Raw genomic sequence first — 143,361 nt, 5'->3', positions numbered from 1 at the left:
GGATACTTTGTCTCCCTTCCAACGTGAAGTAATGGACAACAATGATGTGTAAGTGTCTTGGAGTTTTTTTTTGTTAAGTTCTTGATAGCTTGTCTCTGGTGTTGTCATCAATCTAGCCATAAATCCCACATACTGTAAGAGGGCGACAGGGTGGAGAGGACTCCCCTGGCCTTAAGACAGTGATTGGGGTGGCTTTTCTTGTGATGTGTTGTGGTGAAATTTACGCAAGCTATGTTGAACAAGTACTAATCTCACTTTGATTTGTCATGACAGATTTGTAAGAAGGTATTAATGCAACAAGCACCCCCTCCCCCTTTCTCTCTCTTTCTTAAATATATAGTTGTGTTTGCTTGATCATTGCCGATACGTTTCAAAGCAGCCCGAGCACTATCTCTCTCTCTCTCTCTCTCTCTCTCTCTCTCTATCTCTCTCTCTCGTGTTTTAGTGTGTGAGAGTATTCCATTGGTGTTAGGGTTAGTGTAAATTCCTTGCTTGTTTGTGGGTTGCTCTAACGATTCTCCTCTTTTGCGTCCTAGTTCGCTCTTAAACTAGGTGGTGCCCCTTGTGTAGTTGGGATTTGGCGGTGGGTTTGTTGTTTTGGTTTGTGTTGTGTTGTGCCCCAGCCCCATTGAGCAGCACGGGAGCCTTGAAGGGTGTCTAGAGGCCACTCTTCTTGTTGCCCGCCCCGGACCGCCTCAAATTGGTGCCCCCACTGAGGACGGCTTGTGTATTTCTGTGTAGAATCAACCTTTAGCATAGTCAAGTAGTTTGCATGAATCACGAAGCTTTGTATGATCCCTTCATTCCCATTGCAACGCAAAAGGTACACATAATTGTTAGTACTAAGTTGCAATTTCAACGTGTCATTCGTAAAATTTTAGGTCCTCTTAGGTTGGCCGAGATAAACGCTTCAGTAAATCCTTTTATTTTGCCTCTCATTAGGTACGACCTTAGTTTGGACGTCTATATTTTTGTTTTGTTTTAAGCATTAGAACATGCATAGGCCATGGATAATGGAATAGAGGTTTTTCCCTTTCATTTTACTCCACACATTAGAATAAACGTTGCAATTAGTAGAAAGATCCATTTTCAACAACGAATGGTGTTCATGTTTGGTGCCCAAAGAGCAAGAGAAATTCTTCCATCACCAAACCCTGTCATTCTACCTCTCATCAACTACCACACTTCTTTTGATGTACATGTGTTCATTTTATTTTAAAATGAAGTGCAGCCCGGCAAAGTAGTGTGTATGTTTGTTTTTTCTTTGTCCAAGTTGTTACAAGAAACAAAAAAACGATCATTTATTCTAACTGGGAATGTGTGTGCAGTGAAAGTTCAATCCTTAGATATCTAGCTCTATTACCAATTGAGTTGCAGGAGCAAGTAGTAAGGCGTCTCCCTCATAACAAGAGGGTGGTGAAGTTAAGACGGAAGGTCCTACGCGTGGATTCCATTTTCCTCTTGTTGTTGGGCACTAAGGAAGACCGCGCATTCATCCAACTAATGTGTGCCCTAAGATTGGTAAATAGAGTGAAATTTGGCGTTTGGCGAGTGCATTTCACCATTGAGGAAGACTCTTCAGGAAACTTGCGGCCAGAGTTCATGCTTCATAGACTCACATTTGGTGAATTTTTCCCTCATTTGCGTCTTATTAATAGTCTTCCTTTCGCTTTCAACAAAGGAGATAGGGAGCTATTCAAAGCTTGTCTTAATAAAGAGAGCATAGAGAAGATTGCAAATTTGTATAAATTCTCATCCTTCTCTACTTTCTATGACACTTTGTTCATAGAGACATTGTAAATCTCTTTATGCTTTTGAATGATTTAACCATAATCCTAAGGAGTTTTTGTCCAGGAATTTTGTAGCACAAGTGGAGTCTTTAAATCTTGCAAACTTGATTGGACTTGATGAGGATGTTCTTTATGAAATTGTGAGAAGGTTGCCTCACTCCGACTGTGTGGAACTCGAAGGAAAGGAGCTCCTAGTCAATTGCTACTTTCTCACGGCCTTCGACGAGCATGAAGATCTAGTTTTTATACAAACCGCTTGTGCATTGGGAATTGTAGAGCAAGTGCAATTTATCACTTGGGACGTGGTTGCTCTTTTGGATCCAGAAAATGAAGTTCTAGAGATTTCTGTTTATCGCCTTAGCTTTGAAGAATTTCAACCCTTCTTAGAGCTCATCAATAGTCTACCCTTTTGTTTTGATCAAACAAATCGAGACCTTATTGAAGCTTGGATAGCTGAAGAAGAAAACCTAGAGTGGTATTTTCTCACTTCTTCATTTGCAGGCGAGTGGTTCTAGATCTCTATTGTATCCCTTATTGTAACTCGTGTTGTAATCTTTCATAATAATGGAGAGCCAATGCCAAATGTCTGGATATCCTCTTTTCTTTGGAGAGCCTGGAGAGGATGCAGAATTATTTTTAGCAAATTTCAAGATGTCTTGCCGTATCAAGAGGATAGTAACCGATCAAGAACGTGTAGAAATGTTTGAGGTGGTCCTTAGGAAAGATGCTAGTACTTGGTTTGACTCTTTGCCTGAGGAAGTTAAGGGGAATTACACAGAAGTTTTGAATCGTTTTAAGAGATACTTCTTTGATCCCCAAAACACTCAGAAACTATGGCAAGACATTGTTTCTCATAAGCAAAAAGACTTAGATGACTACTACTTGTACAAGCAAGAGTTTCTACGTCTTTGGGCTCTATGGATACGAAATGTTACTAACCCTGGTGATGGTGCAGAATTTTTAAAGAAGGAGAGGTTCATAGCCGGACTCTTTCCTGACCTTAAGGTAAAAGTTGAGGCGGGTGCACCTGCTACTTTTGATGCAGTTGAAACTAGGGCTGCTGAGAAGTATAGGAAACTCAAGTGCTTAAGGGGAGAGGTTCCAATAGAAGGTCTTAGACCAAAAGGTAAGTCACAAGCATCAACATCGAGGGAGCTTCCTGAGGTAACGGCGGAAGTAATTGAGAAGTTAAACGAATCTTTAATCAGCCTGTCAATTCACCTTGCACAAGCTGTAGGTCCAAAGGGACAAGCAAAGAAGTCTGAAGAGCGCGATCCACGACCTAGGAGAGTCTTGCAATGTTGGAATTGCGGAGAGTCTGGACATGGGATGTATAATTGTCCTTGGCCCCGTGGGGAGCCAGGGAGGCCTAACTTGAATTACCCAGTGATGAATGCAGGTGAAGGAACTGGTCAACAACCAAGGCTTCTACAAAGGCCAAATGGACCAAGACCACCTCCACAAGGGGTAGAAGGAGTTCCACCTTTGCCAGATCCAAATGTGCATGTGGTAGAGGTGACAAATTCAAATGAGGTTGACATGGAAGCCAATGGAATTAAGCGTGGCCGAGGAAAAGGTAAAGAGAAAGAAGGAGTCACATCACAGAGTGACCATGGACAAGGCAAGAAGGCAAAGGGAACCAAGGAAACCAAGAGGACTCGACGTCATATCAACCTCCAAGACTTCCCTCTTGGGCATGGTATGGCTCCGTACAACTTGTTGGAAGACATGAGAGGTAAGGGTCCTGATATTTCATGGCCTCAATTTCTTGCATTATGTCCACAAGTTAGGAGGGATTTGACAAGGGCAGTTAGCACTAGGAGAAAGGTAAAAGAGAGTGTGCCTGTTGTAAAAATTGCACAAGCTGAAATGAATGAGGACATTACACCGGTGCTAGACTGTTACATCAAAGGGAGATTGGTTAGGAAAGGTCTAGTGGATGGGGGTGCACAAATTTGCATCATGACAGAGGGACTCATGCAAAAACTAGGCATGCACATCCATGAGACACCTGAAATTAGGGTCAAGATGGCAAACAATAGCAAGGCTAGGTGCGTAGGCATTTGTAAAAATGTTTTTGTGGAGGCCTTTGGCATTAAGAAGGCAGTGGATTTCTATGTCATGTCTACCAAGGGAAATGGTTACCCATTTATCCTAGGAAGACCATGGCTAATGAAAATGCGAGCTTTGCAGGATTGGGAGAGTGGAAAGCTAATTTGCAGGAATGACAATCACAAGAAGGTTGTCTTTGACATGAAGGAGCAACGCCAAGAGGAGCTCCATGAAGAATCATCTCAAAGTGAGACGGAAGAAGGTTGGACCGATAGCACTTCAGAAGAAGAAAGTAGCGGCAGCATTACTGAAGAGGAGTCTTCCATCGAAGTCATGGGGGTAAGGTTTAAGCCAAGCAACCAAGAGACCTCTTGTCAAGGCTTGGAGGAGGTAGGTCCTCAAGAGAACGAAGGTGATCAAGATGAAGGGATGCTGGAAGGTATGCTATCAACAACACTTACAAAGGATGAAAGAGAGGAGTTCAAATGTGTGCTAAGGAAGTTTCCTAGGCTTTTTGCTAAAGACTACACCGATGTGCGTGGAGTAGATGCTGTTCAACACAAAATTGAGTTGAAGCCAGAGGCCACACCTAAGGCTCAGAAGCTACGAAGGCTAGGAGTCATCAAGGAGCAGGCTTTACTCAAGGAGGTAAGAAAGCTTCTAGCAGCAGGGTTCATTTATCCAGTGGAGAATTCAGAGTGGGTCTCTCCTGTTGTTGTCACTCCTAAGAAGAACGGAAAGTGGAGGGTGTGTGTGGATTACCGTCCCCTCAATGAGGCAACAAAGAGAGATCACTTTCCCCTCCCATTCCAGGATGAGATACTAAATGAGGTAGCTGGTCATGAGAAGTACACTGTGTGCGATGGTTACTCAGGTTACTTTCAAATAGGGATTGCACTGGAGGATCAATTGAAAACAACCTTTATCACTCCTTGGGGTTGTTATGCTTTTAGAGTCATGCCATTTGGTCTGACAAATGCTCCTGCAACATTCCAACGTTTCATGAATATGGTGTTTCAAGCATTCTTTGGAAAGTCAATTAGGGTGTTCATTGATGATTTCTGTATTTATAGCTCAAAATCATTGCATCTACAAAGGGTAGAAGAAGGTTTAAAGAAGCTCTACGACATGGGAGGTCAACTCAACCCCGACAAGTGCCATATAGGTGAGGATGAAGTAATCTTGCTTGGTCATAAAGTTTCTTACAAAGGCATTGAAGTGGATCCTTCGAAGGCAAAGGCTCTTATTGAGCTACCATCACCCAAGAGTCTTAAGGAGGTCATCTCATTCGTTCAAAAGGTGAAGTATATGTCACGCTTCATTCACTTAGCCTCGGAGTTACTTCACCCTTTGCAAAAGTTGACACAACAAGTAGAATTTGCATGGTCTGATGAGCTTGAAGAGTACTTTTGTAACATTAAATTCATTTTGTCAGAGCTACCAACACTCATGCCTCCTTGTTGGGAGTACACATTCTTTGTTAGCTCTAGTGCTGGGAAAGAAACAATTGGTGATGTGTTGCTACAACAAGATCCCCACAGTACAAGGATGCGACCCATCTACTTTGCTAGTAGGGTCATGAATGCTTTGGAGAGAGACTACACAGAAGCAGAACTCATGATGCTTTCTCTCATGTTTGCGGTGAGAAAGTTTAGATCCTACCTGCTACCAAAACCTTTTGTAATTCTCACTGCAGAAAATTTGTTCCCTTGGGTGTCATCTCAAATGAATCTTAGTACTAGGATCTCAAAGTGGATTATGGAGTTGCAAGAGTTTCAATACTCTTTCAAGGTAGAAGATAGTGTGCGTGCACAATTGGCAGGGATTCTCACTTATAGGGTGCATGAAAAGGAGATTAAGGTGCCTGAAGTAAAGACCCTACCATTGCCACCACCAAAAAGTATTCCTAATGCTTTTACTTTGTTCTTTGATGGAGCTTTTCGTCGAGCCACAGGAAAAGCAGGGGGAGGGCTAGTGTTGCTCAACCCAAGTGGAGAGGTGGTCATGAAAGAGAATTTCAATCTACCAAGTTCAGCTAGCAACAATGAAGCAGAATATGACACTCTACTTCATGGTTTGAAGATGTGCATTGGCCAAGGGATACAACGCCTCATGGTAAAGGGAGATGCACTTCTCATTGTTAAACAGATTTTAGGCATTTGGGCATGCAAGAATGAGAGCTTACGGACAAAAGTTCATGCCATTCGTAGATTGTTTAATCAATTTGAAGAAGTGCAACTATATCATATTCCTAGGAAACAGAATGAAGATGCTGATTTACTTGCACAACAAGCCATTGCATGTGTAAAGAAAGAAGTGCAGGTCATCATGGTGGCGGCTGCTGTGAAGCAACCGAGGTACCAGGGATTGGAGTCATTGGCTCCCCTCATTGGCTACATTTTGGAGGGTGAGTTTCCACCAGACTTCACAAAAGCTCAGAAGAGGAGACTCATGAAGAAGGCAAGCGTATATCTCTTCCTAGAAGGCTCCCTCTATCAAAGAGGGAAGGATCAAGTGTGCAGACGAGTACCAACTATCAAGGAAATTCCAGCCATTCTAAAAGGTTTGCATGAAGAGGCATGTGGTGGTCATTTTGCCCAAGAATTAACTGTGAAGAAGATTTTGCTTTCGGGGTATGTTTGGCCAAGTTTGCATGTGGATGTTCAACATTGGTGTAAAAGCTGTCACACTTGTCAGATAAATGGAAATAGAAGGTTGGTGCATGGCCCGAGGCAAATAGTGCTTGCAAATGGACCCTTTGAAAAGTGGGGCATTGATGCTATGGGTCCTCTGCCTAGGACAAAAAATGGTAAACTCTACATTCTAGTGGCTGTAGACTATATGACTAGGTGGGTGGAAGCACAAAGTGTGGCAAAGGTAAATGAGAAGACAGTGAGCAAATTCGTCTACACTCACATTTGTTGTAGATTTGGCACACCTTTGGAGATTGTTTCTGATAATGGTCCAGGGTTTAGAAAAGGATTGCTCACAGAAGTTTGTGAAGAGCTTCACATTCTACATCGTCATAGCACACCATACTACCCACAGTCAAATGGTTTGGTGGAGAAGGCTAATGGTGTCATTGCAGGAATCATTAGAAAGATGGTGCAAAACAAGACAAAATTATGGGATGACTTCTTGGATGGTGCCTTGTGGGCATATCGAACCACATATAGGGAAGCCACGGAGTTCACACCATTTCACTTGGTCTATGGTCAAGAGGCTTTGCAGCCTATCGAGCTCAACATTCCAACAATGCGACTTCATGGCAAAGGAGCACAAGATGATCAAGAGGTATGGATGGATCGACTTCTTACGTTAGTGGAGCTTGAGTGGAAAAGAGAAGCAGCATATGAGTGCTACAAGAGGAAAGCCACACAAGCGAAAGAAACGCACGACAAGAAACTGAAGGACAAAGGCATCAAGGAAGGAGAGCTTGTGCTAAGGTATGACAATCGACTTGACAATCGTTTTGATGCCAAGTTTGAAACAAGATGGCAAGGGCCATACATAGTCAAGAAGGATTTCAATTCAAGTTACTATCAGCTTATGGACTTGAATGGTAAAGAGCACTCCAGGAAAGTAAACGGGCATCGCTTGAAGCCCTATTTGAGTCTCCTTCTACCAAAGGATCTACCAAAGATCTGTCCAAAGGCCGCTGTCTTATGTAAGTATTGTTACATGAACAATGAGTGTAACTCCAGCCAAAATTCTGAGGGGCCAAACAATGAAGATCTCGTCAAGGACTCTGAAGCACTCTCTTTGGAAAAGATGCTCTATGATGGTACATGAATATACCATCATCCAGGGGGAGGGCTAATGATAGCCGTTTTTTCGGCTCTTTGTAATTGCCACAGTGAGTTACCTCACCCTACCAAAATCACCCAAACACTGTGGCTACCCCTACCATTTCACTGTACATAGGCGTGCGTGAGTCACGGGACTTTTCCCATATCTTCTTAAAAACCCTCAGCTAGCTAGTCACTGGGCTAGGAGAGCCAAAAAATAATAATAATAATAATAATAATAAATAAAAAAAATAAAAGTATATTATGGCCTCTTTGTGTGTAAATATTTCATTGTATATATGGCCTAAATATAGGGATTTTTTATAATTATTTTGGTATTTTATTTAAATATTTCTACTTAGGTGTGTGTTTTATTAAACCTATGTACACCTTCTTTCATCCTCTTACACCATAATTATATTTTTTTTTATTTATTTTTTTTTGCCAATATGTACATACTCTAACCTCATATTTTTCCTTTATACAAATCACTCCCACATTTTCACCCTCACCCTCGTGAAAACAAAAAATTGATTTCTACTCATTGGTTACTTTTATTATATTATTTACTTGCATACATTTTCCTCTTTCACCAAAAATAATTCAAGGAGGGACCATATCATATGATTCCAATATCTTTCCATATCCATAACTCCTCCATATTTTTATTATTATTTTTACTCATTATTCTAACACCATGTGCTCATTGAGCTAAAGTCCATGAATAGTCCATACACTAGTCCCACCATGTATATATTTCTTATTTCACCAATAATCCTCCTCCATGCATGGGTCAAGGGCAACTTGAATGCTTTGTATTATAATATGACAAAGGAGGGGCTCACTCTTGGATGCATTGTACAAATTCAACAAAGGAGGGGACCACTAAAAGACTTTTGCAGGCATAAAAAACAGGCTTTTTGGTGAGAATTTTGGCACCTATCTCCACTCCGAATTTGGAGCGGTGGTCAAAATGTAGCCCACGCTCTGAATAATCACCCCAAATTTTTTCATGATTTTTGGAGCTACCAGCTGTGAACTATGATTTTTTTAGTGGACCCCAGTTTTCCCATGCTATGCAGCCACACTCTCTCTTCCACTTTATCATTTTCCTCTTTCACACACACTTCTCCACTCATCATCCCCATCTCTCTCACCACTCCTCTCTGCACACTACTCACCTTCTCCTTAACCTTGAAGAATAAGAGAAACCATGGTGAACTCATACCTCCCACACACAATTCCATTCCAAAATTGACCACCTAGTCTCATTTCTCCTCCTCCAAATTACCCATATCTATCAAAAAACCACAAAATTCAGCCTCTTCTCTTAAAAGACAGCATCATGGTGGTTGATTACTCAGCTTCAATTACCTTGTCTCTCAAGGAAGGTCAAGAGTGGAGAAAGAATGTACCGTCAAAGCTAGTGGACCGTCAACAAGCGTCAAAATTGGCCCTACTCAAGACACTTGGAGCATCAACCTTGTAAGAAATCCACCTTTTCTTACCTCTTAAGAGTTTTTCTTCCTTATTTGTATCCTACATGGATACTCCCATTGTAAATATCCAATTCCATTTGTAAATTAATACTAACTCTACTAACACTAACCCACTATGAAAAGTCCTATCACCTCCATTTCTCTCCTCTCTCTTTCCCCACCAACTTCTTGATAATTCCAAGCAAAAGAAATTAGATAAATTGCTGAAAATCTAACCCAACCATGGTTAGAGGAGTAACCCTAGCCTTCAAAATTGCTATAAAAGGAGGGTGTAGCTAGCAACAAAGGGGGGGAGCCATAAGCAAGAGCACTATGCTATAGCTTGAGAAGCCAAGCTCAACCTCTCTAGAAGGAGCTCTTGAGTGGAAGCTCATTGTCTTATGCATGTGCATGTGTTGTAATAGGGGATTAGCAAGGGAAATCTATGCCATTGTAAGAGAGAGAGTGATCATTCAATTGAGAGTAGGAAATCTATCATTTCTCCTACTAGTGTAAGCCCAACATTCGCTGAATCAAGGAGGGTGGATTTGGACTAAGCTTGGATACTTTGTCTCCCTTCCAACGTGAAGTAATGGACAACAATGATGTGTAAGTGTCTTGGAGTTTTTTTTTTGTTAAGTTCTTGATAGCTTGTCTCTGGTGTTGTCATCAATCTAGCCATAAATCCCACATACTGTAAGAGGGCGACAGGGTGGAGAGGACTCCCCTGGCCTTAAGACAGTGATTGGGGTGGCTTTTCTTGTGATGTGTTGTGGTGAAATTTACGCAAGCTATGTTGAACAAGTACTAATCTCACTTTGATTTTTCATGACAGATTTGTAAGAAGGTATTAATGCAACAAGCACCCCCTCCCCCTTTCTCTCTCTTTCTTAAATATATAGTTGTGTTTGCTTGATCATTGCCGATACGTTTCAAAGCAGCCCGAGCACTATCTCTCTCTCTCTCTCTCTCTCTCTCTCTCTCTCTCTCTCTCTCTCTCTCTCTCTCTCTCTCTCTCTCTCTCTCTCTCTCTCTCTCTATCTCTCTCTCTCGTGTTTTAGTGTGTGAGAGTATTCCATTGGTGTTAGGGTTAGTGTAAATTCCTTGCTTGTTTGTGGGTTGCTCTAACGATTCTCCTCTTTTGCGTCCTAGTTCGCTCTTAAACTAGGTGGTGCCCCTTGTGTAGTTGGGATTTGGCGGTGGGTTTGTTGTTTTGGTTTGTGTTGTGTTGTGCCCCAGCCCCATTGAGCAGCACGGGAGCCTTGAAGGGTGTCTAGAGGCCACTCTTCTTGTTGCCCGCCCCGGACCGCCTCAATAGGTTAAGTATAAATTGCACATAAGGGGTGAACTTGAAAATCCCATAGGGATACCAAGGCTCTGGTTGTAGCATTGGTTGCCAAAGTGGAGTGGAGCTTATGAATAGAGGTGGCTCTTTTAATCCATCTAGGTTTATTTACTAGAGAGATAAAGGTAAACCCTTTAAATGTGCATCTTAAAACGCAATCCTAATCATTTTTTCAGAACATTCTTCAATCCCTCCTCCCCATTAAGGGTATGTTCTTGTAACACCTAGTGATGTCTACACATCCAAGGGAAAAATCCGATCTAGGAAGTTGAGAGTGACATCATTGAAGTTTTTAACCAGCCAAAAGGGGTTACTATGTATTTTAAGAAAATTTGAGCAAAGTTTTTGTTTGATAGCACATACTGTCTCAAACTCTGAAAGGACAAGGTCAAGGAAGACTGTAATGTTTTTAGTAATTTGGGTAAATATCCCATTATAGGCATCAGAAATCTAGCGGAACTTATGTTTGTGATGTTTGTAAGTGGGAAACAAAACTGGAAGTTTAACAGACTCTGGTGAGTAACCCATATTAGTAAGGTGACTAGTAATTTTATCAGTGACCTCCCAAGGAGAGAGGTAAATCAAAGTAGATTCTTCACTAGAAAGGTGAGAAAGAGCTGTTTTCCATGCAAGGTTTTTGCAAATAAGAGTGGGGGAGTTGGCAATTTTATCTAGAAAGAGCCCTTAGTAGACATCCAATTTTGAGGTGAGAGAGAGACCTTTTGGAAGAAACAATGATAACTAAATTGCTTAAGTCCAGTAGGAGTGTCTTCTCCAGTTGGAGAGCAATGACCAGGTCAGTCAAGCAGCTAAGTAAAGCTGAAACCACTAAGTATGGGTTCTTAGGAAAAATAGGGGTGTGATTTGATCCTTTTGCCAAAAAAAAATTGAATGGTGTAGTCATTAATCAAACTTAGATCACAAGTACAGACATGTTTGCCTAACTCACCAAAGTGCTTACAAAAAGTATTGTATTTAGTACATGCACAATCAGGGATATTACCGTGTCTAAGAAACTCATTGTTGTGGACTAGATTTTTAATCAATTTTTTATAAATCCAGCGGATTACAACATTGTCTAGTAGTTCATGGTTACCAAAACGTAATTCAAAACACTCACAAAATATTGCCTTTGGGGAAAATCAATCTAGAAGCTTGTTTTGGAATAGACAATGTCTGTAGATACGTTTGGATGCTGAGGACTTCTTTGGGAGCTTCTTCCTTCCACATGGGAGGTAGAAGGCTACAAGTCAAGGAAGTGGCGGACAGAAGTCACTCAGCCTCTTCCTCTAATAAGGTTGCAAGACCTTCCTCTATTAAAGTTAGAAGAAGAATTAGGTGTAAAGAAGGAAGTGAAAGAGTTATTGGGGGTAGTTACATAGTTTAGTCTTTTTAAAGAGGGAGAATCATCATCCTCAATGCATGGTTTGAGTAATGCAGTGATGATTTTGACACCTTTATAGTTGGCATAAGTAGTAAGATATGTGCGAGGTTCATCAAATTTGATTTCTTTAAGAGTATCCAGCATGAGACCCAAGAAGATGGTGAACGCAGTTTGAGCTATAACAAGCTGCTTGGCTTGCCCACCCAACCAAGAGCAAATGAGGGAAAGATGAAAATCCACAAATTTCTCCGAAAAGAGTTGTTCTAATGGTTGAAAATATACCAGATAGCATGGTCAAACCACATGATACTAGACTCACACGGGGATTTAGGGTCCAAAAATTTGTAATCAAATTTTATGTATGGACGAAAAAAATTCCAAATAGATTCTATGTAGAAATTTGGGTTGCTTTTGGCGAACTCCATATTTCCCTTTATTCGAATGTATAAGCCAACAGTAGAAGAACATTTAGACTGGTCAACAAAGTTGAGGCTAAACGGGGTTTTGATAAGTTCTCCTTTATCCAAGAATAGCGCTCCTTTTAAACCCTTGAGCTTGCAATCCTCCATTGTGGAATCCGGTAGGTTGGCTAAATAAACCCATGTTTCACTAAGGATGGGTGCCAAGAAGGCCTTGTTAAGGCAGGACCCAAAAATGATGGTCCACACCAAAAGATTCTACTTCAATCTGTCTAACTGGTAAGAAAGGAAAAACTTTCAAAACTTAGGCACCATTTCCAAAAGGTTAGCGTCATTGAGGGAGCAAAGATTGTTTTGAAACTCTTTGGAGTAGCACTACTAATAAAAGAGGGATTGAGGCCACAAAGCTTTTTGAGAAATTTGGATAGTTTTGCACCTGATGAAGAAAATTGTGCTACTTCTTGGTTATATTGTATAGAAAGTATAGGCAATTGAGCAATATCTTGGGAGATCAAAGCAACCCCATCTTTGTCTAAAGTGGCCAAGATTTTGACCCAATCATTAAAAGGCAACATATGTAAAATAGAAGACTTTTTAATCAAAGTTGATGTTGATTCATAGATTAATTGCGAAGCATCCAAACTGTTAATACATCTTAAGACAGGGAAGTTGCCACTGAAAGGGGTTCAAAGGATAGCTTTAGGCTTTGAGAAAGGGTTAGGGCCTATAACAAACAACATGTGAAATTAGAAAGAGATTACTTAGGGTATGGGGCAACAAAGTTTTTTGGCCTTTATGGGAAAGGCCTAGTTCTACATGTAAGGGTTTTTTTTGAGGGGTGGTCCTTTAAGTACAATCTGATTTCCTCTAAAATTTTCCCATGCTTCTTTAGGTCATGGATAACTCTCATACAAGCTCTCAATTTGTAATGTGAGTGTTCCTCAAAGAATGTATATACATCAAGGTTAGTAGTTTTGTATATCCATGCAACCTTTAAACCGATAGAGTCCAGGGACTATGATAAAAGTGAGCAAGAATCCAGAATTATAGTCTAAGAGGGACCACCTAGCACCAGCCAACCTAAAAACATGAATTATTGATAGTGAGTCCAACTCAGCTCTATAATCCAAATTAGTCCCTAAAGCCATCGTCCTGGATTTCCCAAAAAACCGGGGAATCCTTGTGAGTAGGATGTGTGTGTAGCTCTTTTAATTAAATACATAAGCACAAAAGAACCATAAAGTTCAACAGATAGCTAGCTTTAGACAAGTGACCAGGGGTAGCACAAAAGCAACTCAGTCTTAGAATTATTTTTGTACATTGTAATAAGAATGAGGTCCCATTCTAGTAACACAGTAAAAAGTAACATTTGTACTATCAACTTCAAAAAGTGGGATTAGTTTGATATATAGCAACAGCCAAGCCAAAGAGATTTCAAGAAAGGATAGAGTCCTCACCTGCATTTATTCAAACAAGACAACAATTATGTTAACCTTGAATGCATATTACAGGTGTCAATGGACTATATCAGTTGTTATCCATGTTCAACTTACAACCTTTTAACCTAGACCACCATCCAAAGTAATCAGTTTAGTTGAAAAGGTGTGTTTTTGTTCTTTTTAAGTTAATTTAATGGCAAGTCATCCAAAGTTCATCATTCCTTTGGGACAAAAACTAATTAATGTAGTTTTAATGGATATGGTTTTCATATACCCCAATTTTATTAAGACATTATATAACATATTAACATACATATCATTCTGATCAGAAGGACACTACCTCAAGTGTTTTACTCCCAAGATTAGGCCCAAAATTTTAAGTCCTTCCCTACTACTGCAAGATCTTTCAAACAAATAGCCCAAATGATTGTGATTCCCTTATAACCTCCATTCTTGAAAAAATCTTCAATAAGTTTCATTTATACATGTAAAAAAGACAATATCCATCACATTTCGTACCACTAAATAGCCAGTAGGTGTTTAAAAACAAACCCACGGGCCTCAAAGCCCCTTCTTTTTTTTTTTTTTATATAAAATTTTTGACAGCACTTAGTAAAAGGTAAAAAACAAAACATCCCAACAATGCAGCTTAGTTAGGATAGTGTTATCACCATCTAGAGTTTCCATTGCCTTGCCTTTCATTATATGGGGTATCCCTCCTATTTTTATCCATAAACAAGAGCCATATCTTTTCCAGAAAAGACCAATACCAAGATAACAAAGCCATAAAGTAATCCAGCTAGATATTTGGTTATTAATACAAATTCATAAGCAACAATAATCTACAACGGCAAGCACGAGCAATAGGTGTTAACACAAGCCATTATTAGTGAAAGTATACCAGATACGGGACCAAATGAACAATGAGCCATACAAACATCATTAAATTATGCAGAGCCCTTTTACACGTTGGACTCAGATCCAAAACAGAGTATGATGCAATAGACTAGCTTGGAAAGCAAATAACCAGTGCTAAAAAAATACATCAGTTTTTCTTGTAGCAAAACCATCAGCATGACATCATGTTACACCTAAATTTTATGCAGTAAAACTAGAGTCATATCGTGACCAATGCCCAATGGGCAAGTAAACTCCTTTGCAAAACAACCTTTTTAGTGCAAAGTGTATAGAACAACAAGGGCGTGTTATGCAGAGTACAGACCTGTGAAGTTCCCTTCTGTTCCACTAACTCCATAATCATGCAGTGAGAGATCGACCACAAAAAAGCCGTCAAATTCTCTCTTTTCACATAAACTCACAAGCACATTCAAGGCCAAGTGAGGGGTATGAAGCATCCCTCACCTTGTTTATATATTGATAGTTCATCCTCTAATGCAATGAGTAGAGACAATAGGGAGAATCACGTTCAAGTCTACTTGTCACCAAGGCACACGGATGCTAGTGGCGACCACCATGGAATCAATGTAGAGGACAGGGTGATGGTAGAGAATAAACAGCATGAAGACAACTCGGTCCTCATAGTGCAAAGAGAAAATATTAAGCGTGATGAGTTAGCACCCAACTATGTGCTATAATGTCATGGGTTAGAGAGCCAACATATTAAAACATGGTACGATTTAAATTACCTTGACCCAAGAGGCTAAGCAATCCCTTCAAGGGTAGGGTCATATGCGGGATGGGGGCTCTATACTATTGTAGTATTTTATAACCGAAAAAAACTTCTCGACTAGGTAGGTGTTTTTTGCCACAAAGGTGCCAACCATGGGTGAAAGAACTAAGTAAAAAATTGTGTGTGTGTGTGTGTGTGTGTGTGTGTGTGTGTGTGTGTAGTTGTTTTTACTTAAATAATAATACATAATTGAACCTTAACATTCAAAAGACAGTTGGCTTCGAAGAAAGAGTAATGATAAGTACAAAAACAACTCTGTCTTAGAATTATCTTTGTACAATGCTTATAAGAAGGAAGCCTCATTCCAATATACAGATATAAGAAGTACTTCCCCAGCAATAGGTGTTAGTGTACTCATGTGTAAACAATTGCTTTAAGCCAAAAAAAACTTCCAAGATAAGATAGAGTCCTTACCTACATCCATCCAAAGAAGACAATAGATACATTAGCCTTGGATGTGTTTTATAGGTATCAATGGGCTATACCAGTTGTTATCCATTCCATCTTACAACTTTTTTAACTTAAAAGCATTGTCCAAAGTACTCATGTGTTCCAAATTTTATGTAAAAATGTTTTATTATCCCAAAGATTATATTTCTCAATATCCTTATCATCATAATAGCATACATATTATTCTGATCAGAAGGCCACTACCCCTTTTGATCCAAGTGTCTTATCCCCTATAACAGCTCATCAATCTTTTGAGTTTTACTTTATTCAAGCTCCACTTCCTGTTGCTTTTTAAGTACATGAAGCCATAAAGTAACAAAAAACTTTAGATATCTAAAAAACTCCATTAATAGTTTAAGAGTATCATACTAGTTTCTGTTATCAGGACAAACTTTGAATAGTATATGCTCATTTAGGGTTTATGGAATCCAACCTCCCTAAGCTTGTATGCCAAATGGGAAAAATACACCAATTACACTCCTCTTAGTTTCAAAAAAAATCTTATGCCTTACTAATTAGCATACCAAGTGGCACCACCCTAATATAAACGCGGTATTCAACCAGAGCGAAGGTCAAACCATGAAGCATAAAGAACAGTCGCCCTTTGGGGCTATTTTCATAAACTATACCCTAGCTTGTGAATGCCAAAAGGTGTAACGTAACACCCCATCAAAACAACGTATACAAGCATCGTAGAGCTTTATTGGTAGAGTTCTAACAAGCATCATCATGTGCCAAATTTTTCGTATACAGTACGTTTTCTCAGAAACAATGTTAACGCATGGGTTCTCAAACCAAGGAGTAATACATTTTTACCATCAGGATTTATTAGCCAAAAAAACCTTCCTAATATGGTACTCCATTTTGGGAAGCCAATTTAACATTGTGTGACCTGTATCATGTTAGAGGAAACATCACTATGTAGCCAGGTAGTAACATCAAAAAATCCAACAACAGTAAGCAATTGGGGCAGAACCCCCTATCACCCAATTCTTTTTAATGAACAATATGCATTTGCGGCAAGACATCTCACCACTTTATGAATCTCCAGAATAGTGTTTTAGCAAGCCATGCGGCATCAACAAATACAAAACACGCCAATACCTTAGGTGCTACCTATTTTTTAAAGAAACCAGTGAACTGTTTATGCAGAGCTACTCAAAACCAAAAAATGGTTGCAAAGATCAAATACCATATCCTAACCATAAGTGTTATACCATACAACCATTAATGCCACACATTGTCAAGCATAGCCACCCACACAGTGGGCCTCACCAGGCTAAGCGACAAGGTACACCAACTTGTAAACCCGGGTCCTTATATCACCCTTAGACGAATATGTAAAAAGGAGAGAAAACTAAAATACCAAGCCCAGTAAATAGTAACCGACCTGTGTAGGTTACGATGCAAGCTCCAAAATTGGTACAGTAGGGAGTGAACACACACAATCCTCACTTTTACACAAATAGAACACACACAAAGCTAAATGAGAGGCGGAATGCACCCTCACCTCTTTAAATAAAAGAAGGTAGATCACGATCACTCATGGCGTGTAGTGTGCAGAATCCATATCACACCAAGCATTGAGTAGGCCAGGTGTCGTTCCTCCTGGGGAAACAAAAACATAGTCGCCTCTGATGAGGTCCGGCTCTGTAGAGCAGAGGAGCCTGCGCGCCACTAGCATGGTAGTGTAAGTGAGGAACAGTTGTAGAGTGAAATTTAAGCCAAGTTAATAGCTACCATCTAAAAGACCCCCAGCCATCATAACCCATTAGGGGTTCCATCCCACGGTGGATACAAACCTAGTGTAGCTAGGCAAAATTTTAAGCCATAGTTTAGATGGAAATATATAGCAAAGATGACAGCAATAAGGGGTAGTATAGTCTATTTAGGAAACAAACAAAAAGATAAGTACTAATTTGTGTGTGTGTGTGTGTGTGTGTGTGTGCGCGTGCCCACCCTGTCCCAGGTGCATGGTCAATTTTAAGGCAGTAGGCCCATTGAGTATGGGCCTACTGCCTCATCAAGTCAGTGAGAGTAAAACAATCAAGTCTGAAACTTAAAAGAGATGTACCACATCAACAGTCCATGAAGAAAGTGAAGCAATTCTTATCAACACTATATCCGATAATGTCTTCAAAGAAGATTGTACTTCAATGGGAGTTTTAAGGCTTGTCAGCATTAGAAATTAGTGTAGATGTTGTTCATGGTCACTAGTGGACGTTCTCCATGATTTTTTCATGTTTCTTAGGGTCATGGATAATTCTCATACAAGCAATCCGTTTATAGGTAGAATGCTCCTGAAAACACAAGAATTAAATTAATTAAGCATGGGTGAGTAAATTTGGATTAACTTGCAACCTAAAACCAGCAAAGCCAAAAGGCTACAATAGCCGTGAGCAAGAACCTAGTCTTTATAGTCAAGGAAAGACCACCTAGCACATGTCAACCTAACAAGGAATTATAGAAAGGTCAATTAAAGCCTATAGACAAAAAATAATCTAAAGCTAGCGTCCTGGTCCACCCAGTTACATGGGAGGGCCTTGTGTTTAGGACATGTGTGTGTCAACCATCATGCAAGAAACCTCAAAAGAATCTAAGTGTGTATCTTTTGTTCCAAAACATTATTTTTTATATAAGGGGGTGGTTATGGAGCGAGCTTTACAGCGAGCTTTTTTTTTTCCAACCACCTCTACCTTCCATTGCCGCCCCTTACCACCCATGACAATCAACACCCTAGTCCACCACCGGTGGTTGGTGGTGTTAGCTCACTACCACCATCTGCCACTCCTCCTCCTACCACCACCGCCCATTGCTGCTGGTTCTCCTCCCACTCTTCCTTCTAGTGGGCTACTCAAGGACCCCCCTCTCTCTCTCTCTCTCTCTCTCTCTCTCTCTCTCTCTCTCTCTCTCTCTTGCCCTCTCTCCCTCCCTCCCTCTCTCTTTCTCTCTCGCTACTCAAGGACCTCCTCTCTCTCTCTCTCTCTCTCTCTCTCTCTCTCTCTCTCTCTCTCTCTCTCTCTCTCTCTCTCTATCAATCTGTCTCTCTCTTTATTTTCTTGATTTAGTCTCTCTTTCTCCACCCACTCTTCCTTCTAGTGGGCTACTCAAGGACCTCCTCTCTCTCTCTCTCTCTCTCTCTCTCTCTCTCTCTCTCTCTCTCTCTCTCTCTCTCTCTCACACACACACACACACACACACACATGTCTCTCTCTCCCCCCTCCCCCCAACACACTCTCTCTTTCTCTCCCTCTCTCTCTCTCTCTCTCTCTCTCTCTCTCTTCTCTCTCTCTCTCGCCCTCTCTCCCTCCCTCCCTCTCTCTATGAGACCAACTCACGCTTGCGAATAAGCTTTTTGAATTGTAACGGGTATCCATGGAATGCAGAAATTGGCATTGATGAGCTTACCAATGACTCCGATGTGATACTTCTTGTCAAAACATGGGAGCATGATGCGCAACAAATTCTTGGATTTGACAAATACGATGTGCATTCTTTGATGTGGGCCAAAAATACAAAGCAACAAAGAGGCCAAGGAGTCGTAGCATGTATGACCAAAAAGGGTTTAAAAGATGTTTCCATTGTCAAAGAAGATAAGTATAAACGCTACTTATGGCTGAAAATCAGCCCACCAAATGGTCAAGTCATGTTTGTGGCTGGTTGCTACATTCCTCACTATGACTCCAACTTTTATGCTCGCTTGAATATGGATAGAGATCAGCCCTTTTTTGAACTAGAGGAAGACATTTCTCATTACAAGGATCAAGGTGAAGTCATTGTTTTTGGAGACATGAATGCTCGCACAAATATGTTACAACATGACACACAACAAGTCGACATGCCGCATGTCTCAAGAAGAATGGATGACTCATACATGTATAATTGAAGTTCTAATGATGCAAAAGAACTGGATCACTATGGAAAGTCACTTCTACATATGTGCAATAGTACCGGAATGCTCATTGAAAATGGTGTATCTCTATGGCAAGGCACCAATGACTTTACATGTAGAAAGCACAATGGTGATAGCATGATTGACTATATGTTGTTCTCGGAAGCCACTCTAGAATGCATACAAAGCTTTACACTTGGTGAATGGAATCCAGAATCAAATCATAGGATGTTATGTATTGACCTCAAGTGTGGTAAACGGCCCGAGCATGTATTCTCCAATCATGATGTGAATCATTTGTACCTACGTCTAGACTTCAAACGAGCACTTATATATGCTGATATGGTGGACCAAATGTTAAGCATGATAGAGCATCAAGAGAGCCCAACATTAGAATGTAAGTGAAAATTTTTCAAAGAAGTAATTTTCTCTTGTGCGAAGGAATGCTTTTCGGTGAAACACATGTCTTGCACAAGGTCTAAGAAGGGTAGCACCAAGAAGAAATGGTTTGACATGGAATGTAGTCAAGCCCAAAAACACTTGCTAAGATTGGATGCAATCAAAGACAAGGAAGTTTACTTGGAATGTTCACACACGTACCAGGCACTTGTTCAACAGAAGAGGAGAAGGTGGGAAGTCAAAAAACAACTTCTTTTAGTGCAAGAGAAAGCACATGCATGTGGAAAGTTTTGGCAAAATCTAAAAGGCAAGCACGTTGAGAGCTTTGGTGAATTGACTCTTGAGGATATGTATATGCATTGCAAAAACCTCTATGAGAAACCCAATGTTGATAATATGGAGTGTTGTAGCTCCCTTCCGTTTATGTCTCCCTTCTTTACCATTGAAGATGTATGCCGCGCACTTGAGAAACTTGCTACTCGCAAGGCAGGTGACCTTCAAGGTGTCAAGGCTGAAATGATTTTATGGACAAGCAAGAAAACACAATATTTGATATGTGATATGTTTAACCTTTCACTTCAGTATGGCTGCCTCATGATTGGAGTGCAAATTGAATCAAACCTTTGCACAAAGGAGGAGATGTAAACAATGTGAACAACTATCGCACTATAATGGTTGGTTCTTTGATGGCAAAGTTATTTGGATGTATCATGGAGATGAAGATAAGTGAATGGGCTGAAAAGAATGGCAAACGTGCGCTTGGCCAAGCGGGTTTTCGAAAGCATCATAGCACTATTGATCACCTTGTCACTCTTCGAGTTCTTATGGAAGCGTCCCGATTGAAAGGAAAAAAGTTGTATTGTTGCTTTGTGGATTTCAAGAAAGCTTTTGACATGGTATCGCGAGGAAATCTTGTGAGGCGTATACAAAGCCTTCAAGTGCCGAGAGAATTTATGCATGTAGTCTTTCGCATCTACCAAAAAGTGATATGTCGATTACGTATGGGAGATGGAATTTCAGAATTTTTTGCAAGCACCATTGGTGTCAAACAAGGATGCCCAACCCTCTTTGGGCTACTCATTGATGAATTGGAATGCATGGTTCTTGAATTTATGCAACAAGAAGGCATAGAAGAGGTTAAGATCGGAAATGCGGTGATCATGCTTTTGCTTTATGCCAATGATGTAGTGCTCTTGGCACATACTTTAGAAGATGCACAAAAGCTTATGAGTGTCTTGGAACGCTTTTGCGTACATAACGGGCTGATCGTGAATGGATCCAAAACCAAGGTTATGCTTGTAAAGACCCTCAATGACAAAAATCCATGCCTTGTATACAAAAATGAGCGACTTGAAGTAGTAGATCACTTCAAGTACCATGGCCTTGAGGTTCCATCCAATCATAAATGGAAGGATTGTGCAATGCGTCGCTTGGAAGCTGGAAAGAGGGCTTATTATGCATTTGAGAACATGTGCAATGCTGGAGAGATCAAGTGTTGGGCTCTCAAAAAGTGCCTCTTTGACACATTGGTGGCACCGGTGCTTCTTTATGGAGTGGAGGTGTGGGGTGGACGCATCGGGAAGTCTACTTGGAAAGAGTTTGAGAATGTCCAAAAGCGTTTTCTCACCAACTTTCTCCAAGTCAAGACACAAACACCCTAGATGCTCTTACTTCTTGAGTCCGGATTGCTTCCCATTGAGGTCTTGGGCATGCAAAGGGTTGTGGAGTACATGCGTAAGACACAACGTAGCCCTTTGCATCGACTTCCTAGAATCGCATATGAAGCAAGTCAAAAGGTTCAAAAGACATGCAAGAGCAAAATACTAAGTTCGGGGTGGATGCTTGACATCAAGAAATGGTTTGGAAGATGGGATGCATGTCACTTGGTCAAGGATGCATCGACGGCTCCCAAGTTAATGAGGCCTTCTTACAACGCCAATGTATCACGGCTTGGGAGAAATCCGGAGGTTCTCGCTTTAGCCATTACACCACACACGTTGCCCCAAACTACAAATCTCTCTTCTTTTCTGAACGAGGTAACCGAACCCATCCCTACATCCTTGAGCCCATCCCGTTGAGTGCGATCCGCACCATTGCCTCCATTCGTCTTAGCTCCCATTCTCTACGCTGCAAGACACGACGTTGGGGCACTGGCGAGGAGTGTCATCGACTTATCACTTTATGCCCTCGTCAAGTGCAAGAGAGTGAGTACCACACACTACTTGAGTGCTCAGATTTTGACTACATTATGTCCTCTTTTCCCCATATATTCAGCCCATGAGCTCTCCCTACATACCTTCCTCTCCCAACCACGGTGTGGACTCTCTATTGTGACGCTCATTTCAGCTATTTTTGAGCATCGAGAGTCACTTATGACCTCCACTCACACCATGTGACATGTTCATTTGGTCCCATAAGTCATATTTGACCTCCGAGGACGATAATAGAACTATCTATCTATCTATCTATCTCTTTCTCTCTCGCTACTCAAGGACCTCTCTCTCTCTCTCTCTCTCTCTCTCTCTCTCTCTCTCTCTCTCTCTCTCTCTCTCTCTCTCTCTCTCTCTCTCTCTCATCACACATTCACTAATTGCATATCAAAAGACAACAATGATAGAATTCATTTTGTTGAAAACTCAAAACAAATATCATCGTTTGCACAACTCAAGGTAAATGTGATAGCACAACAAATGCTACATTATTACAACAGTCTTTTTGCACTCAGTAAAGTTTTGAGCTCGTTATCAGCCAGACTAGACTGATGGATGAACATGTTGTTGTTTATGTCCATTCCTCAAGTAGATATAATACAAGTGTTTGCAAGCCACATAGGTCATTCCTTCCCCTGACCTCCTTTGGAAGTCTCTGCAAGTACAACTAGGATTCCTAGCTACTGTGACTCGATATTTCTCACCACGTAACTTCGAGTTTGGTGTTACTGCAATGAAGACTTCATGCTTACCAATCTTTACCATTTCCACTTGTTCGATGACCATTTCTAGTCCTAAAGCACTATCGATCCTTTTCGATGCCTCTTCAGAAACACATGTCCTATACCTACCCGCAAGTCTTTACCCTTGCACTTCCATAGTTTCTATTGCAATATGAAACCCCACTCGTTGCAAAGACTTTACTTCCAGCGTTGTTAAGTTCGTGCCCTATGCCACTAGCAACTCAAGTGGAGGTCTTGGAGGCCGCATCACAATATATGGACATACATCCCACACATGTTTGACATCATCACTACAAAACCATACCCATGTCTCATTGTTACGCCCCTCCCAGTTGCATTTCCCCCAAAAACTTGGTGCCGTTGTTCCCTCTTTGCATAAATTCACCTTTTTCTTGCACTTTTCTCCTTTGATTTTTCCTTGGCAAGTGAACTTAGACCCTGGTTTGCACCTACGGATTGCCCACATGGTGTCATTTATGTCAACCTCGATGGCCCTAATTGTCACCCCGTCATTCTCCTCGTCCATAGAGTGATCTTGGATTACCTGTGAAGCATCTCCAAATGACAACTTTCGAGACTTTCTTTGTCGAGCAACATTTTGAGTGACATACTCTGGCCTGTGTGAACTATTTGCCTCCTCGCCTATAATATTGTTGAATGTCTTGCGTCGCCTTGTCATTGTAACCCGGTCTCCAAAAAACTATGGCACCTTTGGAAGATCGGTTCCTCCAATTGCATCGTTCACAACACGGCTACTCTGGGATGGAGTAGGTGTGTGAAATTTTCGTGAAGCTGCCTCGTCTCTCATCTTGCTTATGCTTGGTCCGCTTCCTATATACTTACCCTCTGTATATGCCATTCTTTTGGATTGTTGAAGAAGAGTGTTCCCAATATCCGAAACTATTGCATCATACAAAGAAATTATAGGCTTGTGACCTTCACCTGCTAGCCATGAAGCGTGACGTGACTCTGAGAGATTTGTTCGAGGGACGACCTCGATGCAATAGTCATCCAAAGCCTTCAAAAAAATAAATTAATATATTTCATTAATATCATGAAGGGTCTAATTAAATGGACATCCTACAACCTATTCTAGAATAAATTTGAAAACTTACACCAACTATTTCCTTCCTCCAATGAGGGTATCTCACATGCCACCAACTCAACTAGCACTCCATTGGGCCTAGATTCCCATCTACCACCTTTCCTGTTGCCCACCAAGCTCGAATGAACCGATATTGGGCCTCTGCATCTTCACTGCTATGTGCGCACTGCCACATTTGACACAGTCGCTTGTGCTTGTCTTGAAATGCATTGAGAACATATTTTGTGGTGTGGATTCCTAGACTTTGTTCCCAATGGAAAAGGCATGATCTCTCCCTACCTTTCATCACCATATCCGGACCTCCATTGAAAATTTTGCACACCGCATTCCAGTTTGCTTGGGCTTCATCTGCCATAAGGGGAATGTGGGACAGAGAGAGAGAGAGAGAGAGAGGAATACCTGTCTAAGATGACCGGTTGGGTTTTCCTGTAGATAACACTTGCGAGCACTCTGCAAACACACATTCGAAATCACCTCCACAATAGCTTTTCCTTATAGTTGCTGGAAATTTGATGTTTGTGGTTGTTGGTTTTGTCCACACATGACCATCCACTGATTGCTCCATTCCATCCATAGCTGACCTCTTGATATTAGGCTGAGGTGGAAATTCAAACACCATGTTTCCATTGTAGCTTGATGGAATTTCTTCCACCCACTCCCATTCCGATGATGCGATCAAGGTCTTCAGCTTCGGAGATCTCATAGTGGGATGTAACGCTAGCTCCACTATGCTAAAGGAATCACCTATCGGTGCCCGGTCCTTCTTACATCCCTCTTGTAGTGGGGAGTCTAGGTCGATCACCACATCTTTGGGTGTTTTGTTGGTGGGGTCAAAGTGAAAGTCTTCTTTCTCTTCGTCAGAAGAAAGCAACAATATGTCAGCAGATTGTAGTGTTGTAGTAGCTTTCACAGGGGAATCCAAGAATGCAACATACTCTATGGAAACTTTAGCATCCAAAACATAAAGAGAAGAGCTATTACCTTTACCTGCATTCTGCAAAGGAAATGTTGACGGATCACCTTCAAGAGATTTTGCTAGGGCAAACACATTATAACCAGCTGGTGCATTTATGTCAGCTACAGATAGAACCAACAAAGATCTTTCCAATGATAGGTGGTGTGGTTTGCCAACCCCCACACCACCCACATGAACGATGAAATGAGATCTTTCCTTTGAGAGAGAGAGAGAGAGAGAGAGAGATATGGAGGTGGGAGGAATGTCTTGGCAAAGTGAGGGATAGGAGGAGAGGATGAGAAGGGGAGATAGAGGAAAGAGTGAGAGATAGAAGTGAAGGTGTCCTGAGCACACGATGTAGGTAGAGTGGAGAAAGGTATGTGGATGTAGTGAAGGGAGAGACAGCTGGAGGGAAAGATGATAGAGAAATGGGGTAGAGTAGAATGAGGATGTTATAGATAGTCAAGAGAGAGAGAGGTTGGAGGAGAGAATTGAGGTAGAGTGGATAGAGGTTTGTATAGATAGTTAAGGGAGGGTGAGGTTGGAGTAGAAATGAGGGATGGTGAATGATGCTAAGTAGAGAGGTAGAGGAGTAGAGATGGTGAGTGAAGGTAAGTAGAGAGGTGTAGGAGGAGAGATAACTAAAAGATGGAAAAAAATGGTAAGCTGTATTGAGCCATCTCTTTATATAACTCCTTCATATAAGTGAAATGTTGAGATTAGGGAGGGTGGAGTTTGAAATGGTCACAAGAAAAAAAAAAAAAAAGAGGAGTCTGTTCACGTTAAAACTCTGTTCTTCTTCTTCTTTTCTCTCTCTCTCTCTCTCTCTCTCTCTCTCTCACACACACACACACACACACACATTTCTTCTTTGTTAATCTCTCTCTCCCTCACACACACACACATACACATACTGAATGTACGGTATCTTGTTGATGCAACCTTACCTCATCTTGCAATCTTGCTAGGTTGTAGCTTCCATTAAACATGTCAAAACTCTGGAAGGATTGCACGCGCATTGATGTTGCACATTGATGTTGCTCCAAGGCTGTGGTGGTACTATTGCAACACATGGATCTTTCAATGTCGAGCTGCAATGGGTAAGAACCTACGTTCCTAAAAGATGGTCAAAGATGGAAAAAATCGTAGGTTTTCATAAGAAGGCCGAATGTCTATCAATACAAGATGATAAAACTAGAATTTGAGTTGATTATGTAGGCTTTGAAGATGAATTGCTTCATTAATTTTAGACATGATTTCCTTTTTGTGAGGTAATTTAACTACAGGCTAAGCTCTCAAAAACCGATCTCAATTGTCAAAAGGGAATAAGAGTTGAAAATCTTGAACTTTTGGCCTTTTTAAAGTAAAAAATAATGATTTTTTTTTGCCTTTTTTAAGTCGAGCTATAAGTGGAGCAACAGAAAGGCCTTTTTTTGGCCTTTCAGTGTCGAGCTGCAATGGGTAAGAACCTACGTTCCCTAAAAGATGGTCAAAGATGGTAAAAATTGTAGGTTTTCATAAGAAGGCCGAATGTCTATCAATACAAGATGATAAAACTAGAATTTGAGTTGATTATGTAGGCTTTGAAGATGAATTGCTTGATTAATTTTAGACATGATCTCAAAAACCGATCTCAATTGTCAAAAGGGAATAAAGAGTAGAAAATCTTGAACTTTTTGCCTTTTTAAAGTAAAAAATAATGAATTTTTTGGCCTTTTTTAAGTCAAAAATAAAGGGAGCATAGCGATATCGCTATTGCTCCCTTTATTTTTTACTTAAAAAAGGCAAAAATAAAGGGATCAATATCGATATCGCTATTGCTCCCTGTGTTTTTATATAATTATGGAAGTGCAGTGACACAACATCCATCCCCTTTGAACCTACACATCCTCCAGCATGTGCCAACCACATTGATATTTGCAAGCATATAATTTATAATGTTACCATATACATGTGGTAGTGATGTGTGTGAACACACTAAGACCGTTGGGGCATTTTTTCCCTCTTTAGGAGGTTTTTACCCCCGTGCTTTGTATATACACCCATCACTCTAGGGCTATCTATCTTTCCATTGCACACTAAGTAACACACTCTCTATTGTGTGCCTTGAGCTTCCTTCGTCTTCTCCAAGCTGTGTGTGTTTCTCTGCAACCCTAATTCCAACAATTGGTATCAGAGCAGGTCACGTCCTCCCGAGCTTAGCTGCCAACTGCTCCAGTACACGCCTGCTCACTTTCTCCGATTTCACTGAGCTTTGGCGAGCGTTCGCAGGTCGACAAATATTTTGGGAGATCTCGAAGAGGTTGGTCTGCTCAGAATTTTGATTTGGGCTCATTTCGGCCTCCGTTTCCACTACAGGCAGTACTACACAGGCTATTTCGTCATTTTGTGCAGAATTTCTATCAGTGTCATTTTTTGCATAACAGGTGCCTTATAGTCTTCTACGGTTTGTGCTATATAGCACAGGTTGTTCCCGCTCCATTTCTCCTATTTTCGGGCAGTTTTCACATCAGGTGCAGCATTTACCATGGCTGACAACAACAACACAGATGTGTTCAAGATGTTTGCTGCTGAGGACAGGTTGGATGGGGACAACTACCCTATGTGGGCTTATATGATGCAACATGTTCTTGTGTCAAAGGGTGTCTGGAACATTGTGCAGGGCATTGATGTACGTCCTGGTTCTGAGGATGTAGGCGATGTTGAGGATGTTGCAGGTCTTGCTGCAAGGATTGCAGCTGTTAGAGTTGCTTTGCCTACCGCAGAACAAGCTCGTTGGGATGTTGAGGATGCGCAGGCTCATGCATTGATTGCGTTGTCTGTGAAGCACACCATTGTTCCTCACATCCGTTCAGCAAAATCAGCAAAATAGGCTTGGGATATTTTAGCAGGTCTTTATGCAAGCCGCAATGAGGCTAAAATTGCTTTGCTGCGTAAAGAGCTGGAGTCGAAGATTATGCATGAGGAAGATGATATGGACACTTTCCTTGCTAGTGTCAAGGATATCAATGAGCAGCTTATTTCTGCAGGTGAAGTCATTTCAGACAGTTCCCTTGTGCAAACTGTTCTTGATGCCTTACCAGATTCCTACCAGACTTTTGCTAGTACTTGGAGACTGATGACCCAAGGAAATCCAGAAGTTGTCAAGTTTGTTGTTGCAAGAGTCATTGTCCAGAAAAAACAAAACTAGATAGCGTGCAGTTGAACAGGATTTTATTGCTTCTCAAAGAAAGGGTGGTAACAGCAATGCAGCCACTTCTTATGGTTCTTTGCGTCAAAAATCTGTTTCAAAAAAGCATCTGCGCAATCAACTTCGTCTGGCAATTTTCTTAAGGGCAAAAAAAATTTGCCATTATTGTAAAAATGATCACCCAAATCGTGGCTAAGTTGAAGGCCAAAGAGGCTTCCAAAAGAGGGTGTCACCAAGACTTAGTTCCACTACAAAGCACCATTGTTGAGTCTTCTGTGAAAGGAGACTGTAATGCTGATGTTGGGAGTGGGCTTTTAGCGCAATGCACTTACACTTGTGTCATGATGCATGCTTGTCAGTTGTTGCTAGACTTGGACTTGTAGTCAAATTTGTGGATGACAGATGTACAGTCATGATCTCCGTTCTCCCCCTGAATTTTTGCTGGGCTTGGGGGCCGTGGCCTGGTGGGGGGGGGCTTTTGTATGATGGGGGGTCAAAATTTGGCAAATGCTGTTGCAGATTCAAGGGCTATTTCAGATGCAAAAATTTGGCATGCACGTTTTGGTCATCTAAATTTTGCCAGTTTGCTGCGTTTGCAGAAATCTGATATGGTTGCTTCTTTGCCACCTCTTGAAGCACCTGTCAAACATGTTTGTGAAGGCTGTATTTTGGGTAAGATGCAGCGTTCTAACTTTCCAAAGGATGGTTCAGTTCGGGCCACATGCAGGTTGCAGCTTGTGCATAGTGATGTTTGTGGGCCCATGCAAACTCCGTCCTTGGGCAATTACCTGTACTTCGTGACTTTCATTGATGATTACTCCAGGCATGCATGGGTATTTCTGCTTAAAGCGAAGTCCGAAGTTTTTATGTGCTTCAAACAATTTCTAGCTATGGCTGAAAATGTCTCGAAATGTACTATGGGCACCCTCCGTTCCGATCGAGGGGGGGAGTATATGTCTCATGAATTTAATGCATTTTTGGCTAGTCGTGGGATAAAACACCAATGTACAGTGCCTTATACGCCTCAGCAAAATGGTGTTGCTGAGAGGAAAAACAGGTCACTGACGGAAATGGCACGATGTATGGTCAAAAGTCAAGCTTTACCGCATTCTTTTTGGCTTGAGGCCATCATGTGTGCCACTTATGTACTTAACAGGTGTCCTACGAAAGCTTTGCAGTCTATTACTCCATATGAAGCATGGCATGATAGAAAGCCTTCTATTGAGCACATGCATGTTTTTGGTTGTTTGGCATATGCTTTGGTGCCACAAGTGCAGCGGAGAAAATTGGATGATAAGGCTGTCAAATGTATTTTTGTTGGTTATAGTGCTGAAAGCAAAGGTTACAGGTTGTATCATCCGCAAACAAAACGTATTCTGGTTTCTCGGGATGTAGTGTTTGTGGAAGATTCTGTTCATCCCTTGCTGTCATGTCCTAGAGACAGTAATGTAAGCTCCCAGGACATTTATGACACTTTGTTGCCTCTTTTCAGTGGTGGAAATACGAATGTAAGTTCCAATGAGGCAAATGTACAGCCTATGGGGGTTTCTGAAAATGTTTTAGATCAGCCTATTACTGATGCAGATGTACATGATGTACTTGATGAGGAAAGGGCTGAAAATGAGCAGGCTAGAGGTATGCCAAAATGGCTGGTGCACACTTTGCGTGACAGTAAATTGGATGCACCTTTTTCTAGTCGTACTCGTTCAGGCTCTCACCATACATCTTATGCATCAGATTGTTATGCTTTGGCTGTGTCTAGTTTACATGATGTTGAGGAGCCTCTGTCTTTTGATGAAGCACAGAATTCAGAAAATTGGATGGCTGCCATGCAATCAGAATATGATGCACTCATAGAAAATGACACATGGACTTTATGTGATTTGCCTCCTGGCAAAAAGGCCATTGGTACGAAGTGGGTTTACAAGTTGAAACGCAAACCGGATGGTGAGATCAATCGCCATAAGGCTCGACTTGTTGCAAAGGGTTATGCACAGCAAAAAGGCATAGATTATGAAGAGACTTTTGCTCCCACTTGTCGTATGACTACTGTGCGTTTTCTATGTGCATTGGCAGCTCATTTTGGTTGGGATGTACATCAATCAGACATTGTTACTTCTTTCTTGAATGGTGACATATTTGAGGAAGTTTATGTAACGCAGCCTCGCGGTTTTGTCATAAAAGGACAAGAGGACAAAGTGTGCAAATGTAACAAGGCTTTGTATGGGTTGAAGCAATCTCCTCGTGCTTGGTATGAGAAAGCTGACACTCATTTGGTCAAACAAGGCTTTCGTAACAGTCCAACAGAAAGCACATTGTATGTAAAGCGTGAGGGTGATGTACTTCTCATCGTGGTTCTTTATGTTGATGATTTGCTGATCACTGTACCAAATGAGAGATATATTGCTGAATTTAAGGCTGATTTGAATGCTACTTTCAAGATGAAAGATTTGGGGCTGTTGCATCATTATTTGGGCATACAGTTTAAGCAGTGTGATGGTGGTATTGCCTTGTGTCAGAAAAGTTACATAGAGACATTGCTATGTAAGTTTGGACTTGAGGATTGCAAACCTATTGCCACTCCCATGGAAACAGGTTTGAAGTTGAGTCGACATGATGCTGGCGATCCTACTGATGTCACTCTTTACCAAACTGCTGTTGGCTGCCTCATTTATGTATGCAACACGAGGCCGGATATTCAGTTTGCAGTCTCACAGGTCAGCAGATTTATGCATAGCCCAGGGTCTAAACATTGGTAGGCTATCAAGAGGATTTTCCGCTACCTTAGTGGCACTTTACATCTTGGCTTGTTTTATCCCAAGGGGGGATCATTGCCGCCAGACTTACATGCTTTTTCGGACTCAGGTTGGGCTGGTTGTTTTGACACGCGAGTGTCCACAAGTGGTTTTTGTTTCATGCTTGGTAGTTCATGTATATCATGGTTGAGCAAGAAGCAACCTACTGTGGCCACTTCGAGTTGTGAGGCTGAGTACAGGGCAGTCTTCACAACTACGGTTGAGTGTGTATGGCTCAGACGCCTTATGGCTGATTTGGGTGTTGGATAGGACACTGCCAACACTATCTACACTGACAGTCAGAGTGCATTGGCAGTTGCGAGGAACCTAGTTTTTCATGCTTGCACAAAGCACATTGAGGTGCATTACCACTATGTCAGCGAGAGGCTCTCAGTAGGAGAGATCAGCTTGGCTTATGTGCCAACACAGGACAACCTTGCAGATCTTTTCACAAAGGCATTGTCTCGTGGGAAGCTTGAAGCTTTCCACAAAGCTTTGGGCTTACTCCCCTTTGTGGACTGATCCTGTCCTCAGGGCATGGCACTTCCCTTTACTCACGTGCCAGCTCTCATTCACCGCATCACTCCAAGGGGGATTTGTTACCATATACATGTGGTAGTGAACACACTAGGACCGCCGGGGCATTTTTTCCGTCTTTAGGAGGTTTTTTTCCCCGTGCTTTGTATATACGCCCATCACTCTAGGGCTATCTATCTTTCCATTGCACACTAAGTAACACACTCTCTATTGTGTGCCTTGAGCTTTCTTTGTCTTCTCCAAGCTGTGTGTGTTTCTCTGCAACCCTAATTCCAACATATAAACCTCGACCATGTCCACAATATACACATATGGTATCACCTAATTATTGCCCCACTCTAAGCATGCTATCAACAATATCCCAATTTGTGGCTTCATGAAATCATCAACCCCTCCAAGATCATAGGGAAAACTCAAAAATTTGTAGCCATAATGACTCCCCTGCATCATGGTAGATATACATACCATGTCCTAAGAACTAGACAGTATAATGTCGTCCTGGATCAAATGGCATATAGATTAAGTGTCAAAGCACATGATTACCATTACTCCACATAATCATACATCATATGTCTCAACCGACACCAAACAACCATGATACAAGCTTGTTATTCTTCGATCAATCAAAAAGCAACCACACCGTTCATCCAAAAGTACCCGTCAATAATGAACATGCTTTAACTATTAGGAGCACACAGCATTGTTGAGCCCTGTAGAGTGCGCAGGTGATGGAGAAAGTAGAAAAGAAAACTACGCACACACACCAACACATCGAGACACACACACACACACACACAATTGTTACCCTGCAGTAGCCATTCAACGAGCTGCTCTTCTCTTCTTCTCTTTTAACTATTATCCAAAGTATATTTACAACATAGTATAGTCAGTGTCCGGCCGCCCATAGCACAATGGACATATTCTTTAACATCATATTCTTTAACACTCCCCCTCAAGCTCAGAATGAGCTTGTATATGATGGATTCCCAATGCTTCACGAAAGTAGCAAAACTTCTCCCTTCCAAGAGCTTTTGTGAATATATCCGCAACTTGATCATTTGTCTTCACATACACCAAATCAATCTCACCTGCCAAAACTTTTTCTCTAATGAAGTGATGATGTACCTCAATGTGTTTAGTGCGAGCATGGTAAACTGGATTCTTTGCCAACATGATGCTGCTAATATTGTCACAATATATAATGACACTGTCAAGAAAGTCAAAACCAAAGTCTACCATAAGTACTCTCAACCATGACTCTTCACATGCTACCAGAGCTGCTCCACCATATTCAGCTTCTGTACTTGATAATGCTACAGTTGATTGCTTCTTGCTACTCCAACTTATCATACCATTGCCAATGAAAAATGCATAACCACTTGTAGATCTTCTATCCATAAAATCTCCTGCCCAATCAGCATCTATGTAACCATAAAGACAAAGCTTCCCATTCTTTTCATAAAACATTCCATAACTGACAGTGGCTTTCACATATCTCATAATCCGTCTCACTGCATCAAGATGACTTTTACATGGCTTTTGCATGAATTGACTCACAACACCCACTGCATAACTCAAATCTGGCCTTGTTATTGTCAAGTAAACAAGGCTTCCAACCATCTTGCGGTACATAGTGACATCCTCAATGTAATGTCCATCATCAAACAACTTCACATTTTGTATCAACCGGTTTGCACGCTGTCATTCCATACTTCTCAAGCATATCCAATGCGTATTGTCTTTGTATCATCCAAATTCCTGATAATGTATTGACAATTTCAATTCCCAAGAAATATCTCAACTCACCAAGGTCCTTCATGTTGAATTCTCTCAACAAACTCTTCTTGACATGCAAAATTTGCTCATCATGACTTCCGGTGAGAATCAAGTCATCAACATAGATAACAATAATGGCGATCTCGCCATCAACATGCTTCAAAAACAATGAGTGATCAGCAATAGACTATTTAAATCCAATCTTCTTCAAGAATCTGATTATCTTTTCACACCAAGCTCTAGATGCTTGCTTCAAACCATACAATGCTTTCTTCAACTTACACACATAATATGGAAACTCTGGATGTTGATAACCCTCTAGCTGTATCATATAAACTTCTTCTTCCAAGTCACCATTCAAGAATGCATTATCCACATCCATTTGCCGTAACTTCCAACCAAACATACTTGCCCATTGCTATCACCAATCTGATTGTTGTCATCTTTGCAACTGGACTAAATGTCTCATCATAATCAAGACCTTTTGTTTGTGCATAACCTTTAGCAACAAGCCTCGCTTTGTATCTTTCCACACTACCATCTCACTTGCACTTGACTTTGTATACCCATTTTGAACCAATTTCTTTCTTTCCACTTGGCAAGTGAACCAAATCCCAAGTGTCATTCTTCACAAGAGCATCCATCTCATCATCCATAGCTGACTCCCACTCTGATTTTCCAATTGCCTCTTGAAAACATGTAGGCTCTTTATGTTGCACATGTGAAACCATGTATGCATAATGTGTACGCATGTAACCATTGTATGTCAATCTATCAACTGGATAACGCACCCTCTCTGATCTTCTCAACTGTGGTTCACTCTTCTCTTCAACTCTTGCATATGGGGGTACATATTTCGCAATATGCTTACTGCCAGGTGTCCTCAAATGTGGTAAACCATGCTCTTCATCGAAGCTTTCATCTCCAGAACTCTCTTTAACCACTTTCTTCTTGCCTTTCTCGTCTTGCTTCTTATCTCGCAAACGACCACTCCATGGGTTGACACTTCCTGTACTCTCCTCTGTCATATGTGGTCCTGAAATAGTTCTTGTTGATGGTCCTGGCTTATCAACAACATGACGCACATTCTCTTGCTCTTCATACTCATCTTCTATCATCATTGGCTTTGGTTTATACCATGGTTCATGCTCACAAAATCTGACATCTCTACTGACATAAACTTGTCTTGTCGTAGGATCATAACACTTGTAACCTTTCTTTTCAACTGGGTAGCCCAAGAATATACACTTCACTGCCTTTGGCTCCATCTTCTTTCTTACTTCATTTGGCACATGAACATAGCAAACACATCCAAAAACTTTCATATAAGAAACTGTTGGCTTGATCCCATAAAGTCTCTCATAAGGTGAAATTGCATGAATGGCAGCTGTTGGTGTTCGATTCATAATGTGTACTACTGTATAAACTGCTTCAGCCCAATATGTTAATGGCATATTCATCTCATTCATCATGGCTCTTGCAATCTCTTCTATGACTCTATTCTTTCTCTCAGCAACTCCATTTTGTTGTGGTGTGTATCTGCAAGTAATCTGTCTTCTTATGCCTTGTTCAGGTAAGTAATCATCAAAATTGTGTGACATGTACTCTCCCCCTCCATCTGTACGTAGGCATTTAATTTGACAACCATTCTCTTTCTCAACCATAACTTTGAACTCCAAGAATACCTCAAATGCCTCCGACTTTGCCTTTAGAAAGTAAGCCCATGTCATTCTGCTGTAATCATCCGTAAATGTGATAAAATATCGACAACCATTTGGTGTAGCATGATCACAAGGTCCCCAAATATCCGAATGAACAATTTCCAAAGGACTTTGGCTAATTCTCCCCCTCTTTGGAAACGGTAAACGAGATTGCTTTCCAAATTGACAAGCTTCACAAACATGATCAAAATTCAATCTGCCAAACTTTGGTAACCACGTACAATTTGATTTGATTGCATATGCTTTAGTCTTCTAAAATTGACATGACCAATCCTCTTATGCCATAACTCTGCCCAATTATCTTGAGTGGCTGATTTGTTTGTATACATACTACTGTGTAAACATGGATCTCCAGCTTCCAATGAGAACAAGCGACCTTTCTTTCTTCCGCGTGTCAATATCTTACCTGGTCTGAATTTGTGAAACTCCTCTATGAAGCAGCCATAACTATTAAAACGGACTTGCAACCCTTGATCTGTCATTTGTCCAACTAATGCTAAATTCTTTGTGATTGAAGGCACATATAGAACATCTCCCAATGTGTTGTATATCCTGTCTTTTTCTAGCAATGGAATTGAACCAACATGTGTAATCCGATGCATAGTATCATCACTTGTAGCGACAAACTCATCCTCTTCTAATTTCTCTTTTCTGTCAAACCATTCACCATGATATGTCATATGATTTGTGGCACCACTATCTAAATACCAATCATCTGTATGATGTGGCTCCACCATGCTTCCAACAACATGCTCCATAGGAAATAAATGTCCACTCGATCTATTGTCATATATATTTTGATCATGAGGATTGTATCCAGCAAAGTTTCCTCCATGTCTTCCATAACCTCGGCCTCTTCCACCATGATCACGATTTTGATTTAGCCTTGTGTAACATTCTCTTTCAAAGTGACCATAAATGCCACATCTATTACAATATCCATCTCTTTGAGGATGTACAAATCGTGCACCTCCACGTCCGCGAGTTCGGGCTCTCCCCCTGCCTCTTTGGCTATAATCATTGTAACTTTGACTTTGTTAGTTTTGCCATTGACCTCTTCCAGCATTGTTTCCACGACCATAGTTTCCTCTTCCACCTCTATTGTTTCCACGACCTCTAGAGTAAAAAACCTGATCTCTGGAATTGTTATTTGATGTAGAAGGACCTGACTTGCCTAACTTCACCTCTTCTTGCAAACAAAGGTTTACTAACTCTTCAAAATCAGGCATGCGTCCTCGAACAGATATAGATGTATCCAATGACTTGTATTCCGGTCCCAAACCATTCAATGTCACTGAAACTAAGTCATCATCTGGAACTTCAACATTAATGCTCGCAAGATCTTCCTATATTTGTTTTATCTCTGTCACATAATCTGATATGGATCTATTTCCTCGCCATACACAATGTAACCTTTGCTTCAAGTGAACTTTTCGTAGTTCTATATTGGAGCTGTTCATTCTTGCTAGTATCTCCCATGCTTCCTTTGGAGATTGAGTCTTCTTTACATGTGGTATAAAGAAGTCACTAATACATAGTGAAATCCAATGCATCACTTTCCTTGAATTCTCAATCCACTTCTTGTAAACTTCTACTCCTGCTTGCCATGTTTTATGTGCTTCAACATTCTCTCTATTTGGTTCCAAACCAACCTCGGGACACTCTTGTTCACCTGTAATATAATCCCATAAACCTTTGCCCATGATAAAGTTCTCCATCCTGTAAGACCATATGTTGTAGTTCTCTCTGGTCAGCTTCTCTCCAACAATCTGTGTGACTTGAGTTGAACTTTCTGTCATCTTCACTCTCTCAATTTCTTCCAAAGGATTTTGACAAAATTTCGACAGAGTTTCGTTTGTATTTGGACAATATCTCAAGTGACAATCTCAACCAAAGTGCTCATAAACATTGACAGAAAATCTCTCACTGCCAAGGGAAAATCCACTGACTCACTTTGCCACAGACTGACTCAATACTATGCATAAATACTCTAAAACAATGTCCACATGGACGTGTATGCAAATGCAATCCATACGCTGTCCTGTACCATATATCCATACATCCACCTTCTTCCCATAGTCGTAAACGACATATGAGGTCTTTCGCGGGGCCAGTCGGGGGTTCGCTCCAGTACCTAATCCACCTTACCAAGGTACTAAAGCTCCCAAGGCAAGGCTTCAAAAAACCTCACTCGACCCTCACAAAGGCTACAGTTTTCCAAAATACATTAACCGCATATCCATACATAACCACAAAGTACTCAATCTGACAATATAACCGCCTCAACTTCTTTCCACAAACTTTCTTACATAGGCGGTTGTCCATAACGGACCCATAACAACCAAACATAATCTTTGATAACACAATATCATGATGCAAAAGCTCTATGTCGCTCTCCAAAACCTGTGTAAATACTGAATTCTTCACCTGTAACTTGTAAATCTACTGCTGAGTGCAAAACTAGACATCTCCTATGCTTGTGTGAGCTGGCTGTTTGCTACAGAAAATTACAGATTTTGACAAATCTGAGTATGCCAATGCGTCCGGAATGCCCAAAAACATAAAGATAGACTCCTGGATCACTGTATTCTGAGTTCGGGTGAGGGAGTTATGACCAAAAACCTCTCTTTTTTGCTGTTTTCCAGAGCTGTGGAAACCTGTGTATTGACTGTAACTCCTTAAACTGAGCTCTGATACCACTTTGTAGAGTGCGCAGGTGATGGAAAAGGTAGAAAAGAAGACTACGCACACACACCAACACACATCGAGACACACACACACAATCGTTACCCTGCAGCAGCCATTCAACGAGTTGCTCTTCTCTTCTTCTATTTTAACTATTATCCAAAGTATATTTACAGCATAGTATAGTCAGTGTCTGACCACCCATAGCACAATGGACATATTCTTTAATATCATATTCTTTAACAAGCCCCACAAAAAACTAGAGCTTTCCCTGGAACACAGTGGCAACATCCACATCCCATAAAAAATTGGCAACTTGATCTCGTTACAAGCAAGCATAGAAGAACACTGACTCTCTTTTATTGGCATCCATAACATCACTAATATAAACATTAGTATAAAAACACCCAAATCCAACCATAGCAGATACACCGTCAAAGAAAGCTAAGGAAACCATGCATTTAAGACTTCTTCCCTTCTTCCAATCCTGATAAAGAAGCATCAATAATAGCATCTTCGCCTTGCCCTATGACATCAACACCTACAATCATGGCAACCCCAAGAAACATATTTTATTACATCTGCTCATGCACATCATGTGTCATTTCCGTGTTACCCTGTACTTCATCAATCATCGCACATGTAAAAATCTATGCAATCCTCTTTAGTGAACTCCTCGTCTTTTTTGGATTCACATGATTCCATGGTACCTAAAGATCCAGTGGTACACTGTAAAGGATCTTCTTGCACCCCTCTAAATAGATAGCACTGAGCTCTAAGTGTTGCATACCTCAGTGCTTCATAAATCACTTACCAGCAATTGAAAGTTAAGATCATTAAGGACGTCTTCATCAAGTGGAGAATCTAGCCCCTCATAAGGAAAAGACCCAACATTTGTATCTAAAAAAATCTCTTGTGGGCCAAACTAGAGTGTGAATCAGCATCAAAAACATTTGAGTTAACAACAATGCCATGCATATATAGTTGCACATGACTACTTCTATACACTTGCATGGTTCTCTCCTTATATATGGCCACTTTGTTTAACAACAGTGCTAGACTTTTGTCATGATGTTTCTCTATTGCATGATCATCCTTTCGTGGATCCACATCACCTTCATGACCTTCCTTTGCTTTCATGTTCACACAAATTTGCTCCTAAAATTGATCATAACCTGATTTTAGCCATACTCTTTGAGTGTCTACATCGTTTGTAACATTTGCATCAAGAGATAAATATTGCTCTATTTTTGTGTCCATATGATTGTCACCCACTTGTAATAGAGCTTCCTCAAAATCTGGCCAATAATTGTTCAAATTCTTTGATCATCCACTCAACTAAAATGCCTTTAAGTTCCATCTTTGACTTGTAGCATGCAAGATATTCCTCACCATTATACCCATCAAACACGCCTCTTTCATCATGAACTGTATCTAATGCTTCTTCCACTGCTTTGTCCACCTCTTTCTGCTTCTCTTGACTAGATTTGCTTCATGCATATTCCTAGGTACTGATTGAATTTCCTTTGAAGATTCTAGAAACATTGGATGTTCAACCAAACCTGTTTTTACGAATCTTTGCAATAATTGTGTCCACTTTGCTTGTATGTCCAGCTCACCCTCTCACCGCGGCTCAATCTGTATCAGGTTCACCAACGATGTCGAGGATTGAGCGGGTGGGGAGAGGAGCTAAGAAAGCATCGAGGGGCCTCTGGTTGTGAGAGAGTGATTGCGAAGAACCAAAACACAACACATGCTACACAAATTGCAAAATGGAACCAAGAATTGAATTTGGGGCCCTGTGTATGCTCGATAGAGGTAGTGAACACCAGGATTAACTCTCCATCTATGTAGCTCACAACACTCAACATACACTAGAGGGGAGCAACAAAGTTGATGATGCCCATCTCCTACATCTTTCTTCTTCCGCGAGAGAGAAAGAGAGAGAAATCCTCTCACTTCCACTACCTTGCTCGTCTACTTCTTCTTCTTTATGCTTGAAGCTCGCTCTTCCACTTGCTCGAAGCTTGCTTCCTCTTGCTCTCGCTCAGAAGCCTCTTCTCCGCTTACTCCAAGCTTGCTCGAAGATCCTCTTCTCTTGCTTCGTTCTCCCTTCTCTGCTTCGTCCAAGCTTGCTACAACACATACACCAAACTCTTTGTTGATCCTTCTTCTTCACAAAACCTGCATGCAGCAAAATATACTTCTGTAAAATTGCTCTCAAAAGCCCCAATTTACTTCTCGATTTGTGTGCCCTCCTCATTGTCCAAAAATAGCACTAAAATTTTGGTTTTTTAGATAGGCATATCGGCCCGTGTAGAAGTACCCCCTTGTCAAGGCATAAGGGATGGCCGAACATGAGCCGCCCATGTGGGAATGAGGCCCCAAAGGGCACCACCAGCACTATCACCGTGCAATAGGCCCACACCATAGCTACGAGCTCATGAGCCCACTGTCAGTATGGACTTTGGCCCATATACCCCTTTGAATGGTACTCAAAAATTTGCATCTAGGATAACCACATGCCATGTGGAAAATTGTGGTGAACCCACCTCTTTGAAGCTATAATCTTTCACAAACTTGAGCAAAATAAATGGTTTTTGAACCCAAATGATGCCCAAAGCACCCCACCCAGCTGCCAAATTCATGGCTTGCATCCCCAGCTTCAAATCTTGCCGGAAAATTTGAAAAAATTAATCCCGTTACTGCTTTGATCTCAATTGAAGCCCGAAAACCGCAAAGGCACTCAACGACGACTATATTGATCCTATCTCAACCAAATGGCACTTGATTTGAGCGTTGTAAAGCACATCTTGAAGCTCGTAGTGGAGGCTATCAACCAAAAACTTGGCAAGCTGAAACTGACCTTCCGTTGTGCATTCCAAAGCTAGTCCTTTCTTTTAACAATTTTTTAAATTGTGATAATTGGTCTACACATTGTGCTTCAACGTAGCACTTGCCTTTTTCTTTTGAACAAGACGTAATATGCAATTTAATTAATAACTTGAGAATTTATCCAAAAACATTTGTACTTTTTTATGAATATGGTTAATTCCTTTCTACAATTGATGTTACGCAAAATGATTTATGTGGACGCTACATTGTTATCAAAACTCAATATTGAGAGGAGGCTCTCTAGCTTGCCAAACTACATGTGCCTAATATTGTCCATCTAGAGGGACACCTTGTGTTCACGTTGCTAGGGCTCCTGCCCTTGGACACTCGAGTGCATCCTCCTCCTTGGGTGACCCACCCAAGGAGGAGGTTCCAAGCTCATTGCTACAAGTTCTCTTCGTCGTTCCCAACAAGTGGTGCATCAATTAGGTGGCCACGGTGATGCCTATGTGTGGCTCTTGCCCGATAGCACATGGCCCTTGCCCAACCATGTAACATGGCTAATGTTTGGAAGGGATAAACACCTCCCTCTGTGGGCCCTATGGTTTGTTTATAAAAAAAAAGTTGTCCATCATGATATTTTCCATGGACTACTCTTAGTTTAATGGCTTGGCTATATCACCTACATGAAACTATCTATATCAAGTGCATTCAAATGGGTACTAAAAATACCAATATACTTACGCACTATACTGGAATAAAATGACTCCTTAATCTTGAGCAACTTACGGGTTTTGTTCGATACCCTATTAGGTAATCCCTTTCATAAATGTAAGCATTTACACTCCTAAAAAAATAAAAAAACCTCTTATTTTGAACTCATGTGGTATACTTTCAATTATTGAGGTGTCCGCGAGTTGATGAACACACTTGAAAGCAACTCTTGGAAAACCTTTCAATGCTATGTGCTTAAGCAAGAGGTATGGTCTTGGTCATATCCTGATAACCCAAGCTACACATTCCACACGGCCCAAATATTGTCTTACATGGAGTTGATTGGACAAGATGTAGCTTATGCACGACGATGGGTCTTTACCTGAGGTTTTGACTATGACTGAAATGCCAACATGTTCTCTCAGACCACTTCCTTCTGGTCTTTCAAGCTCTGTATCACATTGAGAAGTATAAAAGACTGTACTGAAGTTCAATAGCTCCTTTTTAAGGACTCTTATGTTCTCTATTGAAGCCATACCAAACACATTGCTGACTTTCACTCGATTAACTACCAAACGAACGTATTATTTGGGAGCACAAAACCTCAACCACATTCGTTGCCTAGTTCTCTAGCATGACTGCTTTGCCATCTACTTATTTGATTAGTCATTTGATGATGCATATTTCTTAGGAAATTATTCCATTGGTCATTCAATAAAAGTATAATTCTTTTTGGTAATGGGAGTGACCAAAAAAATTACGAAAAAAGGCAAAATAGAGTATGGTGAGAACCACCCCGAAACTATTTATCCAGCAAATTCTGCTGGACATTCCTGCCATTTTGAGTAAATGTAACACATTGGTTAATGTCAAAAGAGGCACAGTGTTCTTCACTTAATTCCTAAGTAAATAAACCAATAACACATTCACCTGGTTACATTTGGTGATTTAGTCGATTCAACATCTATATATGCATTGGAAAATATCTCCATGCAAAAAACTTGAAACAAGGGGAAATCTAAGAAAAGAACATGTAAAGAAGAATTATTTCACATTGCACAGGAGACTGGTCATTGCATTCTGGGTCCAAACACTAAATAAAGGGTAAAAATGGTACATGAGAAGAACTGGCGAATGCAAAGAGGCACCGGTGGAAAAGGCCCCTGCCACCATTGTATACCAATAACGCTACGAGCTAGATTTCAAAAACCCTCTTAGGGAAGGCTATTTTGTCGTAAAATGGACCGACTGGAAGATACACTCAGATGTGTATTTATCATCTGATATCGTATCTCAAAAAGATCCTTCAATTCCTGAGAAGGTCCAAATACCAGCAATCCACTGTGGAGTGTATTTGATGTATATGTGCACTAGGTGCATTCAAAATTTAATCCGAACCAAGAGGCGCCCAAGCCATATCCTGTTTGACGGATCCAAACTTCTGTCATGAATAGTACAAAGAGGCTGAAGGTATCCTTTCTGACCAATGAAAACAGCTTCAATCATGCATACTCGAAAAGGATTTTTTGCTTTCCGCGCTTATTATATAGTCCAGCTTTAAATGCTCCTCTCATGTCCTCTTTTTTTTTAATCCAAATAGTAAAATATAATGGCAATCATCTCCTCTCCTTATACTTCAATGCTGTACAAAAAGAATCTTGCAGCTACAACCACCTCTTTGAAGCCTTGGAGACGTTTTGGCTCAATAACTTTGCTGCATCTGATGTAGCTGCAAACATAATCAAAACATAATCTACTTGAGTTACACAGGTATAGAGACACTTTACTGGGGAGAGCTAGAGAGAGGCAGTCCCAGAGACACATTACAGATTTCTTTTCACTAGATATGGGACAGCCAGAGGAGCAGCCACCACTGCAGAGCTCGTCCCACACTCATTCGACCACTACTGGCACTCTCATCGACCGAGCATTGGAGCTACAGAGATACAGACGACCGCGACTGAGGAGAGGAGCTACACAGCATCGACGGAGACTACAACAGAAGATTCGAGCCATACTCTCTCGACATCCAGAGTGCAGATGAGGATGGATCCTCACCATTTCTTCCATCTTTGTTTCACACACTGTTACATCCAGTTTACCGGGTACCTATTGTATCAGCTGCTACACCCACGTAGTTTTAGATTGTAGTAGTAGTAGTAGTATTTTGTTCCACTTCTAGTTCTTTTCTAGTTCTTTTGTACCCAGACATGGTATTAGATTCACTATTTTGTAACTGATTGGTCTCATAGGTCATTTTGGCCTTTTGAAGACGTTAATATAACATTTCATTTCATTTTCATTTCTCTCTCTCTCTCTCTCATGGTGACACTTATCCCCACTTTGTATCTTTGTGGCATGATACCATTGCTCAGCCTACCAGCCACCCATAGGAGTCGGTAGCACTCCTATCTCAGTGTTTAGTTTGTAGTTTTCTTTGTTTGTACCCAGACTTGGTACTAGACTCATCATTGTAATCAGTTGGTCTCATAGGTCATTTTGGCCTTCTGTAGATGTTAATATATCATTTCATTTCATTTCATCTCTCTCTCTCTCTCTCTCTCTCTCTCTCTCTCTCTCTCTCTCTGTGGACTACACAGCATCGACGGAGGCTACGTCAAAAGATTCAGAGCACGCTTATAACATACTTGGTCTTTTGGCATACCACACATTTTGAAACATACTCTTGTATGTCCACTTTCATGGTTGGCCAATAGAAGTACGTCTCTACTCTATGGTTGAATGCCTCTACGCCCCGCATAAGGAGGAGCATGGGAATCACACATGACTTTCTCACGAAGGGAGTTGGTAACACATAGCCTATTGCCATGGAAACGATAACCACTCTGCAAGGTGAATGGTTCCTCTTTCTTCCCCAAAGCAAGGGTTGACATTATGTCTCTAAATTTAGGGTCAGTAGCATGCTCAATAATCATAGAAAATAGATAATTGTGAGTTGCTATAGACACCGCATTAACTTTTGGTCGTCGTGAAAGAGCATTGGCCACTTGATTGTGCTTACCAGCAATGTGAGCAATATGAAAATTAAATTGCAAAAGAAAATTTTTCCACCTCATTTGTTCGTCAAAATGCTTGGTTTGCGTCAAGAAGTACATGAGATTTTGGTGGTATGTTCGTAAAATGAATGGAGTCCCCAATACGCTGGCCAGGCATGCACAACGCCCGGTCAAACTACTAACCATGGAGGAAATTGATGAGATCCGCCAACGACCGATGCTAGATCTTTTGTGACTCAGCTGTCCCAACTAGCCGCCCATTCTTGCTCAATTTTTCGGCTTAGCTCACATCGACCTATCTAGAATCCCAAAATATATATCTTTGTTTTGTACTGTTGATTAGGTTATTTTGTTACTCTGACTTTGTATCATATCCACCACCTTGTAACTTTCTGGTCTCATAGGTCACTATGGCCTTTTGAAGACGTTAATATAACATTTCATTTCATTTCATTTCTCTCTCTCTCACTGGATCTACCCATCTGGGATATCCTGGGATAGAGGACAGGGAGATAGAAGTTGATGGTCACATTTGGATGGGATCAATCATGTATTTGTACATATTCTCAGTTTTAGCTTAGTTTTAGCTTTGTAGACTCAAACGTCACTACGATGTTGAGTAGATCTTTTTTCTGTTTCAGTAGACGAGAGATGTATTACCAGATGTATAGTTTCTTGTCTCATGGGCCATTTTGGCTCTTTCGAGACGTTAATATATCTTTCTTTCTCTCTCTCTCTCTCTCTCCCCCCCCCCCGAGCTGGTCCTCCTACGCGAGCTGGTCTCCTACGCGAGCAGGTTCATTACACGGGGAAGGTCCACTGGCACAAAGCAGAGGTCTCTGCAGGTCGCAGAGGGTACCATACTCTACAAGGGCAGCAAGTGAAGCATGTAAGGCAAGCAACGTGCAAGCAGTGAGGCTCGTAGGGCTAGTGAGGCCCGGACAGCAACGGCAATGCAGGGCAGAAGCCAAGGCACGCGAGGCTAGGGCAGAGCGCACGAGGCTGGGCAGGGAGGTGAACCGCTCTGCAAGCTCCTCTACGCGTAGAAAGTCTTGTCCTACGCGCGCCCCAGTTAAAGCCTTTTAAGTTTTTAAGTTAAATTTTTAAGTTTTGCCCTATTCTCAGTCCCTCACCCTAGTACCCTACCCCACATTTGTGGCCCGGGTTCGATGGATCCACCTACCGAAGGGGAAGGGCCGGGTGTAGATAGCTACACCACCCCAAAAAAAACAACAGCTACTTTTAAACGGAGAAACAGAGATACTGTACTATCACCCGGATCCTTACGAGTTGGGAAAATCTCCAGGATACATGATGAGCTAATGATGGAGAAGGTCCAGGTGATGCTCAAATCAGAGCTAAACTATATGAGGGATGACATCAGGAAGGAAATGCACGCGAACGCTGAGAGCTACAGGAACTCCATGTATGAAGACATGATGAGAGCTAAAGAGAGAGATCCGGGGGATACAGAATGAGGAAATTCAGATCTTGAAAACGGAATTACGAAACCTAATCAAGGCCGAAGTAAATGTAACAGAATGCGTTATGCAAAAGAAACTCGATGAGGCAATAGCAAGTTTTGAAGCATGGAGAACAAATATGGAAAAGCGCATGGAGGAAAAAGATGCAATAATCGAGGAGCTAAAAGGAGAACTTGCGGCTTGCAAATCTACAACTAAGGAGAAGGGAGAGGACCAACCTTCGGTGCTGAAGGAGCTCGAGGACATGAAGGATCAGATGAAAGCTCTACGGGAAGGAGATAAACAGAAATCGAAAACGGCATCTTCATGGGCGGAACGTCTTTTTAAGACACAAGAAAAGATTGATGAAGCAGAGAAATGGATTGAGGATGCGAAAAAAGGGAAGGCCCAGATGCCTGAGACCACACCTACCTCCACCATTATTAATATGACCATTGAGGAAGAGCAGAAAAGGAAGAATCGGGCTCTGCATGTGCGGGTCACAGGAGTCAAAGACAAAGAGAATGTAGATGAAGAAGTGAAGGAACTGCTACAACGCATGGGCATCACAGAGCCTACTCACACAAGTGCATGGAGAGTAGGCAAGAAAGGAATCGATGAGAAGGGAAACATAAAGGATAGGGCACTTATTCTCCGCTTCCCGAATATAGAAATAAGGAAAGAATTTCTAAAGAAGAGGCCAACTCTTAAGAAAACCAATATTTTCTTGGGAGATGACCTTACATTGGCACACATGCAAGAGTTGATGCCAGAGATCAGGGCAGCAAGAGAAAAGGGGAAAATCGCCTTTTATAGAGGAGGGAAAGTAGTAGTTCTCGAAAAGCGCTCATCATGACGGTGCGAGACCTATGGGGCGACGCTCCGGATAGCGGCGTGGAATTGTAATGGATCATATAGGCTAGATGTAGGTGCCTTTGAAGACAGCTTTAGGGACAGAGACATAGTTTTCTACTCAGAGACACGGAAACAGCTAGTCGACCAAACAAGAGATCTCTACGGGGTAGCCAAGGCTCAGGAGGAGTAGTCTTATTTAAAGAGGAGTTGAAACCACTACTACAGATTATCAGGAAAGATGAGCAAGCAAGGTATATGTGGGTGAGAATGAGAGCCGAGACAGGTAGATTTCTATATATCGCTATATGCTACTTTCCTCCAAGTACATCAGTCTACTCCTCACCTAAAGGACAGTCCCCTTTCTCCATATTGAATAATGACATATGGGAGTTCTCTAGAGATGGAGACATCGTTCTCTTAGGAGACTTTAATGCTAGAACGGCCAACTCTCAAGCAATATTCTATGATACTTCTGAGGAAATGCTCAGAGAAGTGGATTTATCACAGAAGGGGCTTACTAGAAACTCACAGGATAAAGAACACACTGAATATGGGAGACATCTCATGGAGATGGCAACTATACATGGTTTGGCCATACTTAATGGTCTAGAGAATTTCCCTTTATCTGGGGGATTCACATGCTTCCCGCACAAGCATGGGGCTAGTACAATGGATTATGTCATGACTTCACCAAGCTTTATTTCTAGTATCAAGGACTTTAAGGTGGGACTCAGACCGGTTGGGATTGCAATGGATCATACTCTCTCCTGTCTGTCCTGTGAAGAGGAAGCCTCTTCCATAATGCCCTTCCCTTTGTCGGCCATAGTGTAATCCCGCGTTCCTGTACTCTGTGTCTTTACCCAAAACAACCGAGGCTCACTTCTTGAGGAAAAAGTGATTGATATCCCGGCAATGGAATCTTGAAACCGGCCCACGGGGCGGTAGGCGTTGGCTTTCACCCGAAATTCTTTTTTTAGGACACACACAGAGCACGTTACAAAGGAAACCCGGGACGGGAATTAACACTTAATCACACATACGGCTCGGAAGCTAGAATGCTCCGAGCAGACGCCGACAACCTGTAGGCCCCAAAATTGGCGCCCCTTTCGGTATTTCTTTATTCTTTGAGAGGGTAAATTTACAAAGTAGAGTCCTGGGAATCCTTTGTCTATATCCAACTAGATACCACTTGATTTGGCCAAGTTTCGGCAGCATAACAACCCCAAAACTTGCACGAAACCAATTCCCCTGCTGGAACTCACTTCCACTAGCATAAACCCTCTGATTCCTGTCCAAAAACAGTAAATTCAGCACGTTGTATTTACTGGTTTTTGCCCTGTTTTCAGCCCCAAATAGTCTCCTAACTGTCCTTTGCCAATGGGGCACTATTCCCAATGGTTCTGGCGTCCGTATGGCTGAAAAACAGTCAATTTACAGTGCATACACAGCGCTGAAAACGCACCTGTACAGTGAGGTTATGACCCTCACCAGTGCCTGCTTTGGAGTAACAGTTAGCTACCCCTGTTCCTGCTCAAGGAGGCTCTTGCCTCAGCACAAAAGCATGAAACCACACAGCTGTACATCGGTCAAATGAAGAGCCCTCTTGTGAGGCATCACATAACTGCACGTAGGGGAGAGAGAGAGAGAGAGAGAGAGAGAGAGAGAGAGAGAGAGAGCAATGTGTAGTGTGCAGGTCATCACTCCTAACACCACACTGTACATAGAGAGGAAAGCATGCATTCCATAGCTCTTAACCTCTGAGACAGGTTCTCAATGAAGCATCCTCCCAATATAAATCCCCCCTCTTCTGCCCTTGACCTGTAATGCATCTGTGAACAAATAGATGCAAAAAGGGAAAGATTTCCATGGCTGCCAAAACCTGCATATCGCTGTAAATGCAGTAAAACAACCTTGTAAACATGCATCTGATACCTTTCAATGCTGAAACTGAGCTCCTTGGACCTAGGTAAAGTCATGGGAAGCTCAAAAATGGAGAGCAATGGCTGAAAATAAGAGTTAACAGCCTCCAAAATTGCTCCAAAAAGTCAATTACGAGTTCTATTGTCCCAAACTTGGTAAATTGGCCAAAAAAGTGTCGCTTGGCACTCATACATGCAATCTCCCGCATTAGGCTTCCTGCTTAAAAATCTCTCAACTGGTGCATCAATTGACTTTGCAGCAGAGCAATAAAATGTTCCCCTCGTCATACCGGAGGTAATGACGCGAACACATTTCACGGCCCAAAGTTCCCTAATTTTTAGGAGATGCTTCTGTTGGGCTTCCTTTGGTCATATGACCATCTATCCTCATTGGGACCACATCCAAAAGTGCAAAGTGGCCCAACTGTCGAATACTTTTTGTTGGTGATCCCACCTTGACTTTATGCCTTTATTAAGTTCACTTCCTAGTATCCACCAACTTGCTAAGTGCGACGGGGCGACCTACATGATTTTGAACTAAGCCTAGACATCCGTTTACTTTACGAGTTCCAGTGCCGACCAACTTTCCATCTACCAGTGAAACTACCGTTCACATTGGCCATACAATGTCCGACCATTTGCAACTTCAAAAAGAGAGTCTCAAAAATTAAACAAAAATCATTGGAAAGAAACCAACAACTAAGGTTAACAGTTGCCATGTCCTCGTGACAGCTACCACCTTGAAAGGTGTGGAGAGATACTTCTTTTGGCCGAGACTCAAGAAGGACGTGGACGATTTTGTACGCAGTTGCTTGGTATGCCAAAAGGTCGAGTTTGACAAGCATACAGCATAGGGATTGTTTCAGCCTTTACCCATACCCACCCGCCCCTGGGAAAGTATTGCAATGGATTTCATTTTTGATCTCCCGAGAACACAGAGTGGGCACGATGGTATCTGGATTGTTATTGACACATTTAGCAAGCAAGATCATTTCATTCCAGTGAAGAAAACAGTCAAGCCGGATCACTTAGCGAGACTGTTTGTGGCCCATATCTTCAGATTGCATGGCATGCCTAGGACAATTGTCTCCGACAGAGACCCCAGATTCATGAGTTTGTTTTGGAAGGCTATTTGGGAGAACATTGGCACATGTTTGCAGTTTTCGTCATCTTTCCACCCGCAAACAAATGGGCAATCGGAAATTGCAAATTCAGTCGTACTGGATTTACTAAAGTCTTACATCTCGGATCAGAAGACTCAATGGGAAAAGTATTTGCCTTTGGTGGAATTTTCCTACAATAACACAGTTCACTCTTCGACGGGGAAGGCGCCATTTGAGATTATTGAAGGTGCTACGAAGGTTCCACCCTTCCTAAGCACGAAAGATAAGATTTTTGGAGCCAACGAGTACACACAGGACTTAGACACAGCTTTTGCCAAGGATCAATCAGGCTTTGCACAAATCTCAAGAAAGACACAAAAAAGCAACAGATCGACATCGTCGCGATTTGAAATTAAAGAAGAACAATTGGATGCTCTTGCGTTTTGAGAAGGCACACCTGAGAAAGAAAAAGGGAAAGGAGCGGCTTTTTCCAAAGCTTAGCATGAGATACTATGGACCTTTCCTGAGTTTTGAAAAGATAAATGATGTCTCCTTTTGACTGAAGCTGCCTGATACTTGGAGGATTCACAATGCTTTTCATGTGAGTCTCCTGAAGCCTTTTAAAGGCAATGTGCCCGATGATGGGGAGCCAGATGAGCAACCCGAAGTGGAGGAAAACGAGGAGATACTTGTTCCAGAATTTTTGGTAAAATGATAAGGCAGTTCTTCGTTAAATTCAAGAACTATCCCGCATTGGATGCGAAGTGGATGGAGCAGGAGGACCTGGCAAATACTCCTCAGATTGTGAACCTTTACCTTTAAGCATTTGGTTTAGCATAGTCTATTCCAAATTGAACCCCGAACTCAGCTTGGCAAAATTTGGTGCAGCGGGTATGCACAAGAGAGGAGTCGCTCCACTCCTTTGTCAACAGATTGCCCCGATTTTGATACTAAAGTCACTGATGTCTCTTCTGAATTTCACGGATACTGTGAGCTGACAGTATTCTGTTGTATGACTTTATGAACTGGAATTCCAAAAAATAATGATACTGATTTGTTCTTGACGTGTTTAAGTGATAGACAAAATGATTGCAGCATTTTGGTCTGAAAGATCTCGATAGACGTGATTGCAATAAGGATTAGTTAATCGGGCATCTATGAGGTCCCGAGCGAATCTAGATGCGATTGCTAAATACGTTGCCGATTAATCATGGTCTGAGATCCGAATGAATTTTGAATGTGATTTGTCAAGTGATGTCCTGTGATGTGACTATCGATTGGTACATGTGCTAGATGTGTGTTCCTAATGCGTCGGTACTAACAGTCGGTGTCTGCTAAGACAGTTTATGGCCTCTATCTGTCTTGCAAGCGTAATCGAGGGCGATTACAATACTTTCAAGAGGGGGGTATGTCACAAACTGGTGATGTGGCATGGCTTGAACATGGGGTAGCAGAGCACCCACACACACACCTCCGGCTGGCAAGCCCGTGAAAGGCGACAGTGACACGTGGCAGAAAATCCGAATTTCCTACAAGCTGCTGACGTGGCAGTACCGTACGGCAGTCTCCGCAGATTACACCGGGAAAAGCGGCAGTTGTACGGAATTTTCAGTTTTGTTCTGGGAAAAGCAACTAGAAGCTCTACGCAATTATGGGCAACTTTTGAACTTTGCTTAATTCCCAAGCAAGGCTTATGAGAACAATTGCTTTATTTTTAAAAAGATGACAACTTTTGGGGCTCTGCTTTTGGCATCCCATGTAAACCTTTAAATAAGTGGTTGGGCTTCCACTCTGCAGAGCATTTGGACGTAGAGTCTAAGAGTGAGACCCCTCCCACTCCTTGTACTTTGAGTTGCAGATTAATACAAAAAGAAATACTGAAAGGGGCGCCAGTCTTTGAGGCCAATATCTCTAGGCACGTAACTCCGCCGGGCCGTGCCGAATCAATTGTGAACTGTGAATTGTTTTGAAGTGAATCTCTGTTGTGTCGCGGTAGAACCTTGACTTGGAGTGTCCACATTCGTTACAATGTGGGATTTGCAGGTTGGCTCCGTTCTTCAGTGGCTTGACACGTCAACAATTTGTGACAGATACAATGACCAGAGCTAGATGCGCAAACTGCAGAAGATGGGGGTATCCAAAGAGTTGATTTGGTGGATCATGGCTCTCTACAAGTCGATAGTGGGGTATGTACGCACTCTAGAGGGGATTTCTGATTCGGTTCACTCCACTATTGGGGTGAAACAAGGTTGCCCGCTATCTCCTACACTATTTGGCATGTATGTGGATGAGGTTGTTGACTACATTGAGAGGGATGGTGATAGAGGAGCACAGTTGGCAGGGACATGGATCCCACTATTGTTATATGATGATGATATTGTGTTGATTTCCGACTCCTCGGAGGGGATGCAACGTCATTTAGATGCTTTGTACACATTTGCCCACGATAGTGGATTGCCTGTTAACCTGGAGAAAACCAAGGTTATGGTGTTTAACACCACACCACAGTGAGTGAGGAGATCAATACCTACTTTAGTCTTTTACATATGGTCAGGCGACGGTGGAGTATACAGATGCATACATGATACACCTATCTTGGGGTAGTCTTCAGTGGACCGGTGTTTTCATCGAGGAGAGCAGCAGAGACTAGATTGACGAGAGCTTATGCAGCCTTAGGAGGATTGGAGAAGATGTGTTCGCAGGTTCAGTTTCAAGAACCTCGAACAAAGTTGTGGCTTTTTGGCACTCTAGTGGCTTCAGCTATGCTCTATGGGGTTCAGATTTGGGGGCCCTTAGTGGATCACGAGAGCAGATCTGGTAGCATTGATGGATGAAGATGTATGGAGAGGCCTCTAGTCTCTATGATCTCTCGGATGTTTCAGGCTAAGGCCTCAGTGCCACATGAGATTATTCGAGCTGAGCTAGTTGCCCCCCCTCTCGTACTTGAGGTCCTTACGAGATCAGTTTTCTTCATGCATAATTTATGGGACCTTCCCAAAGACACATATGCTTGGCTAGCCCTTGAGTCATCTCAACAACTAGCGCTACAAGGAGACACAGCATGTTGGTATGGGCAGGTGACATCATGGTTACAGTCACATGGCTTCAGCATGGATATGCCAGTTGTGTCATATAGAGCCAGAGACAGAGTTACATCACATTTGTCACTGTCCGGTATACTATGAGATATGAGGCCGCTTTCACTGCTTTCAGAGAGGGCAAGGACTATTGGCTAGAGTCATGAGATATCAGGAACAGAGATGCCTCAGGTTGTTTTTGCTAGAGCTGCGCAGACACAGGGAGAGTCTTTTGAGGAGACGAGGCAGTGGGAGACATTCACAGAGGGAGATCACTAACTTCTTTAGAGCAGGGACTCAGCAGCCAAAGGAGCATGCTTCACAGCAGACTTCAAAGCCCACTTCTACCAGAGGTATATTAGTGGACAGAGCCACTGAGCTCGGGAGAGCTAGATGCCCACGCCTACAGGGGTGACCACGACATCGATGGAGGCTCCACCAGACAATCAAGACTATTCTAGCACAACATGGGAGACGCCCAGTACGACTATTTACAGAGGGGGACATTGACAAAGCTCTTCAGTGGATTGATGCAATACTTTCTCAAACAACGCCCGATGATGGGCATCCTCGGGCATGGATGATGATGATGATTTTGACGATTTTAGTCTTTTAGTTGAGTCTTTCACTATACTTCATTTTATTTTTGTACCCAGACATTGGAGTAGATCCACGAGGATTGTATCAATTTGGTCTCATAGGTCATTTTGGCCTTTTGAAGACGTTTAATAGAACATTTCATTTCTCGTGCCTTAAGCAAATTTTTAATATAGTTTGATCCTTCTCATTTTAACGACTTTGAGCGAGAGTATGCCAAGACCTCCAGAAAACTTGTTGACAGAAGGATGATTTAAACACAATTTCTTCATAAACTGTTATATGATATCAAAAGTTAATATGTGAACTTACAGGAAACATCAGCCACTTGCTTTGGCCCAAGCATTGCCTGCTTTTTTGATGCCATGTTTTCAAAAGCTAGAGCAGGTGAGCTGGACACTGCTTGCTGCTTGGCTCGAGAATGTGATTGCCCAAGATTCAAAGACTTCCATTCCCCCCTTGAAGACCGAGTCATTTGTGGTTGGGGGGGCCTCCTGGGTAAACTGCATGTTTCAACAAGTTAGCGAAAAGCACGATACCCATATAGTAGACCTATATTAGCACACCATACCTTTGGCCTAATGCAGCTCTTTGCTCTTTTCTCGTACAGGCAGATTGCTCTGCTGCCCCTGATAGAGAAACTTCTGTCTCTGCTTGGGACACATACCCATCAGAATTTTCACTACTAGTATCCAACTCTCCAGCAAGTGGCCTCTCTGCCTCTGCCAGTGTGCGTAAAGTCCTGGTCTCCACATCAACCTTCCTCGAGCCTACCCCCCTATCTACCTTTGTGAAATTTGTAAGAAATGACTCATGGGGAGCTTTGACCTGTCTGCTAGAAACATCTACAGACTCTGAAGCATGAGCTAGACGATCAGGCTTCCCTGTCTGAGCCCCATCTGACATGGATGACAAATCATCTACAGATGATGTTCCAAAAAGAGAGGAATCGGTGCTGCTCTGAACTCTATCCTGCCAGTCTTTTGGCTTAAAATCAGCTGTGGCATGGTCTGCATCACTTTTTCCTCTCTCATTATCATGCCTCATTTCTCCATAATCCTCACCCACTCTACAGTCTGAAGTACTGCTCCTCTGCTTTTTTGAGTCTGAAAACTTTTCTTTAACCAAGCCATCCTGTAATCTCCTGGACTCTTTAGGAGATGTTGGCGGAGATAACATATCCAGATCCTGTGAGTGAGATCCTAGAAATTGCCGGCCTGCCAACCATTTCTGCGCATGTCCCAAATATAGCAATTAAAGGGTGTCATTACCAGGAACTGTAATTGTTTATCCAAAGTATTATGTTGCATAAGAAAACATAATTTCTCATAAATCATCAAGGCTACAAACTGGGGTACAGATCCGCCTTTCTCAGAAAAGGATGGTTTCACCAGCCCCAAATCCATCTCCTAAGCAATTGGCCAAGTAAAATGTAAACTATTCTGCCACTTCATGCTTTCCTCATTCCACTTACCACCTTGACAAGCTGTCTTAATGGTAGTGTTGTACTGATCCAACTAAGTGGTTGGTTCTTTTCCCAGCATGTTACTTTCAGTAACAAATTACAAACACTTACTAATTGCAAAGAGTAAAGTGACACAGCTCCACAAAACTTTTTCTGACAATACGCTTTGAATTACCTCTTTGTGTCCTCCCAGGTCAACAGTTTGTCTACGCAATTTGGTCTGTTTCATTTGAACTGGAGGAGGCTTGTGAAAATAAAGCCCACGTTCCGGTCTTGACTTCGATCTTTCCACAGGCACATCTTCAACAGTAGTGGTACGCACTGATTGCAAGCGATCTATCTCTCCATCTTTCTTGGCTATAATCTCTCTCAATGTGTTGACCTGCAGTTTAATAACCAAGATACATGTAAGAGGCTAAAGGAACTCCATGTTAACAGGAATTAGATATGCAAGACAAGCACTGGCATTCATGCAACCTACACATGTAACATCTAGGACCGTAACACTATGTACAAGATTGCAAATTTAATCTCAACAAAATGTGCAGTTTGGCCAGCCAGCACATAGTCTGAGGCATTTACAGAACAGGCATGGACCAGTCCTACAGATCTGTAAATCACTCCCACAAGGCCTCTGAAATAGACTAGCTCCACATTCTTCTCCAAACACACCTGTTCTTTTAGGTCACGAACTTCCCGGCTCTCTTTATTGCTTCGGGCAGCTCCAAGTTCAACAGATGCAACTCTTTCAGCAAACTTTAATGTGCTCATTGTCTCCCCATATGACTCCATGTCTGGGCTTATGTGCACAAACATCAAAGTTTTTGCTTGTCCGGCTGCATGAACAAAAGCCAAATTGACTAGGTTAAAGCTTCACAAACTCGCCAAATAACAGGATGAAGAGAGCAACAATAGCAAACAGATGATCACACCTAGAGAATTCTGAAGCAACTGAGTGAGCTTGCTGTTTCGATAAGGAACATGAGTACTCTTTTGAGCCAAAGCAGAAACAACATCTCCCAGCGCAGATAAGGACTTATTTATGTGCTGGGCCTCTTTTAACCGATCCCCAGTTGCTTCAGACCTATCGACTCTCTCACTTCCTGCCAGATCCACAAGATGAAGACATCCACGCAAAATGGAACCCGATGCTAAATCCGTTCCTTGAACATGTACTGTCAACACGCTGCAAAGAAGGGCTTCAGATATCTTAAATATATAGGAAGAAAGTGCCACACAGAATAAAACGAATTTCTACATGATGGATCAGCATACTTGTGTTTGCCACAATGCACAAACCTATCTGCTGGGACGATGCCCCTTGTACATGTTCACATGCAAGATGTGTCACACAGAATAAAAAGAAATTCCACATGATTGATCAGCATACATGTGTTTGCCACAATGTACAAACCTCTCTGCTGGGACAATGCCCCTTGTACATGTTCACATGCAAGATGTGTCACCAGTGACGATGCGTACCTGTGAGAGCGACTACTACGTTCATTCAAAGCAGTTGCCCCCACTGCCCTGTTTTTCTGACCTATTTTGATGAGTTCCAAGACATCCACAGTTGAAGTTACAGGCAGCATGCTTGCATCCGGCACATTGAGGCCATTCAGCTGTGAATGGTTTCTGATCTCCAATGTATGTCTAGTTAAGATCTCAAGTTCCGAAAGTGAATGTATACGGAACTTCCCTTGATGATGAAAGGTTCTCTTTATCGCGTCCTATCCAATATGGCAGTTCCTAGCCTCTTACTTTGTGTGTACGTGCTGAGGTAATTAAAAGGTGTGCAAGTTTTGTCTTTCATTCTCTTTCAGAGAAACATTAATATGTCATTGATTAGCGTACGAAAAAGCTTTTCATTTTGATAGTTCAAATCTTACTTACAAGCAACTTAAAAACAGTCATCAAGGATATCTTTTGTTTGAACCTTCTGTTAAGAGGAGATCCCGCACTTGCTCATTGTAAATTTCAACCATCTGAACACCAACTTCATACTTAAATACATCCTCCCTACTCTGAGAAATACAAAACAAGTCATTCAAGGCTCGATAGTTTACACCCCATTCCTTCTCGGATAAGCTGCTTGGACCTGTCTGTAGGACATAGACAAGGGGCACAATAAAGCAACAAAACCATAAAAATGGTGCCTTCGAACTTGTGTGTTAAACAATCACCACTGTAGGTACATACCATGGTATATGTTTTCCCTGATCCTGTTTGGCCGTAGGCGAAGATACAAACATTGTAACCGTCCAAAACCGACCTAATTAATGGTCTACAATCCATAAACACCTCCTCTGCAAACTCAGATGTTAGATGACACAGCACAAGTTGAAACCCCTACAGGTTTCGACAAAAGCTTACCTTGTGTCGAGGAAGGGCCAAAACTTTTATTGAAGGTGAACATCTTGAGACCCTCCTTCCCTTGCTTTAGGGGATTAGCAATCAAAAGGTCACCACTCTCTCCCACGAATTCCACAGCACTTTGCCTCACCACCTGCCCAGGCAGGAAGGGCCTGACTCTACAATAGACACGAATGTTTCCTGGCAGAGAAATAACTAGTTTAGGGCCGTCTTAGATGCACCTTAAAAAAAACCCACGTGAGTAAGCGCACTAGAACCTCATTAAAGTTACAACACCTTTGAGATCCTGAACTTCGTTATACAGCTGCCGGTTCTCTGCAAGCACTTTGTGATATCCAGAAGCTGCCTCTGCAAGCCCCTGTAGTTGTACTCCTACAGTAGGTCTCAAACAAAGAAGCCCATCTAGTCAGCACAATTTTCCATGACTTATCAGCAAAGAAAACAGGAAATTTTATAAGAAACTAAAACAGCAAAATCAGGCTAGTCACAAATTTAAAGCAGCAACACTTTGAGAACAAAGAGTAAGCAAATAGTAAACTGTGTCAAACCATTCGGCTCAGGGTTTTTTTATGTGCATCATCAGCCGCACTGTAGATTACTAAAATGTGCATTTCACCTGAGTGATGACAGAAAAAATTGTCCCTTGTAGCCCATAAGTCATAGGTTCTCAATCCTAAGAGACAAGAAGTAGCACCATGCTCAAGCACCTGAAGTTTTTGTTACCCATATCATGGAATGATATAACCCATCTATAGCTTCATGCATAACATGATTATTGCATACCCATCTATAGCTTCACGCATAACATGATTATTGCATAAAATGTAAATTGTACCTGATGAGATTAAATCAGTGAGTATACATTGGGAAAAATACATGCATACGCAAGTCCGACCTTCACAGCATATAGAAGGAAGAATAGTACTGTCCAAATTAAGCAGAGAAATGATATCTGATGACAAGGGGCATAATTGAGTGAATGGGTGACCTTAGAATACCTCTTTATATAATTGCTGTGCAGGTTAAACATCACTAGTGATGGAAAAAGTTTAGGCCTCTTACACGTCCCTAAAGAGATTGAAACTTAAAGTTGACGGTCAGTTCTAGGACTGTACATGCTTCATGGTCCGTAATTATTCAAGAGATGAATAATCAGATTCAAAAATTCACAAAACGAGAAATCAGATTCTGCAGAGCATCTATTTCAAAATGCGCCAAGGAAAATGAAAGACTGGACATCCACAACACCCTCAGTTTCGAACTATCCAGAGACAAATTTGTCAACTACCCAGTCAGCATGGATACTCTTGCATTTAAATACCCAATACAACACATCAGACCTATAAAGGCATCTGTTCTCAACAGCTTCATACAGCTCACAGCAAAAAGTAAATGTTCGGTATATAAGAGAGAAGGTACTTTCCTTGATTGTGGGCCATGTGTTTTACAGACAATGTATCCCCTACCGTATTACTGGTACACAAGCTTCACTTTAAGCCCAAAAATAAAAGATTATTAAAGCTTGTGCCTCAAAAGGGCTATTACCAAGGGCTTCCGACTCCTCGTGCCAAGCATTTTGCATATTGAGAAAGTCCAGCTTTGTAGCTTGTACTACCAGCTTAATATCCTGGTATATACAGGAGTTATGAAGAGTTGAATGAAGACTTAGTCCAAAATTAGATTTGGCAAGAACGTGGCTTGAATTAGGTTCTAACCTGAAAAACCACTCTCTGAGAGAAAATAAAATTTTGATATTGCTGGTCTCGTTTCTTCAAGACCTCCATCTCAGCAGCAGAATAAGCTTGAAGCTCCTGCATCTTCTGATTTGATTCTTGTTGAAGGGCCTCCAGTGTATCGAGTTTTTTCTGCATCTCTTGTTTCAATTCTTGCTTTTGCAGTTCCAATTGCTTAATATGTTGCTGGTCCTTCTGCTTGACCTCTTGCAGCTGTCTCTCAAGGGATTCCAGCAGTGCCTGACCACTCCTCCTCTCTTCTTCTAATTTTGACATCAACAGCTCCTTGGCCTTTAGCTCTTCTTCTGTCTTCTCTTTGTCTAGCTGAAACAGAATATATCATACAAACATTTTCTTCTCTGCTACAGAATATTGGAAATCCTATTCATGCAACATAGTGTTGAGAAACAATCACCTTGCAAACTGCAGAACAACTAAGGGGGAGTTCTTGTTGGCTCTGTTAGTAGAACCTTAGCAGACGCTGAAATGGTTCTCAGCGTAATTGCCATAAATACATCATGTAACCATATGACACAGTTATGATGTGACACAAAAGGCTCAGCCATATGTAGGCACTCCAATCACGAATCATTAGGATTAATTGGATTTCACAAAAACCCATCCTGCATTGGTCACTAATATCTACATGTCTAAGATGGTAGCCAGAGTCAGTAAGCAAGTCAAACAGCCAAAGAGCACAAAAGCCACCATAAACGAGGAACCACTAAAGGCATACACAACACCTTGAGGTTACAGACTCGGTGTGGGCCTAGCCAAGCAAGAGGTTTTGCATCCAAGTTTCATCACAACACAATGTTTCATAGCGCTAAGCGGCGAAGCATGACAAACAAGGCACCTGGCCCTATAAACAACCGAAAACCCAGGCCCATCGCTTGACATAAACCAGCCACTCATGAAATACCTGAAGAGTGGAGGAGTGAGTGTTAAGACAGTAAATCACACCTTAAACTGTGCTTGAAAACTTAGCACTGTGTATCGCTGTCCTAAGTGTAACAGCTTGATCGGGCACTACACAAGTAGTCATCTTTGCTTGACCTCTGTCAAGCACTGGCCTGAGAAATAACCAAGCTACCTTCTTTGTAGAGAAATTTTGTAGGCACCAAAAGCAAGGAAATCTGATAAGAAACCTTCTAGGTTAGAACACTACTCTAGCTATTGTCATCATGCTCTGTACCCAAAATGATGCTTGGCTAGATATCAACCCAACAAAGGTATTTATCTTCTTGAGCCAAACCATGTATGAATTTTACCATGAATGAAAGCTACTACAATGTAAAGATTCAGTAGTAAAATGTATTCAGCCCTGCAAGGTTCTAGAATTGGTTTCGATGATAGGAACACAATGGGATTCTATGTCTCTAGTCCACTCTCTTGCTTGCTTCTATCCTTGCATCTTTCTTATGAGCAAGACATGGTAGTAGTGCACATCATAACTACTTAGGGTTGACAAAAGTGCGACCAAGTCGAGAAGTATAAACTAGGTAAGCTAGAAAGCTTTTAAAGATGAAGGCTCATAACTGCTACTTCACTATGTAGATATAAAAAAATTCATATCTAAGAGTAGAGTTATGGAAAGATTAGCGCTCATAATTTCCAATGTACCAAGAAAGCTTCCAGTTTCAAAGAGATGAGTTGGATTTCTTTTAAGATTAAGAATGTGATTGACCCTTCCATCTGTGTTGCTCTCTAGATGCCTTGCTTGCATCTCTATTTATGTTTTGTGCACAAGCATAGTAATGTTTTACATCATCATCTAATACAATAATGCATAAGTAGCTGAGTACAAAAATATGCACACTATTTGCACCTTAAAATGTGATAGAAATGAAACCAATATGTCCATTTCTTCCAACAGAACTAAACAAATTCATAAAAAGTTCTAACACTGCTTGAAAGAATAATCAAAAACTTTTCAAAGCTAGTTTTGGTGTCTGGAAACTGAAACACCTCACCTTCATTTTCTGAAGCTGACTGTGGACAATCTGCATGCAAAGTGAAAAAAGAGCAAACAGATTACTAAAGCTTCGTGAATGTTACCATGAAGGCACCACAGGTAGAGGACTATTGACTCAGATGATCATACCTTCACCTCCTCTCCTGTACCAGCAGCCAAAGTCTCCAAAACTCTTGCCCTCGAGACAAGTCTATCTTCCCGCGTGAGGTGCTCTCTCAATGTGCTCTTCAGCTGCAACATGAAGCACCCAATGAAAGAAATGTCGTCAGTAAAAGGGAGAAAAACAACTGACCAGAATATCATATCGCTTTAACTCTCCTTCCATAAATGAGATTATTAAGGCATTAGACAGCATAAATGGCCTGCCTTGTATGGAGATGAGCTAAGAGATACGGAGAGGGCTTTGTCCTTGTTAGTCAAAAAGCTTGAATCCAAATGCTTACATTTGCAACTTGTTCATTTTGAGTAATAAGCCGCCTCTCAAACTCTTCCATCACCTTCTTGAGCATCAACTCCACGAGCTGGAATCATTAGTCACATAGGAAAAGGTAAATGAGACACAAAGGCATCAAGAAATCGGCTCTAAATCATTGGATCAGCTTTGTTTTTTGAAGCAATATGCAAATGTGCAACATAATTCATCCAGTAATGATCTTAATCTTACAGTAGACACATCCTCGTGTTGTTTATCACCAAGCATTGTGTTGACTAGGCTTGATACTGATTGAGATGGCGAATTCTGAAAAGAGCATGTCCAATGTGAATAAAATGTTATTGAGACAAACAATAACTTGCATGCCTAGGCAAAATACCTCGAGGCTGTTCAAGACGCCCTTGTTTGGAGAGGCTGTTTGATCCTGCATTGAGCCTCTTGTTTTCAGACGCAAAATCTCACGAAATTTCTGAGTGATATGGTGTATTTGAGCTGACGTCAATCCTGCAAGCCATGGAACAAAACAGTACCTTTATTTTTCTGATTCATTGTAAAATATCTTCCCAGAAAAAGCATAAAAGCATGAAACTTCTCCTGAAAACTGCCATACTATTATAAGTTAACCCTATGCATCAAATGCAATGATACCACAATCCAAAAGTCAAAGGTTTCAGTGTTACTGTCCAAGGTTACTACTACGTATCCACGTAATCATACAAGAAAAAAGCCGCTGATGTCAATGCAAGAAGGGCTTTCCTATTCTACACACTCAATGCAGGTATTCATAATACCAACTACCAGTCACGTCTTTTACACCTGGTGCATCTGCTATTGTCTTAACAAAAACATGAAATGTTATACCAGAATAACCATCAGTGTCGGTGGTGTAAAGTAGACCCCACCTGCTACCCCAAGACGCTGCTCCCTGCTGCTGTCCGTACCCCCCTGCTCTCGCCATCACTACCCCCTGCCCCCGCCCTCGCGTAGCTTCATCCCCTCCTCCTCCTGCGCGCAGCCCTCAGCCCGCCCCCTGCGCGCTGCAGCTTCCCGCAGCCCCACTAGCCCGCCACTCCACTCGCTGCCCCCTGCCCGCTACACCTGCCGCTGCATCCTCCCGCCCGCTGCCCACCCATCCAGCCCGCCGCTAACCAACCCCCCGCCTGCCTGCATGTGCCTCGACCACCAGCTTCCGTCTGCACTCCATCGACTCCTCTTTCCTGCTTGACGGGTCTCGCCGGCACCCTCGACGTGCTCGGTCCAACAGGATCTCCCTCGTTCATCGACGCTCCTCCGCTTTCTTCACAGCAGCAGACACAAATGGAGGCTCATGCTCAGCCACAGAGGGACTCCACGGAAGCCCCCTCGCCCGACCCCGCTGAGCCCACCATTCGACTTGCTCTCTCACCGACAGATCAAGCCAGCCTAGCTGCAGAGGTGGACCGCCTGCAGGGCGACTTCCGTCATCTGCAAGATTCTCAGTACCAGACCCAGCAGAGGAGAGCTGCGTGATCTTCTCCATGCCCGCCTTCTCGCAGAGGTGGGCAAGATCTTGGACGTTTAGTTCCTCGGACGAGGCTATTATCAAATCGAGTTTGAGACCTCCGAGATGGCATCCAAGGTCATCGCCATGAGCCCATTGACCATCCGAGCAGTACGAGCCCACATTCGACAGTGGAGACATGGTTTTGACCCTGCTTCAGATGTTCTGGTAGAGGAGGCACACCTTCCCATCTCCGTCTGCTTTCCTGGTTTGCGGAGGGAGTACCTACCACTTTTGTCCAGGATAGGCTCAGTGATTGGGGCTGTCTTGGAGACACCTCGCACGACAGCCTCAGTAGCTGCCAAGGCGGCCGGCATTCCCTCAGTTCGCGTTCTGGTTAGGGACACTTACACATACCGAGATCATCCTACTTCCTCGGGTGAGTGGGGGTTGGTTTAGACAGAGCATGAAGTATTCGGGCCTCCCCCTTGCCACCTTGCCCGAATCAGTGCTTCATTTGTCGACAGATGGGCCGTCTTGCGAAGGCCTGTCCACGGAGGAGGCCCCGACCTATACCACAGGCCCAGCCCCACCCTTCAAGGCTGGCCAGCAGAGGCAGAGACACAGAGCACACATGCAGAGCCACCCTCCGAGCCTGGGGCTCCAGCGGAGGAGGGATGGTAGCAAGTTCGTGATCGACGACGGCAAGGGCCTCAGAGACAACCTGGCTGGCACTCATAGTGGTCCTCAGACGCCTGCCCAGCAGCAGTGGGTTCCCACAAAGAACCGATTCAGTCCTCTTCAGCAGGACGAGGTCCCCTGCTCCAACCTCCACCCCAGCTTCACCCTCGACAATCCCCCTCCTCCCGAGTTCCCCCCCTCCTCTTCAGCCCCCCCCCCCCTCCTGTTCCCTCCGCCTCTACTCCTCACCCCCCTACCTTTGCCAATCCCCCTCACCCCTCTTCTCCCCCCCCCCCCCCCCTCCCCATGCTCCTGTAGTCCCCCCCTCCCGCTCCAGTCCCACAGTCGACCCAGGGGGCAGGGCCGTCTTCGGCTGCTAGGAGATCTCTCGGCAACGCCTTTGCTATGAGTCGCTTGGCGAGAGAGGGACAGCTTTTCTTGCGACCCCCTCTTCTGGTACAGTCGTCTCCCTTTGCAGCACTCTCTTGTGGTCTGACGAGCTTCAACATTCGGCTCCGATGGGACTTCTTTGCCTACGACTTTACACGCTTTCTCGGCAACTCCTCACCAGACCTTGAGGCAGCCTGCTTCAAGGTTCATGTGCTATTCCTTGCAGCTAGGGGGATAGAGGACTTGGACTCAGTGGTTGGCTTCTCTTTTCCCCTTTGCGGCAGGGACCAAACTAAGTGGACTCTCGACTCAGTGTTGGAGTGGCTACAGACACAGGCCCTAGAGTTCTCTCATCACATGGGAGACCTAGGAGTTACAGACATGCTTCAAACTCTTTGGCCATTGGCCAAGTTTGTTGTGACCCCTCCAGATGCAACAGGATGTAGACACATTGTGGTTCACTTCTTTGCCGATACGCAGTGCTCGCCATGCTATGTACACATTCATGAGGACTCCTGGAAAGAGGAGGTTGCTCTACGCCGGCTCGGTCTACTTGGGCTTGGGCCAAGCACTCTTTGCAATCACGTCTATCTAGAGGACGCTCGGATACGGATTACTCCCCATCCAAGCCAGCCTCGACGATAGCACGTTTAGCTGCTGCAGCAGCATCTGTTCTCTCTCGCTCCCCATGAGGATCGTCTCATGGAACGTGCAGAGATTAGGTGGGTCCCAGTTTCAGCGTCAGAGGGGCCGACTGCGTCAGGAGCTTCAGCGATGCCTTGTGGGAGGAGGGATTGACCTCCTTATGCTACAGGAGCATCATTTGTGTGAGAGCCGCATTAGACGTTGTGGTCATCTTTTGCATGGACGATATGATACTTTTTGGTCAGCTGCTTTTGGAACTGGAGACATCCAGGGTGGGGTATGTATGACTATTTGTGAGCAGAGGGATTATTGTGCCAAGTAGGGCTCAATGGATCACTATGCAGGTTCAGGGTTGCCTTGTGGGCTTCCTAAACATCTATGCGCCCAATGTGGCAAGTGCACGAGCAGTGGTCACAGATTATTGAGTCTCTGCCGCACGCAGAGCAGTGGTGCATAGGGGGTGACTTCAACATGTTGGAGGACCCCTTTGACAGGATTGGTGGTAGCCATGCTACTGTGCATGGAATTGAGTTGGTAGCTTGGGAGAGGTTTTGTATGACTGAGGGTTTCGGATGTGTGGCAGCATTCTAGCTTTGTGAGGCCCCCAGACAGCCTGGCCTTCTCTCGTTCTTACCACAGAGTGGGAGGAGTGAATCTATCATGGATAGATCGCTTCTACACTAGTGACCACTTTTGTGACTTGGGTTGTGACTTGGGTTGTGGCTTGGGTGGGATAGTTGGCATTCTGGCAGGGACTTCCTTCTCGGACCATGCACCAATGATCCTCACAGTGGCAGATAGGCAGAGGAGGGGGAGCACAATGCTTTGCATCCCTGAGAGGGTCTTGCTAGACTCTACACTCAGAGATCGAGTGGAGGCTCTTTGGACAGAGAGCTTAAGCCTTAGACATGCATGATTCTCCTGCTGACAGAGTGGCCTCAGGACTAGCTCAGCTTAGTCAATTCTTTCTTCAAGAGTCTTTAGCTCGCTTGCATGCAAAACGAGAGAGGAGGAGCAGTGTCCTCGACGGGGCGTTGCTTCCTTGCAAAGGATGCAGGAGCAGCATCTTGACAATCCTTGGTCCGAGGAGCAGTTACAACAGGCTCACCAGGAGCTTGTTAGCACAAAGGAGCGGCACCATGAGTTTGCTTTCCATCGACATGGCATCTAGTGGACGAAGGTGGGTAACAGAGTGACTCGTGCTTTCTTTGAGGTAGTGGGACATCGGCATACGCATGCCAAGGTCAGTCAGTTGAGGAGGCCCGACGAGTCAGTTGCTTATGAGCCAAATGACGTGCATGAAGTTGCTACTGACTTTTAACGTGAGTTACTGTCAACAGAGCCCCAGTCAGAGCGTCAAGATGCATGCAGAGAGCAGGTGTGGGCACGGATGTCTTGTCTTGTGACCGAGGAGATGCGTCAGAGGCTTGAGCTGCCACTTCAGCTTGAGGAGTTGCACACGGCTCTTAGTGCACTCCCCCGTGGTAGCTGTCCAGGTGAGAATGGCTTAACTCCCAGTTTTTTCGTGGAGTACTGGGACTTGCTTGACCCAGATCTCTGTAGGGCTTTTCAGTACATCTTGCAGACAGGAGAGATACCTAACAGCATGAGTGAGGGCCTAATCTACCTCATTTCCAAGGAGGGTAGCTCCTTGGATAAGATTCGACAGTGGCGCCCCATCACCATCCTCAACTCAGCCTACAAAATTCTTGCCAAGGCTCTGAGTTTGAGGATTCAGCCACTTCTAGAGAGCCTTATATATGGGACTCAGACAGGTTTTGTCAAGGAGCGTAGTATCCTTGAAAACATCTTTACTTTTTGGGAGGCTTCTGTCCTAGCGCGGCTCCATGGTGAGGATCTGGTGATTCTTCTTCTCGATTTTGAGAAGGCCTACAACAGAGTTGATTGGGACTTTCTGGAGGGCACTCTACGCAAGATGGGCTTCTCAGATGCTTAGATCATGTAAGGTGCAACGGAATGATTGTTTGCGCTTTGCTCAAGATGAGTGCTCCAAACTCTGCTCAAGGTTCCTTTTGTTCTTATGGAAGGTAGAGCCTTCCCTTCTTATTGAGAGAATGCTATGATCACAAACAAAGTGAATGGACACTGTGCGTACAAGTGTATGAGACTGAGAGAAAGAGAGAAGAGAGATACGACACCAGAGACGTAAAACCATCCTCCGAAGGCCCCACTCTCGTCGGCGAGAGTGGTCTACTTATTGATTGCACAAAGTGGTACAATGACGATGCAATGGACTGATGCAACCTGGGACTATGCCGATGACGACGACGGTTATGACGATGACGACTTTAGGGCTGAAATCTGTGGTCTTCTAACTGCTGAATTTCGGGGCTGTTTCGGTGGCTGAAAATGATTGTTTTGGCTGCGTTCTCGAGGGCTGAAATGGCTATCTTCTACAACCAACTAGGGGCTGAATCTGCTGCTATGTGGAATGCTGAAAACGCTGCTTCATCTGCTTCAATTCAGGCTGAAAATGAAAACGCTGGCAGAATGGCTGACATTAGAAAACGCCAGGCTGATCTGGTATCGTTAGTGAAAGACGCTGGCCAATCTGGGAATGCGGCGACACAACAATGCTGGAAACGCCAGGTAACTGTGGGCGATGGGGGTAAACTGAAAACGCTAGGAATTGGGGACTGTTGGCGATGTTGCAAAGCTGAAAAACGCCATGGATGGGGAGGTGCTGAGGATGTCCAAAAACGCTAGGGTTGATGGTGCTTGGGGGTTCTTGCTAAGAAGAATGCCTGTTGAGCGGGAAGCTCCTACTGCCTCTTCTGCCATTTAGTGCTAACTTGGGTTTGCTTATATATTAACTTAGCAAAATTGCCCTACCTACTTTTGTTGGAAAGTCACTTTAAAATAATAAGTGAAAAATGTCAAAAATAGGGAAAATAGGCTAAATGCACTGGAAAATTCCCCTGACTGAATCTGATGGATTCTAAAGGGAATACTGATGATCATGTTGTGTGCAACCAAAGGATATGCATCTACACTAAGTGACTGGGCATGCACGGTCTACGAATAGACTCACAAAAGTGTCAGATCACTTCTAAATCTAAACTGACTCGACTGACTGAACCCTGATCATGTTGTAGCTTGTCCACGGACACATAGGGCTGGATGTGTCACGTGACATCCATTCCTTTTCAAAGTGAGGTACTAATACCGAATTGTATGGCGTCGGGGGAGATCGCCAATAGCATCCAAAATCTTGGAAGGGACTCTTCGCCGGCCCACTCTGATGTGTGGGTCGTGCGGTACTTGAACTTCATAAAGGTCTACAACGCTTGCTTCTTTGGGCCGCGCCGAAAGCGATACAAAGTCTTCTGTGGCTCCTTCGATGCTTCAACTTCGTCGAGAGTCATGCTTCCTTCTTCTTCAAGAAACTCCATGGCTGAAAATTCCTGAAACCACTTCCAACACAAAACCATGAACATACCCATTCCATGTAAAGTGAAGGGAAAAAATCTTGTCTGCGCTAAAGACTGTGTATACAATGTAGATGAACATAGAGACGGAGTGACAACCCGTTCACCACACATACGCAAACAATGAGATCGAACCTTTCTATTATGATCTAGAGCAATCAACTGTGGCAAAACACAATGGAAATGCCCACGCTTGGTGCTCATGCTTTCATGTGCTCGTTCGGAAACTGTGTCATGCCAAGGAAGAGACATGGAATGTGACTTCCTTACATACATACTTTTCAGCTTTTCATGAAAAATCCGCATACATTCGTGCTCATCCATAAGAGAAACGTGCTCAACATACAATATGCCATGCCTAGGAAAAGGGATCACATAAAGATGTTGACTAAAATACAAGAAACGATCACGAATGAAACACTCGAACAATGCGTGCGTATCAATCATGCGAACACATAATACTTCCTGTGAGGGTTCGTTGGACCTCGACTCGAAAGCCAAGATCGGTTCTTCGTGATTGTTCACAAGGATGATGAGTTAGTTGATGCTTTTTTTAGCGAAGCTAACCTCGTGGTTGACAATAGGAGAATCACTTTTGGCATTGAGAGTTAAAGTGTTAGCCGCAAAATCCATGAGAGCGTTATTATCACGAAACCATCAAATGCCCAAAATCATATCACATCCTGAGAGAGGAGAAACAACAAATCGTCGAGTGAAGGCAGCTTGTTGAATTCCAAAAAACACATCAAGGCACTCCTCCGTGATGAGAGCGTCCATACCAGGAACAAAGCAAGAGACCTCGATAGGAGATCTCGGACTAACTTCGAGGCGGGCTCTCTCAACAAGAGAGGGACTGATCACATCATGCATACTACCTAGGTCAAAACAATATGACAAAACGCTGCCCCAACGTACGACCATAACATTTAATGAGAGAATCATCAATGAGAGGGTCATGAGAAACTTGGGACACACTCGTGTTATCATTAATTTCATTGACAGAGGAAGTGGGTTCTATGGATTCTTTAGATTCATTCGATTCAAGCTTAGGACATGTTCTTTTTATGTGACCCTTAATGTGACAATGAAAACAACGACCTTCCTTAGAATAAGTGCTTTGCTCTTCCGACGTGATGTATCCTCCTACAATTCCTTGTGCTACCTTTTCATCTCGAGTAAGCTTAGGTTTAGCAATTGTGTTAGCCTTACCCTTAGATTCATTGGAAGAATTCTTTTCTGAGAGACTGTTGGAAGATTGGTTAGAAAAGTTACCATTCTTATCGTTCTTACCGTTCTGAGAAGTCTGCAAGGTACTTGTAAAAGTCTTGTTCTCCTTAGGCTTTCCCTTGTTATGCTTCATCTCCTGTGCGAGAGCAATCGCTACCGCCTTGTTGAGATCGATTGGATCGAGCACCTCGACATCGTACTTGATATACTCGTCCAATCTAAAGAGAAAAGCCTCTTTGCGCTCATCATCCGATTTGCGTAATTGCGTGCCTAGCTGCAAAACACAATTAGAAAAAGACGTAACCGACATACCATTTTGCTTGAGAGCGCGCCAATCGTCCTTCAATCATACGAGGTACTGAGGTGGCATAAACCGCGCCTTGAGCTTGTCTTGGAAATCAGCCCAATTGAAGGAAAGGGGCGTGAATTCGTCAGCTTCCTCTAGGTGCGCGGCTAACTGTGCCTCTTGCCATGCGTGGTACCAATTGATGGCATCACCGGCAAGGTACATAGCTGCCATCAAAACTTTGCCATTTCTTGTCTTCTTAGTTGTCGCAAAATAAGCATTAAATTGATGCAACCAAGAATGAATAACCTTAGCATCCATCTTACAGTCATACTTACTTAAAGTCAACTTCTCTGATTGAATAGTTGGAATCCGCATCGTGGCTTGCGCCACTTGAGAAACTCCCACGATCCTTGGGTGGTTCGGTCTTCGAGGCTAGCACTTATCGAAGCAATTCTTGAGTGCGTAGCTCTCTTTGAGCTTCACGCTCGGTCTCCAAAGTCAATCTTTGAGCTTCACGCTCGGTCTCCAAAGCCAATCTTTGAGCTGCACGCTCGACCTCCAAGGCCGCGCTACGTGCTGCCTCGTCCGCCTTTCTTTGTTGTTTTCTTTCTTTGCGTTCGTCGCGCTCGCGTTCTAAAGCAAGGCGATTGTCTTCTTGTTGTGCAGCAAGTCTTGCGTTTCTTTCGTCGCGCTCACAGTCCTTAGCTTCTTGTTGTTCTGCTTTGCTTGCGAGTTGTGCCAACGCAACTCAATTCGTTTCTTGTTGTTGTGCCATCATGTCCCACATCGACTTGACCATCATCTCCATAGGAGTTAGTACAACTCGTGGCGTAGATGGCGAAGGGGGAGGGTCGAAAAAATCTCCTGGTGGGGAAAAATCTTCGCCGCCTCTCTCATGCTCATCACCTGTATGCGAAGTATCCATTCCGCTTCGAGCAACGACCATGCACTATGATCTTTGGTTCTTAAGTTCACGAGGAACTTGGGTTCTTGAGGGTCTTGGGTTCTTGGGTTCTTGAGGATCTTGAGGTTCTTGAGGTTTTCCTTTGCTTGCAAATCACGTTTGAGAAGGATCTTCTCTTCACCCGAGTTCTACTCTTTTCCGCGGGTGCATCCCTTGGCGGCCTTGCGCTCATACCAAGGTTGTTTTTTCCCACCTCACATCAATTGGCCGGCCACTAAGTGCACGGTCCGCTCTCAATGAGTGAAAAGAGACAGAAGGGGAGGCTGGACAAGCCCTTCTTTCCTAGGATTCCTGTCACTCTTCAAAAAACACGACTAGGAATCGACACACCCAAGCGAACTTGGGTTCGTACGATCGCAACAAGCAAAAAACTTCTTGTGGTTCTTTCCTTGAGTGATACAGAACACTACCAAAGCTCTGAGACCAATGTAAGGTGTAGCGGAATGATTGTTTGCGCTTTGCTCAAGATGAGTGCTTCGAACTGTGCTCAAGGTTCCTTTTGTTCTTATGGAAGGTAGAGCCTTCCCTTCTTAATGAGAGAATGCTATGATCACAAACAAAGTGAATGGACACTCTGCGTGCAAGTGTATGAGACTGAGAGAAAGAGAGAAGAGAGATACGACACCAGAGACGTTGTAAAACCCTCCTCCGAAGGCCCCACTCTCGTCAGCGAGAGTGGTCTACTTATTGATTGCACAAAGTGGTACAATGACGATGCAATGGACTGATGCAACCTGGGACTATGCCGATGACGACGACGGTTATGACGACGACGACGGTAGGGCTGAAATTTGTGGTCTTCTAATTGCTGAATTTCGGGGCTGTTTCGGTGGCTGAAAATGACTGTTTTGGCTGCGTTCTGGAGGGCTGAAAATGGCTATCTTCTGCAACAAACTAGGGGCTGAATCTGCTGCTATGTGGAATGCTGAAAACGCTGCTTCAATTCAGGCTGGAAATGAAAACGCTGGCAGAATGGCTGACATTAGAAAACGCCAGGTTGATCTGGTATCGTTAGTGAAAGACACTAGCCAATCTGGGACTGCGGCGACAGCAATGTTGAAAACGCCGGATAAATGTGGGCGATGGGGGTAAACTGAAAACACTAGGAATTGGGGACTGCTGGCGATGTTGCAAAGCTGAAAAACGCCAGGGATGGGGAGGTGTTGAGGATGTCCAAAAACGCTAGGGTTGATGGTGCTTGGGGGTTCTTGCTAAGAAGAATGCCTGTTGAGCGGGAAGCTCCTGATGCCTCTTCTGCCATTTAGTGCTAACTTGGGTTTGCTTATATATTAACTTAGCAAAATTGCCCTACCTACTTTTGTTGGAAAGTCACTTAAAAATAATAAGTGAAAAATGTCAAAAATAGGAAAAATAAGCTAAATGCACTGGAAAATTCCTCTGACTGAATCTGATGGATTCTGAAGGGAATACTGATGATCATGCTGTGTGCAACCAGAGGATATGCATCTACACTAAGTGACTGGGCATGCATGGTTTACGAATACACTCACAAAAGTGCCAGATCACTTCTAAATCTAAACTGACTCGACTGACTGAACCCTGATCATGCTGTAGCTTGTCCACGGACACATAGGGCTGGATGTGTCACGTGACAGATCAGAGGGGTGTCAGCTTTGTACAGACGGGCACACAATCAAGTACTTTTGTCAGGAGGTAGAGGTGATCGTTTCATGCTCACACGTTCGGTCAGACAAGGCTGCCCTCTTGCCCCCTTCCTCTTTCTATTCTATGCTGAGGCGATGAGCAGATTTTTGGTGTCGCAGCAAGTTGGTTTACGGGGCTTAGCACTTCCTATCCGGGGAGATGAGCTATTGGACGCTGAGTTTGCAGACAACTCAGCCTTGTACTTGGATGGCCAGGAGGCCAACCTTCACAAGTGTGAGCACGCTTTAGAGACCTTCTGTTGTGCATCTGGCACACTAATCAACTGGAGAAAGACAGTGGCTTTCTCACTTGGTAGTGCTCCTATGCCCGATTGGATGCCAAGTGAGGGTTTCAGGTGGATTCCCTCAAGGACTGCAGTTCGGTACTTGGGCTGTCAGGTTGGTTTGGACTTGTCTCCCGAGCAACAGATTGCTCCCCTCCTCCTGTCTATTCAGAGGAAGTTGTTACATTGGAGCTCCGCACGACTTTCTCTGGCAGGCAGAGTTGTAGTGGCCAACCAGGTGTTGTTCGCTACTATGTGGTACATCACTTCTTGCTGGAGCTTCTCAAGTTCTCGTATCAGCTAGGTAAAGAGGCTGATCAGGAACTTCCTTTGGTCAGGGCGTGACACTCAGATAGCCCAGGCCAAAGTGGCTTGGTAGGTCATCACTCTTCCTTGTTCTCATAGAGGGCTTGGGATCATAGACCCAGCACATGTAATGGAATTGGCCTATTTAACTTGAGAGTAGCGGAAATTAATGAGAGTACTTTTGAGAAATGACTTTGTGAGCATAGCGGGTGAACATAATTGAAGATAGCAACATAATTATAGCAATTAGTTAACTTTGCATGAACAATACTTTTGCAAGAGAGAGAATTTAGAGAACATGACAACAATTGAGGACCGGATTTATGTGGAGCTGGTCTCCCCTCCAATAGGCATTTGTATTATGATTTCTCCCATTAAGAGAGACTTGTTACAATACAATCTTTGTGTTCCTTGTAACCTAGGTGATGCAATGAAGATGGAAAGCTTCATGCATCACAAGCATAACATAAACTTGAAGAAAGCTTTAACTATCCCAAGTCTCAGTCCTAAGACCTCAAACACCTTCGAAGGTGGAGAGAGCTAGAAGGGAATGAGGGTAGGGAAGAGAAAGAAGAAACATTTCATAGGAGAAAGAATTAGTTCCTCACTTATCATAACTCTTCTTGCTAGCATACATAATAGCATAGTAATGAAGAAGAAGGATATGGCGAGCTTAAGCATTGAAGCATGGCTCTTGGTTGGATTTGCACTCCATAGCCAAGAGTGTTGGTGTAGGCTCTCAACCTCTACTTGCTTGGAGAAGGAGAGGGAGCTCTTGCACTTTGCATAGCACACACTGAGAGTGTTTGTGAGTGTGTGGGTGTTCTCTCTCGTCCCCCCTCATGTAGGGCTCGTCTCCTCCTTGTAAGGATTGAATATTTGACTTTTTGACACCTCAAGCCCCTCATGCATAGGCCAAGTTCTCACCACAAGCTTGGCCCTTAAGCACTTTAAGCTTGGGTTGGGTTCTCACCTCTAGCATGTCAAGCACCTCAAGCATCTCAATCATCAAGCACCTCGAGCATCTCAAGCACCTCAAGCACATTAGTCATCAAGCATGACAAGCAGAACAAGCACCTTGAGCTGGGTCGGGTTCCCGCCTCAAGCTCAGCCCTAGCTTACTTAAGGTCAAAGGACTTTTACACACATTATTGGAGGTCTTCAATGAAGCTAACCCTAAGGTCTTATGCTCCATTGGTTAGCCTTTCTCTTTGATAGACCATCTCACATTTGGGCCCCTTTACCATTGGCCCCGTGTTGAGATAGATCTATAAGCACATGTCTATATCTTAACCCTTGTTCCCATTTATTCTCCCACATTAAGTGATCAGTTTAATATGGGAAAATCATTTGGGTTGGTTAGATATTAGATATTAGATTTTATGACAGCACAGCAGATGAGAGCCCTTCTTGGGAAGTTCATCGTCAGAATACTTCTTCCAGGTGAGGAGCCCTGGAAGGAGTTCTTGCTTCAGCCGCTTCGTGCTAGAGGCCCCTTGCGACCTTCGACCGGATGGATCTTCACAGAGATGCGCAAAGTTGGCTTGAGCAAGAGACTGGAGGACCGCTTCGCTGTGAGTTTGCTTCGATCTTGGAAGCATTTGCAATGACTCGCGAGACCTGGAGCAACGTCAACCTACTTGCACAGAGGAGCGCCTAAGACAGCCCCTTGTTTGGAACCCCATGGTTAGCACTCAGAGAGGCCACTTGGTTGGTAGTCGGCCTCATGTTTCTTGGGGTCCCATAGCAGCAGGTCCAGCACCCTCTTTAGGTGACCGGTTACAGTTTTCAGGCTTGTCAGAGCTGCAAGGCTTTCAGCTATAAGGCATGAGAGGGGTGCACTGGTGCAGAGCATGTGCCAGGACATCTCAAAGGTAGTACCAGCTGAGTGGCTCACACCTCTCGAGCCAGCAGTGCCCAGATGGATGGGAGCCTTCACTCGACTGGAGGTTCTCATCTCAGTTTGGGCTTGCTCAGAGACTGTACCCTCCCTGTTTTTCGAGTTACAGGGTGAGGGACGCTTACAGCGAGTTGCACTAGAGGCCTCACAAGTGGCAGAGTGTTGTTTTCAGAGGATCCGAGTTGTGGGCATCTGTGGGAGGACTTGTGTCATCGATCCTGACCCAGCAGCTCTTGAGACTGGACACTTGAGACTGGACACTGGAGACTGTAGGCTTGGAAGAGTTGTCCACTGGCACGAGTACAGTGGGATCCTGGAGAGTTGCTTTGGAGGGACCCTTTCTCTTCTGCAAACCACCCAGGTGTCCCTTTCTTTCAGTACACTGTTCGACTGAGACGTCACATACTGGCAGCACAGAGAGAGGCTCGCCCTGCTGCGGCACCTCATTGGCAGGAGGAGGGTCTCACAGATGAGTTCTTGGTAGCTTTTGGGAGAGGTTGTGGGACTCCAGACAGTCCAGGCGAGTCACTTTGTTTCAGTGGCTGGTTGCAGAGCTACAGTAGTTGGGAGCTGGCTTGTACATAGTGGTCTCTCGCCCGCATGTGCAGCTTGTGACCATCTTGTGGAGAGTCAATGTCACTATCTTTGGAACTGTCCTTTGGCACAACAGGTGTGGCTTCGTGTTCTTCGGCTGATGCTTGCTCTTTCCACGGCTCGGCAGTACACTTGAGGGCAGCTGCTTGGTCCACTCTCACGGGCCCGGCACTTCAGTTTGAGCTATCTTCCACCAACAGGATGATAGTGATGCAGGGGGGGTGATCTACACTCCAACCTGCCACAGAGCTTACTCCACAGGAGTGGTGCAGTGAGAGAGAGGAGTGTTGGGAGCTCATCAGTGGCCTGACACTCTGGTTCATCTGGCGGGCCCGCTGCTTCGGCATCTATGAGGCTCGCCCTGTACCACTAGCAAAGACTGTTCGCGATCTTTGGCTAGAGCTGATCCACACTCTTAGAGGACAGCTCAAGAGACTCCAGGGCAGCTCCGACCGCATGCAGGAGCGCAAAGAGGCTTTCCTTCGACTCTGGCGTCCTGGGCCTTTTTTCACCATGGTCCAGGGTGTATTCAGATAGCACTACCGTCCACCTGTGTGGCTTTTCCCTCCTCCCATTTCTTGATTTAGCCTCATTGTACATATACTGTTTTTTCATTGGGAGAGTCTCCCCATCATGGTTGTTGTAGCCCTCTCTTGAAGAGGTGGTTGTAGCCCTATGGGCAGTTTCATAAACTAATAGAAGGATTTTTTTCTCGAAAAAAAAAAAACCATCAATGTCAAATCTAATATATCTTGATGAATCCACGATATGCCCAGATTCACCCTTCAAGGAAAGTGCAAGGTATAGACTCATGGTAGTCACCCACGAGACAATATAACCATCAGCTCCATCATGCATAGTATTGACTAAATACCACGACATCCCAACCAATGTCGTCGATGCCCAATAGTGGGTGCAGAACTAGGTATTAACATATGCTCCAAACACCACACACACACACACGAGCATCCATCAACACAAAGTTCAACGTGCTGAGTTTCTGCCATGACTCCGGAGATCACGGGCAGACTCAGCCATAATGAAGCTTAGAACTAAAAGAAGCATTAAATCGGAAAAATTAGCACAAAAATGAGATAGTTGATAGGGCGTACGCGCCACAAAAGATGGAAAGAATTAGCACAAAATCAACTGGTCGTAACTCGGATGAAAACTCACAATGTGAAGTCTACATGTCCGCTATAAGACTAAAAAATATACCTAGATGAATCCACAATAAGCCCAGATTCACCTTTCATGGAAAGTGCAAGGTATAGACTCATGGTAGTCACCCACAAGACAATATAACCATCAGCTCCATCATGCATAGTATTGACTAAATACCACGACATCCCCACCAACGTCGTCGGTGCCCAATAATGGGTGTAGAACTAGGTACTAACGTATGCTCCAAACACAACACACACACACCACACACACACACACACACACACACACGCATGAGCATACATCAACACAAAAGTTCGACATGCTGAGTTTCTGTCATGACTTCCGGAGATCAAGGGCAGACTCAGCCATAATGAAGCCTAGCACCGAAATAAGCATTAAATCGGAAAAATTAGCACAAAAATGAGATTATGATAGGGCAAACGCACCACAAAAGATAGAAGGATAATATTAGCACAATACCTTAAAGACAACTGAAAAGTGAATATAGCTGCAGCCTAGGTCACATTGTAAATGCGCACACCAGAATTTGCAAGACTAAGAAAATGCATCAAGCATTGCAAAAGTCTAAACTGATCTACAATCTTGAATTGATATCTGCATAGAAGGGTGAAAGGGGGGCAAGGCATTGAATTTTGATCTACATTGGGAAGCTGTGCACCATACATAGCAGTGTTTGACAAGTCCTTTATCCTCTGGATAACATTTTTTTTTTTAAAACAGTCGCTAATGGCTTGCTGAGTTCTCGTAGCACCACCAGATTCGCCTTTTGAAAAGAACCTCTATCTAATATTCAAACAAAAGACTGCATTTGCCCTGATGCTAACTAAAACTACCTTAGTCTCAGTCACCAAATCCAGTCACTCAGCCACCAAATGTGGGAAAGCTTTATCAGGGGACCAAAAAGATCCCATGAAAAACATGAAAGACTCATATTCGATGAGAGGTTTATGCAAGTCAAAAGTGTCTGAGCCTCACTTTCAGCGATCAAAGATTGAGCATGTCAAAGTGTTGTAGTACTAACAGCGCGAGCCAACAAATGAAAGCTAGTCTTAGCAGCCCTAGCCTACCCAACATAAAGCCATTGCCAGCCCCACTTTGATACCGGCTTGTGTGAATGTCTGAACTGACCAGTGACCTAATTGACTTCAATAGGAAACCAAACCAGCTGTGTGACTGGTTGAACTGGACATAAACAAGGGGGGCCACCAAATCAGCGCAGGCAAAAACCCAGCATACATACATTCAAACGATGTCAGTCATAGCTTTTCCCGAGGAAGGTTAATCCCAAGACACTCTGATAATGTGCTTGACTCTGAACCAATTTGAACCAAGAGACCAATAGGGACCTAGTTGCCCAGGAAAGATACAGATGCTCATTCAACTCATAGACCATATATAAATGAACATGCAGAGGAAAACAGACCCGTAACTCTTGGCATGTAAAACTAGTTTTCATCCAGTACAACACGTACCAGTTTGCGGAGAGGCAGGAACAAAGTTCTCATCAGCTGCAGTACTTTCCCAGCTACTCAATTTGTGCAAAATATGTCGGGGCTGTGGGCTCCCACTAGTCTGTGTTGAAAACTCTTGCACTGTATGTATATCTCCTTCACCAAGGGTTTCTTGTTCTGGCAGCACCCAACGCTTCCGAGATTGAATTGGGCTTTTCGCAGCAGAGCTAGCATGATGAGAATATGGCCTCGTACTGGATGGTGAAGGTGAACCCTCTTTGTTCATAACAGACACTCCCTCATTTTTCCTAGAAGCCTGCTCTTTTCCAAGTGCCCACTCCTGATAAGATTTAAGAGAGAGCAGGCAGTCCACCACCCTTTCTGATGACAACTGCTGATAGTTTGGCTGCAAACATACAATGGCACCTTGACATGCTTTTGCGAACTTAGTAGACAAATACTAATGGCATTATATGTGTCGTTGGTTCAAACCTGTTCCAAATCAAGAACTTCAAAGGATGGAAGTTTAACTAAAGATACTGCTTTTAAAAATCTCCTTAAACTGTCTTGAGAAGGGGACGTATTGCTGCCAAATTCCTCAGCCTCAAGCACCTGCAGGAGATGAACCCGATAAGAAAGACTGGACAATGGGATATGGAATGTGTGCACCTTGCTTGCGAACTGAAAATAAAGAATCTGACTTCTGAACCATTGAAAATGGAATGGCATTACACGCACAAGTGTGTGTCTGAGCTCCAGACAGAGACCGTTTCTTCAAGTTTGTGTTACAATCTCAATAAATAGACTAACAACCTTGGACAGCAGGGCCGGATCCACTTTAGTGATGAGTCTGCAAAGTACACTTCCATCCCTCAAACAAAGCCGGAGGTCCTCCTCTGACGGATCAATGGGCAAATCAAGAGGTCCAATCATTCTTTGAAGCCATGAAGCGGCATGGCACCTTTTAGACACTGACAAACGCATTCTATCAGAAAGGGAAAACCCACCAGAAGAGTCCATGCGGTTCACAAGCCACAAATGACTACCCGAAACCTTACCAGATTCAACTGCATTTCCATTGGTACGATTTTCATCTCCCATTTCCCAAAGATGGGACACCTGTACTCTTCTGACAAATGAGAAAGAGAAACCCTAGATCGCTTGGTACTGTGAATGTAACAGGAAACCCTGGTTGCGGCTCAATGTAGCAATGGCATGCAGCGTATCACAGCGAAACGAATTCTTCCTGTCTGTATTATCTACGTTATAGTCGAGTACGCCACACCAAAGTGTCAAGGTTTCTTCTTGTTGTTGGAGTAAGAAGAAATGATGAGCGTAAAGAATGGGAGCTGGAGTGAGTGCGCACGGGTGCGTGAGCGCGCGAGCGTGTGTAGAAGGATCTGTTGAGAGTAGTGGACGGCGAGGGTATTTACAAGCAGGCTGTCGCCATAGCTGCGCCGGAGGGAGGGAGGGAAGAGAGAGAGAGAGAGAGAGAGAGAGAGAGAGCAAGAAGGTGGGAGGTGCCGCGTTGTCGTGCCTGCCAGTTTGGCCCGAAGGTTGCCAGATTTGGCGGTCCCGCGAGAGTTGGCAGGCAGGGAATGGAGAAATTGGAAGCTAGCCGCTAGACTTTAGCAGAGCAACAGCTAACTTTGGCCCAGCAACGCCAGCTCGGATGTTTAGTGCCTCCACCTCTCTCGCGCTCTCTCTCTTCGTGTGCACATTTTTGAATGGGGCATGCAAACACGTCCGCGCGGCAAACGCAAAGGGCCCTACTCAGTCAGCGGGTGCTTTCCTGGCCGGCTTCACTCCTGGGCCCCTTTTTCGTCCGGACGAAATCACTAATCGCCTACGCCTTGCCCTTTTTTTTTTTGAAGAACATTAACGACAATTGATATAATCACGAGGCCTGCTAATGACAAGGGGTAGGGTAAAGGGGCTAATACAGAGCAAGCTAAGAAAGGGAGGTATTCTAGGGAGGTAGATGTCCAAATTTTGGACACTTCAGGTATTAAACAAAGATCGCTAGGTGCTCCCCTATATGTGGAATTAAATGGGGTTAAATGATGAGGGTAGGTGTTGTCAATTGTGGTTTTAAACATTGATGTGTTAAAAAAATGGGATGAATGGGGTGACAACAGGCCCGTGCATTTTGTCACGTGTGAGTGCCAGTGGTGTTCCCTTGATTCTCCTTAGGGAGCCAATGGGATGCTCGCACCTAGACATCGATTACCAAGGTGGGCTTCTCCCATGAGCCTATTAATCAGGCTTCCACCCGACCGCACTCTGGATACCCAGCTCAGCGTCCACCCGACCTCACTCCTCTGCATGCTCAGCTTGTTGCTTCCTTCACTCTACGCACCCAGCCCAACTTCCACCCGATCATTCTCCTCTACGCGCTCCTGAGTTCACACGATACTGAAGCTCGTGTAGCCGGTTTACAGTGATTCTGCATCATACACATGGCGGTCTTGACCAAGAGCAAAAGATCAAGAGCAGGGCAATATAGAGCATTGTAAGAGCAGCCAATTGCGGGACATGTAGAATGTAATGAGCTCATCCTCATCGGATATTGTGATTGATGTTGATCATGAAGAAATGGATAACTGGATATTGCACGATCGACAAATGTTGTCGAGGCATTTCGAGAGATGGCATCAACGCTAGGTGCTTCAATATTGGCAATAGTGGAGATATTTGATGAGTCGGGGATGATGCACGACTTCTGCATCTACTTCAGGCAAACATCCTCCACTATTCGTGCTTTTCTTTCAGTAACGGTAGAGTGCAATATGTCTTAGTTCGTGTTTTTTGAGTCTTGTAGTGATTTTTAAAAACGCTTTTTGCCCCATTTCTCGTGCGCAAGTCTATGCTCCTGTTCGTGCTTGTCGTAATACAAGTTTTTGGTCTATTCCGCACTAAAGGACTCATGTCAAGTGAGAGTTTCTCACTCAGCCTTGGTAACATTGGGGATGAACTCATCTTAACAAAATGTCATATTTTACTGCTCATTTGGGGTGACAACCTGTGATAGAAATTTATTTTATTGTCTTTGATGTTACTCATTAGTTTTTGGATGAATCTACTTGGGACTTGAGGTAAAGTCAGTCTCAAGGTGCTGACATCTCAACATAGCATTGGCAAACAGTTTCTCTTAACGCCTTGGCCACCGGGAGGAGCATAGTTAAGTGGACAACTGCTAGGCGCTCAAGAACATCATTATGAATTCATACTGCACGGTTTTAATCATAAAATCTTTGGCAGAATGTGCTTGGCTTGAAATCCAGTGACTTGTGGGTTGAATGCATGTCATTTCTCATGTAGGATCGTATGCATGTCATTTGCTACACTGAACATCATCGTGAATTCATGCTGCACGGTTTTAGTCATAAAATCTTTGGTAGAATGTGCTTGGCTTGAAAGCTAGATTGTATGCATGTCATTTCTCATGCAAGATGTATGCATGTCATTTGCTACATACACGCTCAAAAACATCATCGTGAATTCATACTACACAATTTTAGTCATAAAATCTTTGGCAGAATGTGCTTGGCTTGAAAGCTAGTGACTTGTTGGTTGTATGCATTTCTCATGTAGGATTTTTGTTTTGAGGTCTTGTGGTGTGTGGCAAAAATTGTCAAACAAGCCATCATAAGCTTAAGAAACATGATGGTTTTTGCATACTACACCAGATTACAAAGCCACAATATCTCTTGTTTGTACAAGACGATAGTGTCATGTGAGAGATAACAATGCAAATTTATCATAATACGATAAAAAACTGCTCTTTCGACTGGATAATTGATAATAGGGATAAAGAGAGTGTTGATTGACATTTGGTAAGAACACCAAGATACAAATGTGTAAGCATGGTCAGGGAAGTGATGAAGATAAGTAACACTCAAACAAGTTCTTGAGCTTGATGAGAGCGAGCATGTTGCATCTTTTCCACGCTTTGTCTACGAGCCGCAACATGGAATGGTAAGTTCATGTGAAGTGGCTTGTATACAAGACCTCTCAAAGAACCTCCTTCATATAATACTGATCGCAAGCGGTTCTCAAATTGTTGTTGTTGAATCTCCCACTCCCATCACGATTGATTGGGTTGTTGAGCATGCTCTCGCCATCTACGCGTTGCCTCCTTCTTTGTAAGTACTTGTTTCTTCTTTGCCTCTTTTTCTTCTCTTCCTTTGCCTTTGCGATCTCCTCTTTCTTTGAACTTTTGGCTTTCATACTCTCAATATATTGCGAAGAAGTAAGTAACAAACTATATGTAAAGTCAACAAATGGTTCTCTGTTCACTTGCCTTATGCATACTTCAACTAGTGGAATTCAAAGAAGCTCAATCACCCGTTCCGTTTCCTCTGTGTGCAATGACGGCGAAGTGTTCTCGTTTTTCAATTGGCTTGCTTGCTGATGATAGTTGATCCCTTGATCTAAATTAATAAGATACTTGCATGCGAAAATTTCATGATACTTGTGGTTGTTGAATTTTTGTAAAGCTAATGGTTGACAAGTAACAAAATTACATGAGACACGTGGTTGTTGATTTTCCCCTAAAACTGTTGGTTGAATTCTAAAATCTGTTGAATGTTTGCGTTTTTCACTGCGCAATGACGGCGGAGTTGATGATAGTTGAACCTTTGGCGAAGTTGATCTAAATTGATAAGATACTTGCATGTGAACATTTCCTGATACATATGGTTTTAATTTTTGTAAAGCTAATGGTTGACAGGTAAAAATATTACCTGATAGACGTGGTTGTTGAATTTCCCTTAAAACTGTTGGCTGACTTCTAAAATATGTTGAATGTTTGCATCTTTCACTGTGCAATGAAGGTGGAGTGTTTTCATTTGCAAGTGGGCTTGGCTGCTGCTGATGATTGTTTCCTAAAGTTGATCTGAAATGCTGACAGAATTCTCTGTGAGAATTATCTGGTCCGTGGGCTGGTTGATGTTCTCCTAAACTTGTTGGTTGAGCTCCAAAGCACAATTCTCCATCTCCCTCCAAGAGTTGTGTATAGCTTAATGCATTTGTCGATGTAATGAAAATGGCCTATGAACTTTGAGGATAGCAGAATTAAGAGAATTAGAGTGAGCATTTTTGTGAGATCACTTTGAGAACATAGAGGGTGAACTTAATTAATGGTAGCAACATGAACATAGTACTTAATTAACTTGGAATGAACGATACCTTTGCAAGAGAGAGAGTATTAGAGAACGTGACAATAGTTGAGGACCGGATTTACTTGGAGCCGGTCCCCCCTCCAAAAGGCGTTTGTATTATAGATTCTCCCATTAAGAGAGAATTGGTACAATACAATCTTTGTGTTCCTTGTGACCTTGGTGATGCTATGAAGATGGAAAGCTTCATGCATCACGAGCATAACATAAACTTTGCAAAAATCATTAACTATTTCAAGCCTCGGTCCCAAGGCCTCAAACACCTTCGAAGGTGGAGAGAGATAGCGAAGAATGAGGGTAGGGAAGAGGAAGAAGAATCATTCATAGGAGAAAGAAATAGTTCCTCACTTATAATCACTCTTCTTGCTTAGCATAGCAATGAAGATGAAGAAGATGGCAAGCTTAAGCATTGAAGCATGGCTCTTGGTTGGTGGATTTGCATTCCATAGCCAAGATTTCTGGTGTAGGCTCTCCACTCCTCAACAAGCTTGGAGAAGATGATAGTGTCATGTGAGAGATAATAGTGCAAATTTATCTTAATACGATAAAAAATGCTCTTTTGACTGGATAATTGATAATAGGGATAAAGACAGTGTTGATTGACATTTGGTAAGAACACCAAGATACAAAATACCAATCGTGTAAGCATGGTCAGGGAAGTGATGAAGATAAGTAACACTCAAACAAGTTCTCGAGCTTGATGAGAGCGAGCATGTTGCATCTTTTCCACGCGTTGTCTACGAGCTGCAACATGGAATGGTAAGTCCATGTGAAGTGGCTCGTATACAAGACCTCTCAAAGAACCTCCTCCATATAATACTGATCGCAAGCGGTTCTCAAATTGTTGTTATTGAATCTCCCACTCCCGTCATGATTGGTTCACTTTTTGAGAATGCTCTCGCCATCTACACGTTGCCTCCTTCTCTGCAAGTACTTGTTTCTTCTTTGCCTCTTTTTCAAGTCTCTTCTCTTCCTTTGCCTTTGCGATCTCCTCTTTCTTTGAACTTTTGGCTTTCATACTCTCAATATATTGCGAAGAAGTAAGTAACAAACTATTTGTAAAGTCAACAAATGGTTATTTGTTCAGTTGCCTGATGCATACTTCAGTTGGTGGAATTCAAAGAAGCTCAATCACCCGTTCCGTTTCCTTGTGTGCAATGACAGCGGAGTGTTCTCATTTGCCAATTGGCTTGCTTGCAGATGATAGTTGATCCCTTGCGAAGTTGATCTAAATTAATAAGATACTTGTATGTGAAAATTTATTGATACATGTGGTTGTTGATTTTTTGTAAAGCTATGGTTGACAAGTTAAAAAATTACATGAGACACGTGGTTGTTGATTTTCCCCTAAAACTGTTGGTTGACTTCTTAAATCTGTTGAATGTTTGTGTTTTTCACTGTGCAATGACGGCGGAGTTGATGATAGTTGAACCTTGGCGAAGTTGATCTAAATTGATAAGATACTTGCATGCGAACATTTCCTGATACATGTGGTTTTAAGTTTTGTAAAGCTAATGGTTGACAAGTAAAAATATTACTTTGATACACGTGGTTGTTGAATCTCCCTTAAAACTGTTGGTGGCTGACTTCTAAAATATGTTGAATGTTTGTGTCTTTCACTGTGCAATGAAGGTGGAGTGTTTTCATTTGCAAGTGGGCTTGGTTGCTGCTGATGATTGTTTTCTGAAGTTGATCTGAAATGCTGACAGAATTTTCTATGAGAATTATCTGGTCCGTGGACTGGTTGATGTTCTCCTAAAGTTGTTGGTTGAGCTCCAAAGCACAATTCGCCATCTCCCTCCAAGAGTTGTGTATAGCTTAATGCATTTGTCGATGTAATGGAAATGGCCTATGAACTTTGAGAATAGCGGAATTAAGAGAATTAGAGTGAGCATTTTTGTGAGATCACTTTGAGAACATAGAGGGTGAACTTAATTAATGGTAGCAACATGAACATAGTACTTGATTAACTTAGAATGAACAATACTTTTTCAAGAGAGAGAGTATTAGAGAACATGACAATAGTTGAGGACCGGATTTACTTGGAGCTGGTCACCCCTCCAAAAGGCGTTTGTATTATAGATTCTCCCATCAAGAGAGACTTGGTACAATACAATCTTTGTGTTCCTTGTGACCTTGGTGATGCTATGAAGATGGAAAGCTTCATGCATCACGAGCATAACAGAAACTTTGCAAAAATCATTAACTAGTCCAAGCCTCAGTCCATGGCCTCAAACACCTTCGAAGGTGGAGAGAGCTAGCGAGGAATGAGGGTAGGGAAGAGGAAGAAGAATTATTCATAGAAGAAAGAAATAGTTCCTCACTTATAATCACTCTTCTTGCTTAGCATAGTAATGAAGATGAAGAAGATGGCAAGCTTAAGCATTGAAGCATGGCTCTTGGTTGGATTTGCATTCCATAGCCAAGATTTCTAGTGTAGGCTCTCCACTTCTCAACAAGCTTGGAGAAGGAGATGGAGCTCTTGCACTTTGCACTCCACACAATGAGAGAATGTGTGTGTGTGTGTGTGTGGGAGACTATACCCCCCCCCTCTCATGCTTGGTCCACCTCTCTCTCTCTCTCTCTCTCTCTCTCTCTCTCTCGTATCATTTAATTATTTCATTTGGACATGTGGCCTCTTTTTCCTCTTTGAGAGAAACAACTTATTTTTTTTTAATAACTAAGTTCTCATTGGGCCCCTTTAAAACCTATCCAATAGGATTCAAGCTGTCATAATAATCAATGTCTAATTCTCCTAAATGATTTTCTCATGTTAAACTGATCATTTAATATGGGGAAGTGCCAGGGGAGAAAAAGCTAGAATATTGGTTAAGCTAGTAGACCGGCCCCAGTAGGGATCCAAAGGAGGGAAAATAGCGATCCAAAGGGGGGGCCATCTGTAAAAGAGAAATGTGCAACAATGGGCTTAAAAGACCCTAAGGTTCAGCCCATTAGGACTTCCAAAATGCTAAGGTTCCAAAATTCAAAGGTTGTGTTCAAAGGTCAAAGCTTAGGAAATTTGGATGCTTTGTGTGTGTCCCAAAAGTCTTCAACCATCCCTACATAGGAGGGGGCGAGCCCTAGAAGTAGGAGATGAGAGAGAAACTCACACACACACACACAAGCTCCCTTTACACAAGGGAATGATGGACACATGTCAGATCCCTAGCCCAGATGCCCACAAGGTGTACTCAATTCCTATTGGATGGCCTTGGAGGTGGATCAATGAGAATTAAGCTAGAGTAAATCTAGTTTAATTACTTTAAAAACACTTAATAAAAGAACCAATAAGAATCAAGCTCTCTAGAATACTATTGGATAGTCTCCCAAGGGGTCCAATGAGCATTCAACATCCCAATGGCTTGCCCGATTCCTATTGGCCAGGAGGCAAAGGGGTCCAATGAGAGTTTAGTTGAATTAAATAATTACCTAAAGCTCTCACAAAAGGGGAAAGGGGGACACATGTCAGAAGGCTATCACTTATGTTGCTTAATTTCCATTAGCTAGGCCTGGGGAGGTCCAATAGGGCTATAGCATGAGCATTTAGCAAGGGGGGTCGACCAAGAGAGAGAGGGAGCTGATTTTTGCAAGGCATTATCACACACACACTCACACAATCTCATGTGTGAAGCAAAGAAGACTCTCTCTTCTTCTCAAGCTTTAATGGAAAGCTTACCACCTACTCCAAGCTTGGCTTTGTGATGCAAATCCAACCAAGAGCCAAGATTCAATGCATGCTCATCTCCTCTACCAAAGCTATGGTCTTAATAGTGGAGTCCTATGGGGCTTGCCTACGGCTTAACCACTATTGAGCTATTAGAAGCTTGATAGGAGCTATAAGACCTAGGGTAACTGAACCTGGGATCCTCCACCCTACCGCCCCTTATATAGGCTAGCTCCTAGCACTTGCCCTAAGCGGATCCCCAATCCGCATTGGTCCAACCGGCCCTTGGCCTAGGTCCCTGACCCCCTAGGTTGGGCCTTGCCCCGTAGGACCCTTGTCCTGACATTACTCCCCCCTTAAGGAAGAGTTTTCGTCCTCGAAAACACAAGTAGTAATATCTTCTTAAGAATATTGATGTTCTCTTTATTGACATCCCATAAGTGAGCCAGTTGTCTGTATGACCGATAATTGGTGCAGCAAGGAGGTTCAATGAAACCAAGAACAACATCTTGATTTTCAACATTGTTGTCCGTTTGCAACCACTTGGGTCTAAATGGTAACTCCATTTATGACTCACTTGAGTGCTGTAAAGGAGTAACCACAACTAAGAGTCACTCGTGTCTAAATGATAACTCCATTTATAACTCACTTGAGTACTGTAAAGGAGTAACCACAAGTAAGAGTTGTCCGCAAAGAACTACATGTTCATCCCTAATGAAGGTTACTTGCCAACATACTTTGTCAGTACACCTGGTAAGTCCTTGACGTATGAAAGTAGTGACACAATCTCCAACCCCACCGCAAGAGGTGTTCAGAGTCGAAAATCGTACTTAAGCAAATTCTAGAATAGGGAGAAAATCATCTATTCAAAAATGCATTGTGCTAACGTATGCTCTTAGCAGATCCTTTCAAGCTTACTCTTTGTACTCTTGCCTATCCCCTTGGATAACTGACAGTACTGAGGTGTGTTTTCCTCACGGTTTACAGACAGTCGTCCCAGATGACTGGTAAACGGAGAATCACAGTAGTGTACAACCATCGTGGTTAACCTGAGAAAATCTACAAACGCCCAAACCGAGCCATGACCTCTATTGGTGATTAGTAGAACAAAAAGTTATCTCATAGAGATAGTGCACGTAGAGTGCAAAATGCTTCATAAGCAGCAACCCGAGGAATATGCATGCCGTTCCAAATCAGCCTTTGCTAAACACTAGGGCCCATAACACCTAGTGTGCAGGCATTTAGCAAAAACTAACCCGAACCTGTATATCCATAATGATCTTTGCCAATACTTATGGCAATTGTGATGCGCCTAGCACGCATTAAAAGGAATGTAAATAGTTCTGAAAATAAACTAAATAATTTTAGTTGCAATCTTTTGCAAGCCTTGCTGAAACGTCTGAATCACAGTAGAAGGTGGAACATTCATCACTTCTAGGTACAGACAATGAAACTTTTTCATTAACAACTTATAGCCTTGCTATATGTATAAACAACCATTTGTAATGTTGTTTAGCACTACTTGTACCTTAACAAGTCATTCTAAGTATCCGACAATTTCTGGCCACGAAATTGCTCCTGATACGTCGTGCTAAAAATGGTCTAGAAAACAGATGTGACTAGCACCTAGGGACTTTGTCGTGACACATAATTGAAATAATGGCGCCAATGTCAGTCCAGAGACTCATATTCTCCACATGTGGAATATGTCTCATGTAAGGATGTGTAAGAAAAAAAACATCCTTCAAGTACAAGATGTACCTGTGTGTGGAGGTAACTGCAAACACTCTACGACGAGAGTGAGAGGGACCCTCATTAGTCTTGCTCCACTAGCTAAACCGAACTCCTTGAGTTCCTAGACCATGTTGTATCCCATGTGACAACATGTGCCAAATTGAACCCTACAAGTATGCTCGTAACAGCATAAGATAGAAAGATAGATTGGACACTTTGCCCAAAATACTTTGTGTTGACATGCCCTTGGCATGGCTCTATAGCATTCAATCGTACTTAGACGTCCTGGAAAACCAAGCAAAGCATACTGAAAATGGAATAACACCAAATCAATAGATGCGTACCTGGAGATTTGAACGTAATGTACACTTACTTGTATTCAAATGGAGAGGAGCATGTCCCCTACCTGAGAGAAACAAACAGCATTGCACTGGGAACCCTGGGTGTTGCCTTTGCAATCCAAGCCCTTGGATTAGAATCTACGTAGTCAAACCCGTTGGTAAGACTCCAATCGAAAAGTGTGTCCGTCTGCTACCGCGTTTGGTAGATTGCGGAATTCTTTCTTTGAAAGTATAACTGGGAGAGATCAAATGTGATCCTCAATGCAGATCAAACTGTGATCCTTAATGCCTATGGGGTGATGTAACAATCACCCGCCGAGTCTTATCCCAAAACAGTGGTACCGTGACCACAAAGCATCATAGCCACCTGAGGCTATAGAATGCTATAGACAAGATGTCATGACCTTGATCCCCCTACTAGGACTACCTTGATCTATCGTGTAGAAAAAGGACACTATCTCTGAGGCATTGAGAAGAGAAACACCTCACAAGAAAACAGGAATGACTCATAGGCATGAGAGTCGTGTCCAAGTGTCGTACCACAGTGTAACTCATAGTCAAACTATGGTAACAGAACCACCAAGACAAAGTGTCATCCATCTGCTGAAACTGATCCTCATGCCTTGCATGTAAGGACAAAACACCTCAAGTGTATACTACACTTGCAACTTGGTAGACATTCTTAAAATCCCAACAATGTAGTGAAACAACTAGATGTTCACAAGAGAAGTTCATGGCTCCTAGCCTAGCTTGAAGTCGGACAAGCCTTGCTTACCAAATCCTAGTTGTGTCTTGCACAAGTCAAGAAATAACAACAACTCAAGTAGCTCTATTGTTGCATTTTACAACTCCCCACATGCCTTAGAGGTGGTGTATACATAGCATACATATTTTGCTTGATGAGAGGTTATCTTGAAGACAAGAGAGTTGAACACAACTCTTTTTTCCCACACAAAGGAGAAACCGTGTCTCACCAAAGTATCAAAAAGTCTCTAATGGACAACCACTGGAATTATGCCTTGCATATTCCCTGTTGAAATCTCAAACACATGCTCGTAGCAGTGTGTCATGTAGATCTGGAGCAAGTAAACCATAATAGATGCAATCACAAGGGAGCCAACATCTTCATGCATCAAAAAAGATGTACCCTTACTCAACATACAAGGTCATGCCCAATTCATAGAGTATGCCTTGTCGTGCGAGTAGGAGGGATACCAATTCATGCAGGCAAGAAAATCCCAAGCAACATGTTACATACGATGGTCTACTAGTACTCAAGTAGCACATACACCTTGTGTGACCACTCTACCCACCTTGTGATGAAGAGTATGCTTTAATTCATAGTTTATGGCTCGTAGATACAAATGAAACATACTTTACATGCCAGAAACTACTTGTAGTCTTCATAAGACCTCGCAACTGGGAGTTTGCATATGTGCACAAAGACATGGCATCCATGGAAGTAAGTTCAAAGTACTCTGGATAGATAAAAAACGTAAGCTGCTCACAAACCTCGTAGGATGTGCAATCAGCTCATACACCTCTTGTGTATGACTCCGATTTGATAACTGAGAAGAATACCACGACATGAAAATCGCTGCTTCCTAACCATCATATACATACAGAATAAAGATGGATAGGTGCAAGTAGGATAGTCTCCAGCACTAGGTGACTTTACCATGAGCAACAACCATCATTGCACCGTAAGTCACTACAAGCACTTCAAAATAACACGCCATGCATTCTTGAATCTCCTTGAAAGAGCTTGTCATATCGACTCAAGCAACATAAAAATATGTTTGTAATCCTTGTAGGATAATGTAATCCATAGACGTGTGCCGTATTACAGTTGTAGACATAGACTCATAGCCTAGTGACATGTAGACAAGCTATTGTTACATGTTTTACATGTTGCCCAATGTGCTCACTGTCTAGGTCGCATCATCGTAAAATAGTGGCATGTACTCCAAGATCAAAGTAAGTGCATAACATGTCGTACATGTCAACAACTATACCATGAAAGGTTATGTCGTACAGACTATTGTTTATATATCTTAAAAAACATGATTTACTGAAACAAGAAGGCATACCTTGGCATTAGGTCATGCATAGCATACCTCAACAATATGCTTCAAGCCTTAACCACCATGTAGTTAACAATTAGGACTATGACAGATGCTTTGCATGTCCAGGTATTCAAGCCGTTATCATGAGTAGTCATATATGGAGCCGTGTTCCCTGGTAAGCTACAACACCTAGAAGGGATTATGCATCCAATGCATGGAGCCATGCTTCTGAAAGCCTTGCTTCCCCCTCCTCTAGATAGCACCAACGAATCCCATGGAATGTCTCTTGCCGACAGTGAATTGAATTACCATTTCTGAATGCCGGCTTCGTAGAATCGAATTATTGATTGGCCTTGCTTGAGTTACAGGCAAAGGCCATGCCTGAGCTGCATGTACTAGTAGACAAATGGTGTCATTCATCGATGCAATCCAAGGCCCTGCCCATCTCCATAAGATTTGTAAACCCATGATTTTGGTAATGATCACAAGCCCTGCTTGTGTCATGAGTGCCATAATTGCAAAATTATGGAAAAACAACCATGGCAATGCGTATATCCTTTACATGCCATAACCATGCCGCAAAATTCAAACAAATCCAAATACAACTGCATACCTCAGTAATGAAGTGAATCATCTTGCCATGTCGATCACATGGCCAGGGTGTTCAAGAAAATCGGCCTTTCTGTCCATGCCTGTACCTTGCATGCTTTCCTTGTATCCTACCTTGACTGCCTACCGAGGTGGGATACGCCGCTTAAACAAGGCTTGGGATGTAAGTACTGGCCTTGGGAACCCTTGCATGTGCCTTGCGGGCCTGCTCCTCCGTGGGAATACAGGCTTAAAATAAAGTAGGGGGGACCCAAAATAGGGTGCCCTACTCCAAAAATAGAGTGACGCAGCGGCAGCGATGGCGGGCCGACTACGCCAAGATACGCAGGGCGATGGCGGGCGTTACAGGGCTTTTCAGCCCCTGGCGACGTGACGACTTTTCCTCCGTGGCCCAGGGCGAACCTGACCAGCCCATAGTAGCGCGATTTCATGCAAGTCGGCTACTGGTCTCCTTGTGTGCAGGCAGTCGTTCCCACGGCCCTGCATGCCGATGGGTCCCTTTTTCGCCTGCTAAGGGCTCCTGTCCACGGCTTCTTGAGCCCGCCATGGAAGCTCTCATGTAAGAGGTTATTCCTAGGGCTCCGGGCCTCTCCATGCACGCCCTCCAGTTGAAGAGAGAGAGAGAGAGAGAGAGAGAGAGAGAGAGAGAGAGAGAGAGAGAGAGAGAGAGAGAGAGAGAGAGAGAGAGAGAGAGAGAGAGAGAGAGAGAGAGAGAGAGAGATCATGCAAGCCCTGCAAGGCCTACCTCTTCCCTTCCCCCCTCCTCCATGGCTGCTCCTTCCCTGAGCTCTGATACCAATATAAGACCTAGGGTAACTGAACATGGGATCCTCCTCCCTATCGCCCCTTATATAGGCTAGGTCCTAGCACTTGCCCTAAGCGGATTCCCAGTCCGCACTGGTCCAGCTGGCCCTTGGCCTAGGTCCCCGACCCCCTAGGTTGGGCCTTGCCCCGTAGGACCCTTGTCCTGACAGGAGCCGTTGTTGTTTTGGTGTTGAACGACCCTCTCTTCTATTCCTTGCAATTAATGGTATTCAAGCCACGGGTACAGTAGCTTGAGTGCTTTTTCTAAAGGGGTAAAGAGGAGTAGCAACTAGGGCTTGAAGTGCCAAAGTACACCTAAAAGTTGTTAGAATGGTTGACAATAGTAAAGAGAGTGAAATTAATGTTGATAACTTTGATTTTGCTAATGAGCAAGTTACTAATGATGCCCCAATGCTTGTTAACTATCTTGTTTCTAGGCTTCAACAAGCCATGGGCAATCCATCCCTCCAGAGTGAAGTGCAACGGCAGCTTCGTGCTCATGGGATTCTCCAAGCTCCCCACCATGACGAGAGAGCACCTAGGAAGCCTCCTTGGGAGACTTCCAAAAGAGGCCTCTCTCCAATTCGAGAAGAAGAAGAGGATCCATACGAAGGGCTCAGAAATTTGCTTCTTGATGACGCATCTCCTTCTCAAAGGAGAATTCACGAGCCTCCACCGAAGGAACGAGAAAGAAGTGAGTCTCCTGCCACCTCGGGGGAGATGGCTCCACGAAGACGGCGGGCTAAATGCTCTCCATCACCCCTAAAATGAAGAAGACCATTGCATACTTCTCCACGCTATACTTCAAAGAGGGATGACAAAAAACAAGAGAAGAAAAAGGCGAGAAAGAGGACACCCTCTTCTCCATCTTCTTCCTCCTCTTCCTCTTATGAAAGTGATGGTGAAGATAAAGAAGATCAAGGCAAGAAAAAGGCGAGAAAGAGGTTACCCTCTTCTTCATCTTCCGAAGAAAGTGATGGTGCAACCTTTGAACCATCAAAAGGAAGAGGCCATAGGAAATCCTATGCCGCATGGAAGAGGTCGTCCAAGCTCAAGAAGTTCAAAGAGGGAGGGAAGAGCATCTCTTTCCTTACCTACGATGGCACCTTTGGTGCTACGGACAAAGTCTTGGCCTTTATCCAACAATTCAATGCGGCGTTTGGAAATGAGGGCTTCACGGAGTCCTCTAAGCTACGCCATGTAGCTATGCACTTTCAAAAGTCCGCCAGGCAATGGTGGTCTAGCCTACGGGCCAACAGTGATGCTCCATGAACATGGAAATCTATAAGAGCTTCCATTATGAAGCAGTTTTTGGTCACCGATGCCAAAGACAAAGTACTCACCGAATGGCGAAGCTTAAAGCTCTCTCCTTACGAATCCATTCACAAATATGTAGACAAGTTTTGGGACCTACAACTCAAAGCCACTATCTTCAAAAAGTTGGATTTTGGAGAGCAAAAGCAAAAAATTTGTGCAGGCTTAACTGAAGAAATGGCGGAGTATGTCAACTCCCAAAGGCCACGCAACATATCGGCAGTTATACACCATACTATGGTGGCCTCTCGAATCAATTTCCAAACGGGGGGCTAAAAGAAATTCTAAGCCTACGGAAAACAAGGGTTCCAATGAGCCTAAGGGGAAGGACAATGTCCAAAAGTCTCCTAAGGGCAACTCCAACAAAGCTAAAGAGAAGGGAGTTTATAAAGGCAAAAATAAACTCTCTCCTAAAGAGCTTGAGTGTTATCGCAAGGATAACCATTGTTTCAAGTGCGGCGAGCAAGGGCATGCGTACCGCGCTTGCCCCCAAAAGAACACCCGCCATGAACCTCCTAGAGCTACCTTGGTGAAAATCCAAGAGGAGGAAATTCACCACAAAGGATCTCCTCTATGCCATGCTTGGGGAAAGGTAAGAGAACATGATGCTTTTATTCTCTTTGACCCTGGTTCTACTCACAATTTTATATCTATAGAGTTGGCCACAAAGCTAGGCATACAAGCCTACAAGATGGGAGATGTCCTACCCGCAGATGGTGCTTTCAAGGGGCAAGAAGCTTCAGTCACTCCCTTAATCGGGAAATTGAGGCTCCATGTCCAAAGCTACGTGGACAAAGAGGACTTCTTTATATCTCCTCTCAAGCATGAGGATGTAATCCTAGGGCCACCATGGTTTGATTGCATGGCTGCCAATGTTAAATTCCCTGAAAGGAGAATCTCCTTTAAGTTCAGGGAAAAAGATATGTATATAGATGCTAAGAAAATGGGTAACACTATACCCATTGTACATACACAAGCTTTCAACAAGTCAATAAAGAGCTCTATTTCCGTGTACATGATTTTTGTTAAAGATTCTCAAAATGAACTTAATGTTTTAGCAAAAGGAAATATACACAATCAAAAGGGATTAGAGTTATCCAATTTTCTCAAGGGGTTTCAAGATGTCTTTATTGACGACATCCCTTGTGAGCTACCTCCTAAACGAGGCAATGATGACCATGCAATTGAACTTCTTCCACGAAGTTCACCACCTAACAAACCTCCTTATAGAGTTTCTCAAGCTCAACAAGAGGAGATTATGCGGCAAGTGCATGAGTTAGTCAAGAAGGGCATGGTTAGGCCTAGCTCATCTCCATTTTGTTCTCCTGTGCTACTAGTGCAAAAAGAAAGACGACACATATCGTATGTGTGTTGACTATAGAGCACTAAATAGGATCATTATCAAAAATAGGTTTCCCGTTCCACGGGTAGAAGACCTATTTGATAAGCTACAAGGGTCCACCTACTTTAGTAGGATTGACCTAAAAAGTGGCTATCATCAAATAAGGATAATTGATTAAGACATTGTAAAGACCGCATTTCACACTATGTTTGGTCTTTACGAATACATTGTCATGCCTTTTGGCTTGACCAATGCACCAACCACATTCAACTGAAGTGTTCTTTGATGATATCATCATCTACTCTAATTCATTAGACGAACATAAGCAACATCTCCAGGTAATATTTCAAGTTCTAAGAGAGAATAAACTTTATGTTAATCAAAATGAAAGTGAATTTTTCTTACAAGAGATTCAGTATTTATGTCACATTATCTCTCAAGATGGCATCCAAATGGATCCATCAAAGTTAGAGGTAATAAAAGGATGGCCTAAACCAAGGAATCTTCATGAATTAAGAAGCTTTATAGTTATGTGTGCATAGTATAGATGCTTCATAGAAAAGTTCTCACTAATAGCAGGACCATTACATGACCTAACAAAGAAAAACGTTAGGTACACATGGTCTGCCAAGGAGAACAATGCTTTCAAAAAGCTTAAAGAAAAGCTTATCTCTCAACCTGTGCTTACACTACCAGATCTCTCAAAGCCATTTAAGGTCCAATGTGATGCTTGTGGTGATTGCCTTGGAGGTCTTTTGCTTCAAGAAGGGCACACCATAGGCTATGAAAGTCGAAGTCTCAACCCTGTTGAGCAAGCTCTAGGCATACATGAAAAGGAACTCCTCGTAGTTCTACATGCCTTAGACTCATGGAAGCACTATTTATTGGGGACTCCTTTCATTTTGCGAAGGAATCACCAAAGTCTTAAGTACTTCATGACGTAGACCAAGCTCTCCGACAAACAAATGAGGTGGGCAATTTTTCTTTCGCAATTTCATTTTCATATTGCTCACATTGCTGGCAAGCATAATCAAGTTGCCATGCACTCTCAAGACGGCCGAGAGTGAATGCGGTTTCCATAGCAACTCACAATGATCTATCTTCTATGATAGATGAGTATGCTATTGATCCCGATTTTAGAGATGTGGTTTCAGCCCTTGCACTAGGGAAGAAAGAGGAACCATTACTTTACAAGATGGTTATCTTCTCTACGGCAGTAGACTACGCGTTACTAGCTCACTACGTGAGAAAATAGTGTATGAATCTCATGCTCCTCCTTATGCAAGGCATAGCGGGATTCAATCTACTCTAAAGGGGATTGAAACATATTTCTATTGGCCTACCATGAAAGCAAACATACAAGAGTATGTTTCTAAATGTGCGGTATGCCAAAAGACGAAGTTTGATAGAGGGAAGCAACCTGGATTGCTTCATTCTTTGCCAATCCCTAATTCACCGTGGGAGAGCATATCCATGGATTTTATCTTTGGATTGCCTAAGTCTATCCATGGAAATACGGGAATATGGACGATAGTAGATAGGTTTAGTAAACAAGCTCATTTTATACCTGTCAAAAGAGACTATCAAAGCCCATCAAATGGCAACCCTCTTCATTTCACAAATCTTCGAGTACCATGGCTTGCCAATGTCCATAGTGTCGGAATAGAGATCTTAGAATGACCAGTAATTTCTAGAAGGGTCTCTTTGAGAATTTAGGAACAAGGCTAAACTTCTCTTGGGCCTATCACCCGCAAACGGATGGCCAAAGTGAAATAGCTAACCTAACAATTCTCGATCTACTAAAAGCCTATGTAATGGAAGTAGATCAAAGATCCCAATGGGAGAAGTACTTACCCTTAGTGGAGTATGCCTACAATACATTGTACATACTTCCATGGGAAAATCACCTTTTGAGGTAATTGAGGGAAGATCAAAAAGTCCCTTGCTACTTAAGGTACACGGGAAGATCTTCGCTGCAGATGAGTATAGCCGAGACCTACAAGAATCTTTCCAAAAGATTAAGGATGTTATCTCTATCTCACAGCAAAGGCAAAAGGCTGCTGCTGCTGACAAGCACAGAGAGTCCAAGCCTTTAAAGAAAATGATTGGGTCTTACTCAAATTTCCCAAGGCTCGATTAAGGCACACCACGGGCAAGAATCCTACGGGACACCAAAAGTACTATGCTAAGTTAGCAAAAACGTACTATGGTCCCTTCTAGATTCTTAGGCCAATTAATGAGATGGCCTATAAACTCAAGTTGCCCAGTCATTGGCTCATACACAATGCTTTCCATGTGAGCCAATTAAAGCCTTACAAAGGAGAGCCACCTCAAGAACCAACTATTGAAGACCCACCGGAGATCGAGGACCAAGAAGAGATGATGCAGCCCGAAACCATTCTCCGACATGAAGACAAGGTACTAAGAGGCGATAAGACTATCCAACGATATCTTATTAAGTTTAAGAATTATCCTTTTGAAGATGATAAATGGATGCAAGGCATACAATTAAAGGATAACCTAAACCTTGTCAATGCTTACAATGCTTCCCTAGAATAAGCAAATGTACAAATGTTAAAAATGAACAAAGTTTTTGTCTTATAAGACTCTCGTTTTCTTTATTGTGCACAAAAATGAACTAGTATGCATGCTTAGATCAAGTTTGAGGAGACGACGTCTCCCAAACACCACGTAGAGCTTGTCACTCTACTATGGAAGATTGATAGGACTAATGTGCAGACATGCTTGGGCAGCTTCGGCTCTCAAGTGCCAAATGGACTAGTCATCCATTCTGGAATCATGTCGTAGAGTAACATATGGATCCTCTACCCGCTAGGAAAAGGACTAATGAATATGATTTATCTTCTCTACCCCATAGTCGAGGATGACTATGAATTCAAGAGAGATGTAATGTCACTCCTAAATGATTTTCTCATGTTAAACGGATCATTTAATATGGGGAAGTGCCAGGGGAGAAAAACCTAGAATATTGGTTAAGCTAGCAGACCGGCCACAATAGGGATCCAAAGGTTGGGCCATCTGCAAAAGAGCAATGTGCAACAATGGGCTTAAAAGACCCTAAGGTTCAGCCCATTAAGACTTCCAAAATGCTAAGGTTCCAAAATTCAAAGGTTGTGCACAAGAGGTTTGCAGTCTACTATGTGTTCTATGTTGGGAAGGGGTGGATAAAGGCAAGCGTGTGCACATAGGGTGGTTGTTTGCAGGCGTGTGCAGACAAGTTGGATGTTTTGGTTACACTAGTCGATTGTTGTTAGTGCCATCATTGATGAAATGGTTCTTGTGCAGGAGGTGGGATGTAAATTAGAGACCCATTGCCATGATAAAGGCGATACAATCTGGATTTAGAGGACAGTTGTGAAGATTATATGAGTGGATAGTCATCATATGATGATTATGAGATCATAGATTGTAGTGACTTTTGATACCCAACAAAGTGCATATGGGAGCTGTAATTTGTAAAATTTGCCACATTCGTAATGTTGTCCTTTTTTGTCTTTTTATTGTTTTGTTGTGGCCTCTTACAAATACTAACAATTGTCCTAGTATTGGTACCATGAATGTTAATGGCCCCTTTACCCTAAGCTAGCTTTACCAAATATACTCACATCAATCTTAAAGATTTCCTTTTCACAAAAACTCTCCTCAATGTGGTGAGATGATAAAAACAACACAACACATCTTTGGATGAGGTGGGCACTGGGGATTGGGACTCGAGGAGTGGAAATGGAAGCACAATCCACAATGGAAGGACAAACGATGGCTTTATATGTGTGGTATCACACACATAGGGTAGTGCATTAATAACCATTTGCGTTGGGCCTAGAAACTCTCTCCCTCCCTCTCTCTCTCTCTCTCTCTCTTTGACACATATTTTGACAAAGAGTATCCGGAGTGGGTGATGCAATCCAGATGCACGACAGTCTCTTCATCGCGCAAACTATGGACCTAACAAGTGGAAATATGCCCTTTTCAATGCAAGCTTCAGTGGAAAGTAGAGCCAAGTGGACGTAGGATGAGGTGGATCAGACATGCCAAAGAAAGCATAGCAGTGTTAAGGGAAATCCAGTAGAAGCACGGGAATTTTATTTTTTTGACCCATTAGGAGATGCCACATAGCTTGATTAGATGTCATGCCAAGGGCAACCCTGGGGGTTAAGGATTCGCTACTAGTGGGTAGGGAATCCTACAAGGCCAAGTGACTATAAATAGGGAGGTAGGGAGGAGGATTCTTCATGAAATTCCCGGGCATTATACTATATCAAAGCCTAGGACTTGTGGAAAAAAGGGTGTGGCCTCTCCTCAAGTGCATGAGGTTGCATGCTCATGCAAAAGCGTGGGGAGGTCGAAGGTGACGAACCCATGTGGAGGGCTGTTTGAGAAGGGGAGAGGTCTCGAGCAAGGAGGCCACACTTTTGCGCCGGTGTGGGGAGCAAAAGACGTTACAGTAGCGACCCCATCTGGGCTGTTTCTTGTGCGCCATCTCTCGTACTCGCTTTTCTCATGCGTTGCAGCCCGCCATGGTTCCTTGAGATCTTTTATTTTCTCACTTGAACGCCCATGCCAAAGGCCTTACAGGAAATCTATTAAAGACAAGGGAGGGTACCCACAGGCCAAACCCCCCCCCCCCCCCTTCTCGTTAGCCTCTGACCTCGGCAACTCGGCAAGCTGCCGTATTGGGGTGAGCAACTGACGATGTAGCATGTGGTACACGTGTCTAACCTCACTATCCTATCTTATTGCAGTATTAGTGAGAACCACGATTAAATTGTCAATCCATGGGATGAAGCTGACTCAACTAGTGCATAGAGGCTACAAGAGGGTGTCAATCTCTCGAAAAACAACTAACAACTCGCATCTAACTCAAGCTACACTCAAGTCAGAAATCACTAAAAGCCAATCGCTCATCGGCAAACAAATCACATCCGTTCCAGCATCAAATGACATCCAAATGTAATGAAACTTCTAGGACATGTTTATAAGACCTAAGAACACATGCTTATGGTCTCAAATCCCACTTTAGGTCAAGCGCCAAAATGGCGATTATTAACAGCAGTGGATTTTTGACCTAGTCGTTTTTGACCCAAAATGCATCTAAATGCTTAGCAATGATGCTCCAATACCCCGCCTATGCTTAGTTTTTAATTTGAAAGTGTAAATTCCTAGTTATGATGAAATTAGGCCGTGGGTCGACGACGCCAAAAGCTACGGAATACTGTGATGTGTTTACGTCAATGCGTAGAGCTCTTACCTGTGGTTGCAATGCAACAAACACGACTGCAATGTGACAACCGGAGAGGGAGTAGGAAGCGCGAGAAGGAGAGAGGTGAGCATCGTTAGCTCACGCTGTGTATTTCATTATCCAAAAACTTAATAAGAACTTACAAAAATTGGCTTTTATATGTTAGCCAAGGTTTTTGGTGGTCAAAACTAATAATTTGGGAGTTCTACCAAAGATGGGTAATGACAGGTTGATACAATCTGGAAGCTTGTAGCCCCAGCTCATCAATTACAAGGTTTATCCAAAAAAATAGGAGTTACAATATTCCTGATTTATCAAAATAATAAGTGTTTTTACAATGAGAACTCCGAAAAATGGTATCCGTGGTATCTGTGTTAACTTGCTGCCAACACAACAAAATTTCAAGAAGTTCTTAAAGCGCAATTTTTTTGGAAATACGCGAAAATTTCCAAGCAAGTGAATATTCAAGATGGTTTAGATTAGCAAAGTTCGCCATAGCCAACAATTCTGGGCAAGCTCTGCATGGCGGGAACCAGAGTTTTGCACAATTTCTCGGCATTAAACGCTTAGAATTGGCACGGTCTTTTTCAATAAGTGTTTAAGAATCAAAAAAGTAATTAGCAAAGCTTAACACGGGCAATTACATCTTTCAGTGGATACGAACGGATTTCATATGGCATCATTTGAGACAATGTACTCTTCTTTCTTTTGCTAGCACTACACATAGTTGACATGGATTTTGACATCAATATGACTTTTGATTTCGAGCACCATACGCCCCATCTTCCCAATGTTGACTCGTGGTCGGATGCATTCATAGAGGGTAATAATCGCAATTCTATAGGAGGAGATGCCACTACAAATTGCTTGATATTAGGAATTTCGAGCACTTCAAGCACGCATGTCTGTGATAGAAAAGAGTTTTGCATCTTTGAATGAAAATGCTAGTAAATTATCAACTTTTGTAGTGCAATTTATGCAACAGCAGGCCAAGGGCTTTTTTGATACACATATGCATGAGCAAGTAGCCGACCAGGTCTCCCGGGTCAGGGACAGGATTGCCCTTTGGATTCTATGCACTCTCTCACTCAAAAGGAGGTGGACGATTTGTTGAAAAATACAAAGCCGCCGACTTTTAAGGGAGAGAAAAGAGAGCGCAATAAGGATGCTGTGAATATCTTTCTCAGTAAGTGGAAAGGAATTCATGGTCTGCGACGTACTCCGAATGCAGTCAGAGCACTGTAGACAAGTCTGACATTAGAAGGCAAGGCCTATAAATGGTGGATGTCTCTCAAGGAGAAGAACATCATACCATAGACTTGGGCAGCCTTTGAGGCTGTATTTAGAAAGGAATTTCTACCCACGAATGAAGCGGATAGAAATTGGTTGGCTTGGGATAAGTGTTCCATGTGATGACATTAATCATTGTTGAAATATATCTTGCACTATGTGGATGTCATCCTTAAGATGGAGGGGTTAGATACCTTTAGCAAGTGCATGGGTTCATCTATGGTCTGACACCAGAGCTTAAGAAGCATGTCAAGACTCAAGATCCCAAAACACTTGAGGAGGCCATAGTGAAAGCTCACATCCACGATGATCTTGATGATAAGACACCGCGTAGTACTCACGTGCCTGACAAGACACATGAAAATACACATACATAGCATGGGCATAATAAAAGAAAGTTTATAGTAGCCAATTCAGAAGCGTTAAAAAAAAAACTAAGGGGTCTAGAGAGCCTCTCTATACATAAGAATTTGAGAAGCCAAAAAAGGAAAAATAATATTTTCAATGCTTAGGAAGTAGCCATGGCAAAAAGGATTGTCCCAAACTTTGAGCTCCCACCATTATAAGGTAGTGATGATGAACGGCTGTGATGCCGAGGTGTGGGACACTCAAGTGAGAGTTGTATCGTTGGAAATTCAAGGGTATACCACATCCTTGGATTTCTAAGTTATGAATGTGGAGCATACATATGTGGTACTTGGATGAGAATGGTTACATAGCCTAGTACCATCACTTAAGTGTAGCTACAAGCACAACAATGTGATGTTTGAATCCCATGGCGCACATGTGTTGTTGTTAGGAGAGAAGGATGTGCCTTCCTCACCACTCATATGCACAATAGAGCTTATGAAGCTCACTTTTGATAATGCAATAGAAGAAGTTTTCTTGTGTTACTCTTTGTGTCATTTTCTTTCAAATGTTCATTCTGCTGAAAATTCCTCTCAACGCCGCATCCTTCTCTCTCTTCTCTCCCAGCAATGGCTACTACTCTCTCCCCTCAATAAGCAGACGTTGCTAGTCAATTAAAAAACTTACTAATGGAATTTCAAGATGTTTTCTCTTATGATTTACCACAAGGATTATCGCCAACATGATCTATGCAACATGGCATAGACGTGGTTTGCAGGCAATAAACCAATTAGCAAACCACCCTACAGAATGAGCCATTGTGAGGCTGCTAAGGTGGAATGTCAGCTTGCTGACTATCTCAATAAAGGGTTTATTCAACCTAGCTCTTCACCATGGGCTTCTTATATCCTATTGGCAAAGAAAAAGGATGGTAGCATGTGCATGTGCGTTGACTATCATGGTTTGAATGTGATAATTGTTAAGAAAAAGTACCCATTACCACGAGTGGATTAGTTGTTTGACAAGCTCACTCATGCTTGTGATTTTACTAAGATAGACTTGCAATGAGATATCACCAAGTACACATTCAACTTGTTGATATACCCAAAACTGAATTCCAGACAAGGTTTGGACATTACAAGTTTTAGGTTATGCCCTTTGGGTTAACCAATGCGCCCACAACTTTCATGATGCTAATGGATAGTGTCTTTAGACCGTATTTGGAAAAGTTTGTTATCGTCTTTCTTGATGACATTCTTGTATACAATGCTCTTGAAGAAGAGCACTTGCAACATCTAAGGGAGGTGTTTGAATTGCTACGAGCAAACAAATTATATGCTCTTAGTCGTATGCTTGAGATCAACTCTCTTCTGTTTAAGAAAATTCGAAGTGAGGTTTTGGATAGTATAATGACTTGGAAACTGCCTGAAGAATCCTCCTATCCTATCTCCCTATTTATAGCCACTTGGCCTTGTAGGATTCTGTGTCCTTGACCCCCATGGTTGCCCTTGGCATGACATTACTCCCCCTCGGAAAAGTGTTTTCGTCATCAAAAACAAAAGTGGGAAACTTCTTCCTAAGAACATTAATGTTTTTCCAAGTGGCACCTTCTTCAGGTCGATCTTTCTACTTGATGCTTGTCAATGTACATGATGACGCGTACATAAATCGTGATAGTCTAAGATTTTTGTTTGGGTTTATGCGGTTGGGTAGGAGGTTCAATGAAATCAACCAGAATCTGTTGGTCAATGACATTGTCGTCCCCATGCAAGCCTTTACGTTAATGACTTACATGAAATACAAGATGAATACGAGAGTGTGGCAGTAGTGAGAGTTTGTAGGCTCGATCGCCAAGTCGCTTGAGTGTTTTGAAAGGCCCACAATATCTCAAAGATAATTTAGGTGTTGGCCTAGTCTTCAAACTTTTTGAATGCTCTGGCACACACAAAAATACCTCTTCCCCTTTCGTGAAGGTAACTTGCTGATGTTTCTCATCAACGTACTTCTTATTCCAATTTTGTGCTTGTCCGGACATTTTGACGAGTGCATTTCAGCATATCCATATAGTCTTGGATGAAATCCTTGACCTGTTGGAGTTTTTCCACCGTAAATGGTGACCTAGGTTGAAATCCGTACATTAGCATGAAACGACTTAATCCATTTATTACATGCTTAGCATTGTTGTAAGAAACCTCAAAAATAGGTAGATACTCTTCCAAGTCTGATTGCTTCTTGCTAACATATGCTCGTCGCATATCCTCTAGCACCTAATTAACTCGTTCAGTCTGAGCATCCGTTTCAGGATGATCTGTTGTACTGAGGTCGAGTTGTGTACCTAATCATTTAAACACGGCCCTCCAAAAATGATTGTTAAACTTGGAATCACGATCACTCACAATGTTACTTGATAGCCTATACAACTTGTACAGATTGTCCACAATAACTTGCTAATTTTTGAGTCTTAATTCTTGACTTGGTTGAAAACTTGCATAGTTTAGTCAACCGGTCTACAACCACCCATATCGAGTCATATTGAGTCATGACCTCGTATAGTGGTTGGTAAACCCACAATGAAATCCATAGAGATACTTTCCCATTTACCACTAGGAATCTATAATGGATGTTAGAGACCTCCTGCATTTAGGGGCTCTGCTTTGTTAACTTGACATTTTTGGCAATGCAAGACATAGTCTTGGACATAGTTGTGTAAACTTGGCCAGTAAAATTGTTGTCGTATGAGAGCATAAGTATTTTTAATGGTTGGGTGCCCTGCACTTGAACTATCATGAAATTCATTAAGAATTTGGCGCCAAATGTCTGCATTCGTCGGTGCACAGCTCTCCCCTTAAGCAGTAAAAATTCTTCCATCTTTGTAGTTTATCACTCGACAAAGGAGAATTGGGTGTGGAGGTTAATAATACACTACCAACATTGGAGTGAGAAGGATTTCTCATTTTCACATGGCTCCACACTTTGGAGAATGCGTCGTCATGCTCATATTTTCCCTTCAGAGAATCCAAGAACTCACTTTGAATTTCCGTGAACAAAAGAGAGTTGATCGCAAGCATACGACTAAGAGCGTCAACCACCATGTTGTAGCATCCTTTATGATACCGAAGCTTTGCGTCATACTCTTGAAGAAAATTATCCATGAATTTGCATGTCGTTCCAAACAAGCGCGTGTTAACCACTAGGGCCCATAACACCTAATGAGCATGCAGTTAACACAAACTTATTCAAACCTGCATTTTCATGCCTAAGATTTCCACGATAACTATGTGAAAATATCGCATCAAAAGTAAGACTTTAATAGAATGTGAAAACTCAATCACATCTAGGTATCAACAATGAAACATTTTCATTAACCGAACATAGCCGTGCTATATATGTAAACAACCATCCGTCAATGTTGTTTACAATATAACAAGTCTGTACTTAGTACCCAACCATTTATGGCCATTGAAATTGCTCCTGATACTATGTGCTGAAAATGGTGGATGTCTCTCGAGGAGAAGAACATCATACCACAGACTTGGGTAGCCTTTGCGGCTGTATTTAAGAAAGGAATTTTTTCCCACAAATGAAGCAGATAGAAATTGGTCGACTTGGGACAAGTGTTCCATGTGTCATCATAAATCATTATTGGAATATATCTCACACTATTGGGATGTCATCCTCAAGCTGGAGGGGTTAGATACCTTTCAGCAAGTGCATGGGTTTATCCGCGGTCTGACAGCAGAGCTTAAGAAGCATGTCAAGACTCAGGATCCCAAAACACTTGAGGAGGCCATAGTGCAAGCTCACATCCACAATGATCCCAATGATAAGACATTGCATAATACTCAAGTGCCTGCAATACACACGGTAATACACGTACATAGCATGGACACAATAAAAGGAAGTTTATAGTAGCCAATTCAGAGGCGTCCAAAAAACCTAAAGGGTCTAGAGGGCCTCTCTCTATAGAAAATTTTGAGAAGCCAAAAAAGGAAAAAGTATGTTTTTAGTGCTTAGGAAGCAGCCATGGAAAAAAGGATTGTCCCAAAAGGAAACTTGCTGCCCAAGGCAAGGAGAGAGCAGTGCACATAGTGTAGCTGTTGCCTCTTGAGCCTTCCTCACGTTTCTCCAATGTGGAGGTAGGTGGTGCATGAATGCTGTATAACAACTTCCATGTGGCAGCAGACCTTTGGTCCACATGAGCTAATGTGTATGCATGAATCCATTCAAGGGCACATGATGTGTATCTTGGTAGATGACGGTGCTACACACAATTTGATTAACTACGGATAAGTGAAACGACTCAAGTTGCCTAAACTTTGAGTTTCCACCATTACAAGGTAGTGACGATGATGAACGACTATGATGCCAAGGTGTGGGACACTCAAGCGAGAGCTATACCGTTGGAAATTCAAGAGTATACCACATCCTTGGATTTCTAGATTATGAATATGGAGTGGACAGATGTGGTACTTGGTCAAGAATGGTTGCATAGCCTAGGACCATCATTTAGCTACAAGCACAACAGTTTGATGTTCGAATCCCATGGCGCACATGTGTTGTTGGTAGGAGAGAAGAATGTGCCTTCCTCACCACTCACACAATAAGCTCTCCAAGTTATATAATGGATGGTAGCTTCTACTAGGAAGCTCTCAAGGAGCAGCTTCTTGCTGCCACAACAACAAAAATAGAGAAGCCAAGATCTCTCTCACTTGATCGTATGATTAACCCTACATACATAAAGAAAGAGGCAAATAAGTAGATGTAGTCGGCCTGTTTGCATGTGGCATGTATTGTGCATGTGGTGTGTGTGTGTGTGTGTGTGTGTGTGTGTGTGTGTGTGTGAGTGAGTGAGTGAGTGAGTGAGAGAGAGAGAGAGAGAGAGAGAGAGAGAGAGAGAGAGAGAGAGATAAAGAGGAAGATGTGGTCTAGCTATATGTGTGCGCAACATACATGTGCATGTCAAACATATGCTTTCACCCATCCAATGCTCACACACGACTTGGAATCTCTCTATATGAAAAATGGCACTAAAGCAAGGATGCATTGTGTAGCTATTGTGAGAGTAACGTTCGAGCCTCAAACTCATGCACAAATGTGTGTATGTAGGTAAGGCAATCCGTGAATAGGGGGCATATCTTTATTGACCCAACTGACATTGTTTCCATCCGCCCTTCGCATCACCATCAATAGCCATGGAGCTCTTGCCACTTATTCTGTGCATGCCATCGCGGCATTGCTGCCCTACATGACCCTAAACAACAACGTCCACCTCTTGGATGCCACACTTCTGTAGCAGCTTCCCAAGTGAGTTTCATTGCTACCTATCGCTCTATGCTCTAGTGCTCTCAGGATGTCTTCTTCCTCCAGTCGTACCTCGAGAGAGGGGGGGGGGGGGGGGGTGTCACTATATAGAGATCTTGTATAGCCCGTGCATTCAAGAGGTATTAATAAAACTCCCTATTCTACATTTTTTGAAGTATATAGAGACCCCTTATGTACCATGTTTCTCAATAAAAAGACCCCTTCAACCACCCTTCTGTACATGTATTTTCTATAGGTTCATAGAAAAATTTAACCCATTCTATTGAACTCACATGCTATTCTACATGTTTTTGAGTGAACCCCACGACATTCGTATGCCAATGTTGAGAGGGCTTGAAGATCAAGGAAGGTCAGAGTCACTTGATGTGTGTAACATACCAAAGGAAACAAAATTACAATTCCAAGCATGCTAAAGCCATAGAAAACCTATCCTTAGAGTAAAACTTCAACATCAAATACTTCTAGCATTTCCATCTATGGCATCTCTAAATTACAAGTAGAGGAAAGGGAAATACATCCATCATGTGGTTGAGACAAGCAATAGAAAGCTTCTTGACTTCTATTAAGAATAAAGGTGAGTTGTCCCCAAATTTGTGATTGAAGATAGCTTTGGTTCTCCGAGTCTAGCAAGTCCGGAGGTAAGAGAGCCTCCACGAATTACAAAGTGGAATATCTATTCTAATGGCTTCACCTAACAATAGTTCCCTGGGTGTAAAATATTGAGGATGCACTTCTCTACAGCAATGCTGCAAAATATGCTCCAAATCTTCATGAGCTTGACATCTTTTGCACTTGCCATCACCTATCTTAGCGTGGAGAGATTTTGTACCAATCCATATGCCTTGATTAATGATAAGCCATGCTAAGAAGCATTGTTTCATGTGGATGGAAAAACTCCAAACACTTTTGAAAATGTAAATCCATTGCTTTGAGTTCCAATTTAGGCTCTGTTTCTTGTTCAATTTTTTTCTAAGTTCTTTATCAAAATTTGGAAGCTTGTTATAGTTGAAGTAAGCTTTCCATGCCCAACTTTGTAGTGTCAGTTGTTTGCGATGAGTGACGCCCACATCTTTCAGTAGATTATTGACTTCCTCTAACCTGCACATGAGTTAAAAAATGCAACCAGAGGTTAGGTTACAAGAGTTAGCAAGTTTTGTGTGTGTCAGCCACGTCCCATTTTCATGGAGATCTTTCCAAGCTCTAAAGCCTGCTTTGTAGCATTTGTGAGCTTTAATGGAAAGAGAACTTCCATTAATTTTAGGTATCTAACCAATCTAGATTTAGTCCTACAATAAGAAATGAGTGGATAACACATTAGTTGGAGGGATATGCAGTCCCTTTTGCACTTCAAACAAAGATCTCCACAATGACATTGTTAGTTGGCTTCCAATGGGTTTGATGATCCAATTTGAGGTGATCAAGTCCCATGTGTTGAGATTAGGATATTCTTGAAGATAGAATCTAGAAATATCCCTTTTTTAGGAGGCGGGCCCAAAAATTGAAATTGGAGATAGCCGTGGATACCCATTTACCTGCAAGCTTTATCGACATACATTCCAAGCTAAGCACCCCCCCAAAACACCTCTTGATTTGTGCATGCAACAAATTCTCCAAGCAACTTTTGGAATTTTTTGTACTTCCTTTGATCCACCTTATAGAAATATCTTTTCCAGGAGATGACCTTGTTCAACTACTGCTTAGTAGGTTTTCAACATAACAGGAAATACATAAGGAAATGTAAAAGATAATGGTTGAGTGTAAAAGTACTTGATGGCAAAGAAGGCTGGACGGATTGCCATAAGAATACCGTTTTCCTAAACTTATCTATCACTCAATCCCATCTCTGTGACATGGTAACTTTGACCCCATTGGTATCCCCAATAATATGAAGATCTAACTATTAGGTATCTCTTAGCATTCTGTTGTAGTAATAGATAGGGGAGCTTTCCCATTAGAGGCTTTAAAGACAGTCTTGTGATGGTTGATTTTAGAGACACTAGCTAGGTAAAAAGTATTATGGCATTCCAAAAATCTGCCAGCAAATTCCATGATGAGCATTGCACCACGCACAAGTGTCATCTGCAAACATTTGTCGACACAAGTCAATATCAAAACCAGAGATTTTGATCCCTTTTAGATTTCCTTCTAACATTTTCTTTCTCATGAGCCAACCCAAGGCATCTGAAGCAATAGCAAACAACAAAGGGGCAAGAGGGAAACCTTGCCTGATGGATCTCATTAGGGATATGGCATCAGTTAATTCTCCATTTATGGAAATTTATGCAAAAGCATTTTCAAAAAGCATATGTACAAATTTTGTGAATCTTTTTCAAAACACATGTCAAACAAGGAATGCTAGACAAAATCCCATTCTATTGAAAATTCCTCAATGCCGCATGCTTCTCTCTCTTCTCTCCCAACAATGGATACTATTCTCTCTCCTCAACAAGAAAAAGCTGGTAGTCAATTAAAAATTTGTAAATGGAATTTCAAGATGGTTTTTCCTAATGATTTACCACCAGATGACCTAAAGAAGGTGCCACTTGGGAAAACATTAGTGTTATTAGGAAGAAGTTTCCCAGTTTTGTTTTCAAGGACGGAAACACTTCTCCAAGGGGGAGTAATGTCACGCCAAGTGCACCCCTGGGGGCCAAGGGTGCTGCCAGTGGGCAGGGAATTCTACAAGGCCAAGTGGCTATAAATAGGGAGGTAGAGAGGATAATTATTGAGGAAGTTCCCCAGGGCATTATATTAGCGAGGGCAATTGAAATTTCTCCCAAAACCCATTTTTGGAGAGCATCAACTAGGTAGAGCTTTGTCAAAGTCAACTTTGAGAAAGAAAATCATTTTCCATTCTCTAGTGCATATTTTAGTCCTTCCCACAAAGTTAAGATAGCATCAAGAATAAACATGCCTTTGATGAAACCTTTTTTCTCTTGAAGGATAAGGTTGTTTATAAGGGGACTGGTTCTCCTAGCTAAAGAAAGAGCAAAAATATACAGATTGAAGTTAGACATGTGATGGGTCTCCAATGGATGAGATCCTCCTTACACCCCTTTTTGTGTATGAGTTTAACAACCCTAGTGTTAATACATGCAGGAAGAGCTCCTTACCTAACAGCTTCTTGCCACACTAGCAAAAGGTAAGGGGCTATGAAATCCTTATATTGCAAATAAAATTCATTGGGAATACCGTCTATCCTAGGAGATTTACCAGCCTTAAAGTTACCAATAGATTTTTTGATTTCACCCTCAGAGATAGGTTGATCTTCTACAATCACAATCTTCCTTCTTACCTGGGCAATTTGTGCACTAGCTTCTTGTATTGCTCTATCTCTTTTGGGTTCACCAAAGAATATATTGGTAAAGAACTCAATAGCAATGGTAAGATCCCCTTATGAGACTTAGCTATATTACCATCAATGTTTTTGAGAAGAGGAATAAAAACTTTGGCTTTTTTTTTCTTCAACAAACCAAACATCTTTTTAGTAGGTCTATGAATTTTGTTAACCCCAAAAATCTCTAGTGTAAGCTCTTCCTAAGCTCAAGTAGCTTAGTGAGAAGGGAGGATCAACTTTAGAGAGAGGAGGTTCAACTCTAAGAATCTCATCAATTATATCATTCTTCTCTTTGCTCTAATATCTTTATCTATCTTTTTGTAGGTTGTAAGTGTACTCTGGATCTTTAGCACATACATTTCCTAAGCCTTTGTAGGTGATGGGGACATGGAAAAGGCTTCATGTAGGATAACTTGTTTTTTTTCCTAATGCATTTAATATCAAACAATGACTGATCTAGATGAGGCCACCCAACTTTATGAGAGGTTTTAGCCCTCATAAGGTAAAAACATTATAGGCTTGTGGTCAGACAAAAGTAGTGATGCATCTCTTTTATACTTTACCAACCAATGCTATTAAAGCACATTAATAGACATGTATATCATGTCAAGCTAGCAACTATGAAGCATTCACCTATCTACTTCTTACTTTATGTAACCCACAATCTTTGAATTGATGGAATCAAGAAGGTTTAGCCAATGCATTTTTCTCATATCTAGAGATCACTTGACCTAATGACCTTCATCTATTTGCATTTTTTATACCATATTGAAATCACCTGCAATTACTATATTTTTAGGTAGTTTGGTCAATTCTTGCCAGCATTGAGATCTATCTGCAATAGAGTTAGAAGCATGCACACTAACTAAAGTGTAATTAATAGGTTCAAATAAAGTGACAACAATCCACATGCCCTTCATAAAGGTATGATATCCAAGATAAGCTGGTTGGTTACAAGAGATTCCCACAATAACTCCTCCTCTACCAGAATGATGTTTGGTGAAATGCCATTTGTATTCAAAACCTAACTTGCTCAAATTGCATTCCAAGTCTTTATGTGTAATTTTAAGTTCCTACAAGCATATGAAGTCACGCATGGGCCTAGAAGGGTCTAAAAGCCCTTTTCAAATTGGGACACTTCATTTCTTACTATTCTTGTTTGGTTTGGCCATAGCAACGAAAACTCTATTTGGATATTTAGACTTTTCTACTTTCCTCTTAGCCTTTGAGGCTTGCATGTTTGGCAAAATTATCTCTTTAGCCTGAGTCATGAGAATATCAATAAAGCGAGTAGGTGAGTCAGCAATATCAAGCATAGTTTTTTTATCCTTCTCTTCAAGCTCTTTAGCAAACCAAAGAACATCGTTGTAGGCTCTTGAAGATCCTATTGAGAACTTTTGATGCATTCCTCCTCACTATCAGAGTTAGAAAGCCCCTTGGTCTTGTCCAGAGGGCTATCAGGTGGTGCTTGTTGTTCTTGAGAAGTTTTGTTGGGGCTGGTTTCTCCTTTAGAATTCTTTGAGGCTTTATGATCATTGATGATAGGATTAGCATCCATTGTGTAAGGCTCAAACACATCTTCTAAAAGAACATCAAAATAGTTGATGATAGGATTAGCATCCATTGTGTAAGTCATTGATGATAGGATTAGCATCCATTGTGTAAGGCTCAAACACATCTTCTAAAAGAACATCAAAATAGTTGGTGTTGGGGTTACCACCAGTCCTCCTTTTCTTGAAATTTTCTTTGAGAATTTATTTTAGGTCATTAGTGGCATCGTTATGTTGTTTGGTTTGTTGTAAGACAAGACATTCTTTAATCAAATGACCTTGTTGGTAACAATGAAAGCATGAGTTAGGTAGGTTCTATATATAATATTTTGTTCATGTAATAGGTTACCTGAACAATCCCTTGATAGGGACTTTGAATTTAGAGGCCTTGTTCAAATCAGCTTCAATTAGCAATTGAGGGCCCCATTAGGGATTTATCCCCCCTCTAGCCTTCTGACTTAGAACCTTTCCTAAGGCTCCACAAATGTCCTTTAGCCAGTGATAGAATTCTACTAGAAGATCCAGAAAATCAACCTATAGGAGCTTTAGTGGGGTTTTCACCTTTAAGATTGAAGCCCTTATACTACTTGAAGAATGAAATTAGATTGTTTTTTATGATCCACTAACCCTCAGTGACTACCTGCTGCAATATTAGCATCTTCAAAGAAGAATAGGTAGTAGTTGTTAGGAAGGTATTAGTTGAATTGAGGGAAAAGGTTTATATCTTCCCAGTTGTGGGAAACCCATCTCTTTAAAGCTTCAAGGGAAGATCTAGTGCCATGGCAAAGCCCAATAACAACCTTATCTAATAGTTGGCTATGCCAAGCTTCTAGGTCGTTTTTTTTATGGTAACTGCCTCAGAGCTCTCCGGGTTGCACTGTTCTCCATTATGGGGCTTATGAGAGGGATCACTAGAAAGCACATGAGCATGAAGGTTAGTGGGATTATCCTTTGCATGAGAGGTAGAGGCAGTATGGGGTCCGTGGATATTAAGCCCTACATTAGTTTGCAACAAATTTTGTGTTGCCTCTTCATGGACATTACAAGCATCGTGATGAAACATATGAGGCATGAAGCTCATACCGAAAGCTCTGTGCTGAGAAGATCAAAACAGAGGATTGATGAATATGTCATGAGGCCCTTTGATAGCTTCTATGCAAGACATTTGGGGGAAGGGGGGGGGGGGGGGGGGGGGGGGGGGGGAGGGAATTGACTCATTATTTGAGGATGGTGTTGGAAATGTCGTAGATGTTGGGGATTGTTCACAAAGTAGGTGTTGAAACCATCTGACACATGGATGCCATGCTGTAGAGAGTCTCCATCATGGAGCAATTGAGTTATGGTAGTTGACTCACTTGGGAGAGATTGAGTTAAAGTTAAATCCCATTGAATAAAGCTTCATGTAGGGCCATTGGGGTTTCCAAGGATGAGGGATTGAAGGTATGAGATAGGTATCGTTGTTGTCGTACTGATGATGACTCTGTTCATCTGTACTGTAGCCCTCTCTCAAACCTCGAGTCTCAGGCTCTTATGGAAAAACCTGTTGTTTGGCAACCAAAAGTTTTGGTTTGTCTGTTAAACAACCAAGTTGGCTATAAAATTATGGTACTGACCTAAGTGGTCAAAATCACCAAGAAGGTCATAGTTTATCAAACTGTTGACCGATTTGGTCAAGAAAGACCATTAGCAAGCGTGTGTGGGAATGGGACGATAGTCTAAGACTGAAGCTCAAGAGTTTACTTAGTGAAGGATGTGAACCAATGTGAAAGCTAGAAGTGGCCCGAGGGGTCCAACCTATGAACAATAGGCTACATTGCTGTTTTTGCGTCACCAAGTATTTGGATTGAAGGTCTCACCAATACACTTCAACATCATATCATCATCATCATTTCTAGTTAGTAGTCTTTTACAATGCTAGAGGGTAACAACACTTGTGTTGAAAGGGATACTAACATCATTGACCACAAATAGAGCATAATATTGCTTATATGTAGCAAAGTTTGCCAACATGTTTTTCACCTAGGATACTTTGACTTGGATATGCACTGATACATAAAAGTATGTGAACAAACTTGCATGTTATATCAGCTCTTGCAAACTTACATGTATGTGAACAAACTTGCATGTTTTTAACCTGGGATATTTTGACTCGGATATGCACTTGATACATTAAAGTATTTGAACAAACTTGCATATTATATCAACTCTTGCAAGCAAGACATGCAAACCATTTTTCTTCTTTATATTTGTTTGTGGTTGCAGTGTCAATATAATGCTATGGATGCATTTTCAAGTAGATATGGATGTGTTTGTGTTTTGTTATCATGTTTATGATACATATAGAGCTTGTGGTTTGATTAGCTTGTAATATTTCAAAGCTTGATTTCTTTTTTTGAAATAAAATGAGTTGCAACCAAAGGGAATTTGAGGATTATGAAATGATAGTAGAGGAGTTACCTCTCCAAGCCCCTATGTTAGTGAGACCAAAACTGTTGTGGATAAAAAATCGAGTCTTTTAGAAGATAGCCTTCAAGTTTTAAGGAGTCCAACGCAACACTAATTTCAAACTAGACGTGAAGGCAAAAAGAAAATAGTAAATTCATAAGAGAGTTTGCACGGACAAATGTAGGCATGTATGGTCATGAGGCTAGACATAGTAGTTTGTGGCCAAGGGGCTAAGATGGTAGCTTAAGAAATTAAAGCCTCCGAAATTTAATGGTTCATTGCCTACTTGTACTATTGATGCAATTGAGTAGTGGCTCTTAAAATGTGAGTAGTGTTTTCCTCTATGCAAGATTGATGATGGTGAGGCAAGGATATATCACACTACATGTAATTTGCTTAATGCAATGCATAAATAGTGGTATAAGGTCAAACAAACCAAAGTGTACCTATAAATTGGAATGGTTTTAAAATAATATATAGTAATAACTTTGTGCCTCGATAATCTTGTTGGAATTAGGGTTGTAGGAAAACACACACAACTTGGAGAAGACAAAGGAAGCACAAGGCACACAATTGAGGGTGTTTTACTTAGTGTGCTAGAAAGATAGATAGCCCTAGAATGATGGGTGTATTTACAATGCACAGGGGAAAAACCCTCCTAAAGAGGGAAAAAATGGCTAGGCGATCCTACGTGTGTTCACACACATCACCACCACATGTATATGGTAACAAATCCCCCCTGGAGTGATTAGGTGAACGAGAGTTGGCACATAGAGTAAAGGGAAGTGCCATGCCGTGAGGACACGATCAATTTACAAAGGGGAGTAAGCCCAAAGCTTTGCGGAAAGCTTCGAACTTCTCATGAGACAATGCCTTTGTGAAAAGATCTGCAAGGTTGTCCTATGGTGGTACATAAGCCAAGCTGATCTCTACTACTGAGAGCCTCTCCTTGACATAGTGGTAATGCAGCTCAATGTGCTTTGTGTGAGCATGAAAAATTGGGCTCCTCGCAACTGCCAATGCACTCTAACTGTCAGTGTCCTGTCCAACACCAAAATCAGCCATAAGGCATTTGAGCCATAGACACTCAACCGTAGCTATGAAGACTGCCCTGTACTTAGCCCGACAACAACTAGAAGTGGCCATAGTAGGCTTGTTCTTGCTCAACCATGATATGTATGACCTGCCAAGCATGAAACAAAAACCACTTGTGACACTCGTGTGTCAAAACAACCAGCCCAATGTGAGTCAGAAAAAGCATGTAAGTCTAGCGGCAATGATCCCCTCTTGGGATCAAACAAACCAAGATGTAAAGTGCCACTCAAGTAGAAAAAAATCCTCTTGACAGCCTGCCAATGCTTAGACCCTAGGCTATGCATAAATCTGCTGACCTGTGAGATTGCAAATTGAATATCCGATCTCATGTCGCATACATAAATGAGGCATGCAACAACAATTTGGTAAAGAGTGACATCTGTAGGATCACCATTATCATGGAGACTCAATTTTAAACCCGTTTCCATGGGAGTGGAAATAGGTTTGCAATCCTCAAGTCCAAACTTACATAACAATGTCTCTATGTAACTTTTCTGACACAAGGCAACACCACCATCACATTGCTTAAACTGTATCATATTAGGAAAATTTTGGACTCAAATTTGGGCCTTGTAAGAAATGCCATGCCAGCATAGAGAGAGATAATAGAAAATTCATTTTAACCCTTTTTCATACATGTTTTTTAAAAAGCTCTGTTTCCTCACCTCCTCCTTCCCCTCCATTCCCTCCTGCGTTCTCTCTCTTGCGCACGATATTCAAATTGCCATTCTTCTATCGCCCCCACCTCCTTCTGTAGCTTCTCCACGAAAAACTTCTACAAGGAATAGGAGAGATGTGTATCACATGCACATAGAGCTCTCACGAGAGTATGAACCCCTCTGAAAGAAAAACAAGCAGCAAACACTTTCTGAATCTTCGAAGGAGAACTTAAGATCACAGGGCATGAAAAATGTAGACCTTTGGCTGGACGACAGAATGTATCCAAAACATCCCATCACAAACTCCACTCCACCTTTTAAGGATATTACATCTTCAGTGAACTATGTTGGAGATGGCCACCATGGATTGTATGGCTACACTAAGCAATTGAGTAGAAATGACGTTTTGCAACAAGAGAGAGATATTGTATACACCAAGAATGTCCGCTTACACCAAAAAGTCGTGCAATATACTAAAAAGGTTGAAGGTATCAAGGAGACCATCAAGGAGCTTACACAACAGCTCAGAGAAAAAAAAACAGTGCTAGGTCTTCGCCAAAGAGAAAGAAAACTAAGAGACATCGAGGAATTAAAGTTGGCTCGGGAGGAATCAAGAAAAAAGTGCAAGCCATCAAGTGAGTGCATCTATCCTTCTTAATTTTATATTCATAAACTCTCACATTTCTTACTGCTAACATGCTTGCACACATCTTTGCTTCACTTTGACAAGGAAATGGAGCGCAGTACAACCACCTCCTCGACCCATTATGGGCTCATATTGAATCGCAAAAATATAAATGGCCTCTTGGATGATAAGTGCTATGGTAAGATCGTTGCTAAAACAACTTGAAAACCTTTTACAGAAGAACCAACTCTCTGCATGGGATGTTCAATCATTTTTGGATGAAGCTAGTATATCCAATAAGGGATATGCTGCCATTTTCAAGTATGTAGCATCATTTGTAGTGATGTTCCACTAGAAAAGGGTTTTGATTCTAACTCCTCTTACTCAGGCCTATGCAAAGACAAGTCAAAAAGTTCCACATCAAGCACACGCTACTTTCAAACCCTTTCTCTATTCAAAAAACAATACGTGAAGTCAACAAGGAGGTGCTTCAAAAGCTATGAAGTCCTTTCCACATTGAATCGACATAGAGATTGCCAAAAGGAGGAGAAATGGTCTATGACAATTATAACAATATTTTTTATGATATGATCATGTTGCAGTCATACATTGTGCAGTTGTTTGATGTTACGTCTGAAGAGTGCAACGGTGTCCTGAAGTTCGTCATCAAGCTAGATAAGTGCGAGCTTGTAAAGGAGACAAAGGTTGAGCGAGTCACCATTACACTTATGAATAGAGCTTTGGATGCAAGCATTGGGCTAGACGATCCTTGAAACTTTAGTGTGCAATCTGAGCACAACATTTTCCTTCTTGTGATGTTCAAGGTGCGTAGAAGTTATGTTTAAGATAATTTATTGCTATGTTTAAGTTGAGTGCTTTTGAATGTGCATTATAATAAGTTCAAAATTATCTTTTTAGGTGCCCACCAAGAACTTCAATATATTGAATTCGGTTTTTCATCAAACAAACATACCAAAATCAATAAGCGAACAGAGAAATGGAAAGAAATTGGATGTGGAGGGCATGGGATCCTACAATGTAGAGTGGCACATGGTTGAAGACCTAAAAACCTTGAAATGCATGTACAACATTTTCAAAGGAGCAACCAGCAAAAGCCCTTGCTTGTATTGCATGGGAGGGGTTCACATCCTTGACAGACCATTTTGGAGAAGAGCTCCGGATAGGCATCTGTGCGACCCTAACTTTCGACCCATTTTGGATATCCCACTATCTAGAGTACACATATGCACAATGCATGCACTTTATAGAATAATAGAAAACTAATAATTCTCACATCTATTTTGCCTGGACCACTTGACCTCTCTCTGTGAAGCAAAGGGTAGTCTCAGCGTTAGAGACAACCTTCTTAGAAATGGGTTTGCACGGAGGACATGTCAAGATAAAGCAGGATGAGAAGAGATCAAAAAATGGCCCGGATGTTCCAAAGAAGCTGTCCATTGGTGGTGTGAAAGCCTGGATATTCCTTTCACTACCCATAATTGGATGACAACGCAAAAGCCAAAGTGCACAAAAAAGACAAGCATTATGATTCAATAGGTGGAAAAATCTGCACAATGCTGTAGTTGACCATGCAGACCATGGTGCAGCAAGGACTCACAAAGCAAAGGTATGGAAAACCTTGGATGCAATATTCATGTTTTGCAAATTGAACTCATGGATTGATGGCGACTATACAAAATTCCAAGAAGCTATGGAGACCTTCCACAAGACATTCATAAGTGCGTGGATAAATCAACATATTACTCACTAGATGGTACCGTACTTGGTTTGATGACATGATAATCTTTTGAATTGCGAATACCCATCTTTATAATATCTGCATGCTTTGTGTGCAGTACATTATTTGAAATCACATGCCTTGGTTTGCAAGGCAATATGGCAGCTTGGGTGTTTGGTCTACACAGGGCATGAAAAAAACCCACTACCAAGCTCCTACTGGTTATTTCAGTCACACTCAACATGGAGGTGGTGCGGACAAAGCAAATAGCTTAGAGGAGCTACACCAATGGACGTATCAAAAACTAATGCACATGTCACATCGCAAGGAACAAGTCAAACAAAGTCAAATTGGCCATGCGATGAGATTAGCCAAAAAACAACGAAGAAAGGAGATATGGGAGTTATCGTCTATGGCTAGACAACATGCAGATTGGCGGCTACAAAAAGAGCGCGTGGGAAGGGTTTGGACAACACCGTTGCAAGTTATGCCATAACTCTCAGCCATAGCAATATCCAAACAACAAACTTAATGTATCTAGAAGAATCAATGTAATTTCATCTTTTCATATTGTGAATGATGGTTGCAACAAATTAAAAATATGGCAAGACATTGATACTTTTATCATTTCAACTTTTCATCATGTGAACGATGGTTGCAACAAAAAAAAGTACATTACAAGACACTGTTACATAATCAATCGATTTTTGATATATAAAACAAATACATTCTATTTATTTCTAGTCATCTAAAATTGATACAAAATATTCTAGCCTTTTGCCCTTATTTGAAGGACCCTCATCCTCATGCCTTGGTCTCTTTGAATGACTTGTTTCATCATCAGCATCCATCGCAAGCACGTTGAGGTCGAGCAATTGGATCTCCTCAGATGCCTCAACCTGTGGGGTCTCTTCTATAAGTTGAATGATTGGCCGCTTTTGTTTCAGCTGATCATGTTTTCCATATTGTGGCAATTGACGTGGGTCTGTGATTCCACAAGCTAGACCATATGCAGCATGTGATAGAAAGTAGCGACTGCGCAGGCCATACATGCCAGGCCCTACACCAAAATTGAGACTGCTGCTTGCTTGTCTAGCAGCATCACCTTGTCTGTGTTCCATCTGATGGCCGCGCCTCCTAGATATCTTGAGAGTGTCTTCAATACTAAAAGAGGGAATTCAGCCTTGTCCTCGGAGAAGCTGGAATGGAAGTAGAGGAAGTTTGGTGCATTCAAATTCTCCAAGTATTGACCAAGGGAGGAATTCTTTCCCAAGTCTCCTGTCATAATAATCAATATCTAATTCTCCTAAATGATTTTCTCATGTTAAACTGATCATTTAATATGGGGAAGTGCCAAGGGAGAAAAAGCTAGAATATTGGTTAAGCTAGCAGACCGGCCACAATAGGGATCCAAAGGAGGGAAAATAGGGATCCAAAGGGGGGGCCATTTGCAAAAGATCCATGTGCAAGATTGGGCTAAAAAGACCCTAAGGTTCAGCCCATTAAGACTTCCAAAATTCCAAGGTTCCAAAATTCAAAGGTTGTGTCCAAAGGTCAACCTTAAGGGAATTGGATGCTTTGTGTGTGACCAAAAAAGTCTTTGTACATCCCTACTTGGGAGGGGGTGAGCCTTTCTTCTAGGGGATGAGAGAGAAAGCCACACACACACACACACACACACACACACACACACACACACACACACACACACACACACACACACACACACACACACAAGCTCCCTTTACACAAAGGGAATGAGGGACACATGTCAGCTCCCTAGGCCAGATGCCCACAAGGTGTACCCAATTCCTATTGGATGGCCTTGGAGGTGGACCAATGAGAATTAGGCTAGAGTAAATCTAGTTTAATTAATTTAAAAACACTTAATAAAAGAACCAATGAGAATTAAGTCTCTTAGATGACTATTGGACAGTCTCCCAAGGGGTCCAATGAGCATTCAGTAGCCCAATGGCTTGCCTGATTTCTATTGGCCAGGAGGCAAAGGGGTCCAATGAGAGTTTAGTTTAATTATTAAATTACCTAAATCTCTCACAAAAGGGGAAAGGGGGACACATGTCAGAAGGCTATCACTTATGCTGCTTAATTGTGATAGGCTAGCCCTGGGGAGGTCCAATGGGGAGCCTGCAAGAGCAAATAGCAAGAGGGCTCGCCCAAGAGAGAGAGGGGGCTGATTTTTGCAAGGTATTATCACACACACACTCACACAATCTCATGTGTGAAGAAAGAGAAGACTATCTCTTCCCAAGCTTTAATGGAGAGCTCATCACCTACTCCAAGCTTGTGAGATAGAAGCCTACATCGACATACTCTTGGCATGTGGATGCAAATCCAACCAAGAGCCAAGCTTCAATGCATGCTCATCTCCTCTACCATGCTAATTACTAAGCTAAGCCATGCTAATATGAGTGATTATGTGAGGAGATGTACATCTTTATCGTAAGATACTCCTTCTTCCTCTCAATCTACTCTCATACCCTGCTAGCTCTCACCATCTTCAAAGGTGTGTGAGGTCTTGGGTCTGAGACCGGGGATAATTGATGTTGTGTTTGCTAAGTGTTTTGCTTAGTGCATGAAGCTTTCATCTTCATTGCACTAGCTAGTCTTGAAGGAACACAAAGAATTGTATTGTACAATGTCTCTCTTGATGGGAGAACCCATAATACAAAGCCTTTTGGAGGGGGGACCAGCTCCATGCAAATCCGGTCCTCAACTGTTGTCAATAGCTTAATTTCTCTCTCTTTTGAAAGTATTGTTGATGCTATCTAACTAGGTGTTATGCTTTTTGTTGCTCTCTCCACCCAAGCACTCTTGTAATTCTCATTAGGAATCTATTCTAATGAAATGCCCACTATGTTCATGCTAATTTCCGCTACACACAAGTTTTTAGGCCATTAAATGTTACATCTTCTATACCTCGTCCAAAGGGATGATGAATGAACTTATCATCATAAACTACGAGCTACGATAAATAAAAGCCAAGTGTTGGTATATACACATGAAACTCTTGTAGGGGGAAGCAAAAAAATATTTACATAGTAGTATACCTTCAGATTTTCATCTTCTTTGAGTAATGCAGCATTCCATAAGTCAAGTGTACTCTCGTTTGCAGAGGGATGAGGAAGGCATCAATGTTGTTGATGGAAAAATTCTCCCCATCTCTGTGATTCCAAGCCTTTCCTGTACACCCTGAACTCCGACTCCATTGGAAGCATCACGACACATGCGACTGCATCCTTGTATATCATTGCTAGTGCCTCTGTTGGTTCGATAAACCCACCTGCTATTACATGAGCATCCATGACAAAATACTTGTCATAGAGTTGATTATACTGTCATCCTCTTGTAGATTTTGAGCAACTATAGGAAGGTAGTAGTCCTCTCTCAAGTCAAACAGTTCCATGATGTCATTAAGCATTACATAATGATGATAACTGATGGGGGCGGTAGGGAGCACATTTGTTGGTAAAGCTCACTCTGGCAACTGAACACCTTATGAAACACACAAAGTAGCACTTGGTGGTTGCACCAACTCGTCACTAGTGATCGAGCAGTGACTACTCTTGGCCTCCTCTGCTGTGTCCTGGTGATTGTCCATATTAACATTCAAAAAGAGTATGAACCCAACATAGTATTCTGCAACTCAACACTTTCGATAATGTACGAGACATCTGATGTCATTCCTGCGAGACTGCAATGGCAACTTGAGGCTGCTCCTGTAGAAAATGTCTTTTTTTGAACGATCAAAACTGATATCCTTCATATGAACATATCGACAACCTTCAAACTCAAATGTCCCGCTAATCGTCTGTTGCTCGTATGTTTGATGAAATTTTGCAAGGAAATGTGATGTAGAAGCCAAAAACTCTTGCAATGAGAAGGCACAGTTGAAAACAGGCTTAAATTCCTGCTCCTGTTTGCTGAAGCCCAATTCTATAGAGAAAATGGTACAACTTGTCTGTGGGTGCCTTGTTAGAGCAAGGCAGCTCCTCCTCTATCTCAATCTGAGAGGGATCCATTTGTGGAGAGAGGTAAGAAAACTTGGGTTGTTGGTTAGGGTAACAGTAGGAAGACACTGGCTAACACTAGGGAGTATGAAGGGGGGATTGATGGGCCTTCTATACATAGACTCCTCAGGAACTCAACCAGGTCATTATAGCCACCCTTATGATTGCATTAGAAACGGTGCAATGAATGCAGCACAACGACAGAGGCAAAGTCAACCATCCCTATGACACGTGTCCGAGGTGGGTGAGTACCGTAGCTATATAAAGCACCTTGACTGCACCAGGACTCACTCACATCTACATAGTGCAGGTATGGAGGACAAGAAGAGAGGAAAGGTGAAGATTTCCCGAAAGATGATGGTGGAAATGAAGGAGGTCAAGAAAACGATAGCTGCGGCAAAAGCTCTTCGAAAGGAGCTGAAGACAAAAAACAAAGGAAACCAGAAGACAAAGGCTGGCGAAACCAGCACTGTAAAGATCGAGGACAATAAACCAGCAATGATAAACAAGGAAGAAGAATAGTTGTAATGGACAAACAAGATAGTGCACCTATCACCTCTTAGTCTTGTGTAATGGAGTCCTTTGATGATAATTCAAATGTCCAAATATCTTGTTCCTTTGTCTTTGCCTCTTTGTTTATTTTTTTGGTTACTGATTATGAAGGAAGAGTTTTTATCAAAATGTATCGCACCACAATTCAAGTGGGAGGTTTTGTCACACAGTCGTTGATATGCTCGCGCTTTGCATCGACAGAAAAATGTCGTGCCACAACGTGATAGGGAGCTCTCTTCATGATATGAGTGGTCCCTATTGCGTTGTGACACGACAGCCAAATGTCATGCAATAATGCGATAGGGAGGCACATCCAGGATATGGGTGGTCCCTATTGTGTTGTGATGCAACATCCAAATGTCACGCCACATCGTGATAGGGAGGTGCATCCACAATATGGGTGGTCCCTAGCACGTTGTGGTGCAACACTGTTTATCGTGTTGTTGCACGCCATCAAGAGTGTCACGCCACAACGCGAGGAGTTCTGGCTGCGGCACACTCGCCTTTCTCGGCCGCTACATTTTCCCTTATCATGATACAATGCAAGGAGGGGGTTTGGTTAATCAAGGCCCATCCCATATCGTGTTGTGCCGCGAGACAACCACATAATCAACATGCAGTATGCCACATGTCCTCCATGCGATGATGCACCCTTCCCAATGAAGATGAGCGACTCAATTAAGTGTGGCCGCCGCCACATGCATATTCCACGTTTAGTAATGATGATGATGTTCTGTCCTCACCTCTTAAGAGTCACCTTTTGCGACCTAACCTTCTCATTGCTCAATCTCCTTTTTCTTCCGTACAACGCTTTTCAGGAGGGCAAACACTTGTTTCCATGACTCGCACGAAGGAGACCGCAAGGAAGGTTTACCTGCAAGACAACCAACCTTCATCCTCGAGAGTTGTAGGCAAAACCTTGCTTAATCTTTGGGCAACAATGCATAGTCAGAGGTGCGAGCAGAACCAAAGCATTCTGCTTGAGCTGCACAAACTCCTGAGGCATATCTCTCTGGATATTCCTAATTACCCTTCCAAAGAGTAGTTCGCTAGATTTGTGAGAGCATGAATTTGGATTATCAGTGGGCCAGAAGTGTGATGGGTTGCCTCCACGAGGCAGCTGAGGACTTTCTGATCGAGCTGTTCTAAGACAACTACGTCCTCACAGCTCATGCTCATAGAGTGACAATGATGCCCCGGGATATCAATTCCCTTAGGCTATTATGCTTCAGGTACAACAAGACACTTACACCAGTCCATCTATTTGATAAGAGAATGGACAACATTTTGACAATCCCTCCAGTCACCAAAGTGAAGGTGTACGATGTGAGCACCACACATCACACGTATGCCACACATTTGAATGTGGAGTGGGCCCAAGAGCTACTTGTGGAAGAGCCTTCAGCCAAGTCAAATGAACAGGAGATGTTAGCAGTAATTGACCAAGCTAACACTCAGACCCTAGGCTTTCTCGGTCCAACTTTTTATGTAGCACTTTTGGTATGGGGTCAAAATTTGTATTTTCGTTTTGACCCTCACGAGATAGCTGTTTTCCGAAATAGTGAGAGGGAGCTTACAGACCAAATTATAAATTTTGGTCTCTGGTATGTTATATTATTTTTGTAGAGGTATTTATTTGATTCTGGCGTACTGGAGATCCTCATCAATTAATTTTCTCAATTTGCAGCATGCTGGTTTCCAACCTTTCATGGACTCAACAATCTGAGGTAGCCGTTTTGGATTCACAGCTACAGTCGTGCTTACCTTGGAGACCACGTCCTTAATAGAAGTCATTGATTGGTTTCAACGAGTCAACATGGACACGACAAAAGTTTTAATTTTAGCTTACAACAAAAAGTAAGTGGTTTTTATCTTGCTATTTTTAAATATTTTGTATACTATGAATAACAAACTAACTCCTTGTTTTGTGCAATCAGCTCACATTGGAGCCTTGTTGGACTAAACATTGAGCACAAGTGTTGCTAACTTGCAAATTCTATGCATGGTTTTCATAGGAATGTCTAAAGGTACGTAGTTATTTGTTTCTTGATTTTGCAATTTCGATGCAACGTGTGGTCACCATATGCTATGTTTTGCAAGTCTGTTTAGACTTGTCGCTGCATGGGAAGCATTGACCCAAGACAGTGTTTGGGAAGATATGTTGATTTTGAGTTGCAAGGTCCCAAAACAAGACGACGGGCATTCTTGTGGATGGAGAGTTCTTGCAAATTCTGGAACATATTTATGATGAAGAGCGTAGAAGTGTAAGTGCAATGTTTCGCTTTTGTAATTCTTGCACACATGATTTCTTTGAATTACATATAAAAGCTAGGGAATTCATTTGTAGGCAAGGAACTTGACAGATTATTCAAACGTTCATGTGGAGGCATTCAAGACGACGATGATCCAAAATATGATCAATCTTGTGGAGACTCGTCCTCTAGGAACCACCAATGCATTTGTCGTGCCACCGCCACAACCACAACCTCAGACTCCACCTCAGAGGTACAAAGCAGTGCCTCAACCAACAACAGACCAAGCGCCTAGACCTGCCTCCCCTTGTGTTTCTGGCCACTCAACCTCTAGCCTTTTTGTGATACCCGATTTTACTGAGGAAGGCGAGGCCATTGCACAATCTTTTCCTCAACCCCAAACCCCTCACCCAACCCCTAGACTGTCTCCTGAGCCTTTACATTCCACTCATGATAATAAAGCCCAGGAGAGCTCCCCTCAATTATAAATGAGAGCTACTCATCAATGGATTTAATTGGACATTACTGTGTACATTATTAAACCCAATATAAAGACAACTTGAGTCAATTTTGAAAAGATAAATGTTCTTAGACTTTATTTGCGAGAAATTCCTTAACAATTTATTTTTGCATGAATATAGATTGCAAGCTTGCTGTCAACAACTTTCTTTTTTATATTGGCAGTTCAGAGTAATGTGATATACTGTGTGAGCTGTCTTCTTCAATCAAGAGTTGATTTGCACTAGAAACAATCGATCATCCTTTATCTCTACGGACAATGTCTTCTTCTCCTTTCTCTGAGGCACCTGTACGAAGTTAAACAAACAGTTAGATTAGACCAATATTTGGTGATGATAACCAATAGGAAATAACTAACGCTGCATTAATGTTTACATACAAAACATACTACCTTTTGCATGCTGCACTGGAAAAGATATTTTGGAGGCAGACTGAGGTCAACCTTGTTCTCCAAATCCTCGCGCACTTGTCGTAGTGTCACATTGCCTCGAATGTTAAGAACAGTTAGCAGATCAGGTCCACACCATACCTTAAGCATTCTCAAAGGATTGTTCAAGTCATTAGTTAAATCTTGGTCCAAAGCTACCAGATGACCATTCACTCGATGCCACCTTATGTAGTGGAAGGAAGCTATGAAATTTTAAGAAGCTTTCATGCACTTACACACAATAGACTTCTTATTTACCTTGCATAAGATGCCATAAAGATCATGGACATCTCAAGATTCATCCACAAAATCGAGGCATTTCTCTGTCTTGCAGAGTGGTTCCAATCTTTCTAATCTCTTTATCATAGAAGAAGTTGATGAACACATGCATGGGCATGAAGATTGAAACACGTACCAGTCGACTAGCAATATTTGGTCTTAAGCACTTTTGTATTTCTTGATGGAGCTTTAGTCGAAAACACTCAACGGTTTTAGATGAAGGGAATGGCCACTCTGGACTGTCCTTCGAAGGAACCGGGAGATATTCTAGAGTGCCAAAGCCAAGCACATATGTGGAGCATTATAAAAGTGGTCGAAGAAGAAAACCCCTATCTCAGCCAATGTTCTTCTGGTGCTAGTGTTATAGAGTAGCTCTCCCACAGTTGCATGAAATGCATTAAAAAATTCTAATAATGCAATCCATTGACTGCCAGTCTTCTTTGTTGGAAGGATAAATATGTGCACAACTGGCAAGTTAAACACACAATACACGAGTGAAGAGTAAAATCTGTTATGGATGTAAGAAAACTTACAATTTGGTTGGTTTGTTGAAAATTCTGTCCGCGTAGTTCGTAGACGCAACTCTGAGTGCATATATGTATGTTCAATGAGAACCTCTTTGACTATTTTGCCCATTTGTGATAAGTGAAAGTTTTTCACCCTACCTTTATAACTGTTCACAAACTCGTTGCCCGTGCACTTTCTCTTCTTGGTCTGCAGGAGAGCCCAACTTCCAACTATAATGGTGGTGGAAAGCCATCGATTGTTGTCCAAATCAAAGCTGTTGAAAGTTTCAACAGACTTTATACTTGCGGATGGTCGTCGAGGTCTTCTGTTCTCCAGTAGTGATTCTTCTATGGCAAGATGCACATCACATATGTGAGAGGGGGAGTGTTTTTTAGCGCAAACACAATACAGTCAAATGCAAGCAGAATAGCTAGTTGAGCGTAAATGAATGAGAATGTGGGAATACTATGAAGTCTCTCCTATCAAAAAAGTGCGCACAATTGCATTGAGTGTGAGTTATGGTACATTTGTCCTATATTCGGTCTTGACAAGAAAGATTTGAGTAAATCACAACGTATAGTAGTGTTAAAGTATTTTATGCAACTAAAGATTGTTTTTTGAAAATGCTAAAATTTGAGATAAAAACAAGGAAAATCCGAGCTACTGTTAAGGTAGCCTACCATCCATTGGTCATGTTGCATTCTATTTCTCATGCTAAAAGGACTAAATTTGAGTCCAAACTTTCCCTAATGACCCAAGTAATGATGCAACAACCCCAAATCTTTCATCTTGAAAGTAGCATTCAAATCAGCCTTAAATTCAACAATATGTCTCTCATTTGGTCCAGTGATCAACAAATCATCTACATAAAGAACCACAATGAGAAGTAGATCACCCTTACACTTTACATACAATGTGCTTTCAATTAGACTATTACAAAAGCCTCGTTTGACCAAATGAGTGTCAGCCTTCTCATACCGAGCACGAGGAGATTGCTTCAACCCATACAAATCTTTGTTACATTTACACACCTTATTCTCTTGTCCTTTTATGAAAAAACCACGAGGTTGTGTTACATAAACTTTCTCAAATATGTCACCATTCAAGAAAGTAGTAACAATATCTGATGTACATCCCAACCAAAATGAGCTTCCAATGCACATAGAAAATGCATAGTAGTCATACAACAAGTGGGAGCAAAAGTCTCTTCATAATTTATGCCTTTTTGCTGTGCATAACCCTTTGCACCAACTCGAGCCTTATAGCGACCAGTCTCACCATGCGGCTTGCGTTTCAACTTGTAAACCCACTTTGTACCAATGGCCTTTTGGCAAGGAGGCAAATCACATAAAGTCCATGTGTCATTTTCTAGAAGAGCATCGTATTCTGATTGCATGGCAGCCATTCAATTTTTTGAATTTTGTGCTTCACCAAAAGACATAGGTTCCTCAATATCATGTAAGCTAGACACAACCAAAGCATAACAATCTGATGCATAAGACTAGACAAATGAATGCGACTAAACAAAGGTGCATCCAATTTACTGTCACGCAATGCATGCACCAACCATTTTGGCATACCTCTAGCTTGCTCATTTTCAGCTCTTTTCTCATCAAGTACATCATGTACATCTGCATCGATAATAGGCTGATCTGTAACATTTTTAGAAACCCCCATAGGCTTTACATTTTCCTCATTGGAATTTACATTCAAAATTCCACCACGAAAAAGAAGCAACAAGTGTCATAAATGTCCTATGAGCTGACATTACTATCTGTAGTATCTGTAGTACATGACAACAAGGGCTGAACAAAATCTTCCACAAACACAACATCCCGTGAGATGAAGATACGCTTTGTTTGTAGATGATACAACCTGTACCCTTTTCTTTCAGCACTATAACCAAGAGAAATACATTTGACAGCCTTATCATCCAATTTTTTGCGCTGTGTTTGTGGCACCAAAGCATATGTTAAACAACCATAAGCACACATGTGCTCAATAGAAGGCTTTCTATCATGCCATGCTTCATATGGAGCATGTAGTATTGCGTAGACTATTTTGTCATTTTGTGCAAAATTTCTGTCAGTGCCGTTTTTTGCATAGTAGGTCCCTTACAATCTTCTATGGCACATGTTGTTCCCGCTTTGTTTGTCCTCTTTTTGGGAAGTTTTCACATCAAGTGTATGCATTCACCATGATCGACAACAGCACAGATGCGTTCAAGATGTCTGTTGTTGAAGACAAATTGGTTGAGGACAGATTGGATGGGGACAATTACCCTATGTGGGCTTACATGATGCAACATGTTCCTGTGTCAAAGGGTGTCTGGAATATTGTGTAGGGCATTGATGTACGTCTTGATGTAAGCAATGTTGAGGATGTTGTAGGTCTTGCTGTTGTTAGAGTTGTTTTGCCTATGGCAAAATAAGCTTGTTGGGATGTAAAAGATGCGTAGGCTCATGCATTGATTGCATTGTTTGTGAAGCGCACTATTACTCCTCACAATTGTTCAAAATAATTTGCAAAATAGGCTTGGGATATTGTGGCTGGCCTTTATGCAAGTCACGATGAGGCAAAAATTGCATTGCTGCGTAAAGAGCTGGAGTCGAAGATTGTACATGAGGAAGATGATATTGACACTTTCCTTACTGGTGTTAAGGATATCAAAGAGCAACTTATTTCTGCAGGTGAAGTCATTTTAGACAGTTCCCTTGTGGAAACTCTTATTGATGCCTTACCAGATTCTTACTAGAATTTTGCTAGTACCTGGAGACTTTTGACCCAGGAAATCTCGAAGTTGTCAACTTTGATGAATTATGCACATTGTTGTTGCAAGAGTCGCTTTGTAGAAAAAACAAGCCTAGACAACATGTAGTTGAACAAGCCTTTATTACTGCTTAAAGAAAAGGTGGTAACAGTAATGCAACCACTTCTCATGGTTCTTTTGCGAGTGGTAAATCACTTACACCTAATGCTTCTTTTGGCAGCAATTCGTCTGGAAATTCTGGTGACGAGGGAAAAAAGAAGATGTATTGCCATTATTGTAAAGCTAATGATCACTTGATCAAGCATTATTCTAAGTTGAAGGCCAAAGAGGCTGATTCCACTACTAATGCTGGTTCCACTACAAATGCAGCTATTGTTGAGTCTTTTGTGAAAGGAGACTGTGATGCTGATTTTGATGCAGATTGAGCTTTTAGTACAAAGTGCACTTATAATCCTGTTGTCCATGATGCATGCATGTCATTTGGTGAAAATTCACATGTGTGGTATTTTGACAGTGGTGCTACAAAGCACATTACCTCACATCGTGATTTATTCACCTCTCTTGAGTATGTCCCTCATGGAAATTCAATTACTTGTGCCAACAATGCCTATTATCTGATTCAAGGAGTTGGAAAGATTGTGCTTACTATTGCAAATGGCAGTTCGTTCACACTTGTTGATGCACTTTATGTACCTGAGATCAAGACGAGTCTTTTGTCTGTATGCACACTTGCTAGACTTGGTCTTGTAGTCAAATTTGTGGATGATAGATGTACAATACATGATCTCAATTTTGGTGATGAAATTGTTGCATCTGGCATTTTATGCCGTGGGTTGTATAAGCTCACTTTGTATGACAAGTGTGGACATAATTTTGTAAATGCAGTTGTGGATTCTAAGGCTATGTTAGATGCAAAACTTTGGCATGCACGTTTTGGTCATCTGAATTTTGCCAGTTTGTTGCGTTTGCAAAAATCTAATATGGTTGCTTCTTTGCCGCCTCTTGAAGCACCTCTCAAACATCTTTGTAAAGGTTGTATTTTGGGTAAGATTTAGCATTCTAAGTTTTCAAAGGATGGTTCTGTTAGGGCCACATGCAGGTTGTAGCTTGTGCATAGTGATGTTTGTGGGCCCATGCAAATTCAGTCCTTGGGCAATTACCTTTACTTAGTGACTTTTATTGATGATTACTCCAGGAATGCATGGGTGTATCCACTTAAGGTAAAGTCTGAAGTATCTCAAAATGTACCATGGGCACCCTCCATTCCGATCGAGGGGGGGAGTATATGTCTCATGAATTCAATGCATTTCTAGCTAATCGTGGGATAAAACACCAATGTATAGTGCCTTATACGCCTCAACAAAATGGTGTTGCTAAGAGAAAAAATAGGTCACTTACAAAAATGGCACGATGTATGGTCAAAAGTCAAGCTTTGCCGCATTCACTTTGTCTTGAGGCCATCATGTGTGCCACTTATGTACTTAACATGTGTCCTACAAAAGCTTTGCAATCATTGACTCCATATGAAGCATGGCATGATAGAAAGCCTTCTATTGAGTACATGCGTGTTTTTGGTTGTTTGGCATATGCTTTGGTGCCACAAACACAACACATTAAATTGGATGATTAGGCCGTCAAATGTATTTTTTTTGGTTATAGTGCTGAAAGCAAAGGTTACAAGTTGTATCATCCACAAACAAAGCGTATTCTAGTTTCACCAGATGTTGTGTTTGTGGAAGATTCTGTTCAGCCCTTGCCGTCATGTACTAGAGACAATAATGTAAGCTCACAAGACATCTATTGGACATTTATAACAGTCCAATAGAAAGCACATTGTATGTAAAGCGTGAGGGTGATGTACTTCTCATTGTGGTTCTCTACGTGGATGATTTGCTCATCACTGGACCAAATGAGAGACAAATTGCTTCAGTTAAGGCTGATTTGAATGCTACTTTAAATATGAAAGATTTGGGGCTCTTGCATCATCACTTGGGTATCTAGTTTAAGCAGTGTGATGGTGGTATTGCCTTGTGTCAGAAAAGTAACTTAAAGACATTGCAATGTAAGTTTGGACTTGACAATTGCAAACCTATTGCCACTCCCATGGAAACAGGTTTGAAATTGAGTCTTCATGATGTTGGTGATCCTGCATATGCCACTCTTTACCACACTGTTGTTGGATGCCTTATTTATGTATGGAACACGAGGCCAGATATTCAGTTTGTAGTCTCATAGGTCAACAAATTCATGCATAGCCCATGGTCTAATCGCTGATAGGCTGTTAAGAGGATTTTTTGCTACTTGAGTGGCACTTTACATCTTGGCTTGTTTTATCCCTTGGGGGGATCATTTCCACCATATTTTCATGCTTTTTCGAACTCAGATTGGGCTGGTTGTTTTGACACACAAGTGTCCACTGTTGGTTTTTGTTTCATGCTTGGCAGCTCATGCATATCATGGTTGAGCAAAAAGCAACCTATTATGGCCACTTCTAGCTGTCAACTTAAGTACAGGGTAGTCTTCAGAGCTACGGTTGTGTGTGTATGGCTCAAACGCCTTATGTCTAAATTTGATGTTGGACAGGTGTGCGCGTATGTCGCACGTGTCAATGCAAGGAACTTGCTGATACACCGTGTGCGAGCCACAAATGGCTCCAAGCACACAACAAGCCTAAACTAGTAAGCTCAAAGAAGGCGATGGTGTGTCACTCACCGCTCTACGCTTGCTTCGTGGAGGATTCCTTGCCGCGAAGAAGAAGGAGCCGCCGCTTCGCCGCGCTCAACCGCTTTGTCGCCGCCGTCGTGCCTTCGTAATGCTCGATTGCCCACACACACACACTCTCTCTCTCTCTCACACACATACACACACACACAAGGAGGTGAAGAAGAAGAAGATGGAGATGGAGATGGAGCAAGAGCACTCTTCTATTGCACAAATGAGAGAATGAGTGAATTTTAGGTTTAGTTGACTTTTATATGAGCTCACCCCATTCACACTTGGGCGCCCATGCTTAGCCAACTAATCCCTTGAATGTTCTAGTTAGAGTGCGCCTCTCATCGGCGATCACTCTTACCCTTTTCCTATTGGACCGACAAGCCCGGTACCTAACTCTACCAAATAAATAATACAATGTACGCCGTAGGTTAGAATGTCCATTGTAGGTGATAGGGTGTCCGTGAGCCGTGAGGGTTAACATGCCCCCCTTCCTGATGTAGATTCCGTCCTCGGAAGCTATTGAGTTGAAGCTCGTTCGTCAAGGTGGAAGAGCATTTGAGATGAATGTCCGTAGCCTTCTTCAGTCACTGCAAAATCAAACAACATTGGCACAGTAATTGCATTCTCATAAGCAATTAAAAAGCATATGCAGTTTTAGGCAGACAAAGTGATTGTAATAGAATTTTAAACCATTTGTCAGCAATAAACATTAAATTGCAATGTAATCAAATGCATAAACATATGTAAAGGTAAAAAATTAAACAAGTATGGGGTCGCTAATTTAACGGTCAAAAGGCACTAGAGATCGACTATTAATACCATGAGTAAGCTTCTCAATTTTCTCTTGTCAATTAAGTTGTTTAATTGCGAGAGCTAAGTATTTCATGTTCGAGGGCTGACTAGAGGCTATACCTAGAAGACCTTGTAGTTAAGCTACGATAAAAGGAATTTCTCATGAAATCATCGCCTGACCGATTACCTTTTCTGTGACCCCCCAAAGTCTTTTCACAGTGATTCAATTTTGATGTGTGTGCTTATTTTGTATGCCTTGGGTTTTTTGCTTTTCAAGGAAAAGCGCCCACACTGGGAATCTCTAGGGCTCTAGTACGATAGGCGATACATGTGAGTGAAGTACCCAATCAAGCTGAGATTTCTCTTCCAGCTTAAGATTTTACATTATGGCACTTTTATTTTTTGTTTGTTCATTTTCAGCATTTTAATTTTGTAACTTTTGGGGGGTCATATAACACCGTTACCCTCCCCAAGCTCATCACACTAGTAAACTCCCTTTATAATACTTAAGCTAAAGGTCAATAGGGTCAAGCCCACTAGAAAGCCCTAGTACATTTCACACAATGCTGCCTAAATCAGATTAAGAACCTAAGTAACCATTGATTATTAGGAAGGCATTCCCCATGGTATTAAGAGAAGATCTCTAACACCTAACTTGGTCAAACTAGCTTAGTCGGACTGCTTGATTTTTAAACCTAGACAAGTGATTATGACAAAAAATTACATTGAATTAAATGTTTGTTACTAAGCAAATGTGTTGGATATTATGCTACCAATCACAATCAACGCAGACAATCATAGACGAAAAAAAGATAAGGGGCAATGCTGATGGACAAGAAACACCTGTTTGTGTCGATGGTCGCGCTTGATTTGAAGAGTGAGTCGAGATAAAGATTCCATGAAGGTCCAAATCCTAACAACAGCACCACGCTCCTGTACACTCTAGGAAACACAAGGAATACCTCTAGGAGGCACATCAGTGGGAAAAAAGAACTTTGCTAATCACTCAACTCAAAAACAGAAACACTCCTATTGTATTAATCCTACCTACCCTCCATAACTCGAGTGATGGGGATCAAAGGTATTTTATGACATAGGTTTCTGTTTTAGTGTACCGGATGTGAATGTGTAGGTTTGGGTCAATGTTTTGACTTTTATTGTGCAGACTCGTTTGCTAATTGCTCTTGCTCTTTATTATTTTTGTTTTTTGTGAGTATAAGGCTTTATATATACATTCTCTAAGATTGGTGATTGAGAGGTCAGGGAGGAAGGTTAAGAGGAGAGTGAGTGAATGATGATTGTCAGCAAACACTCCCCCCTTCCTTGGGTAGATCATACCGTTTGAAATGAGCTTGTCACCCTTTGAAACCAATTATTCTAGTTGGTAATAGGTGAGGATTTTTGCCATTAGTTTTCTATTACCTTAGGTGCCTCGTCGAGTTGCAAGGGTGGTAAGGTACTCTCCCAGGATCGAACTTGAAGTGGTTCATTAGGTGATTCTTGAACACTGGAAGGTGTGGATTCCTTTGTAGCTTTATGGAGGTCCACTATTGTAGGTTGAGGCTGTGGAGAAGCTTTTACCTCTATGGATGCATTACATGAGGAGCTAGAAGCTTCATGGGACTCCCCCCTTCCTGAGCTAGGTGGAACAAATCGTTCTTTCTTCTGTACCCAAACTAGCTCTGGAGTGGGTGTGTAGCATTCTGTGATTTTTTTCTTTCCACGATTTTCGATTTGTTTTGGAGCTACGAGATTGAGTTCACATGGGTCAGGTGATAGGTAAGAACACAATCTTTGTTTTGGCACCCAGATTTGATCATTTTCTTGATAGTAGCCTTGGGCTTCCAATAGTCGTTTAGGAATCCAACGCCACGTTTTCTTACTTTTCTTGGAGCGAGTGGTACGTTTCCTACAAGGCTTTTGTTTTTTAGCACTAGCTATGGTTGCTAAAGAAGCTTTAGGGACCCACTTGTATGTTCTTTTTGTTATATGAGGATGAGTCTTGTCAAAAGCTATATGCATTGCTTGTAGCATATTTAAGGGTACGTGTGGTGGTATTTCATCCCCCTCAGGTGTTACCCAGGTTGTCCCCCTATTTCCCCAAGTGTCTATGGTTGCTGCTAGGTGGACCCAATCCACATTTTCCGACTCAATCATCCCAGGTAGTACATCTATATAAGGAGAATCTTCCCCGACATCAGTGTCCGCTTTACACGTGTAACAATACTGCAATGGGGCCGAGTGAACTGTGGTGTCAGATCTATGATCAATTATAAACTTGTTTCCTAGAGGATGTGCTCGACCCGTCACAAGATCCACTCGAATGACAGAATCTTGGAAGTGCAAGTAGACATGGTTTTTAGACCAGTCATGCACCATTTTTGCTTCCCTCATGAAAGGACGTCCTAAGATAATCTCCGATGCCATAGTGTGTTTGGAGAAATCCATAACAATAAAGGTAATCCTTATTTTATGTCCAAAGACCTTGATCTTGAGATCTTCTAGCATCCCAATAGGTTTAACAATAGACCCATTGGCCATCTTCACTACTATGGTTGTGGTCGCAAGGTGAGGTCTTCCCATAGTTTCTCAGCAATTTTTAGTCACAATGCTAACCCCAGCACCACCATCAAGGATTCCCTTCACAGCTAATCCCTTAGTAGTGATTGGTATGGTCGCATTGGATTCATCACCCTCAAAGTATTGTCCCAACTTGTTAACAAGTATTTCTATAACAAGGTTCTCATCTAGGTTGGGTTGTGGATCTAAGTGTTCCTCCTCTATTGGCATCTCCCAAGCTCCATCCATCTGGGCAAATTGTGGTAGCCCAAACTTCAGTTCTCCATTGAGGAAGGCTCGAAGAGCTGAGACTAGCTCAGGGTCTTTATATAGTTTGGACATGATGGTGGTTCTAAATTCTGAAGACATGAAATCCATCGATTTGGCAATGTTTAACGACACCTTTTTGTTGAGATGTCGAGCTCTACACCTTGAGCTGGCATCCACTACGGGTCTTGGCCGCTTACGGCATTTACTCACTGGCGCGTTAGGTGACTGACACGGAGGATCTCTGCCAGTGATTCTACAGCTGGACTACACTTATAGTGCCAGCCTAGTACGCTTCTAGCGAGTTCACACTTAGTGACCGCATGTACATATGTGCTACTTTTCAGCTTTAGCACTTAGTCATTTTGTACTCTCTTTTCTGTGAAGAAGAAGAAGAAGCTTTCCATCTCTGTGTGCTTTGTGCTTGTCTCGTGTGGCTCTCTTGCATCCTCATTCTTTACACTTTTGGCCTTGAGTCCCTTGACGTGGGGAAGATGGGATATCCATTTCTTCGATAGGATCAGGTAGTCCCTCTGTAAAAATTCTTTCCATCAAGAAGTGAGTACGCCCACTTTCCCATGACTTTAAGTCACTTTCTTCTTGGATGACACTAGGTATGTCCAAGGGTCTATGGACTTGGTGAGGTTGTTGTTGCATAGGGAACACGGTGTCTATAATCTGGATCTGCCTAGGTGCTGGTTCTAGATCCCTTTGGGTATCTTCTACCAAACTCCTTAATTGCTTGACTCGCTCAATCTCCTCTGTAGGGTTTGGGTAAGTTCTTATCTTATTTTTGGATCCTGGCCATTGTGGCTCATGAACATCTTCCTTGTTGGTTTCTATGTTAGTGGTCGTTTTGGTCTCCATGGTTTCACCTGAATCAGAATCTTCTTCAGCGTCTTTCATATATACGGGGTCATCACAAGTCCCTATGTTGGTCTTTGAACTGGGGTCTGACTTCGCTGCTTTTTGCGATCTCTTTCTTCGTGTTTTCTTCCTTTTTTGAGATTGGGCAATTGATGCCGTGTCTCTTTCCTCAAGAATATAAATTTGTTTTTGGAGCATCGATCGTGTGAGTACGTTTACTGGTACCACAGGTGTACTTGGTGATAGCTCCTTGGTAACTTCAATCAAGTTTAATGGCGTGATCTTCGGTGCATTTGGATTATTTGGACATTGGGCAATCAAATGATCTATGCCACATCGATTACACATGAGTATCGGCATTGTAGACGTGCTTTCTTGATTGGTTTGCATTAGTGTGGTGTTATTTTGTAGCCTAATAGGACACTCGGCTACACGATGTGGACCTCCACACTCATAGCATTGAAGAGGTGGTCTCTTAGCAGTGTAATTGATATTTTGGCCTCTTGCCGCAAGAGCCACTACTTGATATACAGGTTTGACTTGTCCCCAATAGTCCTCCATGTAGTATTGTGGACTTTCTTCAAGCATATCCATCCCATAGGCGATATTAGGATCTATATCTTCCTCACAGCCTTCCAAACAAGAAACAAATGACTCACAACCCACTTGATTCACAGAAGTGATTCTCGGATGTGGTGGTTGCGGTCCTAGCACTGGAGGTGGTAAGGGTGTTGTTTGAACAACATTTTGGGCCCTAGGGACCATGTGTTGTGCTGTTTGTTCAAGAGGTGGGGCCGGCATCAATGCAAGCACTCGAGGTGTGTTTGTCCATGCTAAGGTTGGGTCTATTGGCCATCGCGCACTTAAATACTATGAAATCCTTAGCTTGATGACCATACCTCCCACACGCATTGCAATTCCCATTGAATTTTACTCTAAAAGTAGGGCATTCACTGGTACTATGCGGTCCATAGCATACTGAGCACCATTGTTGCTCCCTTCTTGGATACATATGATTGTTTTGCGGAGCACAATTGTCTCTGAGACTCTCTTGAATAGCCTTGGTGAGATCTACTAAAGTCATCTCAGATATCTTTGGCTCCTGAGCAATAGGCTTTAGGGTCATTGGCTGATGCCCTGATGCTTGCGAGCTAATAGATTTAGGCTCAACAGACACTCTTTCTCCTTGAATCATTAAATTATCCTTCAATTGGATCGCATTGGTGGTGACTGCTTCCCAAGTGGTGATACCTCTAATGACTAGACCATTGTAGATATCCTCATGCCGTAATCCCCTAATGAATCTATCAAGCAACTGGTTATTATTGAAGCGCTCATTTGGATTACAACGAGAATTCAAATGCTTCAAGCGACTTATAAAGTCTCTCACCGACTCTCCTTCCTCTCGTTGGGCTTTCTGGAGCTGAGAGGATACACCCCAAAGCACTCCCTCTCGTATGTATTCCTTTAAGAACAGTCTCCTAAGAGTAGGGTAAATCGTTTTTTCTTCCACTCTTAGGGTTCTATACCAATCCCCAGCCTTTCCACTTAAGGTTACGCTTAAAGCATTGCTCTTATGTAGGTCATTGTGTTCTCCTAGAGAATCGCATATTTGTTCAAACACTTCGATATGCTTTCTCACATCCCCGTCTCCACTAAATTTTTGTGTGAGCTTGGCTATTTGTACTGCCTTACTTCTAGGCTTTCTATCAGGCGTGTTACGCATATTCTCAGCAATAAATCGACCAATAGCTTGAGCAAATGTTTCCAAGTCACCTAAGTGAGCAGGCACCGTGGGTGAAGGTGCTCCAGAGACTACATGTGGAGTAGGTATTGGCATTGGGCTTGGCGCATAGGAAGCCCTTGGGTTCCACGTTGGGTACGATGTTGTGCCATGTGGTGGTCCATAGTTCATATGAGTGGCCCTAGGCATAGCAGACGTCGGATGTGACATGCTAATGCTAGCCGGTATAGTCCCATGGAAATAAGAACTTGTGTATTGTGGTTGTGGAGCATAGGTAGTTGAAACAATGGGAGGGGTAGGGACTACATGAGTGTGATGACCCATAGGTGCATACGATTGGTACGCACTTGTAGGTACTGTTGCATGCATTGAGCTACCATGTAGTGGTGCTTTACTAACAAATGAGGTCCATGGAGTGTTTCTTGGCATGCCCATCATTGGGGTAGGCATGGTAGCAGTGGTGTCATCAAGGGAAAGATGAGCTAGACTTGGAAAAGTAAAGCTATCACTTGTGGGCTCAGATTGCATTGAGACCGCTGGTGAAACAACATATGGGGGATCGATGGGACTCACTGGGGGAGTCTCCATTTGTGATAGAGTGGGTTGTTTCCCTTTGCCTGTGTCTAAAAATCGCATAGGACCCGTCGAAGGTATGTTTATTCCTCGATTTTGCCTCTCGGACTGGATAATCCTATGGATGACATTGCAGATCATGTGTTGTTGTTCCTCTAGACTAGTGGCACTAGATGTGGATTGTACAACTTCTAACCAACCCACATGGTATCTGTAGCCCATGTATAGGTCGGTCAAAGTTTCCGTGTGTAGGTCATATTCCCAATTTTCATTGAGAAATACCCTGTCCAAACTTGGTGTACTAGAGGGTTGCTGTGAGGTGGATGCAATGTTTCTTCCCGTGTTTTGACTTTTAGTCACCGCTACCTTAGAGGCGACTTTGGAAGGTGGTAGCTCGGTAGGGCCCTCATTAAATGAGGTAGGTAGAATTTTCACGTGGACACTCTGAGGGAGTGTGGGGTCTACAGGAGATGTGAATGGTGATTCTACTTCCCCACCCCCTTCGTTTACTTCACTAGCCGTAGGTTCAGAGCGCGTAGCTCTACTAAAAGTTTCCATCAAACGGCTAAAAACACTAGTTCCAGGTTTTTGGGCCCAGCTAGGCACGGTTTCATTTGTTCCCCCGGGGATTTGTGTAAGATGCTCTTCCATAATATCGTAGTCAGAGGAAGAGTCGCTAGCCGCTATATTTGGGTCTTGGGTTGCACTACCTTGGGTCCCCGCCGAGGGCGTATACCCTAGCGTGGAAGGATAGTGAGTACCCCCGTAAATCGAAGCACTAGCTAGTTGTTCGGACTCTAGCACACGACCAGAGCGTAGATACATGTGCTTTGGGTGCCCTATAAGTGTCGGCAAGTACCCTCAAAGTTTACTTGCTTTGTTTTGTGGGTGTTTTGCACCCCGTTTTCTACTTGATTTTTTCTTGTTTTTGATGTTTTTTGAATGCTTGATTTTTTTGATTGAAGTGTGTGATAGCTCGAAACGAGCGTATCACTTAAAGGGTCGCTGTGTGCTTTACAACACAATTTTCGGGCATCTGACGTTCCGTTGGTCCTCAAAAAATCAATTTTTAGCTACGGTGAAGCTAAAATTTGTTTTTTTTAAAAGGCGACTGAGGCCTAGGCCTGAGCGTGAGCTTGGGTTTGGGTCTGGGAGATATTCCCGATCCCGGTCCTACCTTTAACTTTTTTTTATTATTTTTATTTTTTTATAAAAAGGATAAGGTCGCCGCGGCCTGCGCGAGAGCATACACACACTCTATCTACCTACTTCTAACTAATATACCTACTCTTACACACTAACACACTCTATTAACTCTCACTAATCTACTTCCTACTTACTGTACACAGAAAACTAACTACCTTAATACACAGAGAATAAACACAGAACCTTTGAAAACTCTATTAACAAAGAAAACTAACTACCTTAATACACAGAGAATAAACACAGAACCTTTGAAAACTCCATTAACAAAAAAAAAAAACACAGTATAACACCAAATCCCTCTTCTCAACACACACACACACACACACTCCTTCCTTACCTTTCCTACAATAGAAATTGCACCACCGAGAAGCACAGAGTGCTACTCGAGCTTCATGTATGGCATTCCCCGGCAACGGTGCCAAAAATGTGCGCGTATGTCGCACGTGTCAATGCAAGGAACTTGCCGATACAAAGTGTGCGAGCCACAAATGGCTCCAAGCACACAACAAGCCTAAACTAGTAAGCTCAAAGAAGGCGATGGTGTGTCACTCACCGCTCTACGCTTGCTTCGTGGAGGATTCCTTGCCGCGAAGAAGAAGGAGCCGCCGCTTCGCCGCACTCAACCACTTTGCCGCCGCCGTCGTGCCTTCGTAATGCTCGATTGCCCACACACTCTCTCTCTCTCTCTCTCACATACACACACACACAAGGAGGTGAAGAAGAAGAAGATGGAGATGGAGATGGAGCAAGAGCACTCTTCTATGTCACAAATGAGAGAATGAGTGAATTTTAGGTTTAGTTGACTTTTATATGAGCTTGCCCCATTCACACTTGGGCTCCCATGCTTAGCCAACTAATCCCTTGAATGTTCCAGTTAGAGTGCGCCTCTCATCGGCGATCACTCTTACCCTTTTCCTATTGGACCGACAAGCCCGGTACCTAACTCTACCAAATAAATAATACAATGTCCACCGTAGGTTAGAACGTCCATCGTAGGTGATAGGGTGTCCGTGATCCGTGAGGGTTAACAACAGGACACTGCCAACACTATCTACCCTGACAGTCAGAGCGCATTGGTAGTTGCAAGGAACCCAATTTTTCATGCTCGCACAAAGCACATTGAGGTGCATTACCACTATGTCAGGGAGAGGCTCTCAACAGGGGAGACCATCTTGGCTCTCTTTCTCTATCGGATACGCAGGCACTCACATCGCCCTAGGATCTGCAATACGAATCTCCTTAATCTGGTCCCTTGCTGTTGCTCTAGTAAATGTGGAGAGCTTTTGCTCTCAGGTTCTCTCTCCCTCTCTCTCTCTCTCTCTCTCTCACACACACACACACACACACACACACACACACACACACACACACACACACACACACACACACACACACACACACACACACACACACACACACAAGGGAATTTCTCTCTACCTTGCAAGTTTGGAGCTCTTTGCTTCACCGGCTTTATCAGCAGTATTGGGCTTCGGCAACTCTTTTGGCTCTTTGGCTCAATGGACGACATACTGGCTATGCTGAAAGACGACCATACTCGGTAGCCCATTGATGGACGGGATATGCTCCTCTCTCTTCTCTTTTTGCTCTCAGATCCCTGTCAAGGATTAGCTGTGTGAGGTAATCCCATGCTCATCAATTTTTGCTACCAAGCTTCCTTGATTGCCGTCTTTATCTGTGTATTTGGCTCTATGCGTATGCATACACTGTATCTCTCTCTCTCTCTCTCTCTCTCTCACACACACACACACACACACACACACACACACACACACACACACACACACACACACACACACACACACACACACACACACAAAACACACACACACACGCACGCACGCACGCGCGCGCACACACACACACACACACACACACACACACACACACACACACACACACACACACACACACACACACACACTCCTAGATGGCAACCACTTCAGAGCAATTGTTTTATGCGGGTTTGTTCATTGATAGTGCCCTTTGCCACATTAGGCCTTAATGGAAACTCGGATCAGGGAGCCAATTTTGTTACAGAATAAAACGTCAACTTCATGGAACAGGATGCAGACCACAGGTAGGTGCCCTGGCACCTGCTTAGGATTTGGAGATGATTATATCAATAATTTTGCTGGTTTTTCTTCAATCTATTTTTGAAACATCAAGCTTGATTTAACAAATAAAATAAACTAGAACCTATGTGTTAGAATTTTCAAATCTCTTTCAAGGACATTTTGTGATTGTTGAAATCCATAATTGTGAATTTGGAGATTGTATTGCTGGTTGTGGGATGGTATTAGTGCATACTCACGAGGGTACAAACTATACGCATAGAATGTTAAAAAGCATTGCCTATCGAGGATGTTTTAAATCACATATGGCCATAAAATGGCATGACATAGACCAACAAAATAAAGGATAACTGAGACCTTTAAAATATAACACACTTTCTATTGGTTGAATGACCTAGTTGGGGGATGAAGATATCTGACATAAATTGAAAGCTAATTTTGGCGGATAACCTTATAATTATACTTTTTGATTTCGACTTTAATGAATGATTCTGGGATGAGTCTTCATGAAGAATGATGCATTTTGATACAAAGGATATTTGCTGGTAGGTTATCTCGTAGCCTCAAACCTATT

General features: G+C 42.4%; 2 protein-coding genes and 1 pseudogene across 4 annotated transcripts; all 3 read right to left on the bottom strand.

Moving 5' to 3' along the window:
• Window positions 1–23,396: 23,396 nt before the first annotated feature.
• On the bottom strand, window positions 23,397–23,887 carry LOC147432591 (uncharacterized; annotated as a pseudogene).
• A 700-nt stretch (window positions 23,888–24,587) lies between these two features.
• LOC147432590 (uncharacterized) lies at window positions 24,588–38,983 on the bottom strand. Its single transcript, XM_086491964.1, has 3 exons — window positions 38,852–38,983; window positions 38,658–38,768; window positions 24,588–25,355 (listed from the first exon to the last, which is right to left on the bottom strand). The coding sequence occupies exons 1-3, from the start codon at window positions 38,981–38,983 to the stop codon at window positions 24,588–24,590; spliced, it is 1,011 nt and encodes a 336-aa protein (XP_086348090.1).
• A 665-nt stretch (window positions 38,984–39,648) lies between these two features.
• On the bottom strand, window positions 39,649–79,614 carry LOC147432589 (kinesin-like protein KIN-14C). Of its 3 annotated transcripts, none has more exons than XM_086492463.1 (22): window positions 78,973–79,614; window positions 78,728–78,885; window positions 78,407–78,526; window positions 77,936–78,320; window positions 61,782–61,906; window positions 61,634–61,708; window positions 61,413–61,490; window positions 61,099–61,200; window positions 60,968–60,997; window positions 58,977–59,318; window positions 58,807–58,888; window positions 57,538–57,633; window positions 57,262–57,441; window positions 57,088–57,194; window positions 56,812–56,990; window positions 56,371–56,535; window positions 55,821–56,074; window positions 55,561–55,724; window positions 55,064–55,270; window positions 53,995–54,653; window positions 53,736–53,926; window positions 39,649–40,027 (listed from the first exon to the last, which is right to left on the bottom strand). In XM_086492463.1, the coding sequence occupies exons 1-22, from the start codon at window positions 79,013–79,015 to the stop codon at window positions 39,891–39,893; spliced, it is 3,879 nt and encodes a 1,292-aa protein (XP_086348589.1). In that variant the 5' UTR covers window positions 79,016–79,614; the 3' UTR covers window positions 39,649–39,890. The 3 variants fall into 3 exon arrangements, with proteins under 3 accessions (XP_086348589.1, XP_086348591.1, XP_086348590.1); XM_086492464.1 differs by lacking the exon at window positions 39,649–40,027 and adding an exon at window positions 42,425–43,121 and having other exon boundaries at window positions 78,973–79,613; XM_086492465.1 differs by lacking the exon at window positions 78,973–79,614 and having other exon boundaries at window positions 39,655–40,027; window positions 78,653–78,787.
• Window positions 79,615–143,361: the final 63,747 nt, after the last annotated feature.

The sequence above is a fragment of the Adiantum capillus-veneris genome, chromosome 20, assembly GCF_014529385.1.
Source record: "Adiantum capillus-veneris isolate H3 chromosome 20, ASM1452938v2, whole genome shotgun sequence".
NCBI lineage: Eukaryota > Viridiplantae > Streptophyta > Polypodiopsida > Polypodiales > Pteridaceae > Adiantum > Adiantum capillus-veneris.
This window is presented reverse-complemented; position numbering and strand designations above follow the sequence as displayed.

Bases quoted from the DNA above. Each gene is read 5' to 3' on its own strand.
- LOC147432589 (XM_086492463.1), bottom strand. From the start codon at position 79,015: ATGGGAGATGAAAATCGTACCAATGGAAATGCAGTTGAATCTG. The intron at 58,889-58,976 runs GTTAGAACCTAA...TGTATATACCAG, and splicing joins CTCAGAGAGTGGTTTTTCAG to GATATTAAGCTGGTAGTACA. The intron at 57,634-58,806 runs GTAATAGCCCTT...GACCTACTGTAG, and splicing joins CGAGGAGTCGGAAGCCCTTG to GAGTACAACTACAGGGGCTT.
- LOC147432590 (XM_086491964.1), bottom strand. From the start codon at position 38,983: ATGAAAGCAAAGGAAGGTCATGAAGGTGATGTGGATCCACGAAAGGAT. The intron at 38,769-38,851 runs GTGTATAGAAGT...TTCACACTCTAG, and splicing joins ATAAGGAGAGAACCATGCAA to TTTGGCCCACAAGAGATTTT. The intron at 25,356-38,657 runs GTAAGTGATTTA...TCTCTCTCAAAG, and splicing joins ATCTTAACTTTCAATTGCTG to GAAAGATCTCATTTCATCGT.